General features: G+C 41.2%; 2 protein-coding genes across 3 annotated transcripts; both read right to left on the reverse strand.

Moving 5' to 3' along the window:
• Window positions 1-22520: 22520 nt before the first annotated feature.
• PRDM5 (PR/SET domain 5) lies at window positions 22521-77723 on the reverse strand. Of its 2 annotated transcripts, none has more exons than XM_056489983.1 (16): window positions 77473-77723; window positions 73193-73276; window positions 66417-66539; window positions 61643-61823; window positions 60717-60891; window positions 59927-60019; window positions 59539-59660; window positions 57728-57807; window positions 55641-55725; window positions 54273-54430; window positions 49405-49498; window positions 48216-48376; window positions 46714-46807; window positions 36775-36860; window positions 27703-27807; window positions 22521-23121 (listed from the first exon to the last, which is right to left on the reverse strand). In XM_056489983.1, the coding sequence occupies exons 1-16, from the start codon at window positions 77563-77565 to the stop codon at window positions 22957-22959; spliced, it is 1899 nt and encodes a 632-aa protein (XP_056345958.1). In that variant the 5' UTR covers window positions 77566-77723; the 3' UTR covers window positions 22521-22956. The 2 variants fall into 2 exon arrangements, with proteins under 2 accessions (XP_056345958.1, XP_056345960.1); XM_056489985.1 differs by lacking the exon at window positions 54273-54430 and adding an exon at window positions 50855-50946 and having other exon boundaries at window positions 77473-77679.
• A 17533-nt stretch (window positions 77724-95256) lies between these two features.
• Window positions 95257-117515, reverse strand: NDNF (neuron derived neurotrophic factor). The gene is made up of 4 exons (XM_056489986.1): window positions 117375-117515; window positions 99253-99450; window positions 98173-98297; window positions 95257-97308 (listed from the first exon to the last, which is right to left on the reverse strand). Exons 1-4 carry the CDS (start codon window positions 117392-117394, stop codon window positions 95918-95920), a joined length of 1734 nt encoding a protein of 577 aa, XP_056345961.1. The 5' UTR covers window positions 117395-117515; the 3' UTR covers window positions 95257-95917.
• Window positions 117516-125372: the final 7857 nt, after the last annotated feature.

Here is a 125372-nt window from a genome sequence, read left to right on the forward strand (position 1 = left end):
AACTGCTTACAGGGGTATTGCACATGCATCTGTCATCAGCACAGCAACTTCTCTTTTCTGTGTCATATACAAAACCATTTCTAAAATAATGGACACATCACCAAAAGAATTCACAAAAGCCTGAGGAACCAAAACTTCCATGTAACAATGCGTGATGTCAATTGGCATATTTTATCCAATGGTAGAAGTTTTGTAGAGAAACAGGAACCCAGGCAGATTTTATCTCTCTACTTCTCAGGCAGAAAATTTAATTTTTTGCCTTCTGGAAAGGTTTCAGTTGCAAAAACTTTTGAAGGAACATAATGACAGTATGACCTAAATTGATGGTTTAAAAGAGAGGAAACACTAAATTTATGGCAGGGACTCTGCTATAATCCAATATCTTGGCCTTGGTTAGAGGCAGAACAAACATCACCCCGGGGCTTGAATGACTCCAGGGACAATCTGAGAATCTGTCACCATGGCTCCTCCAGGTCACAGATGAATTGATGGAAAAAGCAACCCTTCCTAAAAACATGACCAGGGAAAGAACTCTGAGAAAAAGTCCCCTTAGTTCTTTCTGCAAAAAATATACAAAATTGTAATCTTGCTGTTTTAAAGTTTTCCCTAATTTTTTAATATCTCCACACTCTCTTGTTCATATACAACTTAGCCATGAAGTTAATTTCTGAAAACATCTCAGGGAGTTTCTGCAATCTGCTGGGATAATAGAGACAGCTCTGGATAGAACCAGGTCCCCAACATTTACCACAACAAAATGAAAATCTACACACCTCAGAAACATTGCTTTTTCCTTTGACATGACTGTCAAGGCAGGAATGAGAATGCTTCATTTTTTCTTGAGGGACGAGAAAATCTTCCAGAAATTCTCATTCTGATGAAAGAATCAGAGATTTATCCACCTGTCATCTCTACAAAGCAGTATCTGTTGTGAGATGACATGCAAAAATAGCAGTAGTATGCATATGAGATGTAAATAAAATTTTTATCTATCAGATATGTACGAATATAAATCGAATCCTAATACCTACCTGCTAAGGTTTTACACTCAAGAGGACATTTTATATTTGTCTGTTTTTTTAAACTGGTTATGAAAATGCAGTTTTACCCTTGCAGCTATTGTATTTTTCTTGTCCTCATCTATTTACTTTTCTTTTGTTGTTTTTAAATTATACATTCCTGGGTGTCTGCCTAAGGAAATTTGGACATTCTCAAAGAATGGGGGATGCTTACGTCTCTCTCAGCAAGGGGAAATAAGATGTGGTTTTGCTGGAAATTGCTTTAAAGAAAATAAAAGGATTGGGGAGGAATCTGAAGTATTAAAAACCATATAAGTCCAGCTCCCTGTTGTGAATTCAGCAGCAGTTTACAGTCAGTTTGGCCTGTGTCTTGCCCTCGTTTTCTAAAATAATTTATGTTAAACACATACCAACTTCACCCTGTAAAAATGTTTAAATCTCTCACAAATGAGCTTCTGTGTAAATACTGTTAGATAAACAATACTCAAAGAAGTTGAGACACTGTAACAAATAATTGGAGCTGATGACTACAGCCATGAAATGCTTTTGCCAGGGGCAAATAAATTAATAACCTTGCTGTTGCACTGTACCATCTCTAATGCAAAATGCTTGTCTTTACTATTTATTTAGACACGTGCAATGAGACATGAAGCCATGGTTTCTGTAAAACCCCCTGGAGGAAGCTTATAGAGCCATCACAAGGGCATCTGGGGTTTGGTACTGATGTGTCTTTTCTGTGTTTCCAGCTCTACATATGTAAGATAAGAAGCAAAACAGCTCAATTCTCCAGCAGAAATTTTGCCACTTGGCTTGAGAGATAGCAAGACATTAATTAGTTTACTGTCACTCCTATATCCTGCCTCCTTGAAGATTTTATTTGAGGGAGGCACTAGCAGCAATATGTGCTGATGACAAGTACATTTCACTCCTTCAGGTGTACTCTGAGGATTTACTATGCTGAATGTACTTTCAAGCCATAGGTGTATAGCCTTTCTTTCTATATATTGTTATATATGTCCCACAGATTGTATTCCCTCTTGTTGCACAGAACCCATCTGGAAATGCTTCCAGTTGTACACAGTTCCTATTACTTTGTTGAATATATCCAACAGAATGGCCAGGACAAATGGGAGGAAGCACAAACTTTTAAAAATAAACAAGAGACAGTTCTCGGCATTGCGCCACTTGTTCAACCGCAGCTACACAACTGAATTAACAACACTTTTGCCAGGAATCTCTGCCTGTTCATTTACTCCTGTTTACAGTGGAATATTTAACAGGCTATCAGTTCTGTGGAAAGGGCAATGCAATTTCACCTTGTTACTGCTTCACATTCACATGGTCAACTCTTTTCTTTGTGTTCCTTCGCAGCCTGTAACAGCTCTGGACTTCAGGGCCAACAGCTTGAATGCAATTATCCAATCTCTCCAGTTACTTCACACTCTCCTGTGAGAATATTCTGAGCCATCTGCTGTCAGCACCAGTAGGCCTGCAGTCCCTGGAAGCATGTAAATTAGCTCAGGATCAAAGAACACAAAAATCTCTTTTCCCAAATGCTGGTCACAATGTGGCCTTGCAAGTCACAGCTCTCACAATCCCATCCCAAATTCAATCCATGGCCACATCTGATCATGAGAGCCAGGTGCTGCATGGTTCTAAGATACTAGGTTTTTTATTTTAACTTATTTTCACCATGGATCAGTGCAGATAATAAGTGAATGTACTGCTGATTTTCAAAAGCTGTGTTTCCCTGCTGAACTCTGCTTTAGTACTTAATTCACTTGATTACAATTAAGTACAGAATAGAGACAGCCCAGGTGAGAATGAAGGAATGATTCCCTTCTAGAGTTGCCACCAAAGTGAGTGAGACTTAAATCCCAGCTGGGAGGCCAGGAATTCCCCAAACTCCCTCATCCAGGAGACAGATGATGAACTAGTTCCCCACTTGCCAGCTATGCCACACAGTGGGGAAGATAATCTTGACAGCTTTTGCATTAAACAGCTCCAAGCTTCAGACACATACAACTGCTTAGTAAGTCTCATCAAGGACCTACAGTTGGGATTAGAGGTGGTCAGAGGTAGATTTTGGATTTATTTATTCTTTTTTTTTTGAAAAAGGCAGTATTTCACTGCCATAGAGGCTAATGAAAAAAACCCCAGGTGCCAGAGCCTGCCTTGTTCCCTTTAGTAAGCAGAGCACCAGTTTGGGCCTTTGGAACACTGCCCTGTGACAAAGGGTCTTGCATCCTTCTCCAGAAACCCTCTGCTTCGCTTAGGGCAATGTAGATTGTACAGAAAAAATAAATCAAAATGCCACAGTTCTCTCTGGAATAAGACAGGATTAGAAAATTACACTAGAATACCAACAGAGAAGATCAAATTCAATTTTGGCATTCAGAGCCAAACTCTGCAACACTAGAAGAGTTTTTGGCTCTCTTTCAGTGTACTTAGACAGTAGCACTGATGCTGCAATTACATTTTTCAGTATGGAAAAGTGGTTATTATCTCTCTCTCTTTTACTCACATTTGTCACAGCAACTTCCAATCAAGCACAGAAAGTTTATACAAGATAAATGTGACTGAGCTAATCTGAAACTCAGCATCACTTTTTCTTCCCTTTCAAGACAGCAAATAAAGACAAAAATTGTTCCTGGAAGATTAACTTGATTAATAAAACCATTTGCAGGCTCAGTGCTGAAAAAAAGCAAAACTCCTCCTTTGATCCTTTTACTAGGAACTGTATCAATATAGATAATGATATAGATAAATGTCCCATTTTTCTAACAAAGTAACATGAAGCAAACAGCAGAGATATACATTGTTATGTATGCAGAGAACCCAGTAAAAAAACTCAGATAATCTAGAATATTTTCTGTTAATGAGGAACTATGACTGATAAATACTGATGATACTGGAAAGCTGTAGGAGAAATATTTTAACACAGGCACTGTCCAAGCCAATCAGCAAACTCATCTGATTACACTAATCCCCAGAATAGGAAAACATATCAGGGATTTCCAGCTAATAACCTTTCTACCTGAAACTGAAAAGGTAGCAAGAGCTCAAGACTGGCAGACTGCACCACAGATTTGCATCCATATACAGGAAGATCATGGGTTTCATAAGTCAACTGCTAAAAGAAGTGTTCAAGGAATAATGCAGTTAATGCCTGAGCTCTGCTCATCTGAATACTCTTCTGACTCCCCTCACATGTTTGAAAAGCATTGAACAGTCCTTATAGTATCTTGTAGCAGTTCTTCAGCAAATGCTGCCTGGAACTGACAGCATCCATAAGGCTTGAAATACAGTGCCCTGGTAGAAGAGTGGACATAAATCCTGTCCCTTTCAGCAAAAACCATGAGTGCCTCAAGGATGTCTGCTTCCCCTCCTTTTAACTTCTCCATGGAGACAGGCACTACTTATGTACATTATGTCCATATTCTGTTTTATGCTACAGATAAAATATTGCTAATATGATCTTCAGGTAATCAGAACAGCTACAACCAATGTCATAGCTAACATGACATGATTGAGAGGAAATAGAAATATGCTTTCAGGGATTTTCCATACTTTACCTCTTCTAGTTCCCTTTGGTGAACTTAATTCATATATTGCATAAATTATACCAATATTTTTCTATCATGCATACTGTGGACTAAATCATAGCAAACGATGTGGGGTTATAACAGGATAATGACAAGAGAGTACTGAAATCAAGAATACCTGTAGACAGGTAACAAAACACAGTAATTTTTATCTGCTTTTTGGAAATCAGCATCTATGTTCTCACCATATATTTTACTCTGGTTTTCCCTTTTCCCTTCATTCTTGCAACACCAATTGTCAAGCAATGCTTTTGGTCAGCATGCACCAGTAAATACATTTCTCCATGTGGAATTTCACACACATTTCCTCAGCAGTTCCTGACAGGCTACCTGTGCACCAAGTATTTAATTTCAACTGTTTCACTTGCTGTCTACAAAATTACCAATAACAACAATTTAAAAAAGACATGATTATTATTGCCCAACCTCAACCTCCATCACACCCAGGAGAGTCTCCCTGATGTTTCATGGGAACAGGCTCTGGCCAACAGAGGATTTGAAAATCCCCTCCTCAGCAACAGGAGGGAAGCACAAGCCACCATAATCACATTAAGAAAGATCAGAAATATATAAGCAGTCTGTTAGCCAGGTCTTCTCCAAATTAAGACCCCACCCAGCAAAAATGATAAAGAGACCGACCTCTGCCCCATGTGGAGATGATCACAGGAGTGAGGGCAGCATCTCTAAATAAATCCTTATGCACCCTCCACAAAGACTGCACAAGACAGTGCAGAGAACTCAAGGGAGCTACAATAGCACTTTGTTCCATATTCTTCCAGGAATATATTCTCTTTGGTTTGAAAATATTCAGGTCTTCTTTACCTTCATATTACTTGCTCTCAGATCACCAAGCAAGACACAATTATTAAATCTGCAGATGAACTCATATCATAAGAATTTAAGGTTATGGAAGATAAACAGAAAGATAAACATCCCTGCTATTGCCTTTTTTCTGCTAATTGTTCCTATTTTCTGTTTTTTTCTGGCAAAAAAAGTAGGATTCACACAAACAGTGGAAATCATCCTCCAAATAGCACACTATTCCATTAGAAAAGCAAGGCTTCCTAAGTGGTGATAATGTACAACAGAGCAAGGGAGTCACTGGCGCAAGCTGCTGCTGCTGCTATGGAATTACTTGGAAAACATTTCTCTCCCCTCTGGCAGGCTGCATTCATGCTGTGAGCTGAACAACCAAGTTTGAATTGGGAATTCTGCCTGCAGGAAAGGCACGTATCACACAAAGGAATAAATAAAAGCTCAATTTTCTGTACAGAAACAAACCCCATCAGGAAACTTTCTCTCAACCTTTGCACAGAGTGCAAGGGCTCAGTGTGGGCAGCACTCAGTTGTGTAAACAGGGCTGTGCAGTGGCATTTTGGCTCCCCCAGGCCATGTCTCCTTGTCTCCATGAGGCTGACAAATGAGCCTGGACCTCATGCCCTTCTGGGCAAATGCAGGCCCAAGTGAGCTGTCCTGGGGCATCTTCCACAGCACAGCAGGGATAAACGCTCAGGAAACCAAATCCCACCCACAGTGCATGACTCCCCAGTACCAGGGCCTGCAGCATCAGGTTTGTTACAAGCAATTCATCTTTGCTGGCTGGCTTTTGTTATGGAAACAATCTGACCAGAGCACATACAAAAAGATGAAGGAGGAAAACAAGAGAATATGGACTGAAGTGTAGAGTCCTGAATTATCCAGACAGGAATCCCGAGGCAAAAAAATCCTGCCAGCAAAGCTCTCCTTCCCAGGCATCTGCTCCTGCTATTGTCATTGACATTTGCATTTACTTTCTCTCTCACCTTGCAGCATGGAGCAGCATCTGAGTGCTGCACAGTGGTAACAGGTGGTGATAATCCCACAGATTTCCTTCAAGATATTATCGGAAATTAAGTTTTCACTGCCTGGCCCACACTACTCATGGAAAAATGTGCAAGAGTAAGGAGGACAGCTGGGTGGGGAGGAGCTGCTTCTGATTAGAGGGGAGGAATATTGTGCACTTTGCATGAAGGTTCCAAGACCAGAAATCATCCTATGCCAATGCTGGCATCTGCCTCAGAATTTTAATCTTACTGACTCTACAGCCACCTAATTCCAGATGATGTATTTAGGGGCAGCTGATGCTTTGCTCTCCCAACACATGCTCTATGTACAGCAATGCTCAGCCATTTTGGAGGCACTGTGCTCTTCCAGCACTTGGAAAGAAGTGATAGAATTTATCTCTTTGTTCTTTCTGAGCACAGAGAACACTAATGTCTTGAACATATCAAGACTTACTTCCTGAGTAAGTACAGAACAATTTTCTAAGAACTCACCATGGCTGATAGTCAAAATAAATCAAATTGCAAACAATATTGTCCAAAGGTCCTCAGTTAAACTGCCAGTTGCATCAGAGAAAACAGACATTACATGCCTATATGCCATAAATTCCTAAAAGTTTTCCATTGCTGCTTTGCAGTGGAAGTTCCACTAAACTCAGGAACTTAGACAGAGCCATAAATACAGCAGTGAGGTGCAATTAAACACCTCCCAGTGTAAGCCATGGGTTTTACACTCATTTTGCAGCAGTACAAAATAGTTACATCCAGCACAGGCAAGCAATGAATCAGCCATTCCGTGCTGCACTGGCACTCGGACAACAGGAGCTATCCCACAGTCAATGGAATCTCTTTTCATTTCAGGAGAGGATAATGTTTTGTCCCCCCTCCAAGGAAATCCCTCTGGGATTTATGTTCCAGAATGGACTCCAAAGCAAACACCCAAAGTGATGATGCACTGAATTACCTTCAAATCTGAAAATCACAGCAGTTGTTACTGCACAGCCTTTTCCCAGTCTAAGGTCAGAGCAGTGGGATTGCTAACTCAGGCCAAGAGCTGGGCTCTGCTGCTCCAAGGATCAGTGCTGGTTTATCTACACAACACTGAGTTGCACATTATGGCTGTTCCAAGCCAGAGCAAACTCAGAGGTCTTTGCACTCCTTTTCCAGTTACTTTTGTCCTGACTTTGAGTACAGGCCTATAAAGAAACCCAAGCAGCACATGCAGAGGGGTGAATGTCATCAAGCAGCAAGGCTCAAAGGGTAGGAATTCTGCTTACTTCAAGAGAAGAGATGACAAACTCAGAGTATGCAGATTTCTAATAGTGTTAGCTAATGTAGAATGACTTCGTGCATTTTATTTCATTAAATGTCTATCACCACATGCACAAATATAATAAATCTGATAAAGGAAGTAAACAAGAAAGTAAAGTACACCCAGTTATTTGCAATAGTGCCATTAATGCTAAATCTCCTCACGTCCAGACCCACTTCCAGAGGCTCAAGTTGAGTATGTGGATTCCAAGAGCCTGAAGCCAGAAAAAGAGAGACATCACCAGTTCCATGCCCTTGTCCGGGTGGAAGGCATGTGAAAGCTTTGATGTGGATGCAGAATACACACTGCTCAGTCTCATGTCAGGGTTCCAGTTTACTTTGCTCCTGGCTTTACATGCAACACATGTTCAGTTGTTAGCGGCTTTCTGAGTATTACCTCACTGTAACAAGTGACCTCATGAACTTGCACCACTAACTCAAAAGGATTAGCGACATTTGCTCAACATTTCTTTGAACTTACTTCTACTAAAGGATGGGCTGTTGAACATCCTCCCCGCAAAAATAATAGAAAATAGGCTTTGGTATCTGTTAAAAACATGTGTATCAGCAGGAAGCCTCCAGTTACAAGAGGGAATTACTTCTGATAACGCACAGAACTTTGATCAAACCTTTTTCTCTGTTGAAATACATTGACCCCTATTGTCTTATGCAGTTCCAGTGGCTGAGCAGCTTCAGTTTCAATTACTGTAGTGTGGCTTTGATAGATCACAGAATCAAGCAGCCACAGTAAATTATTCAGAGTTCTAGATCATAGCTGTTTCCAAAGTATTCCCATTGAACTCTTCAGGATTTAGGGATATTTAGCAGTCTAAAAACAAGATTTTTTTGTATTTTAAGGAAAAAACTATCTTTTATTAGAGGATAAACAAACCATGCTGCCTTTTTTGTTTTAGATTTCTAATGTGTTACTTCCCACTGTAGCAATCATTTAATATTTTGTTTTACTGTTCCAATTTGGAAACAAAAAACTCTAAGGAGAATGAACTGAGGAGCAGACAAAAATCAAATAAAACAGAAAGTGCAGCACAAAACCAATGTCTCTTTTTAACCTGAGAATTATCCCATCTGATTGTTAAGACAATCTTGGCTGTAAATGTCAGAAGCAGAGGTTCATCAAGAAACCCAGGGGTCCTTCCTTTGCCACTTTGGGATTCAGAGCCTTGAAAAAAATCAGCTTTTCCAGGGATAGACAACTACACAACACACTTTAAAGGAAGTGATGCACCTGCCTGCCTCCCTCTCTCCTCAGAGTGGCACATCCCAAACCAAAACAACTTTTTTTATTCCAGACATTGCTCTGCAAAACAGGACAACCAGAGAGCAAAGCTCAGTCCACCTAATGTGTATGTTTTAAAAGTAATAAAAAAAAAAAAAAAAACACCAGAAAATGTACCTTCACCAAGCACATGCTGTGCTTTATACAATTGTTCTTGGTTTCCAACTCTTGGTTCTCTCTTCCTGAACTGCAGAGACAACTTGTCTTACTATGTGTGTACAGCCCTCAGCTCAGCTGCCAAGGACCTCCAGGCTTTACTGAAACGTAGAAGACAAATTAAGATAATGGAACACACACACTCAGGGTCAATCTCAGCAAATCTCTAGATCAAGTATCTTCCCTGAAACAATCAGCCCTTTAAAAAAAGCATCCAGCTTTCACCTATTTGCTGAGTTTTGTAACATTTGTTTTATATATAGAAAGATGGGTGGTGGTGGTGGTGTGAAAATTAACTAAGTGTTGTGTCACTCCAAGAATCTGACACAGAACAATACAATATACTGTTATCCTATAAATCTAACCCAGGCTGGAAACTGGCCAGTACTGCACCATTTGAAATACAGTTTGCATATTGTCACATATTTTAAATCTAAGGGTAACAATATATATCAAAAGCAGATTATTCTCATATGGGGAAAATAAAATAAAATAAAGGAAAAAATAATTACAAAAACATAGCCAAATCCTAAATTAAACCAAATCCAAATAATAATCTCCAGGCAACCATTAATTATGTGGTATCCTCAGTCAATTGAAAAGCCACTGCTGCATCTGTGGCTTAGGGGACATGGATGGGAGAGGTAGGAGAGCTCTCTTGATCACATAAGCCACAACACTTAATGCAAGTTTAATACTACATAGTTTATTTGAGCAGATATTACAGGCTGAGAGTGCTGCTTTAGCCCAGTGGTATACAGCAGTTATATTCATTGCCAAGTGCTTTCTCACCACCTACCCTGAGGTCCTGCTGGCACAAAACACCCAAGGCCAAGCCACAGCTCAAAGGATTCAGATCCTCTGCACCTCTCTCTCACCCACTGAAGATGATATGGCCATTAATTTTAATGATAACACAAGAAACTGTAATAAGTGCGTGCGCTGCAATTCTGTTCAGTTCATAAGAAATTTAAAGTTTCCATCTGCACACTATTTACTGAAACAAGCCAGCACACCACCCTCCCTTCCTTTTCAGCTAATAACATAAAATACAAATCACAGTGTGGCTGTTCCATCCATCAATAATTCACATGTAGGGCAATATCAATCTGCTGCGTGATACTGAGCAATCTTTTTTGGGTCAGCAATGTCTGTGTCCCTTCTGCAGGGTCACAGAAACAGATCTCCTGCTAATAAAAAGTCAACATAAGTCTCTTGAATTCCATGCATATGTTACTTTGCACACCATCCATAGAAAGAGCTGAGAGTTTCATTTAGTGGTTCAGTTTTCTAAATTCAGTTTTTACAAGGATGCAATTTCCTTCAAAAACTTTCTAACAAGATAAACTTCCTCAAGAAATCTCAGTTTACAAAGAGCAGCAGAGGACTTTTAAAACTGTTACCAAATATTTCAGACTTGGATCAGATCACTCACAATCCTCAGGGAATTTAACACCTGAAAATGGCAGAACTTTTAAGAAATAGCTGCAGAGTTTCCTGACTGGCTGCGTCCTCCTGAAAATTTGCTGAGTTTTGCAACTTTTGCCTTTCTACACTGAGATAAAATTGAAGAACACTGTACTGGCAATTGAAACTACAGTTTGATAAAAAATATCAAGCAAGTATATTATACTCCCATGAGTTTACCCATCACAAGATGTGACTTACTGCTTTTATCTTTCTAGATGCCAATTGGTAAGCAAATGTCCAAGTTACATGCCTGACTGCACAAGAAAGATGGATTTTGAATCACCCACAAGACCCAAAGCAGAGCACTCATCCCATTCTCCACTCAGAAGCAAAAAATGGTGCCACATGACTTATGTGGAACTCAGTGTTGTCTGGATTTCCAACGTCAGATTAACACACTGAGAAATGCAACCACAAATATCAGCCCTGAACAGGAAAGAAAAAATACATTCGGCCTCCCAGATATTCCAGCACACAGAAGCTAAATTACTCAAAAAGCTACTCACTGTAGACTTTTCACTGGGATCTAGTTAAAATGTAAACAGCCACTGAAAATTTAGTTTGTTTTTCCTCTTCCTGTGTTATGCAACATACTCAAGTTACACAAGGCTGTTTTTTCAGCTGGATCACAACATGGTAGCACATTTGCAGACCAGTGCTGATGTTTCATTAATGATCTCCATAACAAGAAGATCATTGTTGTCTTTTATGTAAATGCTGGCTAAGTTACAATCACATTAAAATTTACTACATTCTTTTGGATGGCCCAGTATCAGAGAGCAGGTCATGCTTCCTACCAGTAAGGACACTCCAACAATGTACAGGCTACTTTTGGGTGAGTGCCTGGTGATTAAAAAAGCCACACAGTTAATGAACTCTACCAGAAAAAGAGGAAATCTCAGTTGTCGCTGCTTCTACAACTTGCAGACACATTTTACTAGGTCACATTTTATCCTAGAAATCCACAGCAGTGAACAGCCACTGCAGTGAGAGCTCAAGCAGGGATCGAGATCTGGCAGGTGACTCTGGAGAAAGGCTGTGGAAACACTGGGAAAAGTATTGGTTCAAGTTGTGAAATCAGCAGGGAATAACCACTCATTTTGCACATTTGTTCTTCTGCAAGTAGATGAATGCATCTTTCCAGATTTCTTGGAGAAAGATCTAAACACATAGAAAAGATGGCCAGGAAAGGAAGGGCTGAGAAGGTGACATGAAACAGCAACAATAACCTGAAGGGAAAAGGCAAAGAGGGGAAAAAAGCTAAGAGAGAAAACAGATTTTATATCATACCTAATCTACTCCAAGAATTCTACTAAAATAAAAGATTCAGTGGAATTGAGAACACAATGGTAAAATATTCCAAGGAATTCTGACATTTGCCAGGACTTTTTCAACAGCTAAAATTTCATTTTCCTCTACTTCACATGAAAAAAAACCCCAACTTAGATGAAAATATGAGCTCATTGTGCATCTCATTTGCCATACACCTAGACTCTGAGATATTCTCTTTTCAGTTTCCACACCCTACCCTGCAAAGCCCCACATTTTAACTATTTCTGCTAGAGAACAATAATATTCTTGCAGTCTGCTGCTAGCACACTCTCACCAGTTATTGCAGCAACACCACAGCAACAAGAAAGCTGTGAGGAAACAATTCAACCTCCTCCAAAGAGGGAAATTTGTGTTCAGAAAGCAAATATGGCTAAATGAAAGTATGACAAAAATCTGTCATTTGTGATCACAGAGGAAGTGCAGCTCTTGGCTAGGAAGATCTAAAGTGCCAGAGCCACTGCAAGGGATTCTAGTGAAAGGAAACAGAGGATCCATTAGCAGCTCTTCTCTCTTCCCCTCCTCACTTCTACACTTAGTTATCTATTCTGTTCTGCCACTGGATCCCTACAAAGGTTTGGGTAAATCAGACGTAACCAGCTTGGCTCACAGAGACCCTAAGTTCCTGGAGCTCCTTTTTCACTCAACGCAAGATGCCAATGTTTGGGTTATTAGCAAAAAGGGCAATTAGCTGCCTTGTGCTTCAGCTCCCCAGTCCAGAAAGTGGGAGCAATTCACCTCCTCCTTTTCTCAGACGGGGACATCTGTTCTTCTGCAGCAGTGGAGAGCTGAGAAAGCAAGACAAGGAAACAGTCAAGATGATTTCTTCAGGAGTAACAGGGATGTGAACACTATCTGAATCAGCCTGATAATTACAAGCAAACGGCAGCAGATTTAAATCACAACTGGGTGGGAGGTGGCCCCACCCACGAATGTGACAGTCCTAGCAGGTTCTGCTCAGCAGCTCTTTTTGCTGTAACAATATTATTGCACCAAAGTGAAATATTTTGGCCTCACTCCAGCAATAACCGAGGCAGGCAATTGTTCTAGAAGAAAAGTTTGCTCAATGTGATAGAACCAGCCACTGCCTATTGTAGAGAAAAATCAGCAGAAATCTCTCTTTGTTCTGGTATTCTGGACTGAGCTTGGACTTCCCGCCCTGCTGTCAAGAACAGGAATACTCTGCAAGCAGGACCTTAGAAGCAGACAGTGGTTTGAATATATGTTGCCTTGGTCTGGCACACTGCCTGTTAAAACAGTTACACATTTTCTTACAGCCATAAGACTTTCTGGCTTTCCTCTAAGTCAGATAAATTCAGCTAAAACAAAGCATGGAGTGCAAATCAGATCTAGTCGGAGTGCACAGATTTTATTGCTGGAATCTACTGGGCATCTCAGAAACCCTGACACTCCAGCCTAGAAGTGTAACATAAATAATGAAAACATTTTGATAATGAGACTGTCAAACAGAAATCCTAACAGAACACCTTTAAGTACTCAAGTGCACTTTAGGTGTATGTGCATAAGCCCTTTGGCAGCCAGTATACTGAAAAGAAAACATCAATAGTTGCAGAAGCAGAAGGCAGACAAGACTTAGCCAGATAATGCTCAAACGAGACTCTGACTTCCTGGCTTGTCACTGACACTGTCACCCTATAAAGCAACGCTGGGCAGCAATTAAGGAAGGGCAGTTATTCACCACTAACTCAGGAAAGGAAAAGAAATGAATGAGCTTTCCCAGGCTGCAGTAGTTCCAGATTGTCTCTCAAAGGGCTGCATCAATTACTGTCACTTATTTGTCAGCAGTGTGCAGTGATTAATTGGCAAGATCCACATTTCTGCGTGCCTTACGTCAGACACGGCTCTGCTCCCCCATCTGTTCTTACTGGTGCTGGAGTTCCACACCACAGAGCTTGTCAAGGCTGTATTAATGTCTCACAATGGACCCAAGCTAAAAAAACTTAAAACCCTACAGATTACCTAAATGTGCTGAAAACAGAGATGTAAAGAGAAGTGACTGAAAGATTTAGTAGAACTGAAAGCTGAGATGCAAAAAACAGCAACAGGCAATGTTTTCTTCAGCAAAATGGGAATGTCATGTTGGCAGAATAAGGGAATTTGTTGTCAGTATTAAAATATGTGGAAAAGGTTTTATCACTAATTCTGAACAAGTAGCACTTTAATAAAACCCCAATATATTTACAAAATAAGTTGTTATTTAGCAAGGACACAAAAAATGGCCTTAAACTTCTCACATTCTTACTTTCTTATTTGGCAAGGCATTTGAATGCCTCTGCCTTATTTTCTAAAAAACACGTGCATTCTATGGACTTCCACAGAAGTGCAACATGTATTTAAATGTTTCCTTGGAGTCTTAGCAAACACATACACATATTTATGTGCTAGGTAGGGAATAAATAATTCCATACACATTCTAGAGCACAGAACAGCAGGACAGTATTGGGTAACAAACAAACTTATGGTTATAACTAAAACAAAGGCTTAATTATTAAAATTCCATTTATGTGATCATTTTCATGTGTAGAGATGAATGTCCTTTGAAATTTGATTTCAATATATGTTACAGCATGATAACAGAATTTTCCTGGGTCCTGGAGTTGTGGTCTATGTGATCTCTGCCAAAGAATTGCATAAATTCACTTCAATGCCTTTATCTCTCTCAGTTTCTGTGTTGTTTCACTATTTGTAACAGCACCACCTTCACCAAAGTGACCTCTAAAGCCTTTGCTGCAATACTGCAACATCCAAGTGAACACAGAAAAAAACCAACAAAATCACAGAGATTATGAAGCACATCTACATGAGGTAGCATATGACTAAAGCTCAGCAACCATCCAGAAATGAATTTTCATACACGTGGAATATTTTTACTTTCTCAAAATTAAATGGGGGAAAAAGATTCTGGAACATCACGCAAAGCATTCAAATGTAATGACAGAATAATAACGTTAATAAAGGAGAACATTCATGCCAAAATGCAGCTGGCTCTGCTTCAGTGATGGCCCTAGTCACCATGGTGGTTATCACAGTATCAGCACAGTCAGGAGGAAAGGCTCTGACAGCTCCTCATCCCATGCTGTTGTGCAGAACAAAACAAAACCTGCCTGTGAGATCTGCCTTTGATCTGGGATTTACTGGTCCCAGAAGGCAGGTCCCCACCTTTGTGGTGCAGACCTTGTCTCTGTCTCTCAGGTGCTATCAGGACCTTGGACAGTGAGAGGAAACCAGAAACTATTTCCAATTTCTGCTCAAAAATTCACTTTTCCCACTTATTTTTCAATTCCTGACTTTGGCCCCATAGTGTACATTTCTCCCTTCTTGTCCTTTGACTGTTATGCTTTATAAGAAATAACCTAAAAGGCTCTCTAAAATATTTTGTGTTGACACAATGATACTGTCTGATAGGTCATTCATTTTACATTAGCTGAGTTTCTCTGTTGCACACTACGAACATCAAACACCTCTTCCTCCTATTTCTGTAGCAAAATTCAAAGCTGCATTGGCTTAAAAACATTAACATCATTCTGCATTATTTATTAAATTCTACCTTGCAGGCTCACTTGCACTAATCCTCCTGGATGCATTCAGCACAGCAGTGATCCCTGGCCTCTGGCTATAACGCAATTTACTACTACTGTACCCACAGCAATATTTTAGATAGGAATTATAGGTGGGATTTGAAAAGTGTTATGTTGTAGAAGGCTCTCATCTGTCTACTTTATGGCATTAGAAAAAAATTCCAAAGCTTTGAATATATATATATATACACATCAGTGGTATTTTGAATCAATTCATGGTTCCCTGAGACAGATTTGAAGAGCAATTGTTTGACAGTAGGAGTGAGAAATGACAGCTTTACAAATATGGTTCAAAAACAGAACAAAAGAACTTCCCAAACCAGAGAGCAGGCAGAACAATTCTTTTAGTCAAATAATGTGTTCAGAAGAAATGCAGAACCCTAGAACACATACACCTGTTTCTGTTCTAGATAATGCAAATTAGTCACCAGATCATCACAATGACCTGTAGTCTTAAAATCTGGATAATTTAAATCTACTGAATTTAATGCATTTAAAATCCACAAGAGGGCAGACATAGAGGTAAACTGAAGACACACAAAGACAGCAGATCAAAAGAAGCCTCAAAACCTTCCTGCTGTTCTGAAAGTGTACTTTGGTTTGTCTTGGTTCAGTGGTTTAAGAAGAATTTGACCACTTGATAGGGGGAATTTATTAACAATGCATTTAGACTCCTGACTGCCTTTACTTAAAAGCATAACCTTGCCATACGCTGAAAATATGAATCCTATTAACCAGCTTCAGGCAATTCTTCATTTGTTCTGAAACCAGCTTTGGTTCCACAGATAATTATAATGATCAAATTATTTGCCTTCTTCAGTCATTATTAAAAATTAATTCACATTCACAGCAACTCTTCCCTACAATGTACATGTTTTGATCTGTGTATGTGCATGCATTCTACACATGTAAACTTTTTAACTTTAATATACTGCTTGTCCCTACTGTAAACAGTGAACTCCATAACCACACTCTGGCACATGTATTTACTGTAATAATTTCTTCTCCCTACATGAGTATAAATCAACTTCCCAAAGCAAAGTTAAGCAAGTACAAGATGAGAACAAGAAAACATTTGTCATTTTCTCAGAGGATGTATTGCCAAAATCTACAGCAGCTGTGGATTCACCTAAGGTAAGTCTGAAGTGAAACACAGGCCCAAGGATTCATCTGTGATCTATTTGCTTGGTTTCTAGAAAATATTGTTTTTTATGTCTGGGGCTTCTCAAAACATGGCATGAGAAACACCAAGCAGAAAAAGAGATGGGGAAAGCAGTTTATCCAGCCAGGATCTGCTTTGAGAAAAAGCAAATGCAAATGCCACAACCACTTTGAGTGCACAGCAAATACTCAGCTCCAGATTCTTTCAGAGTAAGCGCATCCAGAAGTTGTTTTTATATTTCTAAAAATGCCCTTCAAAGCAAAACATTTATGTGTTTTTCCTCTACTGACAGAGAGGTGAACTGTGGCTAACATGGACAACATGACAGTAGCCCATATCCTGAGCAGACTTTGTCAGATTCTAATTTAGGAAACAGCACAGTTAATCATGGGAAATTTGTAATTACAGGATTAGCTACTAACTGGGTCTTTATATTCATAAGGGAAGTTACCAGAAATTATGAAATAAGTCTGCTAGGACAGAACACACGTGTGGTTGGACTTTTTTATGTTTAATAAATTTATTCACCTGACCAAGAACTTGACACATGATCAATACTATGCTCAAGAGTAGCAATTTACAATCATAACTAAGGACTCCAAAGCTGACTATTAAGTTTCTATTTCTGGAAAAATCTTGCCTTGTAACATTTAATACAACTCAGAAAATACAATCTGGTTCACCATCCACACCGAGCAATCACATGGCTGGTAGCTGTTAGCCTGAAATCTAAGTTGGACGATTCTTTGTAAGACTTGTTAATTCAAAAAAGATGAATTAGACAATTGCAGCTGAAAGGATAAATAATTCCTAGTGCCACTGAAATATACAGCAGGAAGATAACATTCTGGTATAAAGCAAATGGACTAATTTATACCAGGGAAAACCATAATTATTTTTTTCTTTTACTTCTAATGGGCTTCTAATTGTCTAAGTTTTAAAAAAAAATCAATAAACTTACATACCAATTACAGTTTGTCCCTCTGATTGAGGACAGCTAAATTTTAACCCATTTGTCACCCCTACAGTGATTGACTGAGTCATATCCAGTTTTGGAGTGGCTTTCTACAGCCTGATGTTTAGAATGGGGAAAACAAACAAGCAAAGCTCAAATCATTGATTTCACAGCTTTTTTCATTTTTCCCTTTACCTACTATTGAAACTGTGCAGAACAGAACAAATTGCACACAGATGCAGAAGGTAACGTAGTGACCAAACCCTCCAAATTTTATCACAGTATAACCTATGTTAAAAGGTCTGAACATGCCAGACAAAAGGACTTGAATATTTTAAAACATTTAGAACAAGATGTCATTTTTTTGACAGGACTTTGTCTTGCAAAGTAGATTTATGATTTATCTTGAATTTGGCAGATCAAGTTGGTTAAAGAATATTTTAAAATCTGAGGCATGACACAGAGAATGATCACAACACTAGTACCAAAGAGTTAACCTGGGTAATGCTGCAGTGGAGGTCTCTCCTCCAGCAGCAACCTTACCTGTTGTGGCTCTTCATCTCAGTTTTGTTTGAACAGCTGGTAAACTGGAAATGAACTTGTGGATTTAAGGGCTTATAGCCTTTTCCCTGTACAAGGATATGAAAAAAAAAAACCCCCTGAAACCACAAACCCAAAACAACTTTTATTATTGGTTCCTTTTTGCTGAAAGAAAAACATAAATGAAAACAACCTCTCTTTGATTATTGCTCAGCCAAGAACAACCATGCAACAAATAGAATTAGAAAACTGACAACCAGTTATTCCCAGTTCACTGTGTGCTACATCTCCCTGATGCTGCTGCTGTACAAACATGCTGAGACACTTCCATTGCTTCAGAGATTTAAAACAGAAAGGCTATGAACACATACCAATGGTATTTGAAGTACAGCTGATCATATGATGTTTTGTGATGCAAGATGGCTTATGGGAAATTTATATACAACCAACATAACTTAATAATAAAAGGTTGCAATTTTGTCTCATTGTTGCTCTAAATTTTTTGAGCAAAATATCGAACTTAAACTAGGACATCTTCTGGCTGTATTTGTGCAGAACCAAGCTCCTGCTCATCAGGACATCCTGCTAGCAAAAACCTAGACACAATGGAGTCAAATTCCAAAATTCAGCTAGACTCTACTAATATCCAGGAGCACACACACAATCAGACTTCCAGAGCCCTATGAAACTGTGATCTCACCTTTCCATTCTAGTCTTTTATATATCTGGCCTATATAACACTTTATGCGTATGCTTGCATACCTTTTTTGTGAAAGCCTTGTGGGATCACACCATTTCAAAAACCTAGGTGGCAACTCTTATATTTTTCTCTTTCTTAAATTGAATAATAATTCCTAAATCAGAGTTTCCTTGGGCTAGTTGTTGGAAAGACCTCCTGGTTTTACACAGTAACACCAGGAGTCAAACTCTAAGCAGCTTTGTTTTTATTTCTCCATCTTACTACCTAGATTTTTCTGATGTACCAGGCCCAGGACATGTGCAGTGATGGAGATCCAGGAATATTTTCCTGCCTACCTCAGCTGGAGTCCATGGAGACCAATGGACCATCAAGTCTCTCCTGCACTTGTGACTCAGGTGTTTCCCCCACCACTGGAGGGTGATGACAGCTTGGATATCATGGCCAGCTCTGATCCCACTGCTGCTGTAATGTGAGAGGCAGCTGATGTTAGCCAACTCCAAGACATTGCTACTTGAGCATAACAAACAGAGCTCAGGGAAAGTGAGCAGCAAACACTTTGCAAACACTGAGCTCTGCCAGCTCAGTCCTGCCCCTGCCCACAGCATTGCACAGTCAGGAACAGCTTACAAAGAGAAGGGGACAGGAGAGAAAAGGGACTAAATAGGCAGTGATTATTATATAAAAGAATTTCTATCCCAGGCTGAAATGTCCAATGAGTAATTTTCTAGGTCAAGGAAACTTTATGTGTGATGACTTTTCAGCTGTGACTTAAATTACTTCAACTTATCCCATCTTCTTGATGTACCACAGAACATACAGCTGTCAGAATTCATGCTGAAGAACACAGCTCTAAGGGCCGTTGTATTCTGAGCTCACACTTGCCTAAAAAACCCAAATAAGCAGATTTCAAATCTCACTGTGAAAAAAATCCCAACACTTGAATGCAATAAGTACGTAACTGAACTGAAAACATTTTACGGTACCCTAATCACACCCTGACAGCAGCACATTGAGCTCCTCCTCACAACCTTTTAAAACTGCAGTGACTACACACTCTTAGAGGAGTATCTCTAGATTTTAATATTATTCTGCAAGGCACCACTTACTATGGAAAAGTCAGTATTTTAATAAATAATGATTAATGAACAAACATACAAACACAACACTAAAAAAATTTACAATTACCTTTAGAGCAACAGGTTTCACTTTATCACTTCTCAAAATCAGGTGAAGGGAACATTCTTCTAATTTTTCCAGGTAATATCAAGTGGGACACTTTCAATGGAAAATTTTATTCAAAGAATAAGGGTTTGCTGGTTTGCTTTGTTTTCCTTCTCTGTTTGTTTTTGTTTGCTTTTTTTTTTTTTTTTTAAGAAAGCTACGCCCAAATAAAAAAATGTAGCATACTGTTAAGTCTTCCTTGCATATAAAATCAATTACACAGTTCATGAATTCAGTAATGTGAAACATATTACCTCTGACTGGGAGAAATTCAGGTCCCCATGGAAAGAACAGGGCAGCTCTTGCTGAGCAAAGACCTGGAGCTGCCAAGCCAGGTGCTGGCTCTGTAGCAGCTCAGGTCTGCAGCCATTTTAGCCCAAAGGGAAAGTTCCTGGAGGACAAGATGGAAAAGATGCTCACCTGGAGCTGGGCTTCAACCTCCTGCACTTGCTTCTTGTGTTTGCCTTTCAGGAAGGTCTGAATTCCCTCACTGATCCTGTCAATCCCTTGTTCTGCTGTTACCATTAATAAGATCAAAGCTTCAGCTGCTTAACTGCTGGTGCTGATTACATACAGAATGATTGATCCTTATATATTGTAGCTTACCTAGAAATAATTAAAAAACAAAAGGACATTCTCCTCTCTACTTACTGACTTCCACAGCTAGGTATTTTTCTCAAAAGCAGATATTAACCCTAAACATGTAGCAACTTTGCAGTACAGATTTCTGGCAAAAAGCCTATGCAAAATATGTAAATATGTTAAATTATCCTCTTTTTCTCCCCAGAAGGATTTTCTTCTTTGTATTTTAACAGACTTGTCCCTCAAAAACTTCTTAGAAAACCTTCACTCTTGTTTCTTTTGTTTCATTTTTTAGTTTGTTTTTTTTTTTTTTAGTGTTTTATTTTCCTTCTGCTGTTCTTTGTGCCTGAGTTTGTACTGACCAAATGGAAGGAAAGATATAAAAGGTTGAAAAACAAAGAACTGGAATCTTGTTTTTCCTATTACTCAATTCTTCATTTCACTGATGTCAAAAAATAACAACAAAAAAGTAACCCAGCCCAGGCATTTAAAAGAAGTCACCAATTTAATTCTCCTTGGAGATAATTAACAATATCTAGCTAAATAACCATCACACAACTCAGTATATGATACAAGCTGCTTTTTTGCTATCTAATACTTAAAATTATATAATTTTTATAGTAACTACAATTAAATTAAGGTTTTCTGGACCTAGAAATAAACTGTTCTGAAAAATTGTAATAAAATCTCTAGAAACAAGGAAAGGAAATATTCTTTACTCAACTTTATAATGCTTATTTCAAATACATTTGTCTTAGACACATAGAATATATTTGATTTCTATGAACAAATGATTTGTGGAATGGAACTGGCAAAGTCTCCAAGTTTCTCCTACCTCTCAGAAGCAAATAGGGCGTGAAGGCTTAGGATGCTTTCACACATAGAAGGTTGCCACAAACAAGATAATTTTTGATAATTTCACTTCTCCAAAATCTGCAGGAACTCTATTACAGATGTCCCAGTTCATTTTGCAAAACACTGACAGGTCCAAAATGAATCTGAACAGTTTGCTAATGCCAGAGCCTTAATATTAACTGCTGATAACTCAGGAATTCCACATGCAATCACCCTCTGAAGTTACAGTTTTACTGTCCTCGTAGATAAGAATTTCTTGGTTATCTGGCTGTACAAGAGGGCCCGTGGGAACCCTTTTGAAGAGTCTTCTGAAGCAAACAACTCACTCTGATAACATGAAGAATTTGATTGTTACTTGGTTTTCAAGCAGTATTTTTCCCAGTGCTCATGAATGGAATTATGAAAAAAAAAAGAAAAAAAAGAAAAAGGTATTTAAGTAGTATGAAGAAATCCAGGGCATCTGATTCAGCAGAAAGAAACACTGTGGGAACCAGCTATTCACCAGGAAATCAAACACATGTCAACTCAACAATTCTAACAGCTCAAGCCACCCTGTTAAGATGTCTTTCCACTTGCCTTGCCAGCCACAGTGATGAGTATGAATACAGTACTTAAAAGTAAATTGCTCAGGATTTTTGCTTCACTCTTGTTTCGTGTAACCAGAAGAAATAAATCCTCCTCAATCTCATACAGGAATACTGAACGTTGACAGATTTTCACAGCTCTCTACCCACACATTTTGGCATCTCAAGAACCAATTCAAGTTAATGAGTTTCATACAGTAACGAGAAAGCTGCAAATAAAATGAGACAAAATTGTGTTACAACAAAATGCAGAATTATGATATGAATAAAACAAGCCTGGATACAATCAACAGTCAATTAGGATGACAAACTCAGTGTGGTTTCAAATTAAATAATTTTAATGGAGCCTTGTAGGTTAGATACAGAAATACAGTTGCAGACAGCCAAGAGTTTGGTTGTAAGTGTCTAGGATTTCCAGGCACTGCTACTAATATCTAAGTTTCTAAGGATGTCATTAGCAAAGAGAAGTTTGCTTAAAGCTTCTTTGTTTGAATGAGGATAAAATTTTTCCAAAGTTCTTTTATCTTCTTTTTTTTTTTTAATTTTTTTTTATTTTCAAGCTGTTTTACATCAGAACGTCTTTGGGGTTTTTTTCCTACTAACATATTTTTGACAAAATCAGGAAAAATAACATGTGAAGGCATTACAGTTGTTTCTCCTGACTGTGCTTACTGGCCAGGTGGAAAGTCTGGAGTTTCTACACCTGCAAATGCACCACACTTTGGATTCACTCTTCTCACTGAGGCTGTATTTAGCTGTCAGTTTCTCCATGGACATTTTCCATGTGCACTTTGAGGTAGTCATTCCTTGTAAACTTCTTGTGGCAGAGCTGGCACTCTGCCATGGGCCGGTTGGGGTTGTGAGTCAGCTTGTGTCGGATCAGCATCTTCTTCAGGCTGAAGGACAGGTCACAAACCTGAGGAAGTGCACACAAGACAAAGACAAGCGAAGCATTAGAATTTCAAGCATGTATAACACTCCTAAGGTTACATCACTGAGGCCACAGCCACACATACCTACAGTACTTGATAAATGAGCTGGGCTTTGGAACAAAAATTCCTTCAGAGAGCACCTGAAAGATTTTTACTCTGCTTGGCATCTTTTTATGTTGTATATTAGGAGTGGTAGCACAGGCACAAGGATGCTGGCTGTCTAAAAAGGGCTCAATCTTCTAACTACCAGTACCTTGAGGTGTCCTGGTAACATTGTGGTGCTTTGTTCAGGCTTTTGTAAAGCTATTGTTTTATCTGGGATGCAGCAAAATTTATGACAAGACATCGTGAGCATCCATCAGTTCAAATGAAGTATTTCCTTCCTGACCTCCAGGATGACACCTGCAGCTTCCAAAAGAATCAGTTCCAATTGCTCAGTTACAAGGAGGGAGGAGTGAGAATGAAGAGGTTCTGAAGACTGCAAGAAAGGTTAATTACTAATAAAAAGGAAACCTCATTGTTTCAGCCTCTCTCTGCCTGGCCAAGAAAATGGAAGACATGAATGAAGGTGCAACTCCTTTTCATTATTATCTGGTGTGCTGCTTTCCTTCCTCCACTGTACTCCAAGCAGTCCAGTTCATTCTGCCATTTGAATAAATGGACAGAGGCATGAGGAACTCTGCCATACTAAAGCCATCACTTTATAAAAATCTCTGTACTGAAGTTAAAATGAAAAACACAAAAGGTTAAAAGAACTAGTTCAGCAAAAAAAAGTCAGAATTAGAACTCAACTGAACTGTGAGTTATATTGTCACATTCACCTACCATGCAAAGAAATATTATAATATGAATTTGACAGGGAAATGAAGAAAAAAGGAAAATGAAGCAGCTGCTGATTTGACAAATGAAATAGACAGGAGTCATATAATTATACAAGAATGAATATCCATAGGCTTGCACTCTTAAAATTCCATGTTCATTGCAGACAATTATCTCTTTCATGCAGGAAAAAACTCAAGGAACCCAGGAAAATCCCTCTTGAGAAAAATGAAGCTTTAAATTTGTATTGGCACCAAACTACTGCAAATGCTGAATGATGACTGATTCCTTTTGAATCCACAACAAGAAGAACTGACTATCCAAGTAGATCATCTTGACCTCCAGCACATGCATTTCACGCCAATTAAGGCAAAACCATTAAATGACCATAAAATGGCAATGGCCAGAGGCAAGTTTGTACCCAAAATAATTTCTCCCCACACTGCGTGCACTGCTAGACTGGAACATTTTTGACTTTATGACATGATGTAATGCTGAAAATCTTCATGCAGCAACTGCAGCTCTCCAGCTTTTCTCCCAGTGAATAAACCTCTTTGAGACCCAAGCAACAGCCACCCTTCTGTTACTGAAGCTCAATTACAGCTCTGAGCACTGCTTTTGCCAAACACCATTTCTGTTTCTCCTCCATAGAGCACACAAAGGGAACCCATAACATTTATCTAATCACAGCTACAAATCCCAGTGTGTTAGAAGTGTCACACACTTGTAAATACTCCATGTTTCTTGAGAGCCAGAAGGCCAGTCAGGGATATACACACATACAAGATGTGTGGGTGTGTTCTGTCTGTCTTGCACACATGTGCCTCTTCATTTCTAAAACAAACAGTTTATAACAGTCTCAAAGTACATTTTCTCATTTATTCTGCTTATGTAACCAATATCATGTGTCCTTCTGTACCTTCCTTCTTCAAAAAGAACATGGACTGCACAAGATTATTAAAGCTATGGCACATTCTGTGCTGCACTTATGCAGAAAAGTTTTGGGGATTTTTTTTTAACAGTTTGCTTCATATATTTTGTAAGTAAGACTGATGTTTTATAGATTTGCAACCACTCTTGCTAATGTGCATTTGAGCTCCAATCAATCTCTTCAAAATGATCAAAGTTTTGGTCAGGTAGGGAGGACAGAAAAGACTGACATTTGAAAGTAAGTGTAAGGTGAACCAGAGGCAGAATGGAAGGAAATACTGTACTAGAAAGAAACCAGGATAGGCAGTACTTGACCTTTCTGCCCCCCAAAAATAATCTATTGTCTCTGAGAAATTGAAGTTCAATTGGCCTTCCAGTAAAAAACAGGCTGGTCTGGAGAGGACAGACACCTAATTTGCTATGAAAAATTGCATTTCTATTTCCATATTTCAGTTATTTTCACTTTTTTAGGTGACATGTATTAGAATTGCCATCTTAAAATGGGAATATTCAATTTCCACTATGATGCGTGGGATGTGAGAGCTTTGAGACATTAAGGTCTGAAAATGCTTTTGCTGACTGATAAGACACAGGAATAGACACATAAATAAACTGTAGCACCTTCCTCAAACAGAGTACAAGGATTAGTTTCACATGTAACTCAGTTCTGCACTGTAATGACTGTACCATGTGCCTGAGAGAGAGGTGAATGAGACAGGAAGAGACGACATGATTTTTATTTCTGACTCTGGAAAAAAAAAAAAAATCTATTTAAAGCAAAAATACAGACTAAAAGAATACTAAAAGAATTGGTATGTGGTATTCCAGAGATAAGAACTTGGGGAAGTTGTTGTCATAAATTACCACTTAAGTAATTTTAAGAAAAATAATGAGAGCACCTACAGCTATCTTGAGCAGCATAAAAAATTGTAGGTGAAAATACTTGACTGTAAAAAGGAAATTTAGAATCGAGTAGCCCACAATAAATGCCCCCCATAGGGACATTTTTCTGTAATTGTCCACTACTGGTTTTCTTGTAACTTGTACATAAACATCTGGAATTGAGCAATGTGCAAGACAGCTCTGGAGGAATGGGCTGCTCTGGGTGACATTTACTGCGTCTCCAGCATGTGCAGAACAGGAGCCCATGTGAAATAAGGAGAAATGATTGAAAACATCAATTTTTACCTTCTCCAAGTGTGCATTATGCAACAGACCGCAGTGGGCACTTGGGGGACTGAGCTTGCAAGAATGAGCAGTGGAGGCAACTGCTGTTATGTCCAAACCCCAAAAGATCAGCAGCCTTTGGCATCGTGCAGCCAGCAAAAAGCTCCTTCTGAAGAGTGATTTTGGTGAAACAAGGCAGAAGCTTGAAGGACAAAAAATATCACCAGTAACTGAAGGTACACTGAAAAATTCTCAAGCCAAGGACTAGGACCAGACACAGATCACAGCTGTTCTAGAAATGTTATGGCTCAGGAAAGTACAGCTCTATTTAATTAATGAGGAAAACTGAAGGAAAAGATGAAACAGAGGAATACAGTTTCATACAGCTACTATTTTTAATTAAAGCAAGGAAAACGAATAAAATAGAACCACCATACCAAGTCAGTCTGCAAAAGCACACTCTGAATCCAAGAGCAGTGAATCTTGGATCCACGATGTGGGAAAAACTGCATTTACATTGCAAGATGTCCAAGAGCTGATAAACAGTATAACAATCTGAAAGCTGAAAATGTTATTGACAATGATTTGGAGTTCAAGAAATCCTCAAGGTACAATCCAGAGCCAGGCTGAGATTATCCCAAAAGAATACAGCCAATCTCCTAACTTGTAGACATCAGCAAAATATCCCAGTTGAACTTTTTCGTGAAATTAATATATTTTATTCTCAATGAAATGACATCAGATCATCCATTAAAAACCAGAACAGTTAACAGACCCTTGAAACTTTCCTGCCAAGCTGTTATTCTAATTTTGCAACTGATTATATAAATTTCTGAGCCATCTAGGATTTAACTGAGAGCTGGCAGTCCCCTGTGAGTGCTTCATGAAGAGTTAGTATCACAAAACAAAACACCTATACTAATTCTCCATCCATTCTGATGTCTTTCTCTAAATCCTTGAGCAACAATTTTACCATTTGATAGTTCTGAAAGACATTATCCCCCAACAGTTTCTGCACATTCAGCCTTCCCACCTACCTCCCAAAAGCTGAGAGATATTGTATACAAGGGGGGCAGGCTGCATGAAGGGTACCTGACAGTGATCTATGAACTGTCACAGGATACACTGCATTTCAGCCCTGAGAGCGTGCACAGCATCCCAGATTCCCTCACTGAACAACAAGAGGCTGTGAGCAGATGTTGAAAACATCAGACCAGATTTCACCAGAAACAGGCAATTCTGAATTCATATTTGTGTCATTCAACATCAGAAGCATTGAGACTCCAAGTAATAAATGAAATCCCTTTTCCTGCACAAGCTAATCCCCAACTATTAACCTGTCACACAATTCATACAGGAACCCAAGCACCATGAACTTGTAAATGGTAACATCCAAATTGCATTACTAAGGGTGAAAATAACTCTTATGGGATCCAAAACCATAAAATGAGCGGGTGTGCGTCTCTCTTGGCAAGCAAAGAGGGTACATGAAATTCCCTGAATGGCCTTTCATTCCATTGGGCAATCCAATCCATGTGAAGTGTAACTATGCCACAAGCAATAGGTGCAAGGCCACAATATCCCTGCAATTAAATCCTGCTGCTGCACTGAAGCTGAGAAGACAAAGGGAAAGGAGCAGAGGAACTCACATCACACTGAAAGGGCTTCTCCCCGGTGTGGGTCCTCATGTGCTCGTCCAGGCCTCGCTTCTGACTGAAAGCCTTGTTACACTCCGAGCACTGGTACGGCTTTTCCTGCAAGGAATGACAACAGCGAGTGAAAGTGAGTCAACACAGAGCCCAGGTCATTAAAGAACTGGAATTCTATGCTGGATGGTGCAAGCTTTATATTCTCTCCAAGGTATTACAGTCAGTGAAAACAACAGAAAACGACTTTCAAATGATTAAGTGAAAGCTGGGAAAGCTGTGGCCTGACAGTTTCCACTTCAGCACCCACTTATGAATTAATTATCTGTTCCAGTCTTTCAAACCCAGCCATTTGAGGAGTCTGCTTTTTGTCACGTGAAAGGTACAGAAACATAAAATTCCAATGTTCTTTCCTTTATCCTCCACAAATGCTTAAAGCATACAGACAAGTCAGATTATGCACAAAAACCTCGAGATTGTTTGGAGGTTTTCAAGCAGGGGAAGAGGTAAGGGGAGGAAGAGGAGGTACAAGGAAAGCTTGTGGTAGCAGAAAAACTTATTTTGAAAAGTGGTGACAGAAGGTTAATCACATACTCATTGCAGAATCTCAAAAGAAGTACAGATGGCAACCAAACCATCTGTATTTTTATTAGAACTCTTGGTTAGCAGCTACTGTAAAATATGATGTTAGAAAAGCTGCAGTCTCACTGACCTCAAATAAATAATTACACACACGTAAGGAAACCCACTTATGTAAATATTTTTCTTTGAAGTTCTTCTTTCTTATAAAAATTTATGTAGGTGTAATTCCTCCTTGATTCCACTAAAGTTACAAAAGAAGTGTATAGAAATCAACAATAAATTAACTGCAAGAATTAGCACTGCACATGGCCTCATTAAAATTTTCATGCTCTGGAGGCACCCTTATTTCTGAACCAACTAGACTTCACTCTCATCCTGTGTTTTTCTGTGGTCTCTAATTCTGTACTGCTTAAGCTCTGAAGAAAGGTATTTTAAGAAAAGAATACTTTTTACTGAATTAAATTGAAAGCAATGACTATAAATCAATAGGCAAAAAAAAAAAAAGCAGCTAGATCTGTGAATTAACAAATAATAGGTGGCAATCAAGTTCTTTTGGGTGATGATGTGGGATCCAAGGATAACTGAGATGGAACAACTTGGGCATTAAAGCAACAAAGAGAATAAGCCGTCTGGTTATTGAATTCCTCCTCTCAGTCTCTGGGAACCATCAAGTCTCCATATATCGCTGAATCCTGCCAGGATTCCCCAGCATTCACCATGCACCTATCACAGTGCACTGTCAATAAGTGAAATGCACGAAAAAGCCATGTGAAAAGCAGGTTTCTACAACAACCACTTAATTACTTTTGCATTGTGGTTAACACAAACCACATTTCTGTGAGTTCTCCAAAAGCAGCCTTTCTGTGTGGAGGTTGTTCCCCAGAAAGTGCAAAATGAAGTATACGATGTGCACCTCTTAAACACCTACCAAAGCGTTCACTAGTGCAAACTGCACCACCTGGACTTGCTCCCTTTTCATCATCTTGGTCTTCAGCTATCTGAAGAATTGACTTGATAATGAGCAGGTCAATCATTCCAGTGGACTGGATTTCAGGATTCCATTTTGGACAAAGAGCCATTTTAAACTCATGGAAGCTGGAGTCACAAACCTGGCCTGTATTATCTTCCCCCAGGTTATATTTGGCTGTTATATATTTTATAATTGTATTATTCTCCATGGCCAAAAAGGGTGTATCCAACATCCCCTTGGCATTTGTATTGAAATTCACATATGTAGTGCATGAAACACATCCAAAGCTGTCTTTGATCTAATTTTAGATCCCTTCCATCTGGATATTCCAGTGACTTCAGCAGACATGACTCTGATTCACACCAGCCTCCTCTCCCCTGAGTGAAGCTGCCCTCCATTCACATTTGTCTGTTTCAGGAAAAGCAGTAGTGCTGTCCAGAGCAAAACTTGGCCCTCAGTTTAATCTCCAGAGAAAAAAAACTTTTTTTTTTGTTGGTTTTGAAGAAGACATCATCCTCACAGATCAAATTCTTCAAAACAATACATTCTATACTTTTCATTTTCTTTCTGCTCCTTCTCCCCCTCGTGTCAAATTTCCATTGCACAATGCTTGGAGAAAGCAACACTTGTAACATGGAAAATATGATGTTTACTTAGCATAACCATCACTGCTCGAAACAAGAGGGAAAAAACCAACAACATGACAACAGGTCTAAAAAAGTTAATGCCACCACTAAAGGACAAAAGGGGCCAATGCTGAGACAAGAAAAAAGCTGGACAGATTTAAAACATCAAGAAAGGGGAAAAACCTGCTAACTGTCAACAAAACAGGAGTTCATCAGGAAGATGATCCAATCCTGACTTCAGAGGAGTTAGCAAGTGCTGGTATTATAAATCTGCCCTCTGTTGAAGAAGCATCTGTGAGGCTACGGCTATGGTGGCAGCCAAGCTGAAGGATTACATGTGTTTTCTTTTACTGACCATCTGAATGAGGAAGGGAGCAGGGAGAGCGAGAGAGACAGGACGTGGCTGATACTGCAGTGATTTAATATTAGCTTTAAGCACGCCAGGTAGGAATAGAAATATGTAGATCAGGATTTACAACCTCCCTGCCTCTGAAAAAGGAAAGGCCAAGCAGAGCCCAGCAATACTCTGGAAGGTGCTTTGCTCTAAGACTGACACAAGCTAGACACCTAAAAGCTCCCATCTCTGAGGGGTTTCACCATTAAAACTGAGAGAAATCAAACATTTTAAAAACCCTTTCAAATAAAACAGTGCCTGCAGTACACAACTCTGTGTCTGTGGATGGCTGAATCACAAATCACACCTTAAATTCTAAGCAAGCTGTGCTTTGCATTAGAAAGACCTCACTCAGAACATGACAAATCTCAAGGACATTTGATGCACCTTCAGCAGCTTGACACAAAGTGTGCACAGAGTGTCCTGCAAGCACAGCAGATGGAAATACTCAAATGCAGAATATTTGAACTGCTAGCTGCTGATGCAGTTGCCTTAAGAAATATGAATATATTATGCACACTAAGTTAGCACTTGCACACTGCTTGTTTCTGTAAACCTGGAAATATTTGTTACACAGGTGAATTGCGAATGACTTCGGTAGGAGTCTCTCCAACTTGCTTTCTAAATTTGAATTTAGAACTATTGCATCAGCTCAACAGTTACAGCAAGACAAACATAATCTAAACACTATTATTACCAAATAAACGTTATCTCAAGATTAAAATAAGACTTAAGAACACAACTACCAACTTGACAGGTCTGCCTTTTCAACATGCTGAAAGCTGAAGCTTGAGAGAAGTTCAGAGAAAAAAAGGAAAAGCTCATCAGGTCTTGTATTAGATGTAAATATTTACACTTGTGACATGAACATGAAAATTGACAGACATGAAAAATGGTGATGCTACAGGACACACACACAAAAATAAATAAATAATCCTTTTCTTCTCATTATTCTAAAACAAAGCCTTCCTTTGCTCCCAGAAAAATCTTATCATGTCTATTCATGAGATACTGATACAGTAACATTATCTGCTTTCAAAAGGTGTTTTATGTGAAAATTTTGAAAATATGAGTATTACTCTTACTAAAAATGATTTATGTGCTTGTATTATCACCTGAGAGAGGGTTAATAAAAAGACTATTTTGAAAAAAAAAAAAATCAGGCAAATGGAAAAATGTGGCCTAGAATGAACAAACATGACCAGCCAGATAGCATTAAAATACACCAGTCATATCCGCAGCTACCAGGAGATCATTAGTCTCAAAGAGAAATCTGGAAATCCTACAGCTTTGCCAACCTGAAAATGCAGGAAATCTGCTGACACTTAAAATCACAGATAGCCCAAATTAACAGACTCCAGTTTTGTATCTAAGTGTGAAAAAAAACCAAGAACTAACATGCTCTCTTAGTAACTGGAAAGTTTCTGCTGCTACAGCAAGTGGCTGACCCAGAGACACAGGCCTCCTTAAATTACTAACATAACATTGACACTGGAAGACAAAGGGTGATGAGAATTTACAACTCTATAGAAAGAGTAGGCATTTGAAACTTATAATATTAAACCTCAATTAAAAATCACTTTACAAGAACATGTTTCTTCTTTAGAAAAGTAAAATCCTTTAAAAAATATTTCCAACAATTAGAGCAGGCCAAGATTTTCCTGTTAAAGTAACTGTGAAATACTTCTGGCAGATTCAAACAAAAATGTGACTTTTATTAGAAATGACTAATGTTTTTGTTAGAACAGGTCTCAATTAATTCAGTTTTAGGAGTATTAAAAAATAATCTTTTTTGCAAGAAAACTTATAATTAAAACAAAAGCATGCATCTTCTCTGAAACGTCTGCCAGAAAATACAAGTGCATTTCTTAAAAAGATCCAGTATATGCCATTCATTGGGCTTTACCATATCATTAACTTCCCATGTTCCATGGTTGTCCTGCCTATTTGCTGCCCATAAACTCAAAAGTTTTTAATTTTTTGTGGGTTTTTGAACTGCTGAGGTAATTTCTGCCCCAAAAATTTAGTGAAGGAGGGTTTATTTAATCCAAAATGATGAAAACTCAACAGATGTTCATGTGCTCCTGGAAAATAACAGCTTTAATATAGAAAAAGTGCATTTTCACTCTACAAGGAAGGGATGATCATCAGTCAACATTACATAAAAAAGTGTGAAAATACAGGTGCTGTGGGATTCAAACCTTCCACATTCTGCGTGCAAACACAGATTCCAAAGGCAAGGAAACCACAGCCCTGGCAAAGTCACCATCCTCAGGCACATGTTTGGGAACTTATCCCTATCTCAACAGGGAAATACAGATAAAATCCAAGATAGAAAAACTCCTCCAAATACAATCAACACATCATACTATTTCATTACTCACTGTCATGTGCACAGAATTCTACATTTAGTACACAAAGAAATTTTTTTTGACGATAGCATTCTAGGATGCTTCTAAAACACATGACCCTTTCTCAAACTTTAAGTTCAAATACTTCCTGGGAAACACAGGAGAAGTGAAATTATGTCAATATTGTCTTTGCATTATTTCTCATTTACTATTATCTCAATATTCTTCAGAGTCAAAAAAGAGGGAGCAGTGTAAAGTTCCAAATGAGTGCCTTGGAAAGCCTGTTTAAGTCAGGACCTTGTCTTGTACAGAGAACAAAGACAGTCTGGAAGAGTCCTCTATGGGAGACTGCCTCACTTCCATACTCACCATGATTTACCCCTATCCCTATGAAATTCATAAATAAAACTCGAAATTATTTCAAGGTTGGTTAATTTCAGCACATACTGTGGTTTTAAATGTATTTAAATATTAATGTGTTTTAAAATAGTAGGCACTTATGCATGAAACAAAAATGATACGCTGAAATTTCTCTAATTTTTAAATTACCTCAGAAATGTACCTCATTTAAGCACAGGCTGGCAGCTTCCACCCACTGGAACTCAGATTTTTAAACCCGCTATAAAAATTAAATATATCTGTTATATGTAAATATGAAATATTCAAATCAAGTGATGAAAAGCCATTTTCAAATAGCTTCGACTCTTTCTGTTTTCCATCACTGAATCCAATTTCAATAAAACCACCATTCTCAGAAGTAATGAAAACATCAATTTAACATGACAACAACTCTAGGCACCTATCAATGCCTGTATTTCCAAGCATTACCAATTCTATTGCTGTAACACAGAATAATTTTCCCACATGTTTAAGCTCAAATGTTGCAATGTTAAGTCAGGAACTGAATAAAGCCTCAGGAAAGAGCTGAAGTTTCCTGCAGTGTGAGGGCTGGAAATGTGCATGTAACTCTCTCAAAGCTGATATGCTCTGTAAACTCATTTCATCAACAACTTCAATAAGCTCCTCACTTATGTTTTCCTCGGCTGTTACATTTCTCCTTAAGGAAAAACCCATCAAATCATAAAGCAAACGCATTTACTTTCATAGAAACAAATCAGTACTCGGGTGACATTTTAATGTCAGCTGGGTGGTGTTTTCTCCCCTGCCCTGGCCAGCAGGGGTTTGGCTTTACCTTCTCTGTTTACTCCAGAGCTGGAGCTGACACCTGTGGCCACCCAGGCTGTGCTCACTTTAGCAGCTGCCAGACCTTAATCAACTTTCTGCAATGATTTTTCCAGCAGCCTTCCCTGATCCCCAGCATCAGGTCTGGCATATTTTACCAAGTGGTAAAACACAATGAGATTTAATCTCTACTGTTTTGGTGATGACACAGTATTACTTTTAAGCTACTTTACAAACCTTCTGGCCAAAAGACTAGATTCTTTTTTTTCAAGATATTTATGAGAATAGCCCTTGCAGAAGGGTGCTTTGATTGTGTTTATTTCCATATTGCTAGGTTCAGCTGATAAAAAAATATCTTCAGGATTTATACATCTCATTATTTATTCTTTCAATAATGATTTTGCATGCAAGAATAAATTTCAAATAAAATGTATGTGTAGGAAAGCGTAAGAAAAGGAAGAGCCTTACACCGTTTTCAAAAGTCTAAACTGAAAAGAGAAATTTCAAGTGTGACTTCCTGGTTTTTCTTGTTCTTGGAACTGACAGAAGGACCCAAACCTTTGGCAAACACAGTGCATTTTTTATTTCCTAATCTTTAGTTCATCTTTGTTTAAACAGCCTAGGAACACAGAACAGGTCCTAGTGCATTAGCATTGTGCTCAGGGGTCTCAAACTCTTTCTGCACAGGTTTCCTTCTTCCCTGAGAAGTCCTTACCTGGTGCAGTTAGAACACATCTCCCTTCAGAGTCAGGATTCAGATCACAAGCCCTCACTTCAAGAAAAACACACCTGAACAGCTCAGCAGCTGTTTTCTCTGCTGAAAGAGGGTTGGTTTGGTTCCTGTACCCTGCATTCCTGACAACCATCAACCTACTACTAAGATGAAATAAATCTTCACATTCTTGCCAAGCACACAAGAGTTCTTGAAAATATTAGTGTCTTCCCATTTACCTCTCAGTATTGTTGCTCCCCCACTTCCTTTTCCCTCCTTTCCCAATTCCCTTCACCACTCTGTTCTTTTACATCAGCTAAAATTATTTCCTTGTACCTGCACTAATATTTACTCACCTGAACAATAAAGTAACAGCTTATTATCCTATAGTAGTTCATGGATAATGTTCTGCAGAACAGACTCAGGCATAATTCCTCCTTCTGGCTTGAAAATCCATGGAAGTCGTAATAAACTTTGCTTTCTCTTGTTTTTATTAATAATTCTAGCCCATTTTTTTTCCTCCTCCTACTAAGACCTCCTTTTATTTTTAGCTGTCCAGCTCTACTTAAATATTAAATAAGGTGAACTATGAGGAAGAGGGAAAGTTGGGACATGCAGGATTATACCAACAGGCTTCAATTTTGAAATTACTATTAATGTAAATGTTATCAGTACTGATTCTTGTTACAAAGCAAAAAAATATTTACATGGAGATAAATGAATATGTCATGGCAATCAAATATGAATAAGCCTCAATATCAAGTTTTGGGATAGGAGCAGCATCACCACAAAAAAAACCCAAAATGTAATCAAGTCTAAAAAACCATGTTTGGCCTGCATAATTTAATCCTACATCATAACTGTGGGGATGACCAGCAGTCTGCTTAGCACCTTCACACATCAAAAGAGAAAAACCTGAAATGTGACCTTTCAGATGTAGATGATCAACACATCTCAAGTATATGGAAACACTTAGATCGCATTTGGTGTGAATTGACTTCTTTGTACCTCTAAGGATGGTATTTGGTCTCCATGGTACAGCAGAGCATTTCCTGAGACATTTTAAAACAAATTTTATTATGTTCTTAGTGCAACACAAAGCCTGTCTAATGACAGTGTCTACATATATTAAAAAGAAATAACCACTCCTTAAAATTTATTTTTCTAACTCCTCCCTTTCCTGCCAGCTAAAAAATGCTTAGAAGAAAACATCATTTGGTGTAAATCACTGTAGACTCTAAAAGCCTAATATTATTTCTTCCTCTATTTTTCTTCTACAGAGGCTGGGGGCGTTTGTTGTTTTTACTCAAACTGTATGAAAAATCAGGAAAAAAAAAATTGAATTTGGCACTGTTTCAGACCTTGTTTACCCCTCACAGTCATGCAGAACTTAGAGGGGTCATGAAATTTCTCCTGGTGCAAACACAGTTAAGAGGGGACAGCAACAACAGCAAAGAATTTATAGCACTTCTTAAAGTGATTTAACAGCTGGAAAAAAAGGAGACACAACTAACATGGGACTAGCCTGTTCCCAACAAACAACCAAGAAGTACTGCACAAACTACTGATTATTTGTGTAGTTTGGGGTACAAAAGCTACAACTTTATCTAGGTGCTCACAGTTAATATGCTCAAGACCCACAAACAACAGTAGAAATTTAAACAGCTTTTAATTTTACTTATTTAGAAGGTAACTCTGTGTGCCCATTTGCATATGGAGACTACTAAGTTAAATGTCACCTTTCCTGTTCCCAATAGATGCAGAATTTTCTTGGTTTGGCCTCAAGGCTTCACTGATCTCTGTGAACTGTAACAGCTCCCAGTTAAATAAAAGTTATATAAAAATTGTCATCAGTTAATAAAGTACAGCCTCTAAAAAAGCTCACAGTGACTGGACTTTGCAGGCACAGTAAGAATCAAAGCACTGAAGTTTCAGTAACAGTGAAGCCTTTACAGAACTGTTTACTCTGCAAACAGCATTAATTTATACCTATAAATAACCATGGGTTAAATGAAGAGGTTAGTACAGCTATTATTTCAACAGAAAAGAAATCAAACACAAAAAATAGAAGGTAAGGGAGTTCTAATTAGAATTTGTAAATTAATGACTTGAATCTTTGCCTCTTATTTTGATAGGTATAAAACACCTTGGTTGGCAGAGCCTAATCTCTACACAAACAGCAATTAATTACTCTTCACCACAGGAGTCACAGACAATCCTCAAGCTGCCATGAAAACTCATCCTTGGGCAGGACTTACCCGGGTGTGGGTGCGAATGTGCATCTTCAAGCCATCGTTCTTGCTGAAAGCTTTGTCACAGTAAGGACACTGGTAAGGACGCTCCCCTGAGAAAAAGAGAAGCATCAGAACCCAAAAATGTCCCTTCAGAGACAAACTGAACTGCTTTTCTCTTCAGAGAACAGATTTAAACTTTAGAAAAAGTACAAATAATCCTGCCTGAGTGGCATGCAGTTCTGGATCAAAATATTCCTCTTTGCTGACTGATTTTGCACTACAATATATGAATACACACAGACAGCCTTGAGGGAAATAAAACCAAAAAGAAAACACCTAATGCCCTTGCTCATACCACATTCTACAGTGATTTACACATGGTCACTTTTATTGTTAGGCATTAACTGCTCCCAAATATTTTTTCTATTTCACATCTGGTCGTTATTAGAGGCCTCTGGGTGTCAGAATCCCAATGGAATATAAAATACCCTCTTTTATGATGCTGTATCTTTGTTAGAAGCTGGTTAATCAAAAGTTTCTGCAATATTTGTGTCCCAATTCATCTCCCTTGCAGCATCCCATATCTGAAAGGTATTTGTTTAATGGTCCATTATACTGGTGTCATTCGGCATCAATTTTCCCAAACTCACATTAGTGTAATGTGGATACTGAGCTATTCAGAGACAAACAGAGCACTATCATTAGGAAGAAATGTATTTTAATTTTTAAGTCTTCAGGCAATGCACTGGAATCTGAGTCTACTGCCTCCTGCTCCTGTATACAACACTTAAAAAGCAAAGATCAGGTTGCTTCCACTACAAAACAGCTGAAAAAATTAAAAAGTTTTCTGTTAACAAAATGGATTTTGTTCTACACAATCATAATGCTGAAGGTGTCTTCTCAAATAAATTTTGTCACAAGTTAAGCAAAGCCTGTTTTATAAAGTCAATGCACAGCTTTCTGCTCACAAAGGTATTTCTGCACATATAGATCTAACATGGATCAAATGTCAAGCACTTAATAACACTCATACTCAATCTTCTAAAACAGGCAAGTAAGAATAACTACATTTTACAGTTTAAAAAAACCCAAACCAGACTATATCTGTGATAAACCAAAGATATTGACTAAGAGTCACTGCTGGACATGAAATCTCCACATCCACACATTGTGTAGAGATTCAAGGGCACATGAGGTGAGATGATTATTTAAGGAAGAGGATGGCCACCCTTCCCTATTTTGTAGACAGATTATTTTGTTCTTTTATGCCTTTCACTTCTGTATAGGTAACTGTGAATGACAGAAGCACAAGATTGGCCAGCAAGGCACTTGTAAACAAATATTTTTTTCTCTTGTGTTCTGTCATCTCTTAGAAAGCACAACTGTGTGAATTGGGGTTTTAGGGGTATTTTAGGACCATGACTGTGTTAGAGCTGTGTTTGCACTGAGCAGTTTGATATATGATCTTCTCTCTCCTGACCCTTGATGCCTTTAATTCATGCCTCCGAAATTCAAACACTCCAACAGTTGTCAGTACTCAAATATTTAATTAATTCAGCTGACATTTTTATGTCTGGGGGCTTTTGAATGGAGAATTTAAAGCTTTCAGCAGTTTGTAAGCAGATGAGCGATGACAGGTAGGACTTGTACCCTCCTCCCTCTCTCCCCCCCCACCCTCATGTCTCTTTAAAGAGAAAAACTTTTGCCTTCAAAGGATAGGTTTGAGTTTGTCTGAAACAAATTAACAGTGACTCTCCCAAATCAACCACGGACACCACGGTGCTGGATGAGTAAAGCACCTTAGGAGCTTTCAGTAGATGCCAGTAGAGGGCAACAATGACTCCACATCCACCTGCCACACCTGAAGTCAGGCTTGGAGCTGATGTTACCAACCGTCCACTGCCAAAAATCCTCACTCCAAAAATCAAGTTTACTACATAACATGGACTGCCAGCTCTGACTTGACATTCCAAGTAGGAGCTATCTTGTTTTTTCTAAATTATATAAATTTCTCATGCACTTGTGTCAATGACTGCCAGCAAAACTATTTAAAAGATGGTCCTAATTTTACTGTTGCTCTTATTTTTTGTTATTTTCTTTCACCTACAGAGCCTGCATGCTTAGAATTTATTCAAGTGTCCTGGTACTTACACAACCATCTACCCTGTCAAGTCCCTGCTGTTCCAGAACGAACTGCTCAACATATTAATGGCACTTCTGTACAAATAACCCCAAATAAATAATCCTGGGATAAATTGCATTGGATTTAGCATAATACAAAGTCTAGACATTCTACTTCCAGATTTGGTATGAACAAAAAGCCAAAGCTTTTAACATAATAAAAATAAATTTAACCTTAATACAAGGATTATGAAAAACAATTCCATGATTGAAAAACATATGGGATTTTGATCTGAAACCATGTCATGACAGAACTGACATTTTTTTTTCCCCTCCATCTCTAGCTTGAGATCACAATACCCAGTGGACCTTAACACAGCTAAAGAAGTTAAATATCAGATTCTCCTATTCCAGTTTGACTCAGGACAGCTTCCCATGAGACATCTGCCATCAGAGGTGCTCTAAGGCAGGATTTACACGAGTTTAGTACACAGATCTCCCAAACTCAGATACAAAACAATTTAGAAACAAATCTATATATACATTAGTTTTCAAAGATTTCAAGATTTCAGTGGCCACAGCTAGACCTAAGTCCTATTTAATAATGACTTTGAGACAGTTATTCAAACTGGTCACATGCATTGCTATTTTCACAGTGTATTTTGCATTCCCTGTAGTCAGCTGAGCCCAAAAAAAAGCTGTTTCTCAAGTTAGGGGAAACTGATAAAAGCACCAATGTTAGTGATTACTTCAAAGCAATGACCTCAAATAAGATGAAGAAAATATGTACTTTAGGGGTAAAAAACGCATTCCCATTCAATGAGAAAAATGAAAAAGGAAGCATCCAAATGAGAAATAGTGCTAATCTGAAGAGACTGCAACAAGCGTGTCTGAAGAGCCCAGCAAACCAAAGAAACAGTCTCACTGCTTTCAAACCATACCCAAGCATTATTTCTATTTCATCTGTAAAATCTGCAGTCCTGTTTACTGTCCCTGTTCCCCTGCAGCTTGCTCAGTCACCCAAATACAATTCTCAGGTATACTTGTCAGCCTTCAAGCAGGATTCCCTGCATTACTGTCTTTACTGGAACTCAACTGCTCAGTTAAGGAATGAAGAATTTGAGTTATGCATCGAAATTATCAAGGTAGGTTTTTTTTAATACACTTTTTAATATGTCCCTGCTCAGCTGGGGTATTCAGCATCAATGGTTTTGGTCAAAACTCACAAACATCAGAAGAAGACCTACAACAAACTGCACTGAACATCAGATCATGTACAGCATATGCAGCCTCAAGAAATTCCTCTCTTCAGTATTCTTTATTATAATGAACAAATATAATTTCAGCAATGTGGTCTCTCAGACTGTTCCACAGACCATGTTCTACTTATAGCTTTTTTTCAGATGGTAAGCTATTAATTATTGGGATTACAAGATTGTTTCTTAAATAAAAATTACTATGTTTTTCTGTAAAATATACATATATATGTGCATTATTTCAAAATACTAGCTTTCAGAACAGTTACAGCAAACTCTAATCCTTTTTAAAGTCCTAACTCAAGCCTGGGGTAGGGGAGGGGTTTAGAAGGGAGCCTCCACTATGGCCAAACTGCGGTGGAATGAGCACAGTTCACCTGGGGAGGAATTTGGAGGCCATCTGGATCACACATTTAGCACTCCTTACCAGATGATCCACAGAGCAGCCCAGAATGGGAATTTCAAGGGGGCTTTTTTAGTCAGAGATAATCTGGGGTGATGACAGGATTCAACAGCAAGTAAGGATGGGCAAAAGGTTAACGGATGTAACAAAATTATAATCTGTGACATCTGCTTTAGAACACTGCTCAGAGAGGGCACCTGAGGGCTTCACACATTTATCCTCGCCTGCTCTTGCCCTTAAACAGTGTTCCCATTCAATTAACAACTTTGTGCCCTTAACCAAGCATTATTCAGTTAATGCACTATGCAAATAAGTACACACAAGCACAAACACACCTAAAATACACAGATCTGAATTTCTCCCACATGGAAAGGGACTTCATTAGGAAACAAAATAAAATTAAAGAGGAACTCAATGAACCCAGTGACTCCAACAGAACTTCAATTAGAAAATGGCAGAAAACCAATCTTTGAGTAAAGATTAAAAACTCGTAAGTCAAGAAAACATTCAGTAAATTTTACCACATTGGTATTGCAGGCCTGTGACAAAACCGACACCTCTTTCAAATAATGAACTTCCTCTTGTACAGAGGTAACAATTTTCTACATCCTGAGTAGCATCTTCAAAAGCATTTAATACCCTGCATCTCTCATGCATTTCTGTAATTTTGACCAGGGATTCCAGGAAGGGAAAAGAACGGAAGAGTAATCAAGAAGCTTGGCCAACTGCAGCAGCGAGCAGATTTCTTTATGACATCTGGACTAGTCTTAATCCAGACTAGACAATAAAAAGTGATCTGGCCTGTGCAAAATCCTGGCCTGCCTCCTTTTCAGCCACTAAACACTCAAAAGTTAGCACTTGAGAAGGTACAGAAGTCCCCACACAGGAACAGCCCTCTCATGCCAAGAGCTGAGTAACTTTGTGATCTGAAAGATAAAATACTTGAGGACATCAGCTGAGACAAGACCCAGAAACCAAAAGCACAGGTAATTTTATACTCAAAGTGGGCCAGATAAGGAAGGGGATAGCTCTGACTGCTCTGAGAACAGTCCTGTGCTCTGAGAAACACTCCTCAGGTATGGGGCAATTAGAGACAACTCTTACTTCATTTCAACCAATATTTAAATCTGGCAGACTCTGAAGACAAGAGATTAAATGCCTCTGTTTTTTCAGGTGGTTTGTTTCCTGACTGATGATGAATAACTCTAAGTTTGTGTATTTGTGAATGCTTTCTAACCAAGCTCCAACACTCATTTTCCAGGCACCAGGGAGAACTTGAATCAGTTTCATGTAAATCAACTACATGCTTTTCCCATCCACTAAAAATAGTCACATATTTAATAAGAAAAAACCCCAAATCCTATTTTTTCAAAATAAGAGAAAACCAGAAGGCTTAAAGCATTTTTTTCTATTACTTGTCCTTTTCTAAGTATTTAGCCCTGCTTTAATTTTTGAGGTATGGAAATGGTATTTTCACAGCTGAAGCGGTTTTTCTCCTACAAAGTTTAGAGCTTATTTGAAGAATTCAAATTATTTCTAGTTAAGACCAGTAAAATATTTGTCTATCTGGTTCACCAAAATTATCATTATATAATTGAGATATTGGCTATTTCCCACTAAATGAATCATAAAGACTAGTAAAAAAACCTACACAATAAGAAGACTATCTGAATCCATGAAGTAATGCATGAACTACTATTTTTACTTACTTACAGGCTCTCATCAGTCCTACAGTGATATCATGATTTTCAAGTAATTTTAAGTAATAAATAAAAAACAGACAGAACTTTAAAGAACAAACCAGTTCCATTCTTTGCAGCTATTAGTGGAATTAAACAATCTGATTTCTCTATGAATGGAAAATGTAACATCTATTACTTCAGTGAACCAAATGGTCAACTAAGTCTTTTAAAGAACATGCATTAATCAATCAATCTATCAGTAACTCATTTGATCTAAAGCTGTCTCATTCAAATAATCTACCTCTCAAAAGAACATTTCCTCATTTATGGGTACAGACAACAAGAAGCTGACAGCTGCATGAAACTTTACAGGTATTTTCAAAGATTTAGCTGTTGTCTGGAGACGGACAAGACAATGATGTATAAACTGAAAGGCTTAGAAATGCAGAAGCCTTACCTTTGAGGCCTTCTGCAAGCTGCTTTTTAAACTGGGTAGATAAAAGACGGATCATTTATAAGTTATTAATAGAAAGAACCTATCTGTAGACATCTGCAAGCTGTTCACTGACTAGATACAGACACATTCTTTCACATACTTCATTGGCATATGAGAGGAAGTTCCTTCAAGCTTGCCTTTTATCTTTTTTCCTGTGTAAGAAAATATAAATTACTTGTAAGGTAATTTAGCAGATCTGCTGGAATGAGGATCCTGGCTGTACATTATTATGTACATGAATAAACAGTTGCTTGTTTAGCTATTAAACCTTTGGTGATGTATTTTACACCATATAAATTAAAGTTATCCTGTACTTGAACTCATTACTTCCTTCAATTACTTTGAAGTCTTCTGTGCTCAGAAATTACTGAACTACTGTTAAAAACCAAAGGTCTTATTATTGTAACTCCACCACTAATATTTTGCTTGCCCAGGAATTTTGTCTTAGAAGTGCAAAATTTAGACTTAGATAATTATATAGTTCGACTTAAGCAGGATTGTAAATATGCTCAGAAGCTTAGTTAAGATGTAGAAATGGGACTACAACAGCAAAATTAGGTGCATAACATCAGGCTGTCAGTGCAGGAGGCATTTCAAGGAGGCAATCAGCACCTAAAGTTATATATTTTTGAAAGCTTATAAAGCAATCTCTTCTTACATAAACTGAAAATGTAAGAATAATAGTGTTGGCACAAAGGATATAGAAGTCTGTGGTTCAAATGCTTTTTGCTGTTTTAATTTAATCTCTTGGTATTATCTTTTACTCATGCAAATGGAAGTAAATTTGCAAAGAAGCTTCCCAACTTATGCTTAAAAAACAAAGCTGCTTTTTGCACCTAGCAGAGCATGTAACATATAACAATGACACAATAAATCATGGCTTTCAAATAACATGGAATTGAAAAATTCATCTTTTCAGAGCACATTTAGGACAGATGTAAAGTTATAGTCATCTTACTAGTTTATTATCAGGACTTGGACTAACTGTGATGGTAAAAGCAAAATAAGGTTATATTTTAACCTAGATTTGCACATAATTTTCTGGCAGACATTTATGGTCATTGGTTGTTCCCCATCAGTCTTTACGTAACAGTAGGGAAAGGACAGAATTACAATTAAATCCCTTAATTCTCCTAACTCTAGAAGAAATTTACCTGCAAATATAAACCACTTCAGAACAACTTTCACTGTTGCACAATTTGATCTGCTATATCCCAAGGACAGAAGGGATTAGGACATGACTAATTAGGAAGGCAACAGCATGTATAAACAGCAGACAGATAAACTGTGTGTGTGTTTATACCCAGGTCACAGAGGAACACACAAATCCATACACATCCCTCCCAGAAATTAACACCTTTAAATAGATATGCATAAGGTAACTGAGAAGCTGCACAAACTGCAGTTAGCTAACTGCTAACACTGAAAGTTGCTTAAAACTTCAGGGAAGCAATTAACCTCCCAGCCCCCAGGTCTCAAGCCCATGGAGTAGACCGTAGGATTTCTTTTACAATTTATGAACAAGCCAAGGAATTTATATCATAGTCAAAGGATTCTTTTGCTGAATTAACCCCAGCTCCCTGTGACCCTAAGAAGTCATAAACCAACAGGATACAGGAGAGGGAGAATGTGATCTAGTGTTTCAGCTGACCTGCAGAGCGCTGTCTGTGTCATGCCAAGGCTGAAACCCAGATGATGAATTACAGAGCAACACTCCAGGTTCAGAGGCAAACATCACCCCCTTCCCTCTGTACATGCACATGCAGACATGTTCACTCACCCCAAACCAGCTCAATTGCTGCAAAAGGCCAAGTAGTGTTTAGGCTCAATTACAGAGCCTTATTCTAACACAGAAGAGGGAAGAAAATTGCTTATGCAGGAAGCATGCATGTCTGTGTGGAACAACATTTAAAAGCACATGCTGCATATTAAATGAAAGACAAAACCCCACTGAGCTTCTCTTTGGTGTATATGGATTACAAAGTGTACCAAATACAATGCCAAAGCAGGTACCTTATAACCTCAGCTTTGTTAACAATTTCACAAATATAAGGAGGACAAAAAGTGATGCACAACTCTCTCTAAAATAACCTCTACCTATATTTATTTTGTAAATACAGAATAAAACCTCTCACACAAAGTAGATAATAAAGCAAAGTCCAGCTGACCACACAGAGAAAATGGGATAATGCAAATATGTGAACACAGACCTCAAACCTCATCACCTGTAATCACTAAGAAAAGAGGTCTTTGCATTATTAAATGTATGGTGGGCTGCTTAGTTGTATCAAAGCCCAAGATTTATTCAGAAGGATCAATCATCTCCTGAACACAGTGGCTGCTTGTTTCACTTCTAGCTCAGAAAAAGTGATACTTTGAAGTCTGACTGAAGAGAATAAGGATGGCAAAATTTTGAAATTATTAATTCAAACCCAAAGAATTTAACAGATACCAATACCATGAAGTGTTAATCAGTGCTACATTTGGAAACCAAACATCCATCTCTGAATAAAGTAAGTTCGTGGCTCCACTATTTGATGAACTGAAAATTTCTTACTGCCCAGAAATTCCCTGAAAAGTTGTCAAGGATTTTCACATTGTAGGGAACTTAAGAGTGGTTAATATTTTTTTACCCTGTTTGCAGATGACCTGGATTTCCTTCAGCAACTCCCCTTACATTTTCTGGGAATGATGCAAGCTATTCCTCAGAAAGCAGTGTTTCTCAGGCTCACTGAACGTTGGACCACAATTTCCTCTCGTGTGCTTGTGTTCTGACCAAAAACAACATGGCTGAAGCCTTCAGGTACAGCATCAAACAAAACCATCTCTTCAGAAATGCAACACGAATCCAACTGTGGCATTTTCTTACTCAACCTTCCATAAGGCATCTTTCCATGTAATAAAAGCATGCTTTTTAAACTTAAAGTCACAACATAGCAGCAACTGCCCCCCACTTTTCATCAGGATAATCAAAAAATTGGCCAGAAACCCTAACAGTGACAAAAACAACCACAAAAAGCTACTTTAGTAGCTTCTCACAGTGAAGGATGCAAACCACCAAAAATGTAATTGACACTGTACTAGCAGCAAGGCCAGAAGAAGGAAGGATCAGAATTTATTTATCACAAGCCATTAATTAATAATTTAAATAATTAAATAATTTGAGTAATTAAAAATTAATTTAGCAAGGCATTTTTTCCTGAATTAGTAGCTATACAATGACTGCTTCTAGCTTCTTAGGTAAAAAAGAGGCCTTGAAAGTTTCCCTCCTGCAGCATTATTCACTCATAAATTGTTTCCACAGTCCATATTGCTGCAACTCCAACCTGTATCATCTCCCGGCAAGGCAGTTTCTCCCCCTGCATTTAATTTACAAGCCACCAGAAATCTTCAGCGCCTTTCTGCTTCAAGTAAGTTCAAAATGTCACAGCCTCCTATAATAGAGGTTACAAATTTTGCAGGGCTCTATACTCAAGGTTAGATGTCCCTCGTGTGTGGTTTCATGAAACTCAGCCCAACCCCTAAATTCAGAAAAGCCTGCTTGAGAGAGCTGAAATTTAACTGGTAGCAGCACACATGTGAAAACCATTTTTACTTGGACATCTCCAGAGCATTTCCCTAAGGGCCATGTGCAGCATGAACATGAAAAACTGGGGCTTTCTGCTCCATGCAAACTGATGGTAACATCAGCAGCACAAAGTAATTACTGCCATCTCCCTGCAAGCCAAACTTGGTTATGCAGAGGGAAGAAAACTTCATGCCAAAGGCAAATTATCACAAAGAAACATCTTTCAGCCGCCTGGTGCCACTTATTTGAAGGTAAGTGCAAACTTGCAAAATGAAACCTGACAACAGCTTTTGCATATTAAGCAGGTAAAATGTCTGATAAAGATGATGTGTTAAGCCTACCTGTAAATTTGCCTGTTTGCAGATAGATAAACTGTGGACATAGAGACACCTTGTTCTAAGATTTAGAAAGTCTTCTCTGTTCATTATAATAAATACCTGTATGGCTTCGAATATGAACTCTCAGTGTTCCATTGCTTGCAAACTTCTGTCCACAATATGGGCAAATCTTCTCTTTTTCTCCCGTGTGAGTCTACATGGGGAGGGGAAAGACAAGAATGATTGTACAGCATTGAATAAAAAAGTAAAATATGGACTATTTCATTGTATTGACATTGACTGCTGTTACCTCTGTTGTGTATTTTACCATCACACCAGGCAAAGATTCCAATTAGCTCTGGGTGTTAGAGAATTGATCACAAAAAGAACATGGCAATTATCACCACCACTAAATCACTGAGTCTGCCTTTTGAAATCAAGCTTTTAGGGTTAGGGGGCCTCACTGATACAAGAAGAATTATTTCAAAATAGAAAAAAACCCCATATTACAAACTCTCCCAACCTGTGTGGTCAACAGCAAGATCACCCTGAAATCAATTACACACCAAAGTCACCATCATTTTTCACACTGTACTTTCAACACACAATTTTGATCTCAAGATTTATCAGTCTATTGAATTACTTTTCCTTATAACTGTGGCTGTTCTTTTAGTGGAGAATTTCTGAGGACTTAATTTAAAAGTGTTAATTTAAATGAGATAGGAAAGATAACACATTCAATTATATGTGCAGTTGACTATTTCAGTTTCCAGCTAGCACGTGACTCTCTTCACACAGGGAAATTAATTCTTATGTTGATGATAAGACACTGAAATAACACAAAATTCTTCATTACATCATAAAAATGTAATTTTTTTTTCTCACATAGCACATTTTATGCTGCAGCTCAAACAAGAGTAAATGATATCTCATTTCAATACTGGATGGACTTGCACTATTTTCATTCCCTGACATTAAAGATATGAATGCTAAACTCCTCTTGACTAGGATACAGTTATTTGGCAATCATTTGTATCTGTAGCACAGAACACTGGGATATACCAGACAGACAACTATTTAATTCCAAACACCCAAATACCAAAAGGATTTCTGGGAGCAATACACTACAGTTAGAAGGCTCACAAACACAGCCAGTCCTAGTCTGACAGGAGCACATAGCAAAAGCAATTCCAATTCTACACACATGTATGAAGCACATACTATGTGGCAAGCAACACATGCATGACTTTTTTAAACTAATTCTCACAATCTGAATTAGGTGGCAACATCAACTGACTTTTCTCAGCTGTTTTTTCTTAATTCAGTTATTTTCTTTGCATTTATTCCTGTAATATCAATCTTACCTCAGGCCAAACTAGTGACCAAGCCTCCTCCTAAAGTTCAGCCCAATTCCATTGCAGAGTTCGGTGAAAAGGAGGGTGATAAGAGCAGTGAGCCAGGCCCATCCTGCTACCAACAACCCCACTACTGCAATCAGCATTTTAGAGTAAGGGCAACCACAGCTTTCTACTGAAAAGGTAGAAAGGCAGAAGCAGCTGGGGATTCAACATTGAATCACAACCTTAGGGACACACAAGAAATGATCAGTTGATTCTACTCACTTTCTTATGGCTCTTCAGGACCGAGGGTGTCACAAAAGCTTTGTCACACAGGTCACACTTGTATTTCTTATGTCCATCATGGACAACTTGAATATGAACATTTAATGTGTCTTTTCGTTTGAAGGTGGCATCACAGTGATCGCACTTGAAGGTCCTCTCACCTAGTGAAAAACAGGTCTTCCTGAGCTACCACATTCTTCTTCAAAGAAAGTCCAAGTGTATATTCTTAGGAAAACCTGCAGGAAAACCTACAAATCTGCATACTGTGAATTACATATTTTGGAAATTCTGCAAATGCTTGTTCATTAGAACGCATACTGAGCAGGTTTTTAATATTTTTCTCCATAATTTTTAATACTGGGGAAAAAACTTATGACATCCAATGTTTTAAAAAACTGCAGAAGCTTTGAAAGATAATTGCAAAAGAACAAACTGAACATGCCAATCCAATAATTCACCTATTAATGCAGGAGTAAAAAAAGAAAGATTTGTGGTTTTCTTAGTTATACCAGTGTGAATATTCCCCAAAATAAAGTACCTTCTTCTAAGCTCAAGGATTTTAGATCATGAGCATTTTCTAAAATCTAAACTGTTGATGTTTAAAGGACTGAATGATAGTCTAGGGCTCTGCAAGTATTAAAGATGGAGAAAATTCCAAAAATAAATCTTAACACAGTCAACTGAAAAAAAACTGACAAAATGCCAAGAAAAGTTACTCATGAGGGAAAACAGCCACAGCATTTCTCTGAGCTTCTCCAGTTCCATGCCAGAGGCAGCAAACATGAGCCTGGGCTGGCACAGGAGAAACAATCTCAGTGGCAAGCTCTAAACTGGATTACCTACAAAAGCTGAGCAAGTCACCAACTTTTCTCTGTTTCCATTTGTCCTTGTTTAAAATGGAGGTAACACTATCACACTTAATGCAGAAATCGATTTCTTCAGACCTCAAATCATTGCTGGATTTTCTACAGCGTATTTGGATTTGCATTTAAGTGCATCTGAAGCGAAGGTTTGAATGTGGCTCTGAATTTTTTAATTCTCTGGGTACAGAGTTGAATCTTAATACACATTTAACACAGCAAGTTGTATTTTGGAGCAAGGTGCCACATATCTCAGTCATTTCTCATCACATTTCTCAGTCACATATAAGAATAGAGAAAGCTGTTTTTTCCTCTGACTTTGCACTTACTGTTATGGATTAAGAGATGCCTTTGTAGAGAGAAGGGGGTTCTAAATAAGGCTTTGCATTCCTCACACTGGAACGGTCTCTCTTCAGAATGGGTCTGTGGATGAAAGATAACGTGTGAGAGGAAAGGCTCATAAAAATCCGTCAGCTGTCATTCTAGTAACTACAGTTCATTTCCTACACAGGACTCAGGAGGGGATATCCCAACTGGAAGCATCAGAGGATGAAGAATTGAAGTAATCCTTCTGCCATTATTCAGGATCCTGAAAGCCAGCACAGCAGCTACTACCAGTGAGTGCGCTTTCCCCATCCTCACAACTGTCACTTGAGGTGTGCACATAAACAGAAACAAAAATACAGACTAACCAGAGGAAAAAACTACAAGCTCAGCTGCATAGCATTAACTGCTTCAGCCTTACTAACACTGGCCTGGAATACTTATTGATATGAATAAATCCTTTCAAGTTGAAGGCACATAAACCTCTTTCTTTTTAGTTATGTTTTAAGGCAAAACCAATCTGATCTGCAAAGAAAATTCCTCAAATCATGAGACTACTTTTATATATAGCTTCTTTTATTAAAAAAAAAATACCAAACAACAAAAATCACCAGAAAAAAAACAAAGCCATGGAAGCAACAATACCAAGATTTTTGCTGGCCGTGGAACAATTCATTGTAGCTGAAAAACAGCCTCAAAGCTATGAATAAAATAAAAGGCTAAGCAGACCACAGAGTTGTTGAAGCAAATTTCTTTTCTGAAGCTTGGGAAACATCCAGCTTTATTTTAATTTTATAAATTCTAAAGCACTTTCCGTGTTTTCTAGTGTTTTTAACAGCTGCCCACTGTAGATAATAAGCTGTACTGATTAATTTACTATTCACCCCATTTCCTACTATTTTTGCAAAGGAAAGCAGGTTTTCAAAGCATCATCATCCATATACTTTATGAGCTCACAAGGACCTTATTACAAGCTGGAGTGCCCAGAAGAAAAGCGAAAAGGGGACAGTAAGTGTTTTATAATATGCAGGAAATTAGGTAAATGAGTTCATTTGGTAGACTAAGGGCAAATATTGGCATAGTACATATTTGTATAATCAATTTCAGCTATCCAGAATCCACACAACTGTTATTCTACCCCTTCAACTGAGGAAAGAAAGGGGGCTGTGGGGAGACAGCATAATTCTTGAGAGGTTGGCTGAGGGCCTTGAACCCAGCTTGTTTAACACCACCGTCCTCTCACAAACACACAGCACCAAAAGCTGAGCACCCTGCACTGAAAGCACAAAGGCTCCTGGAAGACCATCACAAGTGTGGAACTTCTCATGTTCCTTGAAATCTGCTGCATGTTCCAGCCCAGACCCTACAGGTTCCCATCCCAGCTGGCATTAGCTGACCCCCTGGCAATGAGGCCAATGATTGACAGGACATGAAGAGACTGAACTGCCTTCTCACCTCAACAGGGGGTTCCTCCAGAACAGGGTTGGGACACATGGACGAGACACTGGGGGGAAGCTCGCAGTGCTGCTGCCTGTGCTGTACCTGTTCTGTGGATAAATAGAAGGGTTCAGTCTCCAGAGCTGTCAATCTGGCACCTTTCACGAGCGCAAAAGTCATGCTGCTGATTTCAAAAATGCCCTGCTTTGGAACACTCATCACGTGAGTGACAGTTCTGATGAGCACAGTGACTTGTACAGAACACCTCCTTAGCATCTCCTTTATACTCTTCTCATCTTGTGATCAAAATACACAGATTCATCTGCACATCTTAACTTCCCTACAAAGAAAATCACCTAACTAGGCATACCCACATGCAAGGGTACACAGATCATGCCAGCAACTGAGGATGGGCTCTTATGGAGCATTTCATAGCAGCCTTTCCTACCACAGCATCTGTGGAGGCTTAAGCTCAGCCCAAGGCTACTTATTCACAACAGATAAACTGATGGAATACAGTTGTTTGAAATCATTATGCTCCCCAGGACCAAACAACCCTGGATTAGCCATAAACCCTTTAAAATCCTGGGTCTGATGACCTATTTCTGCTGACTGTCATGTCCTCGTATTTTGTTCTCTGAACTCATCCTCTGTACTTAGAAATAAAGGAGCAGATGGAGCAAAAACATCTCCTGTATGGAGGTAATCTGCATTACGTGGCTCAGAACATGCACCCTCATCCAGTCTAACCAGCATGAAAGGTGACTCCTTTTATCTGCAGCACAATCCCTTTTTGCCTCTTCATTTCAGGTACTGCTCCCTTGCCTTGGCACAGAAATGGAACTGTATTCATGTGATCATTTAAGTCACAGTCTGAGCTCTCACAAAGGACTTCTGAGCTGGTTCCATATCCCAGAACACTTCCCAGCCTTGGCATCTCCAAGCCAGGGGCAAAGCCAGCTTGCACATGCACCTACACAGAGCAGTGCAGCACCAGTTTGCAGGAGCAGCAGATCACAGAGGTACCACAGCTTCTGCTCAGATGTGCAGCTCTAAGAGCATAACAAGCGCTAAGTTGGTTTCACATCCCAGTGCTCCACTTAACAGAGCAGATAGGCTCTTGGCAACTCCACTGTATTTCCCAAGTGAAATCCTGTGAAATGTGAGGAACTAATCTCCTTCTGCACTTTTGAAATGACCCAACAGACACCCACATCTGAAAGATGTTTAAAACACATGTTGTGGGAGATATTTTTATTCTGAGACTTCCAACATGAAATCAGGTTAAAACCCACCCCCCAAGGGAATTACAGAAACAACAACACTGAGTTTCCATCTAAAACACAAATTAAAAATTCAAAGGCACAAAATATATCTGTACTCTCTTATATATAAAAAAGATGTAAGCTTGCTGTAAAATCCAAAGGTTTTTTAAGCCGGTTGCTATCGAACTTAAAGGAAATTTTCTGTTAAACGCTGTTGATTTAATAACTCCTATACCCATCATTCCTACTGCAGGTATCTATGCTCCCTGCCACTAGCCCAGTAACCTAATCCTGAAACTCAGAAAAGCAACCTGAAAGTATTTAGAGTTCAATTTTCTTCCTCCAAAAGAAAATAAACCTAGGAAGACATCTTACAGGAAACTCACATCGGAAAATCATTAAAAACCCAAGCTGAAGAAAAACATAGAAGTATAATACACAATAAAGTTTGACATTTACTCTGTTCCAGCATTCCTGTGAACAAGCAAGAGGAACCACTGGCCTCTTTCCCTAGGCATAGCCTTCCCCCAAATCATGGCACTCAAAACTATTTTGGCCTCCCAAGCCACCACACCCTTGAGTTGTATGGTACAACTGGGTTTTGTGCACACACATCCAGACTCCCCTCTGCTGTCTGCTCCTCTCCTCCTGCTGTTTCCTCGGTGGAGAGAGGTGTGTCTAAAAAAAGCAGCTCAGGCCATCCACATCAATCTCCTGTCTCTCCTGTTTGCCTCCTCACTCAGCATGTGAATTTAGAGACCTACATGTGGATGGGTGAACAGTCACAGCTGTTTGGGTAATCTTTATGCAAACACAGGAACAAGTTTCTCTCAATATAGAGCAGAGCTGATTTACAGCCAGTACTAGGTGCAAACAGGTCCAGGAAACCAGCATTCCAACATGCTTTAAGGAATTCCGTCAAAATTTGGTACCCACTAAAGTTGTCTAAATTTTAATATTTTTGTCATTAAGTGGAGCCTCTAATCCTTGCTTATGCTGCTGGTGCTGCTGCTTTGAACATAGAATTGGGTCAAAGTATTTACTCCTTCCTACTTAATCCTGAAGTCCATTTTCAAACAAAACTCCCTATCAGTCATCAATGGCAAGCTAACATAAGGAAACATGTAAAAAGTACTCATTTAAAATACAGAGCTATCTTTCTAGATAATATTTTATACATTTTTCTTAGAATATATCCAGCCTGCAAAGTTCTTTCCCATTTTCTTGAAATCTAGAACATAAAATATAATGTATGGGAGCTAATCTTGTCCTTCAGCAGGCTGCTGCATGCTTTCTTGTTTTAGACAGTCATCACCATTTCATCCTGTGAGAGGCAATATTATTACTCTTACATGATTTATGGCTGCAAGTGCAAGAGATGGTGCAAAGATCCTGTGCCAAATTCCCAGATGGAATATAACATGAGCCACACCGCCAAAGACTTGGAGGTATGGCTATATCAGGGTTGAGGTTTTTCTCTTTTTATTTTTTTTCACAGTCTTGTAATTCTGAAACAGCAGTCTTGGATAGAGCCTTGCCATTAGAAATGCAAGCCCAGGTTAAAACTAATGACAGGCACCACAGAAATTAAGCTAAGCAGATTTGAGCTTCAATCAACATAAGGCAGAAGATCCCTTTGTGAGTCTATTTTTCAGGTAATGTTTCTTCTGATGTTGCTTTAATATGTGAACACCTGCACCAAGTTCAAATCTAGTGTAGTTTGAAAGCATCTGCTGGTAAGTCCAACAATGATTGCAAGAGGACTATACATAGTTTTATTCAATTACAGTATTAAAAAAAGTATTTGAAGACATCTTTAAATCAGTAACATTAACTTGGTAACCTAGTACTTAAAAAAACCCCCAAGAATCACAAACAAAACAAAGCAAAAAATAAAAACAAAACAAAAAGGTCAAAATGGGATTTATTGGATGCTTTTAACCAAGCAACAGTGCTTTACTTCTGCTTATTTAACTTTTTTGTTTACTAGAATTGATTCAGCCTTTTGAGATTTTGGATATAACAAAGAACACTAAAACTACATTCTCCAATACTTTAATCCCATGTTTATAAGCATGGCAGAGCTTAACGATTAACCACTTAAAAGAAAGAAAAAAATTTGTAAATCTGAGGCTGGCAGACCTGTAAACAACAACAGCAGAGTGCTTTACCTTCTTGTGATTCTTGTAAACATTTCTGTGGGCAAATCCCTTTCCACAAAGCTTGCATTTATAAGGTTTATCTTCACTGTGTATTATTTTGTGTGCAGTCACTTGATCAAGTCGTTTGAAGGACTTACTGCAAACCTCGCAGGTGTAGGGGCGTTTTTCTGCAGAAAATGAGTGGGGGACATTTAATCTCCTGTTTATACAGGGGGAGAAGATGAAAGGCTGAGACAGTCATCTCCTCAGAGAGATTTTTGCAATTAAGTCAACCCAATTAAGATTAAACCAATTAGAAAGACACCTAATGCCCTTTATGTTAGACAGTTAAGTCACTTCACAAAAGATGAGCCATGGTGCATCTCAAGAAATTGGCACATTCTTTGCAATACTCATTGCTAAAACTAAACCCTGATTAATTAGCTTAAATCAAAAGAGAATGACTTCAAAGAGGAAAACTGTGTTTCCAGATTACAAAATGTGAAAGAGGGCATGACAGTTTAAATGTTTTAAAACTTAATTAACAATATACATATTAGCTTCCAAACCCAAAAGTTCCTAAGCAAAAAGCCTTTATGCTTCAACTGGTGACTGCAACTTAACTGTACTAATACTCATCCAAAAGTGTCAAAAGAAAGCCAGGAGCCTCTGAGATACAGATTATGTTACAAGAAATGAGCTTTTGCTGTGGACTGATACCAAGAAAACTCTAAGCCTGTGCAGCTGTAAAAACCTGCATTTGTTTAAATGCTTATGCATTTGACAGAAAAATGTTTGTGTTTCCACTGTGTTGCTTGATGTTTCTAATCACTGGTGAGGGACACAGAAAATGCTGGATTTGCAGTGACCAGAAATCCTGGCAGAGCCAACTGGTGCCACACTACCAAACCTACAGATGGGAAACTCCCTGCTCACAGTGGCCTGGTGCTGGCACAAGGAACCTTTGTGGGTGGTCTGTGGATGGGGTGGCCCACGAGCTGCTCTCCTCCATGAGCCCACTAACACACACAGATAAACAGGAAAACACTGTGTAGCACAGATCACTGACAGCACACCCAGCTCCCAGCCTCTTCTCCTCAGTCACTGGTTTTTCACCTCCTCTCTAAGCCACGTATCAACCTTTTGCACCACCCCAGCTCGATGACCTCATCTACCCCAGATAGCACGACAAAAGAGCCAGACAAAGCAGCAGAAGGAAGACACTACACCACTTCACTTGGAATTTTGGAAGGCTTAGAAAGGCTGGCTTGGACAGTCTTCTTGGAACCGGAGATTGGCTTACCAGCTCAGGACAACACAGATTTCATTGAGCCTTCCATAAGAGAGTAATTCATATGCACACTCATACAGACAGCTCTGTGTCATTCTGTACATTACCTGAATGAGTTATCATATGGCGCTTCAGCTGGTTCGCCGAAATGAATTTCTTGTCACATTCTTGACACTCAAAGATCTCATGGACCTGCAAAATATTTTATGATCATTAAATGTGTGTCTAAAACAAAACTGTATCTCTTACATAGACAGAAATTCTCTAACAGAATGTAGCTACTTATTAGCCAGTAGCTATACTAATACTCAAGAATATTCTGTGATTTCCTCCTTGCTTGTCCCTTGCTGAAAAACATCACCTCCCAAAAAGTAAAAATTTGTAACTGGCATCATTACAACTATATGCAAGTTTGTATAACCTGTGTTTCTAACTACCAGATCCATATAAAATATCATTTTTAGGAAAACATTAAAAAACCAAATGCAGACTAACTTGTCAGGACATTTTGTTCTAGTCCAGACACATGTAAAAATAACACAGAAACCACTTCATAGCTTCTACCAGAATTTCAAAAAACAAGTACTATCACACTCTTGCAGGATTGTTTCTCGTAAAAGCTTTGTCTCAAACTACAAATGCAGTATTTTCAACAGAACATTACAGCACTTAGGACTAAATGCTGAAAAAATAGGAGGCAGTTGAAAGCAACTTCTGGTAAATAAAAAAGAAAGATTGCCCAGTAGAACAAAACCTTGTTCAGTGTTAAACAAAAAGGTTAGAAATCAACACAAGAGATGGTTGGAATTGGCAGGCTAAAAAAAGGGGGTCAGGGGTTGGCAATCATAGAGGATTTTTAAGTGTGACTCTACTCACACCAATTTTGCAGGAAGTCCAGCTCTACAAAGTTTAAAAGTTCAGAAAGACTCAAGGGTTGCCTGTTTTTGGCAATGCTGATGATCCTGCCCCACTTGCTAAAAAAGGAAATTGATTTAAGCAAACAGTGTGAGTACTACTATGTGAAATCTCCTTCACTATCTGATATAAGTGTGTAAATCTGGAATACTCATTTTCTTGATATTTTAAGAGAAAAGCCAATCAAGGAGAGCAAACATTTTATGTACAAAACCTTCATGGTGATTCTTAAGGCAAGTGCTTAGCTGACATGTTCACACATTTGAGAAACTTGTGTGTCACAATGTCTGCCCAATATTATAACTACTGAACAAACATTTAATAAAATGGACTAATCAGGATATTTGCAAAACCTGTGCAAATGTGTAAAACTTGCAATAATATGCAGCAAGGCACACCATGATAAAAAAATACAGCCCTAATAGACAAGAAGTGCAGGGCATACTAACACAAGCAAGGAGAAGAACAAATTAAAAAGGAGGAGCCCCATCATTTCCTTTGCAACAACATATTTTAATTGATATCATTTTTATCCTCAATGGATTCAGGTTATAACCAGGGCATTATTAAAGACTTACAGTTAATCTGATAAACAGTACAATGCAGCTTTTTGCAAAAACAGATTCTCCTGGGTTTTAGTGATTTATCAAATTAATCTTGCAGAGACTTCCTTTGGGTATAATGGATTCAGAATCTCATATTCATGGTCCATCTGTATTTCTACATGAACACCCTTATTTCCAATAGAAGCTTTTTCAACTGTTAACCCCTCCTGTTCTGGTTATAAAAGATTATGTGGATAAACAAAAAGATACGAAAAATTTGGATTTGAGGAAGAATTTTTTTTTTACTATTGCATAACTACAATAGAAGTAACTCCCCTAAGTGGTATTTCAAAAAGCAGTAAGAAAATTACTGTGCTTTGTACAAGAACTAAAGGCTCACTAACCTATTTTATGGTCTGCATGTATGCTATGATTACATAACACAGTGTTTAAGAATGCTGAAGAACAGCAGGCAAGTCTGACTTAATGCTGGAGTACTCAAACACATAAGCATTTGGTAAGAGGTGCATGAAAACTTTAGGGGGATACTTGGCTTGAGCAAGTGTGACTACAAAAATAAATACCCGCACTAAACCAGGTTGGCTTTGTAACCATGAAAGAGATGACCCAAAGGCTTGCATTACATTACAGCAGCTTTCAAGTGACGTGGGCAGCATAGCCTCACATCTCAGGGAAGTCAGTGCCTGCTGTGAGTCAGCCTTCATCTCACTGACCTTTCGATGCTCCTGGAGATTTGCTGCTGAGGAACATTTCTTATTGCACACTGAACACATCAGCTTCTTCCTAGAATTTCCTGAAACAGAAACAAAATACCACCAACATCTTAAAGAGGAAGTGCAAAGAAAGAACCCAAATATTTCCACCGTGCCTGTGACTTTTCACAGATCATTTGACTGACATAAGATTTTTACATTTGTATCCCATCTTCAAAGTGCTCTGTTTCAGGAGTTCTCTGTGGGTGTCCAACAAACCAGTCACTGGTGGAATGTAAATTAAGAAAACCAGAACAATAAAGAAAAAAACCTTTCAAATAGATGTTATCATACACCACCAACCCCACATGAAGAGCACAATTCAAAACTGAGAACAGCTCACTCGGCAACTGAACCGTTCATTTCATCCAGAAACCAATAGAGAAGTTAGTGCAGAAGTGACAAAAAAGATCTCAAACATATAACAATTCCCCATTTTCATTTATTTAGAAAGCATTAAGTATCCTACTATATAAAATATCATTAATGGTCTTTAGCTGAACAAAACAGAGAAATTGTTTAAGCACAAGATCATGAATTCAAGTCTTGTCTAAAACAGAAATTACAAAACAAGCTATAGGTCAGCTGCCAGACACTTTCCTTCCCTTTTCACAGCTGCTTTAAAAAGTCACAGACCACTTAATTGAGTTTATCTATTACTTACCTTCAGAGACTCATTTTAGTATCTACAAAGCTATTTTATTACAAGACAAAGCCACCACAAACCTAATTCTTTGTTTATAATTTAAGATGCCCATGCAAGATAGTTCCTAGCTTAGGTAAAACACACCCAATACTACATTGAAGAGCAGAAACATTATAAAAGTAAAAACTTATAAAACTTATGTACACAAATTGATACATAATACAGGAATACACTTAGTCCTTCCATGTGGAATTCACATACATTACATAACTGACAAAAGCTAAGCCTAAACATAACAATGCTCATGGATGAAAAAAATTATTACTGGTACCAAGAGAAGGAGATAATCCTTTGTAACAATGATTACAGAAAGGTTTCTCTACACTGCAAGAGTTTGGCAGCAGAAAGAGACTGAAAATCTTAAAATGCATCTCAGTGCTGTCACCATCAGCTGAAGCCTGTTTTCTGTGTACTCTGGAATTCTGCTGTCCCCACACATAATGATATTCCTTTGACATGGAGAGAGGACACAGAGAGAGAGTGCAGAATGTCAGAACTGAGATCTTGTGAATCTGAGAGCAGTAGCTTGGCCTTTCTTGAGAAGAAAGTCAAGTTTGAGTGAAAACTATTTACAGCACACAAATATCAAAACACTAGGCCTAAGAGGACCAGTGGATGGTCTGGCCTGGCTTCCTGCACAACATTATGCTACAGGATTTTATGCATTAGGATTTTATGGTTTCTTTGATTAGGCAAAGAAAAGACATCCTATTGTGTCCTGAAAATACCAAAAAAATGAGAACTCACCATTTCCTGTAGCAGCTTGTGCCAGTGGTTGATTTTCCTTGCTACTGAAACATTTTGCTTCATCTCCTATTCACCTAGTTTAAACTTCACAAGATTCCTATTACATTTTCTGCAGGCGACTAATGATTCATGTGGCCTACAGTAATTCCTCCCAGGGGGTGTAGGAATAGTAACTCTTGCAATTAAGTTACTTCTTAATTTTCTATTTGATACAAATGAACCATTAAAAAAGTAACCAAACACAATGTTTACTCTGATTTGCAAATTTAAGGGGTATCAGAGGGTTTTTTTTCTGAAGAAACATTAAACTCTTTCTTACCACTGTGGACATTTTCTTTGTGTTTTTTCAGGGCATCCTTGCTCTTGAACCTCTTCCCACAGCTATCTGCCTTGCATATGAACCTGGCATCCCCTCTGCATGCCTCCTTGTGCTGCTCATAACTATATGGGGTAACAAAGACAGAAAAAAATCCCACATCAGGCAGTGTCTCCAGGAACCAGAGCTGTAGCAAGTACTCAGAGCTGAACACATGCTGCACTGCAAAGTTCCAAGGCTACCTCATGCATTACTTACAGCAGAGAGGAATGAAAGCATTTGAGTCCTTGCCCTGTTAGGATTCCCAAACACTACCAAGCTTTTGGAAAGCTAACATGCAAAGGGAGGCCAGCAAGGACATGACAGCAGTCCTGTAACTCAGACACAAAACCTCGATTCTGAGCTGAAGGCAGTATTGCAAACAGAGCACTGGAAACTTCTTGAGGAGTCTCCTGGGCTGATATTCTCTGTGCACTGAAGGACACTAAGAGACAAAGGAAAAACACAAAGTAAGGGCAACATTCTACAACTTGAACAGGCTTGCAGCAACTACAAACGGTACAGAGCTTTACAAAAAGTAATTAAATGTATAATAAAAAGTAATATATCTATCTAATTACAAGAAGATACATACACAACTAAAGAAAACCAGTTATGCTTCTGTGCAGAAGAAAAATTCTAAGATATACAACTTCAGTGACAAAACTGCATATTTACACTCTCAAGGACAATAAAGATGTGTTCTTAAATTTCACATCTTTAATGTTTCTATTTTGTTTTTCCATCACCCAAATATTTAATTAAGCAAGCATGAAGCAATAGTTTTCCTTCTTTTTTCCCTAAATCTTGCTTTAATTCTGTACCAGCATCCACAGCTTGAAAATTACATGTCCTAAATTATTCAATATTCCACTGATGGAGACCAGTAATGCTGCACCAAACTTCTGTCATCTGGTCTCCAGTGTATGACTTCAAAACATAAAAAAATTGCCAATATTTTTGCAATTCCCATTGAATTCTACAACAAATATGAGAAATTAAGACATTAAAAGATTAAAGCAAAGGGTAAGGGTATAAATACAGATGAATAGAAATTAAAGCTTAGCTTGTGATTAGGCCAAGAGAAATAAAGGATTGAATGAAACTGATCTCAAAGTAAAAACACCCCAGTTTCTACTCACTGTCTTTGTAGAGCTTGTTTAACAGGGAATTTCTTTCCACAGTTTCGGCATTTAAATTCCTTTTCCTCACTGGGTTTTTGGTGCAAAGTCTGCAGATGCTCAGCTAGGATCTCCTGACTGGCAAAACTGGATTCACAGTTTGGGCATGCATGGTCCTTTTTACAGGTGAGGGGATCTGCATGATTGGAAGCAAAACCAATGCAAAGGAGTAGGTTCCAGGTTTTTTGGTTACATTATGAGAGACTCTCTGCCAGAAATAGATTGTGCAAAATGGTGGCATGAAACTCACCAAAAAAAAAAAAAAAAAAGTCTCTGAAGGGATTACAGATGGCCTATCTTAGATGGATTACCATCCACATTAGTGAAAATGGATGGAAAGTACTAAGATGGGTGTGACTTAAGACTGTTGGCCAAAATTAGTCATTCAGCTTAATAAGATGCAATCAGTTATTCGTAAATTTATCTTTGATAAAGATGCTGAGAATTCCCCAGACAGCTAAGTTCACTTTCCTTTTCCTAGACATCTTACCTTAGGAATGGCTCAACAGCTTTATGGGAAGGTTTATTTCTCTTCCACCTAAGTAAGAAAGAGCAAAAGCTCTTAGAGCAAAAGCTCAGCATTCATAAGCCTGTGTGTGAGGTGAAACAAACTCTGTCTTTAGTCCAAAAATTAATGGTTACTAGTTAAGAAATTGAGGCCCACTCATTCATTCAGTAATTCACAAGAATGGCTGCTCCTTATAAGGCAAATAAGCTCAATTCAAACCCAAATAAAGAGATAAAAATAGTGCAAAAACCCAGGTTAAACCCCAGGGACTTTCCAGTTCCCCGGTCCTACATCTTAGTCCTAACTAAGAGCTAGCGTTCCCTTTCTTCATTACCACTTTTAAACTCTCAAGTTACCCTATATTTTACATACTGCTCACCTGCAGTTTTTTCACCAGCCAGCTGCACTTCTTTATTGCTGCCACTGTCTTCATCTTCCTGGATAACTGTTCCTTCTTCCTCCTCCTCCTCCTCTTCCATGTCACTGTCCAAGTACCCAATCAGAAGTTCTGTATCTGTTTCAATATCTTCCACAGCCAGATAGAAAATATTTTCCCCTTCCTGTTGCAAACAGGAAGTAGAGGCAATAAATAATTATGTCAAAAAACAAAAATCTGAGACCCTAAACTGATATTATCCCTCAGCCACGGAAGAGTTGGCTCCATTCCTCAGGGAGCACCATGCTACAACAGCCTTGCTAAGACTTCTTCCTCAGTGTGGCTACATGGACAGGGTATATTTGTATTCTGCTATTTTGAGAATATTCCCCTGCCTCACCTGTGAGACTTTTCCACTATTCCATGTAGCTTACACCAATGTGAAGGTGGCATTAAAGTCCTCTCCTGCCACACTGTACTTGACAAGAACTTCAGGGTATAAAAATGAAATATTTGAGGATTAGAAAAAGAGCAAAATTTTGATATCCAACACAGCTTTATCTCTCTCCTCAGCTGACTGCAGGAATTCTAACACAGCTTTCAGCAGCATGTTTACATGGTGCTTTTTTCCATTCCTCTCTCTCTTTAAGATTCCCAGCCTTCTCCAACAGGCTTTCACCCCTGGTCAGTTATCTTCACTATCAAATTAGCTGGCACATCTGGAAAATGCACTTTAAACCCTGTGCTGGTTTAAATCAATGCAGATCCACAAAAGGCCAAAGGATCCAGCCCCCATTCTGCACAACAGCACAAATTACATAATGATAGGCTCCAAAAGCTTCTTGATAATGCCTGCACAAGCTTCCTAATAGCTGCATAAGCTAAGAGCTTTGGGTTTTGACAACACTTAATTGAAGTTACTAAGGCTAGCACTATGGGTTTTGGGAGGAATCTGTACATCTGTCCCCTAAATTGATATTCTGTAAGACAGAGATACCTTTTTTCTTTCTATATGTGAACCAACCGCTTTAGGTACTGCCCAAAGCACTGAAGGAGACTCATTTATATACAGTGAAGACTCCCAAGTTCTATCATAAATCTTAAAGCTTATCTGCTTAACACCCAGAAAAGTTAACTGAAGCTACTTTGCTCTGCATCTAGCCATATATTTTGTAACAGGCTTCCTTGGATAAGGACAAGATAGTGATTTTTAATTTTCGTAATACACTAAGATTAATTTAAACTGTCAACAGGGATGTAGCATTCCTTGAGCTGCAGGAGGTCTGTTATATTTTACACAAGATACTGTCACACAAGAGTGAAACCTACTTAATTCAGCAGACTTGATAGAGCTGCTACTTCCAAGGATGCACCGCTTGTCTGCCCTTATCTGAACAGCAGCATTGGAAAACAAAAAAATATATTATTTTTTCCCAAGATCTGTTCTGCAGTACAGATATCTATCAGCACACCAACCTAGCCTCTGCACACATCTACAACTTGCTGGGTTTCATACGTCTCTGTCAAGCTGCAGAAACCTTTAATTTAGTACAGTCTAAAGTCAAAACAAATTCTCTCAACAGGAGGAAAAGTAAAAGGTCTTTCTACACTCAGTCTCCACATAGAGAGGATAAAACCATTGGGGTAAATCTCCAATACATCACTGTTTAGGACAACCTTATTCTAAAAGCGAGACAAACTCATGAAGGGAAGCACATCTCTATTAAAATAAATCCCTAAGAACTAGGAGCTGTGAATGGTTTGAGTGTTCTGGGTTACATTTGCATTGGAAAGAAATTAGCTTTGGTGCCAGCCCAATCTAAACTCATTTCTCCTCCAAGGTTAATTTGTTTGGCTTTCCCATCCAAACAAATGCTAATAGCAAGGTATTCAGAGCACTAATTAATCAAGATATACCCACTGGCTGAGTAGCTCCTCAAGGCAGCATTTTGAGTGAAAGCAATGGAAGCTCTCCAGAAACCACAAAAGAATTTACATCTCTCCCTCCACCAGTAGCACCTGAATGAATCACATTAACCTACGTGCATGCAGACACAGTAAACATAGTAAGAAGTCTTTCAAATTATTTTAATAGCCCTCCTGTTTCTAAGAGCACACCTGCAGTCATTCCACCTGCCCATGTGCTTAGACCATCCTGGCTGTTTTCCTAATGCTTGTCTGCAGCAGACCACAATGGTCCTTGGGAGAAAACTCCAAGTGCTTGCTCATCACAGTGGCACCACAACCTCCCTTCATGTTATTCCTGGTTTATTATTCAATTATGTTTTTCTCACTGCTGCCTTCACTGTCATCTTTTATACTATAATCCACACAGACCTGATCAGCAAATACATTTTTCCCAGTTCCAACATCCCTTGCTATTTCCTTTTTGGGCCACTACAAGTATTTCTTCCATGCAGACTCTTAGCTTTTCCGTGCAGTTACACACCTTCATCTCTGCTTCCTAAGAGGGAAAACAGGATCTCTGACAGCTCATCACACTTCCATACAAAAGCATAAAACACTTATGTCATCACTCTTGAAAGTTTAAAACACAGGAGGAAAAAGCAGCACAGTCTTGTGTTAATTGAGGGAGTGTAGGGCTTCTCCATCCTTCAGGCTGGCTCCAACCCAGCCTTCCTAATCCTTACCCACTTAGCCTCTGTGCCCACAGAGCATTCCTGACTTCCCTCTGTATCTGATTCCCTAGCAGCAAACCAGCTCTTCAGCCTACCTGTTCTGCCAGTTCTTCCTCTCCAAACAAGCACACTGCCTTTCCCAGTCCTTCCCTGAAGCTCCAGGATGTCAAGTTTGGCAGAGATAAAACCAATACAGGCAATGTCTGAGGGTAGAAATTGCAGTCCAGGAAATGCCTGGAGATGATTTCACACACACCCTCCACACAGCCCAGAATTCAGATTATACTCCACCTAAAATACAGCACCTTAACCACACACACACACACACACACAATCTAGAAGCCCTAGCTCTCTCTCCTGATCTATTCCTATGGTATTACATTGCAGAAAAGCTCTGAGACACAAATGTGAGACCAAACAGAACACAAGGCTAAACTACTACAGCAATTCTGACATTTCTCCATACTGCAGTTTTCAGTAATAGCTCCCAGTGAAGGATAGAATATTTTTCCATCTGAATATTCGGTATTTAGGGTAGGCTTTTAAGGTCCTAAAAAACCCTATGAGATAATTTAACAAATTTTTATGTTTCTATAATTTTCTTTATAAAGAAACCCACTGGTATATTCCATTAAAACTTCTATTCAGAAGTTCAGGTCATTCACTGGAAAGATAATAAACATTAATTGCTCACACCGCTCTCCCTTGTAAGCCTTACTTTGCATTTGCTACCAATGACTGTGCACTGATGAGGTAATAATCACACCTCCTGTATGAGAGCTTTTCATATCTGCTACCATAAGGAGGACAACAATTTTCACCAGAAATTAACTTTTATTTTCTTGGGACAGAAAAACCAAATTTTTTTTGTCTGGCCCCAAAATAAACCGTAATTCTTTTGGCAGGGACATGCAGCTTAATCCTTTGGGGGAAAAAAGTCATCTCATGATAAAAAAGCAGAACAGTAATTTTAAGAAATGCTGATAAATAATTCTCCTTTTCCTTATTATTTGCCTACTTGGATTACATCAGCAAATACCTTAAGTTAGCCTGAGACAGCATTCTGTAAAGTATACATTTTGAGGAAAAAAATTCACAGTCATGTAATTCTTATTTATGTGGGAGTGGAAATTAATTTACTGTGAAACTGAGCTGTTAAAAAAAAAAAAAAAAAAAAAAAAAAAAAAAAAAAAAAAAAGAAGCAGATAGCTCATTTCTTTAGTAATCTCCAAAAGAACAACAGCTGGAACTGGAAAGGCACCCCTGTCTATGTTGTGTCCTGTAAAGTCACAGAACTCTTCTAAAAACGAGCAATTAAACAGACTAAGACTATTCAGCTTGAGAGACAAGCTGTCAAATAAGAGTGAAAGGATAACAAACACAGAATTCCATAAAATCAAACACAGCATAGAAAAATAAAGTAACTTTTCACTGTTATACCAGAACTAAGAAATCAAGTGAAATTAAGTAGTGTCTGGAAGAAAAACAGAAGCATATTTCAATGTAATTGAAGTGGTGGAACTCATTGCCACAGAGTGCTGCAAAAGACAACTATAAAAATGAAAAAATACGCTGGATAAATTCAGATCAACAGCAAAGACAAGAAAATTATCTTTTTTTATTAATTTCCCCTCAGGCACTACATGATCGTCCTACCAGATAATTAGGTTGCTCAATTTTCTGTTTTCTACTTACCTATTTTCATCACCATACTTCTTCTCAAACCCGTCAGACTTTCATAATCAATTATATAATATGTTATGTATATTATATATTATTATTAATTTTATTGAACAATACTGTAAATTGATTATTCTTCTTTACACACACCTAAGCCCATACCCAGGTTTGGCATGAAACACATACAGGTCTCTAAATGATTAGTCCTTAAACCATCAGATCATTAATCCTTAATCATTGATCCTTAAATCATCAGATTCCAAGGACTTTTCTAGTCTTTCACCCTACCACTCTTATTTGTGGTATTATCTCAAGCACAAGAGTTCTCCTCTTCTAAAAAGAAAGGCAGAAGAAGAAAAGCAGTTTGCTACTTTCCCCAGATATTGCAATTTTATTACAAGACACAAAGGCCAAAGAGGAGATAAAATTAGTGAATGGTAGGAATTCACCAAATCTACCTGGATGGCTGCCAGGTTCTTCTGTTCCTGGGATGGAGCCTCATGGACAAACCGCAGCCAGTTGGAATGGCGAGGGTTGCTGGCATCCAGGATATAAAGGACCTCGCCTTTGCTCCCACGAACCTGAAACATTCAAAAAATACCCCAAGCAAAATTTAAATTAAAAAAACAAATACGGCACCTTTGGATTACTATGCAGATACATATAATTAATAAATTTTGACAGAATTCCAGCTTACACTGAAAAAAGGAAGATAATAGAAATAAAAACTAATATTAACTAGGACATTCTTCCCCCTCAAAACACAAAGACATACTGCTGTAAAAATACATCTGTCACTGCCAAAAAACCCTGTTTGTTTCATTTTAAATAAAAGATCACTTGAATCTCCACTGATCCAGACAACAGAGAACCATGCAAAAAGGTCGTACAGTCACACTATTATTCCATGTGATTTATTTATATAATGAATGGGTTTTATTTTCCATCTGTCAACAAGAAGTATCCAGGGCAGGTATTTCCTAAGAGCTAGGGAATTTGGCTATGTAAGATCAAAATTAGATTGTCTTCGTGGCTTTGTGTATAAATTGCTCACATTCTTGCTATATTTGTTTCTAATAGAATGCAATATCATATTTCTTCAGTATGACTGCTTCAATTACCTAAACATTTAGGGTATTATTAAAAAGACAAAAACTGTATTCCATTACAGTAATAGCTGGTGACAGCATGTTGTTCTCAGATTAAGAAAAAAATAATTACTGTAGTTCTGCAAACAAATAAGAATCTTCAGAATGCATTACTGCTCTTCTGAAGGAAAAAGGACACATCATGAAAAGGTGCCAACACTGAAAACTTTAAAAGCTCTTATTTTCCAACACATGGATTAACCACAGTGAAAAGTGTCAAACCTACACATTGAAAAGCATCTGGAAACAATATCATCTGTCTAAGCACTAATGGTTTCCCAGAGAGGCCCTGGATGTCCCATCCCTGGGAGTGTTCACGGCCAGATGGGATGGGGCCCTGAGCAACCTGATCTAATGAGTGGTATCCCTGTCCCTGGCAGGGGAGCTGGAACTGAATGGTCCTTAAGGTGCTTCCCAACCCAAACCATCCTGTGATACTGTAATAATCACTCAGTTCTACAGAGGCTTGGTGCTTTAGCTCCAAAGCATAAGTTACAGGAGCTCACCATGGAGATCCAAAATCAGATCTTCAGCTGGAATGAGAAGCAATCCAGTTCCTGTTATAAAAACTATACATTACACTAGCTAACTTTTCATCCATTTTTCTTTATTTGCTGATCCTTAAATTACATAAGAATAATTTATATTTGCTTCAGTGATACACAGTCATCTCAGTTATGCTTTCAGAATCTCTGCCAATCCATAAAGAGATGCCAAACACGAAGCAGAGCTTTAACACATAAGAAAACTATTATTAAAGGAATATGATAAATCCCTTAAAAACATTCTGTATTTTCTACTGCTTTTTTCACCTCATAAAGAAATAATTCTGCATTGAATATACAGATGTGAGCATGGAAAGTCAAGGAAAAGTGCAAAAACCCCGTACTTAGCATGGACTAGGCTGGTGACATGAACCAATTCTTTTCTGGTTGCATGAATAGAAAGCTTCCTAAATGAACTGATGGCAGTGGATCCCAAACCTAACACTTAAAACCAACACCTAAAATGCATGCACATATCCACATTATGCACCTCAAACTGAGGTGCCCAAGAATTATCTTCTTGACAATCAACACAAAAGGTGTCACTGAAGGAATTCAGTCAAATGCCTTCAATGTAAGATGAAACAGTGACATTCACTATCACCACAGGGTGAGGTTCCACCTCAAAGCCAATCAGACAATTTGAATGATACCATATTAATGAGCACCAGAAGAGTTCAGGAACTTCAGGAACAGATGTGTCCCTGCACAATGTATAAGCTCCATATATGAAACCCTACAGAGGCCTAATTAACCCCTAAGTTGTGGCAATGCTCACCAGCAACAGGCACTACTCCATCTGCCAGCCTTTTATGCTACAATGAAATTATCCCAACATTTTCAAAATACAACATCCAAATGTGCCACTTATGCTACTTCAAAATCTTCCCAAATGTATTGCAAATGCCACATAATATGCACACCTGGCAAGAGAAGAAGAGCAGAACTTCACCACAAGTAAGGAGATGGCTCCTTTTGGCGAAGGCAGTAAACACTCTGCCTGCTTTCTGGAAACCATTTTCTAAACATTTCTAAATTGAAAAATCTATGTTCATCAAACAATCATGTAGAGAAAACTACTGGTTTCTGCACTGCTACTTTTTTGATTAGCTGAAAATATGATCTTTATTGTTGTAGCATAAAACAGCTAGATCCAATACTTCTGCATCCCAAGTCCAGAGCTCACTGCAGAGTAGAAACTCACATTTTAACACTGCTGGAGAAAGTATTAAAATAACTCCATCAAAAGTAACCTGAGGCAGCAACTGCTGATTTGCTTACTTGGTAAGAAGTCTGGGACAGAGACAGCATGTGACATTTTCCTTCAGCCAAAACATACAGCAAGTTTTCCATGCTAACGAATCTCCTTTTGGTGCATGACATTGCCTGACCCTGCCAGGGACACAAGGTTTCAGGAAGCTCACTCCTAAACTCCTGCAAACATTCTGTGGCACTTTCAGGAGCATGGTTGAACCTCCCTTTCTCTGGAATGATACCCAAATCTCCTTAAGCCAACAGTGTGTGATCTTCAACAGTAAGTTCAGACTGGAATACGAACACCTCAGCCTAGCAACACCTTAATATATCCCATAACTGAAGACAGGAGGTTAACACTCTCAGCTACTTCCAGAAGTAGATCCTTCTCATCACCAAAACCAAAATATCATTAATTTCTGAAAATTAAACAAAAATTCAACCAAAAACATTTAAAACAGTGTTCCATGTTAACAGTATTTAAGGAACAATGACTGGGAAGGTAGCCTTCATAAAGAAAAAATGAAGACTATATTGATCAGAATTAGATGTATAATATTCTATTCACCTTGACAGCAAACACAGAATTCATCTAATTAAGATATATTTTATCATGAATCTGTGGACATATTTTGACTTAACGTCTTGTGTGTAAGAGCCTTCCTACGCCAGAAGCACACTTTATAGGCAAGATATCAAATAAAGAAAAAAAAAAAAAAAAAAAAAGAAAAAAGCCACCAAAACACACCAAGCTTACTATGCTTGACTTCTTATATCTCAATTCTAAACACCACAACTCTGATCTGAAGCTGGCTGTAACCAATAGTAGGTTTTCTGTTGCCTTCACTAGTTTTCAGGCAGGCTTATTTAACTGAAAACAATTGTCACAGCAAAAGTGATGAGAGTTAAGCAGTAGAAATGTAAAGTTCATTTCATTTTCTTATATAAACAAACACAAACATTGGCTTCCATTGAAAGACTGATTTCTGATCTCTTTGGTTTTAATGTAACAATGAAGAAAACATGATCCTGGCAGGCAGACAGAAACCCAACCTGAAATATGCAACATTCAGCATTACATGGCGTATTATGTTCCATCCAACCCTGACCAACATTTCTTCATGGTATGTCAGAGTATTTGAAGAAGGACAAAATCTTTCCAGCCCTCCCTGTTTCAACATTTGCCAAAGTCATCACCAGAAGTATATGCCTGCCACAATCCAATAGGAGTGAAATGAATTCCCCTTCCTTGGTTAGGGATAATGAAGAAAAGGAACTGAACATACACAAATGAACTGATATCTTTCCCTCACAAAGGCACATCTGAGCCTCCAGAGCAAAAACATCTGTGAACTTTTAATACCTGAAGATTACTTCCTGCTTGCCTTTAGGCACTTGCCTCTCCAGCAAATACACACAGTTCAAAGCTGCTATGCCAAGTTTACTAATAAACACAAAGTATTTAATCAAGGTGTTAGTAGGATGCTAAGAGTAATACCAAAACTCTCAATTCATCTCCAGCACAACAATCTGAGTGCTCAGGGATAACACAGAGCTGGTTTTTTTAACAGAAAGGAAGCACAAAGCCTTTGGTACATTTTCTTGGCTTTTTATTAACTAAATGGTTACCACAGATTTGTTTGGGGCTTTTTTTTTTCCTTTCACACCACTCATAAATAAAACATTTCAGCCTGTAGCTTTTCACAAAGATAACAGCAAGATCAAGGATGCTTCCCACCCACTGGAATCTTCCACTTCCTCAGAATCTGTTGAATGAGCAAGTATAAACCTTTGATTTCTTCACAACTATGCATGTTACAGGCAGAGTAATGGCATTCTGCTCTACTTAATTTAAAGTCTAACATCTTCAGAATTTACTGAACAAAATCATTGGGCTCCATAAATGTTCTGGGTGCCACGTTTTCCCTGAGACCAAAGGAAAACAATGCGTGCAACTCCATCTCAACACGATGCCTTGAAGATGCCAATCCCCAATGTTGGTCTCAGAGAGAAAGGAATGGCTTGATCAAAACAGACCACATCACAGAGCCCCACTCTGCACAACTAGAAATGCATGTGGCAAACTTCCTCACAGAAAAATATTCCGTAAAATTGAAGCCTGGATCCCAGGCATCACATGCCAAGGAGAGAACGTTGCACTAATACCCATTTTTCCTTGACTTACAAAAAGCTTCTACTGCTTAAGGCTTCTTTCTGAAGGTGTTCTCTCTGAAAACATTTTTTTTTGTTGCCATCAGACTGTGAAGTCAGGCTTTAGTGTGCCTCCCACCAACAGCCTTCAAATTAATTATTTTTAATATCTTTGGTACAGCTGACTACACACAAACTTGGCCAGTTTCTGTGCGTGCCTCCCACAGGCTCTGGAATAACCATCTACTTGGGCTGTTCAAGTCTTACTTTCTGCATTTCTGGTCTCAATTTTCAACTTCAGACTACTCCCAGCATGATTTAAATTATATTATAAAGCTCACGTTCAGATCAACTTCAGTAAACATGAACAACTTGGGTTAAAACATTCAGGAAGTCATAAAATTTGGTATGCAGGAATCTTTTCAAGGCTCTCAAAACTAGGTTACAGTAAGATATTATGAAATTATTTTAAAACAGCTCATAAAAACCTCATTTTCTGATTTGCTGTCAACGGGGTCACATTAGTGTCACCAATAAATACATGTATTTGCCCTTTCTTTTCCGTCATGCAGAAACAAATAAATCTCATTTAAGCGTGAGCAGTGAGCAATCTGGAAAACCATAAAGCTTTCCAACAAACCTAAAGGCCTTCTCATTGCTGTAATCCACCCACTGTCTTTTCTGAAAACCTTCTAGTACAAGCATTTTACTGATTTAAAACAACCTGCAGAAACCTCAGCAAGAGCCAAGTGAGCCAGGGCACATTAACATGTCCTGTACTCAGCAAACATCTGTAATAAAAGCACACTGTAATGCTCTGTTTTCAGCTGGGAACAAACAGGATGAACTCGGTTGCTCTGAGTACATAACCCAAAAGGAAAAGGGGAACAAATTGTCTACACCTCTTCTCTGGGAAAGGGCATTTGGGGCACACCCCTAGATTAAAATTAAAAAAAGGAAGGGAAAAGGAAGAAACAGGGTGGAGATAGCACTCACCTAGGAATATTTCACCACGCACAATATTTATACTAAGTTTGGGTAAAAAGAGATGGGCTTTTAACATTCTCTCAGTCATCATTCTAGTGTATGGAATCTATTTGTAGCTCTGCTAAGGCTACATCAATACTCTGCTCTCTTCATAAGCTGCTCAGTGATGATAATGCCAGAGATTTTTCAAATAAACATGTATTTTGTGGAAAATGCACTGACAGTGCTTTAAGCCAGATGTTAAACATTAAGCTTTTCTTGTACAGTTACAGTCCTTCTTCCAGTGCTAACCACAGAAAGGTAAAAAAGTAAGAAATTAGTCCTCTCCTCAGTGTAAAGGAGGACTAAAGGTGCATTCAACAGAAACTGCTTGGCTGAAGAAAAAAACAGAAAAAAAAGAAAAAAGAAATTCTGCTCAAAGAACTACAGCAGCAAATAAAGATTACAAAGACAGAACAGAGGCATCAGATAGAAGGAATTTTTAACAAGCTGGAAATGTTGTTATTGCCAGTATTTCTCAGTCCATGTAATCTCCTCAGGCACACACAGGTACAACAGGAGCTAGGCTGGGTTATGTATCTAATTACAAGAACTAATGTATAAACTGCTGTTCCTGCCTAATGCATATAGAGAAAATAAAAAGCTGCCCACAGCACCAGGCTTTTATTTTGCTAAAGACCTCACACCTACTTATTGCATTAAAACAGCTAAAATTTTAAAACTTTGCTTATACAATTTGCCAAATCCCATCACAAGTGTCACAGCAGGAAATGTTTCATATTACAGCAGAAGAAAGCCATAAGCTGGTACCTGTTCATCAGCATAAATCAACTTACAATCTGCTGCCCAATTCAAATTACTTCATTTTTTCTAATTTTTTCACATGTTTTAATGATTTTCCACAGTGCTATTATATTTGTATTTGGCTTGATTTGATGTTTTTTCACACTTCATTGATCAGAAACCATCATTTGCTTTTTCTTTAGTTTTAAAGAAGCCAATTGTCCTCCACCTAGGAAGCATAATTCAAAAGCACTAAACCTCACTACAGGATCTTTAAGCTATGAAACAAAATAGAAAGGATTTGTTAGTGTAAAACTTAATTCTGAGAACACTTTTTGGGAGGTGTGATGATGTCACTTTACTCACTTCCCACATGAGCCTGCAGTCCGTGCTCTCATCCAGTTCCTGCGGCATTCGCTTCTCCCCTGCAAAGGGACCAAACTTTTCACCCTAAGGAACAAAAGAAAAAGAATCAGTGGGGAGAAAAAGAAAAAGGCAAGTGAACCACCAAACTTCATCAGAGGAGTAATTTTTAGCTTCAGACAGAAAAGGAGAGTTTTCCTTTATTGTCCTGCTATATACCAAGAAGGTGCACATCCTTGAGGGCTCAGCTTGAAGCTCATTCCCATTCTTCTCATACTCTGAATAATCTCATAAAACCATACCTTCCCTCTGCATGCTTATTTCTCCATTGGGAAGCAGGATTTTTCTTTTTCTTAAATAAGGTTGAAATTTACAAGTCAAATTTCTTACACTTCTTATAAAATTTTCAGGAAGCACCTTGCAACAGGCATCCAACTAAAACAAAGAACTTGGCAAGCACTGGGTTTACATTAGATTTATTTGCAAGATTATTTGCAACACTACTTTTTGAAGTGCCACAAATCAAAAGACTGAATAACTGAGGGCTTGATCATACAGAGAGATTTGTTTAAAAATGTAAGGGAGTATGCCCATGCTTATGAATTAACTTGAGCCTTCATAAACAAAATTAAAATGTTCTACCACCTGCTAGTCATAATACCAGCTGTGAAAGCATCCATTGATATGTTCTTCCAAAAGCATTTGGCATCAGGGCTTTTTTTTTCCTGCACAGACGTCACAGGAGCAGCAGGACAAAATAATTAAATAGGACTTTCTTCTTCCACAGGCCCAACTTCCCCCCCACACACATTGCCTTGTCCCTATTCCCAGGGACAGGCCCAAAAACTGGAATGTAGGATGTTGTGTTCCTTCAGGCAGCATTCAGATCCAAAAGTGCTTCTACTTTCAAGCATTTTAAGAGATTTTAAGTGTATACTGAAAAGCAACTTTGGTGTTTCTTTTAAAAACAACAGTATTTTGGTTAAAAAAAAGTATTCATCTTGTCCACATATCTCCTCTTCCAGGCACATTCCATATTTCCAGCAATAGCTTTCCTTCTCGCTTAGATTTTACAGATTGCCTACAGGTAAAGAGAAAAAAGTGGAAAAGAAAACACCCAGGACTGCTCCTCTTGGAGACAGGAAATCACATTTTTTTAAAAAAGTAACAGCTTGTATTTAAAATTAAATCTCAAATGGTAATAAACTAAGGAAAAGAAAACTGGCATTGCAGAATGAGGCAAAAGTACTGAGGAACAAATTTTTAAATGTGCACAAAGAACATTTCACTACAAGGAACAGCAAAGCAGAAGGTAAAAACACAAGAACAGCAGAAGCCAGAAACTGGATCCCAGAGTAACAAAGGAGCCAGACAGAGGCAGTGACAGTAAAAACTGGCACTCTGGAGCTTCATATCCTTACTTCTCATTGATTTCCATACCACCCTTCATCGTTCTGCTGATAAATAATGTCAGAGTTCCTCCCCCACCAGTTTTTCAAATCCTAGGATTTAATACTCAGGCTGAAGCTTCCTCCTCCTCTCACCTCATCAGCAAAGAAGATGGAAATTGGTAAATACAGCTGTATGTGTACAACACCTACAGTGCTAATTTCACCCATCGCTGAAGCCTACAGCACCACAGGGATGAAGCCCAGGAAGAGCTCAGAACAAAACTCAGAGCTCAAACACCACACACCATTCCCATCTCAGAACTCCAAACCAGGAAATCTCTACTGCAACAGCCGAACACGCAAGATTTTCTAGAAGCTCAGAACAATGGCAAAAGCAACATGTCCAGCTCTGAACAAGCATAACAGAAGCTGCAGGTGATGCAGATTTCTAAGCACTTTTTATGGCTTTTCAAATTTGGGGGGGGAACCGAAACCTGATGTCTTGGTTCATGGGGATAAGTGCAATTACTTGTTTAACCTTTCAGACCATTTTCTTTACATGTATATACACATACACACATTATTTCTGTTTAATGAATATGTTGTTATATGCCAACATACATTCATCAAAAACATACTCAAAACTTCATCTTCCCCTCTGATCAATAAAAGCAAGGCATACACACAACACAGTCTGAAGGCAGAGAAATGATTCAGTATATAAAAGCACATTTTTCCAATGCTGAAAAAGCTATTTTCAACAGCTGCTTTCAAAATGGCAGCAGTGACTAATCTTCCAGTTACAGCAAAACACTGAGAAATGCAATGGCTCTCTGATGATTACACCAAGAGCCTCATCATGCAGCCTGAGGCCAGCTCATGGAAAACAGAAGGTACACAGGAATCACAGCTTTGTTAAGGTAACAAAACAAAAAGTTTCCACCTTTTATGATGACAAACAAAATCTTGAAAGCCCTGCATGCCTGAAGGTGCACAAGCAGATGGTAGGCAGCTGCAGTTCAGAATGTATTACGACCACAACTTTGCTAATAGCAGAATCTTCAGAGGCCTCCATAGCACCCAGAGAGCTGGTACTGCAATTTCTGATTATAAGATCACCCAATTATTTTCTTTTACTTTCAGTTCAGACGACATAAATTGTGTGACAGCAATAGAGAGAAAACAGCAACTTAGGTCTTACTTTACAGTAAAGTGTCACATTCAACACCTCCTCCCAGTACCAAAACTCCACAGAATTAATTTAACAGCTATAAGCTACTCTTTATCACAGCCACGAAGTGTGGTAATTCTGCCTCATTAATAGACAGGGGAGCAGGTTAAGAGCACTTGAGGTGTGAATTTTCTTTCCATGGAAAAGAATAACACGGAGTCCGGCTGTGTCCGATGTACCACATGAGTTATTTACACACCCACCCTTCTCCCAACAGAGAACACGGTACTTAGGTCCCCAACAAATTTCAGGACTGTGTTTTAATAAACCACAGAGCAACTCAAGAGTTGGTTCCTCTGTGTGCTCTTCTGACCAGGGCTTTGCACACCACAGCTGTCTGTGCCACCAGCACAGAGGACTCACTGCCAAAGGACAGGTTTGAAACAAACACTGTCACCTCCTAATTGAACAGATCCTGCTACAGCTGCCTCTGCCTTTACCTTCTGCAGTCTACGTGAAGTACACACCGCACTTGCAACACATTTTCTAGGTGGTTGCACAGCTCTGATCTCACACACTTTGCCTGTGTGAAGTTCCTAAGTAATGTGGAAAAACTCAGGCAGGAAAATGCTCCATTTATCCCAGCATGCAGCTCTAATGGTTCAATTGTCAGCAGTGTAAAGGACAGCTCAGACCCGCAGCTCTGAACTGGGGATGCTGATTCCCATCAGTTTCACTCCAGAGCTCACTCTGTTCCAGAGTCCGGCAATTAACAAATGCTGATAGTGTACAACCTTCCTTGCTGCGTGAATCCACAAAGTTTTGAAATGAAACTTCAGAATCTCAGTAGAAAAGTATTAAATAATTAAAGCAAACGATGTAAAAATGTTCCCTTTCCAGCCCCCCTTCGTAAACATTCAGGGACACCTTAAAAATGTGAGACTTCCACCCCATCGTGTCTAAGTGCCGCGGATGAAACCACTGAAAAATGAGGAAAAAATTAGAGCCAAAAGAAGGACAAAGACAGAAATCAAAACGTACAAAACACAGAAAAGTGTATACTAATGATGGGTTCATAGTTTTGGTATGCCTTTATGTGTCCTAACAAGCCACCTGGACAGTCTCAGCTGGAATTTCATACGACCAAGAGACTTTCAACTATGAGGTGTGAAGAGGCATCACCTGGTTGGGGTATGAGACTCGGTTCAGCTGAATGACATCGTTCAGGGGCCCGGCTTTTACTGTGCCGAAAGCAGGAATTAAACCGTGGTGCCGCCGAGGCCGGAGAGCCGTGAGGGGGGAACAAGAGCCCGGACCTGCGGGCACCCCCCTCCCCTCAGAGCGGGGACCCTCAGGAAGGCGGTCCGCCGGGGCAGCCCTGCCCTCAAAACCGTGCCAGACACACCGACCGAGTTAAAAATAAATAAATAAATAAATGAAATAAAAACGGGGAAAACAAAACTCCTCAGAGCAAACCCTCCGCCGGCCCCCACGCCCCTTCCCGGCTGGGGCGGCAGCGCCCCGGGAGGCTCCTTGTACCGGGACAGGGGCAGCGGGCGGGCGGCGCCTCCCCGTGAGCAGAGGGAGCCCGGGCGGGCACAGCGCGGCTGAGGCCAACTTGGAGCGGGGCAGAGGGGCGGGAGAGCCGCCCAGCTCCCCGGTGATACGTGGCAGCCGCTCCCCGCCGGGCCGGGCCAGGCCGTTCCCCCGCCATCACCCACCTTCTTCACTCTGCGGGCCGTGTAGAGCCCCATCCCGTCCTGCACCCGGGACGACTTCAGGGCGAACCTATCCGGCACGTACATGCCCAGCATTTTTGCACCGAACTCGGGCGCCCCGCCGGCCCGCTACCGGGGAGAAGGGAGCAGCTTACGGGGGCACTTCCATCCCACCGGGACGGCGCGGCGGGCCGGGGAAGGGGCAGGAAGAGGGGCTGGATGCGGGGGCTCCGCCGGCTCCTGAGGGGCGGGGCCAGCGCGCGCGGCCGGGCGGGGCGGGAAGGGCCGCGCGACGCCGTGAGGGGAGCGGCGCCGGCGGGACGGGACGGCGGCTGCCGCTCGGATTTCTCCCCTTATTTTTAAATATTCCACCAATGCGTGAGGGCAACTTCGCTTCCAAACCAAGTAATCCTTCGCTTTCGGGGGCTGGTTTTGAGGGAACGCGCGTCTAAAGGCAGAAATTGAGCATCCTTGCGAGCGCGCGAGCACGGCGCTTTTTTGTACAAAAAATAAACATTCTGTATATTCTTACGACATACCCAGCAAAGGCATGGTTTTCTGACTAAAATAGTCGGAGAGGGAGGAAAAGTTAGACTTCAACAGGTTGCTAACATCACACCAGTACGCTCACAAAACTACAATATACATTATAAATGTACATTAAATATATGCAAAATATACATTTACCTTCTAGCAAGCTGAATAGCTTTTTTAGGGATTTTTGGGATTTTCATTAACTCCGTACTCATTGTTGCTCTCTAAACTGAAGCGGTGGTGCAGCTAAAAAAAGGGATTTGGTTGTATCTGATTATGGAATTAAATATAATACGAAGGCATATGAGGCAAGCAGAAGGAAAAGGAAGAAAAGGGGAAAAAAACTATTTATAGACATATTTTTAAATTACGCTGCTAATAATAATAATTAAATCATTGGAGCGTAACAACCTCTTTTCCCTCTACCTCTTTTTATGTTAACAGATGTATAAATAGTAGAAGTTAAATAATAAAAGCTCATAGTTTTCTGTCAAAGTATTAGAAAAATTCTCTATTGGTGTTATGTGGAAGGAATTAAATGTCCTGAATTTTAGTTACCACTTGCCAGGGAACAGATAATCATGAAAGTGCTTTGGATCAGTTGGATTCCTGCCCGTCCATAGGTGGACATTTAGGGAAAAATTAAATAAAATTTTAAAAAATCAGGTCTAGCTGAACATGAAACTCCCACTGATTATTTTTTATTCCCTTACCTATTTGCACACAATGGCTTTTTGTGCTTGGCATTTACAGTGTCATAGTTTAGCTATCATAAAGCTTTATAAGCAAAAAATCTTTACAAAGGTGATTTATACTTCCACCAACATGCATATCTATACAGAGAAATTTATGAAATACTGCATGATTCTCAGTATATGAGCAAATACTCACAGATTTCACACCTTGACTGATATCCTGGACCCTGCCTACTAATTTAGTAATAAAAATGGAGCATCTAAATCTGTAGAAGTAAGAATTTTACCATCTCAAAAACAAATAAATTGAACAATTGAACAAATGAATTGAAGAGGAAATGAGTTGCCTGGGGCAATTGCTTCAGTTTTAAGACTAAGAGCAAAATTTAACTACGCTTTTAATTAAATATTAAATATTTTTAATTAAATATATTTGGAGACCAGAACACTTCCTTGATTAGATATCTTTCTTATTATATATCAGATTAAAATGCTGGCATCATTTTCCGTGTCTCTGACCTTTTCCAAAGATCATGAATATTCTAAAATCATTTTACACTTTATGAAGGCCTCAGTATTTTTCTCTCCAGAAGAGAGAAAAAAATATCACTGGGGGGGTGGTCTTCATTTTGTACCTTAAAAGGTTTCTTCTACATGAAGTTAAAGGTAATAATATAGCAGAATTTGAATGTGTTTTAAGCTCTTTCAGTTCAACTATTTTGTAAATTTCAGCCATTGTTATTCCAACGTGGAATGCTGTTACCTGTGTCTTAATCTGTTTAAACAAATCAGAAAAAAAGCTGTAGCACTGTACAAAGTGTGACACTGATCACAAATCCACAGCTGCCTGTCCACCTGTAGTAAAATACCCTTTTTTTCCCATTTAATCAGTCATTAACCTTAAAGCTGTAACTCATTTGCAGTGCAGCACAAAGAAACTGAACATGTTTATCCTTTGTTTCTGTGCTGCTCTATACAGAATGCCAGTGAGAAACACCAGGGCATCCAGCAGCCTTCAGATTTGAAGACTTACACTGTCAAAATTCCTTTACATAACTTCCTTGGAAAAGGATCGAGGTCTTTTCAGGTGGAGTCATGAAAGCTGCTGTGCCCCACATGAAATTCCATGGCAGGAATCCACCTGTGGTGACAAACAAAATAATTCCAAGAGTTTCTTCTGGAGTTACAGTATTTGTTGCAACACCAGAGGCACGGTATGTTACTCCCTCCACTCGAGGAGCAGCTAATTAAGTGCTATACTTAATATGTCACATTCTAACAAACAAAAGGATCTAAGTCCCAAATGCTCTTCGAGGTGCCAGAAGTAAACATGCCAGCCCCTGGAGTGCCCAGCAGCTTAGAAGGAAAATGTGTTCTCCAAGAAGAAAAGGGTGGAATTTCACTGCTAATCCCTTGTTTAGATGGTGTAGTATCATCTCTAAAACTTTTCAGGGACTTGACATTTCTATCCTCCCTCCTCCTGCTCTGCAGGCAACTGGACAGAAATCAGAGAGGCTAATGGCTTTTTAATCCTTTCAAGAGTTCCTTGAATCAAGCAGTATTAAAATATTAACTTTTGCAGCATCCATAGCAATGCCAGAATTAGATTCTGGCAGCTGACACACCTGAGAAAACGTGCTCTTCATGATGATGGCACCTCCTTCCCAGGTTGAACTGGTCCACAAAACATTTCTGCACTGAAATTTAAGCAAGTTTGCAGATATGTTTTGAAAACTTCCTTCCTGCATCTGTGGATCTCTTCTCCAACCCAATCCACTCCTCCTTAACCTGGTACAATCAGGAGCAGCTGTTTTTAAGCAAATCTTTGTCTTATCTGGGTTGTACCTCACGTGCAGGACACGTACAGTATTGTCAGACTGTTCCCTCTTTAGTTCCTGTGTACCTGCACGTTTCAGGTGTGCAAACAACGCTCAGCTTTGGCCAGGAACGCAAAGGTTTCAGTCAGGTATTTCTCTGGAATTTGCCAAGCCCCTTTCTCTGCCTAGGTACAAAGTCCTTAGCTTCATTTAGGACCTTTTCCATGGTGACTTCCCAGACCTTCCACACCACAGTGCCTGGACCAGTATGGAAACGGGATTGGCACTGACTCATTTTGCCCTGAAAGTTCTCAGGGAGGAAAGGTCCCAGCTCGCCTCATGGCAGAGTCTGAGTGACAGATGGGAAAAGGAATAGCATAAAGACCTCCCAGGGCTGGGTTTTTTTCCTTTCCTCAGCTGTACAGAGTTCCACTTCAAACAACAGGGACTACCTGAGCTTGGTGAGAGCTGTGTACACCTTTAGATCCTGCCCTGCTTTGGGGACAATGGCACCCCTGCCACCAGGAATCACCAGGCACAGGATTCTTAAGTACCTGGAACAAATTGTGTTGACATGGAGTCAACTTAAACCATATGTCAAACTACCAACTCAGAACTCAATCTCTTTCATGTAAAACAATCCACTTTCTGAAACAATTAAATGTGCCTGTTTAAAATATGACAAAAAGTCCCATCTACTCAGTGTCTCGGGGTCTTTTCCAGTTCTAACAGTGTTTGTTTTGTCTGTGTTTTGTGGTGCTCTGAAAAGCTTAAGTTGTTCTTTTCCTAATGCACTTTGATTTGCTGGGCAAAATTCCTTTCAGAGCTATTTTTAAGGATTGCCTTTTTTTGTGTGGTGGCTTTTTTTCCCCTACACTGATTCTTTTGAAGTTTTTTGAATCCAGCAAACATTGCAACAAAAAATACCAAAATCTTTCTTCTAATCAAAGCACAGTTGGCTTTCTGGGTTTTCTGTAAACTAATGCAGAATCCTTGTGTTGTGATTTTCAAGCTCATGAAAAGCATGTAAATTACAAGATTAAAATTGTCTCATTCTTTGCTTACATGAACAGAGTAGTTGCTATCAAAATTTCTTTCTTGGATATATAAAGTCCTAGAAACTTATCCCAAGATTTCAGAATTTAAATTTTTCTCCTTCCCCTTTGAAAATACTAAAATTCAGATATGCATTTGTATTTACATTCCAAAGCTGGTTGCATATTAAATGTTCACTCCTGTTGTTTGAGAGGGTTTTAAACTATGGTTTAAATAAAATTAAAAAAAGACAATTTTAAGCAAGTAGCAGATTAAGCCAGTAATTCAGGTTTCATAGTGATGGAACTAAAAGGAGCACTATATAATGGGACTGTAGTAGATTTTTTTTGCTATCTCACATGGAAACTTCACATAAGTTGTAGAGGAAAGAAGTCTAGAAAGGAAGTAGGGAATGGTTAGAAATACTTATTTTAAAACATTTCATTTAAACCATCTCCATTAATTTCTTCAGAGACAGCAACTGACAAACACTTAGGTAGCAGCACATGGACTGGACCACATCCTTACACATCCTGAAAATGTCTTCCTCAGCTCAGGAATATCTTATTTCAGCTTGAGAGTGGCTTTCCTAGTTCATGTCACCCCCTCCTGCTTTTACTGTCAGCTCCTTCAGGATCAGCTCAGCCTTTCCTTCATTAATGGAAAGTGACTTCCCAGATCCAACCTCTCCCTGGTGAGCTGCTTCCTTCAATCCTAACCATTCCCATGCATGCCCTGGTGCATGAAGGTTATACCTTCCCAGGCCCCATTTCCCATTACAGCCTGCTCTGGAGCTGATCCTGTGCTCCTTCAGGGAGCAATAATCCTTACACTTGCCTGCTTCCTCTTCTGCTTCCTACCTAATCATGAGAGGGATCTTCATGGAATAGGAGCTTAATCACCAAGCTAATTCCCATGCTGTGCTCTCTATTTTTAACTGTTGTAAACACATGGAAATTAGGGTCCCTTTCAGTACCTGCTCTGTGCCATTTAACTCATTGTGTTTGGCAGTCCAACCATACAACAAATTCTTTCTAAAACCTTGAAAAAGCTTTAATTCTGTGAAGTATTTTTCCACCATTCCTCAACAGGACATGAAGCTGAAATACCATGTTGGTTTTTCTTGCAACAGGAAGACAGCTGACTACTATGAACTCAGAGTGGTTTGCTGATATTATTTTAGCAGATGGGTGACAACTCTCACGACTGACCTCTGCCTTTCATGTCTGCCACGTGCTGTTGGATATTCCTATTTTCACTTCCCCATGAATCTCCACTACGTCGAGTATCATTAAGCTGCTTGACAGAATGTTTTTGAATCCTTGGAGAAAACACACAGAAGGTATTTCTCAGAACTGCCAGCTATGGAAAACTCATTTTGCCATTCTAAGCACACATTTTCACAATCTGTGCTGTCCTTTGCTCAGAGATTTGCCTCAGGTCATCTCTCACATCATTTTTATGCACTTTGGCCTCACTGTCTTCTTCGAATTCTCAGAAAAACAGCACTTGAGTCACTCTCTTTTCAACAGGATGGGTGTCCACTACCTTCTTATCTTTGTGTTCAGCTGTGCCTTACCCACCAGTGGAGGGCTTAAATCCCCCAATTATCCATACTACAGATGTGTTAGTTTCTTCCTGCTCTGTGAGCTGGAGTAACTTAATTCTCTTGCTCAGGAAACCTGGTCCCAGAAGAGAACAGTTTGCTTTAAGGCCTACAAAAGCCCAGACCATTAGGGCTGGACACAGTAGATTTGAAATGCAAGGGGAATTCCCACTGACACCAGGGATCTGGGATATTTTTTGTAATGCTGTTTGATTTATTTTTCTTTGCTGGGTTTTAGTTATTTTTAGAGCAGCTGAAATCAACACACCATGTAATTGGACATCCATGTCCTTAGAGGCAATAGCACACACCAAAGTGAGAGCTACTGACTTAAGAATGGGCAGCAGCTTTGCTGAGCACATCTTAATGCTTTCCTTGGGTCTCACTCTCCTGCCTACCTGCCCTCCACTGAAGTCACTTTGTCATTTAAAACTCTTTCCCCCAAGAAATAATTCCTTCTCAGGACTCTAACAAATTCCTCTGGAAGAATGAGAAATTCTTCCTTCTTTACACAGATCTAGAGGACAGACACTTAAATTGTTCTGTGGATCTTTGCTCCACTCCATCCAAATACATGTTCAGTTCCAAGAAAGAGAAGGTAGCTCTGAATATGAAAATTTTAAATGAATCTGGGAGTTTTCCACCTAGAGGCCTCAGCAGAACCAGCTTCAACAATACTTTTGGGCATGAGCTGCTTTATAAAGCTTGAGGGCTTGCATGATCAGGAGCACCACATGCGTGTTTAGAATTAATTGAGCCTAACAAAAAACAACCAACAAAAAATATATATATATAAAAAATTCTGAACACTAACATTTGTCAGGAATTAAATTCTCATTTAACTGCACAGGATGAGCATTTGAAAAAGGTTTGAATACTTCCATTTAAAAAACTCTTATCCTCATTATATTCAATCTGACACCAGAAGTACTCAGCAGCTCTGTCCCAGACATCAATGTGTCAGTCTAGACTCTAAAAAAATATAAGAATCATCAAGTACAATGACTCTGGCTTAAATGATTTTTGGGTATGATTGCCAAGGTCAGCAAGGATCAACTGTAAATTTACTTATGCACATTGGGAAAACAAACAATATAGGAAAAATGAAGAAAACCAATAGCTATTTCAAAGGTTGTGTTCTTACAAATATTTCATAGTGAAATTACTCTGTTTTGAAAGCAATAGGAAGATTAAAGGCTGAAATATATTTTTCTTTATTCCCTTCATTATTATGTTTTTGAAATTAAGACAAAAATTAGAAATGTATCCTTCCTTACAAGCCACAATAGAATGATTCAAATGAGTTCCCTCTTTCAGACAGAGCCTTCTATTTAAACGTTACAGATCTACTCAGCTTCATGAAGCAGAGACGTCTGGAGACTGAAGTAACTGGGGAAAAGGTCTCACGTGTCCCCCTGTCAGGAACTACCTTCACTGTTCACTAAGAGCAGAAGCAGATTCAAACCCTTGATACACCTGCACTTTGGGACAGAAGTTGATTTGGAGAGCAGATTAAAGTCCACAAGGAGTTCTGTAAGTATCTGTAATCAAAATAAGGCCAATGGAAGAATGTTTGTGTTTGTATGTGCAGAGTAATCATTAGATTAATAAGGGTATGAGTGTACTCTGAAAAGCAGGCTTTTTGAAGAAAAGCAATAGCTGTAAAAGACATCTGTAAGATGCCTGCTGCTTCCTTTCTGAAGTATTCACCCTTGGTTAACAAAACCCACATCTCCTCTGTGCCAAGCCTGCCTGTCCAAACGCTTCCCCTTGCTGCAGCGAGTGCTTCTCTCTGGCACTGGAGAGAGCACAATGGCCCCCCCCGGGCCGGGCTGCAGCGAGTTTGGGTTGGAGATTGTTTGTGGGACGCCGTTCTATTTATCACACAATGGGGTTTCTGTTTCTCCCTCAGCTCCATTGTGTTCAATCACACGGGGCTTTTTTTTTAAAGTTACGTTTTAAGTTATAGCCTGTCAGGGGCCCTGAGGCATCTGGACACTGGGTGCACCATAAATTTGAAGTTATTACTGCTCAGGATTGCTGTAAATGAGTTAGTCATCTTTCCTCATGAGGCAGCAAGGGAACAGGCTGAAAGTACAGGGCAGCTGCATCTTATTTAAGAGTGTGTCTTTCAAGAGGTACAAGACATTAACATGCCCTTTTGGAAATTATATGAAAGTCTGCCCAAACTGTAATAAGTCATCACAGAAAGTCTGGAAAAAGCCCTGTCTGCACTCCAAGAGCAGCCACAGTTAGTCCCTGTACATCGTGTCTGTGCCCAACCTGCAGCCAAGCTCACTTCCCTGGTCTGTCACTAGGGATGAAAAGCATTAACCTGCATGGAGTCACAGGATACATCACAGCTGACATGCTTGTACCTGATCCGTGCCTGAGCAAGGTTATCCTTACAGCACCAAGGGAGCCCTGGGACAAATGGCAGGGAAGGAAGCAGTGGATGCAGAGCACTCAATGTGCAGTTTCTGGTAGGATCCTGCCTGCCTAACCAGTGAATTTTTGAACCCACCACCAACCTGGTCCTCCCACAGGCACATCTGTACACACAGAGCCCCCAGCAGAAAACAGAAGCAGAGTCTCCATTTCCCTCTCACTTTACTTAGAGAGAAACCATTCTTTGGCACTTTGGAGTTGCTGAATTCCATTACTTGTGCAATAGTTCTTGACACTATGTGACTTCCCATTCAGTTTACAAACTGCAATAAGAGTTATTGGGTTATATACAACACATTTTACTTTGTTTCACCTCTCTATAGACTTGGAGGCTGTGGTCATAACCATTACTCCTAATGAAGTTCTCAAGATTGGGGAATATTTATAATAACCTAACACTGAATTATTATAAAAGACATAGGAAAAAGGTAAAACAATCTCAAAGGCTTGAAATAAAACATTAAAAAGACATGGGTGAACATTTATCCATCACAGGTATTTTAACTCTGTTTAGTTGAACACAATCTCTAATGCTCTTCAGTTAGCTTTTGAAAATTTATTAATATATACTGCTGAGATATTAAAGATTTAAGAGCCAGATGATTTAAAGGCCAGATGGTTATTGGATCTGGTATGTCCAACTATTTAAAGCCATTAGAAAGAAGTGAAAATTTAAAAGGTTTCAATATACAAAAAAAAAAAAAAAAAAAAAAATCTGGATACTTTCTTCATAAGAAATCTGTTTTGAGAGGTCTAGGAAGGAACAGCTACTGATTTTGGTATCATCCCATATAGTACTTTATCCATCCCTTCAACTTACAGTATTTGCCTAATAGGACAAGTAATCTAAAATTCCCATTATCATAATTGGAGACATTTATCCGTTCCAAATGCGGTGTGACACTGCTGAGGGCTGCAGCAGTCCAACATCAGTACTAACTAAAATTCCACACAAGTTAATTTTAGCATACTCTAATTTTTAGCATAGACACTAAGCATACCTTTTAGGACAAAATATTTAATAAAAATCTTCTTCCCTCTCTTCACTGACTTCCCTCTCATAGAAACAAGGAAAAAGATGAAGAAAACATCAAATGTTAAAAATTCACACTGAAATGGAGAGTGGCATAGTCGGGAGCATGGGTTTCTTACAGGTTTGAGTAACCTGCAAACTTTCACTTGTTCCTTCAGGCATCAAAGAGCATTTACTCCTTTTCCAAGGGACAGACATTTGGATTGCATTAAGCTTCCAGGGGGTATGTGTGCAAAACTCCAGTATGGAACAGTTACTAAAAAGGCTGCATGTTTGCTATTTCTGTGGTTTGTCAGAAAGGTCACTGTTTAAGATGTTTTCATTTAATGACAATGTGCCTCTATTCTTGTTATTATTGTTTGTTTCTTTCATGTCCGTTCCTCCTCCTCAGTATCATTGTTTGTCCCTGTCCTATGAAGTGTCCTGCTGTTCTGCTGCCATGGGATTGGGAAGATGTTATAGATTTGTGCAATTTCTCACTGCACTGGTGGTTCATTTACAGAGGGGTGTTTCCACCACAGCCACTTCTCTGAACTTATTGGGAAGGTTTAGTCTGGAGCGGGGGAAAGGGAACCATATTCATTTACGCAGGGTTCCATTACTTTAGCAGATGAAGGCTTGTAACAGTTCCCAGAAACTCATCGGATCACCACCTATCAGAACCTTCCCCTTAATCAAAGCCCCTACACTTGCATTCACACAGGCCTACAACAGCAGAAAATGGGAGCAGAATTATTCATCCCATGCAGAAAATACACCAAATACTAAATCAAACTCTTCATTAAAAACACATCTCCTGAACTAGCAGAAATAAGCAGCCCAGGCCACCAAAAAAAACCAACTAAGGACCTGAAAGCACAAATTCCACTGAAATACGAGACAGTCAAATAGATCACCCAGCTATTAACCTTGCACAAACTGGAGGTGTGGGTAGCTGCTCTTGTTCTACATTATGTGAGAACACAAAAATGTATTTTTTGAGATGGGAAAGAACATCATACAAAGAAGCACACAAACAACTTTTAAAATATATCAGGAAACATTAACAGATGCTAAATATTTATATTGCACATTTCACATTTATCACAACAAACACTTTTTTTACCAGAAAAATATCTGGGTTAGGGGCTAGGACAGAGTATCCAATTTAATTGTTTGTCTTGGTATATCATGTTCTTTTAAAGGGGACAATGCAGCCAAGTGGGCCCCTCTGCAGGGGAAAAGATGTGGTGTCTTCATGTGTGAGCTACTGGTTGTGCTTAAGTGGGGAGAAGCAAACATCAAGGAGACACAGGCACACAGCTCAGGCTCAGGAGATAGCTGAGAGCAGCAGGACAAGCCAGAAACCAGCCCCAGTGACAATGGGAAAAGTTCCCTAGGGACCACAATGAACTTGCTGTCTGCTTCAGCCCAGAAAGCCGCAGAGCTGACTGAAAGACTGCAAGCAGGGACAAAGTGAGCAGCCGGGGATTTGTTTATAAACCCTTTCCCATGTCTAGTCTGTCTTTTCTTTCTCTCATCTCTGTTGCAAGAGGTTTGTCTGATGTAGGCTTTGTTCAAAGAAAACCTGAGGTTTAAGTTGAAAAGCTCCTTGAGGGAAGAGCTCTGGACAGACCTACCTCAAAGCTCTTGTCAAAGATGTGTATTCTTTAATGACAGAGGTATTTTGGTGTTTCATTTAATTACGATGACAAAGACTAGGCTGCTGTGTGCAGCACAGAAGCAGTGGCTTTACCTCTTAGAGAAGGGTGAGTGGGTGCCAGCCTCACAGGCTGTGCACTAGGGCACAGTCTGAGCTCAGGAACAGCCATGATCTTGGAAGCAATTCCTGTGCACTTGGAAATAAAGGCAGCATGAGGTTCTGGTAAAAATGATTTCATAACTTTCCAGTCTCTCTCCACTTCTCCTGTGCCCCATCTGAACTAGGAGCTGCTGATCGCAGGCTCTGGGCAGAGCCCTCTACAAAGCCTGTGCTGAACGCTAGACTGAGCTATTAGACAATCAGCTGTGATGCCACTCGGGCAAGGCCAGAGGACAGTGATCAAACAGCTCCAAAACACGATGAGAAAAGGGCCTTTGTCAGTACCAACAGGGAACCTATGGCTACCCAGGATCCAGAAACACTTGTGTCTCGCTTTAACTCACTGCTCCCACCAAAGCAGCCTTTTCTCCATGTCCTTTAGCCTGTTCCACCCACTCTGGAGAGGGCATGAGCCCAATTACCCGGCACTCAGCAGCCACCAATTACAGAGGGAGCAGAGCCCCTGCATTGTCCATGCCCTGTCAGGCAGCATCTGCCTGCCCAGCGTGCTGCAGCAGCCTTTGTCACCGTGCTGTTCCCCTGGCAGCCAGCTGCACAGCTTGAACAAGAGCAGGAGAGAGCATAAGGAAGCCATTAGAGGTTGGGAGCAGTTGCCCAACATGGCTCAAAGAGGGATCTGAGGAAACATAATGGAATCACTCATGAGCAACTGTCCGTCCGGTCCACATCTGCAGGCGGTCTGCAGCTGCTCTGCTCTCAGCACGGGCCAGACCAGCTCTCCAGAACAGTACAATCTCTGCATTAGCTTCGTGTACCTGCCCATGAGTTTTAAGTGTGTCAAACATTTAAATAAAAAACCAAACAAAACTTGTGGGCTGTGAGAGAGTGGCCATGAGGAGACGGTACTTGGGAAGACAAAACCCAGGAGGAGGAACAATGCCTCCTTGTTGAACAACAAATGGAGAGAGTTGGCTTCAGCTTTTAATTACACCACCATGCCAAGCAACTTGAAGTAAATGTATTTGTGTTTATTTCACAGTCAGCTCCCCAGTTGTGCGGTGGGAAATGGAGGAGAATGAGCACAGTAATAATGATGGGGCAGGACTGCAGCTGGCACAGGCGTGGATGAGTGGGAGGAAAAACATCAAGAGTGCCCGCAGCCTGCGTGTGAGCCCTGCCTGTGCTCAGCAGGGGTCCTCCTCCCTCATCCCATTCTTTGTGTCCTCAAAGAATTAACTCATTTCCCAGGACACAGGAGGTAAGTCCTGATACACTGAGGAGCAAAATAAGAACCACAGTTAACTGCCTGAGACACCCTCCCACCACCATCCCTCCCTCATGCTATCCACCTTTGAGATGGAACATCCTTTTTAACAGCCATGCTATTTTATGTCCATAAACAGCAAATATTCAAGTATACTTCCACCTGCTCCTTTTCAGTTTTCTTCACTGTAGATAGGTTCAGGGCACTCTTCAGAGGAAAAGAGGATCGCTTGGTAAAGTGAACAATAAATATTCATCTAACAGTTCATCAAAGGGCACCTCAATTCTACTCAGTTTTCAGCAAGCAGAAATCAAATTGGGAATCAGTTGATTTTCCAAAATACACAATGACTGCAAGATCAGGTGCCACTGTACATTCATTATTCATGTGTGCCTATTTTGAAATAGATAAGTCCCTTTTTTTGTTAGACAAATTACTGTTGTGCTGGGAAGTAATAACTAGCTGCATTCACAAAACATATCGGTGTTAGTGGGTCACTTCAACTTTCATTTATAAACAGTTCTCTTTAAGAGAAATGGCTTAAAAAAGAGAGGAGGGAAGATGCTCCCCACAGCCTGGTATCAGCAGTGGTTTTCTAGGCAGGCTGAGGATTATGATTATTATAACCAGTGATGTGGACTCCAGAGAAGTGATAAAAGCATTCTTCCAAAGAAGGCTTTGGAACCATCAAACATATGAAGAAGCAAGAATTTGTCTCCCTGACAGGATTAATACCACAAGTTTATAAACTAGTCTAAACACTTATTTAGAAGACTAAACCATCCCTGAATTGTGTCAGTTGCTATTGTAGCCTTTCATGGATTCACTGAAACTAAAGGCACTCTGAAATCCATGGAGCACCTCAAGACAACCAAAGAAAGGCTCTCCTCAGTAATGCAGAGCTACTGGGAAAGGGTTTAATATGGAAATGATGTGAAAATCTCAGCTTCTGCTCTACATATAGGATTAAATTACACAGCCAGAAACAGCTGCTGTAGCTCAACAGAAAAATTCAACATTTGAAAAACAGTGGCTTGAAAAGTCAGGGAGTGTAGAAATCCCTGCATTTATGACAGGGACTCATTTCTACTTAACAATTAAAGAAATCAGGAGGCAGGGTAGGGGGACTAAAATAATTTACTTCACAAAATATCTCCGTTTTAATTCTCTATCCCTCTTTCACCTGAAATAAAGTGCAATTCCAAGCATAGGTAAGCACAGGCAAAATCAGAACTAATTAGGAATTGCATTAAACCCCTGAGTACCAGAAATGTATAATTTTAGAACCCAGACTCTGATCTTTCTCCCATAACCAAAAAAATCTATACTTTGAGAATTAGCAGGATAATTTCTTAACTTTCATTCTAAAAGCAAAGCAAGCTACAGCACTGTGTCCCCTTTGTGGTGTTACTCCCACCTTACAAGCGTATTTCACACGTCAGATGAACTCTTCGCTACCACACTTGCTAGACTTAGAAAAAGGATTTTAACACAATTAAATTAAAATAGGAATTTGGGTCTTTGGGTCTCTTTGCAAGGTATGCATTATAAGATTAATACTTAATAATCCTGTCAGCATTTATTTAAGCTAAGTCATTGGAGCAGAAATTTAGTCATTTTAGTTGCCTGTTGCTACAAACACATTTCTCTAAATCAAGGGAAACATTTAGCATATGACTGCTTACCTCTAGCAGGTGTCACCCTACATGAGTATCCAAACCCAGAATTAAGACACAGCCATAGCATGTATTGATACAGCAATAAAACCCTCAAAACCCAGCAATTAATTATTTCCTCTCTATCAGCCTTTCAGCAGCTTTGCCATTATATTAGCCACACACATTTGGGATATGAAGCATTTATTCGTTGTTTGCTCAGAGAAGAGAAAAAATAATTCTTTTGTTTGTTCTCTGAAGTAAGATATTGTAGCTTAAGTTAAACTTCTTATGCAGAAGGTTAAGAGGTTCAGGAGACCTCATACAAGGAAACAGGCTTTTTTCACACTTTTCAGACAAAAGGGAGAAAAAGAGGGAATTTTTTTTTTAATAGGGTCACACTTAATCCCTCAGGAACAACTGGCTGAAATACCAGTATCACAATACAAAATCAAGTAACTCTCTCTGGCAGAGTTAAAGCATAAAAACAAAGCTTCTGAAGGTCTGAACATTCTGCTTTTACTTAAAAACAGACTTAAAAAAGCAAGGATAGACTGACTCACATACCTATAAGAACGCACTGCTATCCTCATACAGCAGGGGAAGGCAAAGCATCTTCCATAGCTGTGCTGCAAAGGCTCGTTAAAGGAAGCAGGGTCACCTGGCCCCAGTGGTGGTGCTGCTAATGAAGCACAGCTGTCTCCTCCCCGGTTCTGGATGATGCTTCCCTGGAGAACTGGCTTGCACCTTGTGTCATTGCTCAAATCAGTGGAAATGGGGTAAAAGCAGATGGAAAAAGCCACCTTCTTTGGAGCGGCTTTATTTTGCACACATGTTGCCATGAAAAAGTCCATGCAAGAGGGAAAATCAGCAAAGAAAGGCATTTTTTGCAAGTTTTTCCTCACATTTCTATGGTATCAGTTGCCTTTGCTGATATGCCACAGCCCCATGGTTTTTAACACAATCAGTTTTACTTGCCTCCCAGAAGAGGAAGAGAAACTGCTCTGAGTTTTTTTTTTGTGTGCATCTTATCCTCCTGCACTTTCTACCCAGAAGTGTTTGAAAGAAAAGCAGCATCAAAAAGTAAGAGACAAAAAAAAAAAAGTGTGTAATGATTAATAACAAAAAAATAATTTTCCTCTAGCCTCCTAACATCCCTGGAATGCCAGGACACATTTTAAGTAACAGCAAACATTATCAAATGGAAGAAGACATCAAGAAAAATGGGAATTTGAATAACTAGATGAGAACTGAGAACATGTGCTATGCATATCTGGGACAATCTCAGTCTAATGATTAATGTATTGCCACAAAACTGAAGACTGATCTCTGCTATCACAAAGTTTTCTGAATAGGTTTCCAAGCAAAGAGAGGAAGAAGAGTTCAGAGTTCCTGGTAGACAGTTCTCCAGCATGGCTTATGTACTGAATTAAATAAAATGAATTTTCACATCCCACTTAACTGAGTGTATCCAAACATGGCAACCCTAACCCTAATTTGCCAAAGAGCAACTGAACTATTGCATTTTTTGCTAAGTGCTAAGGTAAATGTCTGCTGTTCAAAGGAAGGATTTTCTTTCCCCCTGTTATGTTACCAGTTAAAATTGCTACTTAAAACCCAAAGAAATATGGCTCTGAAACCCATGTGTTTTTGCTACAAGTGGAGTTCTTGAAATGTTTGTGTGTGTCACTGATGGATTTATTCTGCAGCTTTGCCACCACCATAACCTTCTGTTCTGTAACTCATGGACTGTTTTGGGCTCTCTGAAGCTTCCATGGTAAGGCAGCTGCCACATTTCCCAGTGAGTAAAGCAGTAAAAACTAAGCAAGCCCCCTTAGACTGATGAAGGTGTTGAAGATTATCGTGCTGTGGTTTGCAATGGCTCAGTGACTCTATAGCAGCTTTGATACATACCTAATCTGCACAGAATTGCTGTCACAGTCCTGCAATAGATGAGCCTTAAGAAGGTGCTGCCATCCCTGTGAGCCACCTCTGCTGTTATCCTATAACCCTGCCTGTTCCTCAGCTGCAAATTCCAGCATGGCATTCTGTCCCAAAGGGACACATACCACCAGTATGAATACTGAACTCCACGTAACCTTCTGTTTCCCAGCTTAGGTTTCTATTTTAATTAACCCACCAGCTTTGTGCTTAAGAAAGCCTCTATGTATATTTGTGTATATATATATTTCATATAATGGCTTTTTTTGACCCTTTACACTAGGTATCCATCTATTACATTCATTATAAATACTTCTCATATATGTTTTGATGTTGTCCATGCTCTGACTTCTTACATGGGCTCTCTGCTTTCACAAACACTCACTCTGGAACTTTCCCAGCAGATGAGACCTATTTTACTTTAACACTTGCTTCAGTCACCTCTCAGTTAAGGCTGACTTATATTTGCACTGTATAAAACAGTGCCCTTATTTTAACTCTATCCTTCCAAGAACAGCCTCTCTCAGATCATTAGGATATGAAAAAAATGTGATACTTAGTATATATGGTACTAGTATGGTCTCAGTTTCATCCAGAAGAATAAATAGAGCTAGCTGTTCAGGAAAAGAAGAATTCCAGTGGGAACTAAAGACAACTGTTGTGACATTTTTCTTCAAAAACAGCGTGTTCAGAAATAGAAGCTGCACGCATCTTGGGCAGTTTCTTAATTTTGTGACAGGCTGCAAGCATAAGGGATTAGCAGGCAGAAAAGCCAAGTGAGCCGGGTGAATATCCAAGCAGAAAATCTGGCTAAAGGGAACAAGCAGAGCTGGAATTGTGCTAAAACATGTGTTTTGAAATAAACCTCATACTAGGCCAGTGGAAGGGGTACTGATCTCCACACAAGTGGCAGCAGTAAAGAGAAAGGCTTTAAAAATTTGTCTTTAGCTTACAGATTCAGTAGCTTTCTAGACTGGGAAAAACAGGGAAAATATCTCCCTGGCAGCTGGTGATCTAACCATGGTACCAGTGTCCTGTTCTTGAGGATTCCCACTGGAGTCACCTACTTCTCCTGTACACCCTAGTATGCTAATCCAGCAAGGGTGTGTTTCTGAGTTCCTTTAAGGAGTCAGAGAGATTGTCTCCAGAGAAGTCTGAATTCCCATTATTCCATTTAGTGTTTAACCACATTAAACACAGCAGGTGTCTTCTGATCAATCTTCATATGGTACCTAATTTTTTGGAGGGGAGAATCACAACAAACTCAGCATGTGGAATGGCACAGGAGCTTGTGCAGCCACAAAACCCTACTGCCACCCACCAGTCTGCAACCTGGAATGTGCTGGGGCAGCAGAAAGGAAAATGTGAGGACCTCAACACTGCAGGGCCAAGGAAAACAGGAGCTCACCTCTGCAGGAAGGGACAGGTCTGGTTTTCCCTGTCAGCAGCATAAGAGGAACCTGCTTTCAGCCTTTATACGGATTTTGGTCTGTTTCCCTCCTACCTTCACTGCTTGAAATGGGGCTGGCCTAGCTGCTTCTCTGAGGAGTGTTTTCTATTAAGCAGCTCTCTATGGGCTCTTGAGTTGATGGAGGTGACGTGGAAAAACAAAGAAGACAATTTAGAAAATATGGTATCTAGAAATATAATATCTTAAAGAAATCTACACCATGGAAATAAGTGCAAAATAAATGAAAGTACCTGGGGTTTTAGTCACTACCATTCTTTTCAATATAAAATAATACAATATTTTCAGCTTATTACTACTGTGGTCAAACCCAGCAGCATCTACAAAGCAAATGCTTCCAATGACAATCTAACAGAAAATAGCAAATGACCATGCAGAAGATCAGCATGGCTCTCTAACTCAGACTCCAAGCCATGATGAAACAGGAAAACTGAAATCAGTTCAAGTTTCAGCATGTCTCTTCTGCCCCCACGTCTGTCTGCCCACTTAGAATGTCAAAAAAGGCCAACAAAAGTCAACAACATATAATCTAATATTTTTAATTTTATGTACAGGAATATAATGTTATGGCAACTTTGTACATGAAATACATACAGTATTTAAACATGAAAATCATCTAGGTAAGAATTTACATTAGCAATGAAACTGCTTCATGTGCAGCTCAGTTAATTCTTAGTTTAGATCTGTATTTTATTGGGGGGAGATTTTAATAGTTTACAATCATAGAAACATAAACATTTAAACAAGACTCTATAAAATAATTTACAGAAACCCTACCGTCTACACTGAGAGAAAGGGCATATGTCTGTGAGTTGTGTGTGTGAGTAACAAGGTGGACAAATGATGTATCTCAGCCTTTTAAAGTATAAAATAATTTAGAAGCAGTTCATGCAACATGGAAGCAAAGGCGTGCCAGTTCCTCCGAGGTTTTCTGCTACCTTGGACATCTACTGAGCATCACATGGGGTCACTGGACGCACGATAACACCACTGGCAGGTGCTACCAGACAGCACCAGCCTCAGCTCCTCCAGACAATGACTTATGTAAACATAAATATACATGTTGATATCTTTTTCTACACAGTACAAATACAGGTCACAACTTCTCAGCTGTGCAAGTAGTCAATCCCTATACTCGGAAGCAGGATAATGCTCAGTCCGGAGTTCCCTGTGTACCTCTGTCAGGGGCACTAACAGAACTTCCTTGTTTTCACCAGTTTGCTCTGGTATTTCACCGAGTGCCCGCCGTGCCCTATCACATAAACATCCAGCAGGTAGGACTTGCCCGGCTGCAGGCCTCTGATTGTCTCTGTGGTCACTGCCTTCTGGATGTTCTGGCTGTGGAAGTATTTACAGAGAACCTTTTCCGACTTCTTCCTCGTGTCTGGACCCAAGCACTGGTTCTGCTCTCTTTTCTTCTGCTCTTCATTGTAACTGTCATCCACTTCCCTCTTGTAGATGCAGAATTTGTTCCTCTCCTGCGTGCCCAGCCACGCCACTGTGACGGAGGAACACGTGCGGAGCTTGTCAAAGGCTTTGATCCGCGTATCCTCGGGAAGGGACGGGAACAACTGCTTGTTGGGCCTCGTTGTAGCCAGGATCTTCAGCATGGAAGCGCCTTTCTTGCTGCCCTTCATCCTAATCAGGTATTTAGCTTTGGCTTTCCCCCGGAGGTGGAACTGCCGCACGCCCTCCACGCTTTGAGACAAGAGAAGCTTTCCATCCCTCCTAACTTGGATCTGAACTGCATCCAGGCAGGAATGAACGGAAAAGGTGACTTTTTGGTGAGATGAAACAGGGGCAAAACGTAGAAATTTGGTTCCCTTTCTTTTGATGAACACATCTGTAACTTTGCCATCCTTCAGCTCGACTGTTTTCTGCTTCGCCTCCTCCTTGGTCCTGGCAAAGGTGCCGACGTAGGCGGTGCTCATGTTGGTGTTGGTGTTCACTGCAAACATGTCAAAGTAGTACTGCGTGTCTGGCTTCAGGTCAGACACAGTGAAGATGTTCTTGTTCCCAATACAAACTCTGTGCAGGTCAACTCTCGGCTTTGGGGGTGTTTGCCGCCCAAACTTGGAGGATTTTAGGAAACCACGATCTTTGCCTGAGTTGTTGTCTGCAGGGAAGCCAAAATGGGCAAAGTCAAAGGGACTGAAATCCAGACCTGGCTTTGGAGCCATCATGAAGGCGTCGTCAGAGCTGAGCTTGGCTTCCACAGCACAGAGGCTTTTGAAGTTGTGCTCTTTGTTGATGACTATGCAGTACTGGATGGGCTGTCTCAGCAAGGAGGCCGTGGGGCTCGGCTTCCATGCCAGCGTCACCGTTGTACGTCCCAGAGAGGTGACGTCGATTCTGGGATCATAAGGTAACTCAGGATAAGGCTGGTCTGACTCTGGGGTCGTGGTTGCATACACTTTAAAGTGGGTGTCCTTCTCTGTCGACAGCAGATCCAGCTGGTACAGCCCAGATGGGGAACTAGAGGACACGAAGTACTCCACGTCATTGCCTTTGTAGGAGAAGAGCTCCGTGCCTTCCTCGCTGGTAATCTGCTGCTTCTGTTGCTCAAGGGGCTCTGGTTCACCTGGAATACAAACAAAAGCTTTGTACAGACACTCTCTGCAAATGTGGAAAAACAAAACTCTAACAGGCATGTTTTACTACATAAACTACAAATGTAATATGGAAAAGGAAGGTTTTCTCTTCTGGGGAAGATGTAATTGATCAACACTTCTGTCAAATCAGAGAGGAAAATTTGTTTGGCACTCAGGTTAAACCCAAGCACAATAGAAATTCCACCTTACCAGCATTAATGGAGTCTTATGAATGGTAGCTAACACCTTCCACTGGAGTGTCAAGCATCCTACTTGGAGTTGCCATGCAGTTTTCCCAGGGGAAACTCACTCACCTGCCTGCTCCTGGATGTGGACCCTTGGCTCTGAGTCTGAGTCACACTAAAATCTTGTTGTTACCCACAGTGGAGACCAGAGGTGTGTCTGCCATACCCTGTGGTGTGTGTGACAGTTCAGCACATGAGTCAGAGGCTCTGGCAGCCCTTTCCTCTCCTCTGGCAACTACATAGCTCCGTGTCTGGAGATGAGCCCCTCCAAGGGGTGAGCTCAGTCCTGCTGCAATGCCAGCCCTGTCTCTCCAGTTCTTACCTTGCGTAAACACCTCACAGCAAAGCCCCCATCAAACTGAGTCACTCTGGGCAGACACAGTTTGCTCCTAGCAGCATGCAGACTCCTGTGACTGTAACCTCAGCTTTTACTTCTTTGTAGCCCTTTTTCTTTTCATGTTGCTGCCTGTTGTCAGTCTCCTGCACTGGAAAACCAGAACAGCAGGACACCATAAGGATAGGCCTGCTGTGAGACTCAGTGTTTGTGGAACCTTAAATCCAAGAGAAAAGCAGGGAAGGAGACAGGGGAAGTCACTGATGGTTTGTTACCTGATCCTTCCCCACTGGCTTCCTCTGGGAGCTCCTGCACACTCAGTTTCCACTCCAGAGGGGCATCACACGGTGTCACCGTCACTGCTAAGGGAGTATTGTCCTCTTCAACCACGAAGAAATACCTGGAGGGAGGTTAACAGGCCCTCATGTCAGGAACTCCTGATGGCAGCCAGCTGGCAGGGATTGACTTGACATGATCAGGGATGATCTTGGTGGGGCCACAGAATCAGAAGTATCACCAGCAGGCAGAGGGAGCCTGGAAAGGCTGGTGGGCCAAAGCTAAGGAGCAGAGTTCACACTTCTGTGTCAAGGCAGATCAGAGGGGTTTCTGGCCTCCTGCCCTCCCCTCCAGCAGCTTTACTTTCTACCGCTGCAGTACCTAGATACAAATAATCACAGAGATGTAAATGAGGGAAACAGGATCTCTTCTGGAACTTAGGGATATGGTCTTCCAAGCAGCACACACATCTTACATTGTGTCCAGGTAAGCACCCAGCTGCCCTCTCACACCTAGGCACTACACCTCACCTATTAGAAAATGTTCCTCAGCAATGAGGCTGGAGGAGTTATATGAGGCAATGCAGCCCTTCTCTGAACTTTCTGGAACCTCAGGTTCTTCCCAGTATAATCCTCAGTATTTTCTGACCCAAAGGGTAGAGTTTGGGAAGTGGGGAGTTTAGATCAGGCTGCCTAACACTGCTTCTTTAAAGCACAGTAGGGAACAATGAAGAGGGACAAGTGTGATGGGTCAAGCCTGTAGTTTCTTATTTCCTTCCCATTGCCTCCAGACATGGTTAGTGGCCCCATTTCAGGGAAATTTTCCGGTCTAGGGGAGCTCTGGGCTTATCCCAGAAATCAAATAAATAAATTGTACAGATCCTCAGCTGGGGAGGCCAGATTGAGATGGAGGCTCACATATTTACTTCACCAAACAAAACACTGGAACTTGTTTTTTTTTCTGGTTGGGATCCAGTTTTTATCTCCAAGCACCCAGCAACCAGAGCTGCTGTCTTCAAAGCTTGGCTTCTTCTCTTGGGCCAGACAGAAATACCTTTTGGAGGTGTTAGACAGAAATACCTTTTGGGGGTGTCTCGGAAGAGGTAGCTGCTGATTTCAGCTCCATCAGGGATGACTGATGAGTCGTGGAAAAACGCCTTGTCCCGGATCTGCATCTGGAAGAGCTCCTCATCCCTGGTGGGAAGCTTCTGGGGCCTGGAGGGGATTGGCAGCAGCAGCAGCAGCAGGAGCGGCAGCGGGCAGCGCAGCAGGAGCATCCTGCAGCAAAGACAGGGAGTCCCAGCTCAGGAGGGGCACCACGTGCAGCTCCTCTACAACAGCCTCACATGCACTTTGTGCTTTGCAGGCACCTTCACTGCCACACAAATACCAGGAGAATTCACTGTCACAGTGCTTGGATAAAGGGTGTCACCAAGATTTTCCCATCCCCAACTGTGACTGAAGCAAGCCCAGGCACTGGCCTCAAGTTGGAATCGCTACCAAGGAGCAAAAGCCTTCCACATGCTTTGGTGAGTTACACTTTGATGTTCTGCCACAGCAGAAGCAGAGCTCGCTGGCCTTGGGAGCTACAGCGAGCACAGAGCAGATGGAGGGTACATCAGCTGCGCTTCCCCTAGGAGTTTTTGGTTAGGCTTCCAACAATCCCCTGGAAAGTAAATATTTCCAGTGAAACTGGTCTTTACAAAAATAGCGAATTAGGAAAACATGTGATACAAACCCACACATATTCAAAGCACATTGGTATTAGCATGCAATTCAGCACGGCTTAATCCTCAAGCCTGATGGGAATTGCAAAATACAAAAGCAGAGAATCCTTTACAAATTAGGCATAATAATTCATAATCTCAGCCTTTCATTATTATGTCTATAACTAGGTCAGAAATTACTACCCTAACATATACAGTGGGACAAGCTGAAAATCTCCTTGCAGTACAGCAGATGATCTCATATATAATGGCTCTGGGATGAGGGGGAAGGGGAAACAGCCCATTTCTGGTACGAATATATCAAGTTTAAACTGTTAAATGACAACCATTTTTAATTAGAAGGAAAAAAATACATTTAGGCCATTACCTAAACTGTGTCAGCACTGAGATTTTGGGGAGAAACATGGTAAAAATCTGAGCTGGCAGGAACAGTTTTATCTTGTCCCTTGGCTGAGTGTGCAGTAATGTACTGCTCTGGGTACTGAACTGTGAAGTAACTACTATTTTATAGCAAACTCTTCCTTTTACCTTTAATATCAAATCTGTTGCTGAGGTAGTTCTTTTTCCCACCACCCCTAACGTTTTATGTAAAACCAGCAAACATAACTACTTGAGAAGTGGCACACTGTAGTCCAAGCCATACTAAAACTGCTCTTCCTAAATCCCTCTCCCTGCTGCCTCCAGCTCCCCTTCTGCCTGTCCTGCTCTCAGGACAGCTAAGCACAGCCACCCACACGCTGCACAGCAGGGCTTCTCACACCAGCAAGGACGTGGAGGGGTTTTTTCACCCTCGTTTTGCTTCCTCTGCCTCTGACGTTGTTATTTAATCATTCCTTCCAGCAACAAGCAGGTGTCCCCCCCACTCACCCCTCCACTCTGCTCTTCCCCAAGATCAGCTCGTTCCCTCCCCTCTTTCAAATGTTTTCTCCAACTCCTGCTGTCCAGCTCAGTTCCTTCATCTTTCTATTTTCCCATTGAAACTGGTGATGGGAGAGGGAAAACACATGGCAAACTCAGCAGTATCCATAAGCCAGGGGTGACGTGCACTGAGCACACTCTCACAGGATGCAGTTTTAGGTCTCAAATGGTGTGCTCTGTTATCATTTGGGATGGTTTAATGACAGGTTACTGCAGTGCTCTGCCCTACAGAAGGGAAAGGAGTTAGGGCTTTACCTGACACATGCAATTGGTACCTACAGGTAAATCCTGATTTAGCTTTCCCAGCCTTTGTCAAAATCTATCCCAACCAGCTTTTGATGGTAGTGGATATAGTTCCTCAAGTTCAGACTGAAGTGTTGATACTTACCAGCGAAGTTAAAGACATTTGACCTTTTGGAGCAAAGATCATGAGTCAAAATACTTGCTGGCTTGAGTCACTGAAGCCAGCAGAAAGCTCCCCTCACACAAAGCACGATGAGTTTCGTGTGCTCTAACACACTGTTTATTGATTTTTCGAGTATTATTGTTGGCCAACAGGGATGAAATTCCTTCCAACCTAATCACAACAGTTACAGCAGATTATTTGGTTAGGTAAGGAGCTCTGATGCTTTCTGCAGACAGCGTCCTCCCCATGAACCCCCTGAAATTGCAATCCTGTGTATTCCCATAGTCAGTTCCAGCACAATGTAACCTCTACTAAAATAAACCATTTTGATTATAGGGTAAGCTTCACTTCTTAAATAATTTCACTAGCTAATGCACTTTTAAAACTCCCATAAACAGTGTTTCTGCCCCCCTTAACAGCTACAGAGCGGTGAAAAGGTACAGATTTGTCTCCAATTTCTTTATCTAATTGTTAAAAGCATTTTGGCTTAAAAATAACTCCAAAAAGACACATTTAGTTCTGTGATCCCTGCCCATCCCACACATGAAATACCTTGCAAAGTTGTCAATTGTTACTGAAAAAAGAAACTTTTATAATCCCTGTTCTTTGACAAATTAATAGAATTTTGAGTTCTTTCATTTTCACGTATCTAACCTCAGAGGCTTAAAATGGGCCCAGTTTTCATGCACAACATTTCCAAAAGCGGTACAAGAGCAAAGAGACCTCCAACCCTCACTCACAGTTTTTGGAAGCTGTGCTGTCAGTGTTACACCACCCTTTCACACCAGTTAATAAACAGATTTTAGTTTTTGCAGTGCACTCATTATAATTTGGCAGGGTTTCAAGCTAAACCCTCTATAGTTTACTCATGCAAAGCATCAAGAGCAAAGCAAAAAGCCCATTTATTCATCCCATGTTTGTTTCTGGGCAAGCTCACCAATGACTTTGTCAGAGTCCCTCAGAAAATGCACTTGCTAGATGTGAGCCTGTGAATTCGTGCTCTGCCACCCAGCCCTCAGAAACTCCCAACAAACCATTTTCTTGTCTTGAGTTCATTTTTAGAAGCCAGGTACAAGAGGCCTAAGCACTGCTCTGCTGAGCCACACAAATTACTTGAAATACATAGTGTGATTATTTTTTTCTTCTCTAGGCTGTGCCGCCTCCTTAAATGTCTTTTATTCCATTTTCTACAAGTTTGTCTTGTTTTCTTTTCTTCTAAACTCTGAGTCAATATTTTATTGATATATTCCTGCTGACTGGAGGGATTTGCCTGCTGTTTATCACTGAATTTAAGAGAGTGCCAAAATAAACAGTCCTAAGTGAAATAATAAGCACCGTTTTCCTTCTCCAGGATTGCAAAAGTGCCCTCTAACGGCCCATCTTTACCTCTCACTTCTTCCCCAAACTCTGTCTCTACTGAGCCTTAACCCAGAAGGAAAAGCCCTGCTGGCTGACCGACCTTGGGAATCAGACTGAGCACGGAGCATCTGGAGGGTCCCATCTCCTCCCAGGCAAGGCTGTTCCCAGGGGACAAGACCACTCAGTTTTGCCTGCCAGGCACCAGGACACTGATGCCAGGGGAGGTGGCCAGGGTTTCCTTGGATTTGAACCTGGAATGTGGCAGTGCCGTCCCCAGGTTCCCAGCTCCCAGGCTACACAAACACTCCGGTAGCAAGAGCCACACCTTGGGACAGATTTGCTTAGTGAACCCAGCTGTATTTACCTAGAAAGATCAACAGATGAAAAATACATGCTGTACATTGGAGAGGGAGACACATGATTTTAAACACTTCAAAATTCACCACCTTGCCAGAGGCTTGGGGTTTTTCCTTCTTTCACAAAGTATAAATAACCATTTTATAAATGGCATTTTATAAACTTGAGTTATAAGCACATACATGAAAATAATCATTAAGTTAGGTCGTGGGTTTTATGACAATTACAGTTAATTCCTACCTCTTCAATAATCTCCTTACCCAACCTTTCCAAAATCCCACTTACAAAAGCCCTACATAGCCCTCTCCCCTGCCTTTAAGACCTTCAGGTAACAAACTCCATCTGCAAATCTCCAGGTGAACTGCAATTAGGACCAGAAATGGAGGGGATAATGGGATTTGAAGCTGGCTCAGGTTCTGAGTCGAGGGACAAATTAGCTGGAGCTGTGGCAGCACCTTATGGGGTTTTCCCTCAGGCTCAACAGGGTGGGCACATCCTCAGCCCAAGCCAGAAGCAGGTGGCCCTGGGGAGAAATGAAATCACCCCAATTTTGATTTCCCTGCTCAAGCCCACAGTACTGTCTGGCTGACCTTTTCTTCCAGCACTGAAACATGGCTGTGCAGGGTATACTCTGTAAGGGATCAGAGGCTCCCTGCCCCTTTCCCACCACAGAAATCCTACCCAGCAAGCCAAGAATCCATTTTGTTTGGCTGTTGGGCATCCAAGCAGTTGTGTCCTCCTGTTTGGGCTTCACTGTGCATTTATTTCACACAGACACTGACAGGAAGGCTCAATCTCACCTATGCTGTAGAAAAAGGGAGCAACGTATTGGATTCACCACATGCAACACTGGTACCTGTTCACAGTCATCTCCTTTGATCTATGGAAATAAATTGCTTTACTCCTCAACTGTCTGCAGGTTACCCAGACCTGTGAAGGACTTACACAAATCTGGGTTTACCTGGAGCAAATGCATCTGGAATAACCAAACCCTCACGTTAATTACAGAGAGTGGGAAGAGCACGACTGTAATTTAGTGAGGATAATTTCAAGGCACTGCCTGACATAGTGCTCTTGTGTTGCATTTCTTTTTTCTTTTTTTATTGTATGTATGGTTAATTTTTTTCTTTCTTACATCCTATTTTTAAACTCTGGTGTGCTGGGGGTGGGGTTTTTTTCTGTTTACATTACCCATGCTGCATCTCATAGTAAGTCTGCAGATTTATTGACGTGATTTAAGTCCAGCTTTGGAAATAAAAGGGCACTGTGTGACTTCTTTGACTTATTATAGGAATGCTGCAAGTAAAGAGGCAGTGAGCTTTTCCATTATACACTCAATTTCCAGAGATATATGCCACAAATACATGCACCTCAGCACACACAGTTATCACCTGAGGAACAGAGGAGTTTAAAAGTGCTTATAAATTTGGATTGTAATGCAATTAGTTATTTTTAATGTGCAAACAAGGAAAAATAATGCCTTTGCAATTTAAGCATTTGCTGGGAGCTGCTCAGTTTGTTTGTTTAGGGGGAGACCAGAGGGGAAAAGTGAAGGCCTGCTGTTTAATGCTGACTATTCCCTAAAGGATGTGGAAAACGCTTGGTATGCTTTTCATTTGGGCTTTTTTGTGGTTCCCTTTTTTTATTTTTTTTCAAAGCATCGCTTCTGTAAACTTGTTGTCTGGTCCTGCCTGGGGAAAAGCATGGGCCAGGGAGGGCTGTGGGACCTCTCCAGGGCTTGGGACAAGAAATGCAGCCCTGACAGGGATGCAAGGGTGCATCACTGTCTCTGCGGATTTTAAGGACCAATTTTTTGTGTAGTGCCACAGCCAGCCTGACATGGCAGCTCCCGTTGGCAGGACCAGCTGGGAGGGCAGGAGCTCTTAGGGACCTGTAATCCATGGATTAAAGCTCCATAAGTACTCAGGGACATGATGGACTATAATGGTTCCTTTGAAGCATGGAGGGTCCACCGTGTCAATCTGTGGATTAACCAAGCCCTCTTGGAATTCCACAATTTTCAACCCACAGTGTTCCTTTGCTAGGAGTATTGTTTTAGCCAAGCAAATCACTGTAACATTACAAGGAAAAAATACAGCCGTGTAAAAACAGGAAGGTGAGAAGAAATAAGGGTGCCAAGTTTTCTACCAAATCTTAATGGACAGCAGTGGCAGTGAGCTACAGCTTGGGGGAGAGGTTAACTCCAAAGGGGCATCATTAGAAAATGCAGAGCTGTCTAAACTTGACATGTTGAAAAGCAAACATACTCGGGGAGACACGGTACCAATAAAATAAAATTTTACATGGATTATTTTGTTTCTAAACCAAGACTTATTTATTTTTCCACTTTTAGTGGAAACAGATCCAACCCCGATCACAGCAAAAGCATCACCCTGGAGCTGGTGGCAGCTGGACCTCAGCTTCAAAAACCAGCTGAGCCAGGAGATGCCATTTGGAATGCTCAAGGAAATGCCTCATAGTTTTCCTTGTTTCAATCAGAGACCACATACCAGCGCTTCTCTCTTTCACAGCCACCTCTGCCCACGAGGCTCAGCACCGAGTGTCAAACCCAAACAAACAGCGCTGCCCTGGCGGCCCCCGCTACAATGCTCGGTTGTTCCGCGCCTCTCCTCTCAAGGGGTGGCAGCGGCACGAGAAGCAGGGATGTGCTGGAGCACGGGGTGGCAGCCAGCTGGCAGCCCTCCCCCCAGGACAGATGTTACCTCCCCTGGCCACTCCAGCACTGGCTGGACCCCTGCTCATCCTCCCAAAACCTTTGGGTGGCTGGATGTCACTCCTGGAGAGGGCAGGCGTCATGGGATAGGTGACTGGTACCAGCTTCTCCAGAGGAAAATATGTCACACTCGGAGAGTCTGACCCAGCTCGAAGTAGAGGAATTTTTTCCATAGTCTCAGCAGGGGTTGAGCCCCAGTAGGAGAAATAAGGCAGAGAAATCTCAGTTTGCACAACTCCAGGCCATTTAAGATAACCAGCCCTGAATGCCACGCAGCTCTACCACAAATCTTTCAGCGCAAGTGCTGGGGGTGTTTTATAATGGAAAGTAATTATTATCCCCTTGTTACAAGCAATAAAAGTAGGGCAGAGACTTTCCTTGTTCAAGGAAATCCCAATATAATCCTTTCCTTTAATCATAAAACAATAGCTACTTTCCTCGGCCAAGTCATTCCGCCTTCAGCGCAGCTCTCCGGGTGTAGGTTGCTCTCTCTCTGTAATGAATTTCAGCAAGGGGATTAGCGGGGAGGAACACACGAACAATTACAAATTACAACCAACACCAGCATGTTGGTATTTGCTACAGTGTCTCACTGTTCCTCTGGAATACTTCAGGATGACATTATGAGTGAGCTCCCTTGCCAAAATCCTCCAGGGACAGGGATGAAATGTTAGGGATACAGAGCAGGAGCAGAACCTGGATCTGCATCCTGCTGTGGCATCCTCAAACCACCAAGGCAGAAGGCTTGGAGAAGTGCTACAACACAAACCCAAATCATTAACTTAGTTAAGTCCCGAAGGATTTAAGGGTGCTTGAGCCATTCCTAGGGAATACCACAGGCATGGCAGCTGCTCCTGGCCAACAAGGTGTTTGCTAAAGGGGAAAACATGAGGGGCTGGCACAGGGCAGGGAGCTGCAGGCCACCAGAGTGACTCCCAGAGCAGGAGCGAGGGAAGCCGAGTTCCGGCAGCTCCAGCAACAACCAGAGCACTCACATTCTGTGGAAAGCTGTGCCATGAGCACACTGGAATGCCCTATCCACTTCTCCCCTTCTACTTTCTGGCTGGTGATTAATAAAGGGAATATTGCTTGGAAAACCTGTCAAGTGCACAGGGGCTTCCATCAGACATGCATTTTCCTTAGGCATCAGGAGCACCACAGCCAGTGCGCACAGCTACTCTCTCACTTCCCGACCCCTACACACACAGTTTTTCCCACAACAGCAACTCAGGAATTCTCCTTTGCTATGTTACCACACTGCCCTTACTACCTCTGAGGGTTTCCCACCTGCTGTAGCACAGAGAGGAACAGCAGCAGCTTTCCACAAAGCTGAAAGAACACAGCAAAACAACAGCAGTAACAAGTCGTGGTGCTAATCTGCAATACCTGGGGAAGAGACTGCATCCCTGTGCTGCCACCAGAATGGTCCTGCAGTGGTGCTGACGCCAAAGGAATGATGAGTTTTTCTGCTGAATTCAGAATTTGGCCCATTTGAGAATTGTTTAGGTTAGAAGAGCCCTCCAAGACCATTGAGTGCAGTCTCTAACCCAGCACTGCCTAACCTGCTGGGAACCCATGTCCCAAGTGCCACAACTACTCATATTTTAGATACCTCCAGGGATGGTGACTCCACCACCATCCTGGAAAGCCTATTCTAGTGTAGAACAACCCTTTCCATGAAGAAGTTTTTTCTAATATCCAGTCTAAACCTCCTCTGGCACAACTTGAGGCCATTTCCACTTCTCCAATTTGGGAGTAGAGACCAGTACATATTACTTATGACCACAGTAATACATGTTATATTGAGAGCTGACCCCTCAAAACTTTCAATCCCTGAGTTGTCATCAGAATCCAAATCTTTCTGATTGCACTTACTATCAAAAACTGGATTCAGTTTTAGTATTTTCTGCCTTCAGCTTTAAAAGCATGCAAAAGAAACCTTAGGTCCTGCAAGTCCTTAATAAACCCTTAAGGTGCTCTCTCGTAACGATTTGTTGCATATCAGAGCAATTCACAGATGCTGTGTCTCATTTTCCCTAGCTGGAAAAGGGCTGCTGAAAATATGTAAACATTTGTCAAGTGTTTGAAAATGGAAAGTATCAAATGTAGTGCTGAAGCTGTTGATATTTACATATTTCTACCAGCAGCTCTTAGTGTTCGAGCTGGCAGGTCTCATCCACAGTTACAGCAGTTACAGACTCCAAGATCCAGCATGGGTATTGTCTCCCACACTGATCCCCATTACCCCCGGGAAGCAGCACACACCATTTCTTAGCATTATTTCCTCAGGGGCTGCAGTGGCTGAGAGCACAGGATGGCTCATCCTGGATGAACCACATCCCAGGGAGCACAATCAGCTCCAGCACTGCTCCTGGGTGTCACTCAGCAAATTCCCTCTTTTGCATGCTTGCTTTTCTACACTATGTGTCTGGGTATGAGAAGGAGCAGGAATGCTTACACTGCCTACATTTTGTATTTACTCCCCCAGCATCCTGCTTTAGAAAACCCACAGATAAATTTTGTTAGTGGAGGGCGTGAGCTGCTCCAATTTCTCATCATAGCTACCTGATGTCCCTGCTATGGTGCCTGACACTTCCCACTGCTTCCAGAAAAAAACCCAAACTTCCACCAGCTGCTCACCCAGCGTCACTCAATCCCTCCAAGAAGCCATGTGACAGAGCAAAGATTTGACTCTAAAGGGCAAAATGATGGGGAGACAGTGAGGCAGAGCCGTGGAGATTGCCCTGGTCAGAGCTGGCACACACACACCTCTCTGGAGAGGCTGTAGGACCCTACGAGTCTAGCCACAGCTCACCAGCCACCAGCCCATCACACCAAAGCAGGACAGGAGCTGCCAGTCTTCAGTCTTCTTTCTAGCACTTTTTTGTTTCATAATCAGTGGCCTTGTGCATTTCCCAGCTGGAAAATCCTTCCCAAGTGCAAAAGGGATGGCTGCTCCAAAGGGATGTGGCGCCAGAGGTTCAAACCTGCCAGGGTCACCTGCAGAGCTGTGGTAAGGGGTCTGAAAAATCAGATTATTGCAAGGGTTGGTTTCAGCTCCACTTTACTGCTGGGCCAGTGTTTATTTGTGCAGGCTGGCAGGGGAAAGGTTAGCCCTTCCCAACAAAAGCAGAGGGAGCCCATGCGGGCGGGGAGTCCAGGCTGTCATGGGTGAGCGAACATCCAAACAGCCCCAAAACCTTCGGCCTTCCTATGGCAGCCATACATCCCGGGCTGACACAGGAAAGGAGGGAGAAGGGAGGATTCAGAGATGACTGAAATGCACACCAAGGGTGCTCCTTTTCCCAAAGGGGGAAGATGTGGTGAGAGCTGTGGTGGGGGATCTGCGTTGTCTTCTGGGGGTGTCCCTTCACCAGCAACTGGAAATGGCTACAACATTCTTGTATCAAAGTTACTGCAAAAGGACAAAGCATCATTCCAGCACCACTGCTGATCATTGTTAAACCCAAAAAGCAGTATCTTCTTGGTGCTTTGTCCCCTCAGAGAATCTCAGAAAGGGCTTGGGCTGGAGCTGTGTGGGGGGCTCTGCCCACAGGGACGATGCCCCCGGGTCCCGCTTTGCTCCCCCACACCTCGCCAAGAGCCACGAGCTGGGGCCTGCCCAGTCCCTGGTGAACAGACCCACAGTGAGCCCTCAGTGCCCAGTGGGGATGGCCACATACCCTGTAAGCCACGGCCTGAGACACAGCATGTTTTGGGCTACTGGAAACACACTTTACTGAAGTCTATGAGTTTGGCATTTTCTAGTTTAAGCCCTAGTTGCCTGGATTTTCTCATAAACACCTTGCAACTGCTTTTTCTTAGATGAGTGGGAATTAGAATGTGCTCCATAAATTAACATAGCATATTTCTTTCCCTGAGCCTGCCACCCTGCTATCACACACTTGCAAGAGATGTCTTAGACTCTTGCTTTAAAATAACTGCTTAATTCAAACATAAAATTTAGACCTGTTCACATGATGTGAGAGGGTCTTAAAACCTATTTATTTTCCTGCTTATTTTTTTTTTCTGACTATTGCACTATAACAGGATTAGAAAAGTTTTAATTGACTGATATTAAATCTTCCCTGCAAAATTGTAACTTTAATACCCCCTAGGACTATTAGACGTTTATTCATTATTTCTTATTACTGAAAAATCAGTTTGAGAGAGCCCCTAGGGTCTTCTCCAAGTAAGGATAAGATCCTATTAGTCGTACAAATCATACTCAAGTAAGTAATTCCTACCCAGGAGAGAAAACCCCCAGGGAATTAAACACAGATTTAGTAGCCAAAGGAAGGGAAGGACTAGAAACTGTTAACGCTGCTCACTGATGTTTTCCTTCACATCCAGAGACCAGCTGGCAGCTCTGAGACACTTGGCTTTCCCACACCATCATCATCCCCATCTGTAAACTGCTTAATTTCCATCAGGTTTCTGGATTTCAGAATGCTGAGGCACGTTTAGACTGTTCGACTACAAACAAATTAGCAGTAAATCTGCTCCACCTAAACAAAGTAGAGAGAGGGAGAGAAAGAGAGGGAGCACTCACTTCTTCACGATATTCTGGCTGCTTTGTGCAGACATCTTCCCTGTACAATCATCCCTGCAAATGTGTGCGAGGAACCCGCGATCCCACCGTGCTTCGGCTGGTCTGGTGCTGCTCTGTCTTGGTACTGAGCAAGTTAAAGGTGAGAAAGATCAAAAGCATCATTTTTCTCACCTCCTAATAAAGTTTCAACAAAGTTGTGTTTTCTCAAGTAATACAAGGGGAAAAAAAAAAAAAAAAAAAAAAAAAGAAATAGACTCAATTAGGCAAACAATGCTTTTCCCCTGTAAATCACAGGGGAAGTGTCGGCCCCAGTGCTGTGTCACCTTGGGAGCGTGCGAGGGTCACACTGGAGGGGCACTCATATCCGGACCCGTGGAGCAGGGAATGAGGTAGGAGAGAGAAATTATTGCCTTTTGCTTTTCAGTTCTCCAGGTGCTCGCAGCAAGTACCCACTGCTTCCTATCTCAGCTGTCACACAAGCAACAAACATCTCTCTAACCCCTGAGTTTAATTACCCTGAAACCAGAGCAGTCCCAGCTCAGGCCAAACCTGAACAGCCCGGTGAGAAATCTGTGAGAAATGCTGAAAATACCTGCCTGGGTGGAAGGGCAGAGCCCTCTGTGAGATGCTCTGTGCAGGATCTGCTGCACCCCTCTGGTAACGCGGGCACGTTTGTGTTTAGTGAAGCAGAGTGGGGCTGGCTTCTCAGGCTGCTGGTGTTACTGACTACTCCAATGTCATTTAAAACCCATCCTGTACGATGCCGCCCTGTCAGGTTTTTGGTGAAGTTGGACTATCAACTACCTCACACATGAGGTGACATGACACACTGCCTGTTTCTGACGTGTCCCCCATGACTGACATGCTCCCTGTGGAGCAATCAAAGTCATCCACACAGTCATGAGATTTTCAGCTGGTTCCTGTTACAGCTCTGTGTTAACATTTATCCTTCTCCTCTTCAGTGGGTGTCCTTGCATGCAGCAAATGAGAAAATTAATTCTGAAAGAACAGACTTCTAATATTTGCCCTCTTTCTCTCCCTTCTGAATGTATTTCCAGCTTTAAGCACATTCTCCTGGAGTTATGATTTATTATCCTGACCTGTTTCCCAATCTAAGGGCAAATATTTCCTCTCCTAACGACATCTTGTTAAAGTTTTCAAACATGCCATCTCCTCAGCCTTCAAAGCTCCTTCCATCCATCCACAAGCTTATTTCAGTCATCCTCTCAGACAGAAACCATCCCTGTTTGATCTAACGAGGATTTTTGCCACAGAAGTACATCTCATGATGTGAAACAGAACAGTTTCTGCACTCTGCCTGTTCCCCAAAGCGCTGCTCACTCACTCACTGCTCCACTCTTGAGTTAGCAGAGCTCAAGCAGTACTTCAGTCCCTTCTCACTGGTCTTACCTGGGATATTCTCCCTTCCTTGGATCTAATTCTGATTACTTCTTGTTTATGCCTGCCCATACAGTCAGTGGCACAAAAATACAGAGTTCACCAGCATTCAGTATCACACCAGGTGCTCATGATCAATGTAAACATCGGTCTCATGGTCTGTCTGTACGCTCTCACATGGAACTTCTATTCCAAACACATATTCCTTGATATATAACTAGCTGGGGTTATCCTCCCGAATGCTAGGGCATTCCCAGCAGTACGTGCAGTGTGCTGTAAGGGCTTGCTAACTTATTTTCTTGTAGAAAAGAGGCGGCCCTTCCCTCCTTCAGCCCAGTCCTCTCTTCTCCTTGTCTGTATTTTATAATCAAACAGAGAAAGAAAGCAAACCCTTCCCCATTACTTTAACTCTCACGAGTGGCCGAGGCTGGTACCCAGAGCAGCTCTGTCGCCCTCCATGTTGCCAACCTCAGCCCCTTCGAGAGCTGAGAAGGAGAAACCTGCGGCTTTCACCAGGCTGCCCCTAATGCAGAAAACGTGCGCGTTCTTCGGGGGCGAATGGAAACCCGCCCGCATTCCCCGGAGTGGCCATCGCTACAAATTAGCAGAGCTGCCTCCAGCCAAAGCGAGCCAGGCACCGAGAAGATAAATACCCACTTAACACTGCAAAATAAAACCAGCCCCAGAAAGATGCGAGACCCCGAAGGGAGACTGAAACAGCCCCTTGCAAACAGTGAAGTAATGGGCTTACAGTTTTATTATTCGTGTAAAGTTGAGTGACTTCAAAATGAATGCGAAGCCAAGCAAGACTTGTTATCCCACTAAAATCTGTGCTGTAACTGAAGCCAGTGCCCAGATGTTCCGTGGTAAAATCCACCGCCTCGCTGCATAAAAGCACCACAGACCCTGACGTACAGTCCTGGCTTGCCTTGATCCAAACCTACTTAGATGCTGGATTGTTTTTCTAGCAATCCTTTCAACTGCCATGGGAAGCATAAAAGGTGGTCTCCTACAAAACCATTTGGTACCAGCTTGAAATGTAACCATTTGCAGAAATAAATCAGGATTTCTTTATAATAAACTGTTTATCGCCAGCCTCTCGAGGTATAAATCGTAGAAGAAAAAGCAGGGTCTGAGTTTAATAAACATCTCATCTTTTTATATATATTAAGGCAGAAGACCCTGGCACGCTTCAGAGTGAAGCATCCGGCACACAGCCTCCAGCCAGCCCTGCTGAGGGCATGGCATGAAGCAGAAGGCCACTGCATGGACAGAGCTTTCAGGAAAGGGTTTATCCCTTCATTTTTAGGGGATACCTAAGGTAGGCAAACCTTCTGAAGAGGACAAAGGGGACTTGAAGACGCCCTTTCTGCCCCTGCATGCAGTTCTGGTCTGTGAGCTGCTTAGGGTCCGCCTGGGCTCTTGGAGCACTGAAGGATGCTCAGGCTCCAATGAGCGGGTGGTGCTGCACTCAGAGCCAGGGCACCGGCCCTGCCCACAGCGCTGCATCCCCCTGGCTGGCAGGAGGAGGAGAGGGGTGCAGGGAAAGCCCCGCAGATGGGCAGGAGCTGCGTGCTGGGAGCTCCGAATGACAGATGAACAAACACCGGTCCTGGTGGCAAAGGCATTTAAGCCGAGCGGGGAAGGCAGAGCAGGCGTGACATGATTTTGAACAGCTTGCTTGACAGTTTGCACCAGATTGTATTTATAAACATTGGGGAAACCTCAGAGCTTTTCCTCTGCATTTCCGAAGTGCTCACCCACAACAACACAGGCGCGCGGGGCGATCCTACACAGCTCTGCCTCGCCTCGGTGACAAACTTCTCATGGTTACATAAAGGGGCCCACAGTCACCACAGTCATCTCGGTGGGATCAGCAACCTACACAGCGCTCAAATTGCTCTCATCTGACCACCAAACCCTGGCCTTCCCCAGGGTGGCTGGGGCCTGAGGTCACCTGCTGGCCCACGACGCCAGTGGCACGTCACATGCATGTGCCACCATCTGCCAGGTGTGGCTGGGCCCAGGGAGCTGCTGGCAGAGCCTGGCATGTCCCCACTCAGGAGTGGGACGTGCACGTTTTGTCACTTCAGTGCTAGGGCTGCAACGACACGCTGTGGTGCCACCCTCCGCAGCACAGAAATCAGCTGGGTTTCTATCCAGGGCTGCGCGGAGACAAGGAGAGTGGGATGCACTCATGGTCCCCATCATGGAAACATGACAAGGAATTTTGCAGACCTATTATAAAGCTCTCTCAGAATTAAGAAAGGCTCACTATCTGCTGACACAGGAAGCCCACGAGGAGCAGGTACCACTTTGCTCACAACAGGGTCAAACACAGCCACAGGACTCTGGGTACATCCACACAGTACCCACAAGTTATGCACTACTGCACCTCTTACCACACACTCTTAATGGTCAAACTACAAGGTAAAAATCTCTCCGTGTTTTAAAAAGTCCTTTCCTGCTTCAAATAGCAGCAAGTTTTAAATTCTAGGCATTGCTCTGAGTACTTCAGAGAGTTGTAGTGGCACTAGAAAGCCGACCTGGGCAGCTCTCCTGCAGGTATGTGTTTTGCTGTGAGGTAGGAGAGCGCGGCCGGGAGGATGAGGCATTCCTGACAAGAAGCAATCCGAAATGCCATTCCTAAAATAGCTCAGATTCAGCGATTTTCAAAGTAGGCTGAGCAGAAACACAAAGTTTTTCCCCTTGCTCCCTCACTGCCAAGAGTGCTGATGGTGTCTAACACCCAAGCGCTGTTTTTATGCAAACCAGGTTATGGCCAAGCCAGCAGTGCCTGGCCAGGGTCACCAATGCCATAAATCACTCGCCGCCAACTGCCCAGGGAGGAATTCACCCTCACCTCGCTCTCGCCCCTTCCACTCTTACAGACACAACTCCACTGCCGCGACCGAGCGTGAAATGGGTGCATCGAGGCTGGGAGCCCATCCTCAGTGCTGGGTGCGGCTGCCAGAGCAGCCTGACTGCGGGATGCTCCGGTGGAGACATTGCCACACTGGTGCCACTGAACGTCTCCTGCTATCTCCCTATGGCTGTTCACAGCCAGCTGGGAGAGGGAGGTCCGGGAATTCACGGCAGGGACCTTGCCTTCCCTCTGCGCTCGCCTCCTGCAGTCGAGCCGCAAGAACAGCGATACTGTTTAATTGTTCTAATTAACATTGTAACTAGATGTTAACCAGCTCCTTTGGTGGGGAGGGGAAATCCAGGGGAAGCTACAAGCTCCATGACCCGCTGTCTGAAACAAGCTTTGCAGAGGTTGCCTAGCCCACGTCGGTGTCCGCCGGGATGATTTCCAGAGCAGCCCCGGGCAGCGTGGCACAGACAGGATCACAGACAGGATCGCGCTCATCCCTGGCACGACGCTAACCCGTCCGGGGAACCAGGGCATGCTACCGACCAAGTGTTCAGTTCATCCAGCACAAACACGCTCAGAGAATCACAGCTTTTCAAAAATCTGCGCGAGCCTTTAACTGCGGAGGTTTAAATACATAAAAGTTATATCTGCAAGTGATTAAACAACGCTTTGTAGCCATTGTCTCCGCGCTGTCGAAATAAAAACAGAACCAAGGCTGCATATAGCAAACCTTAGCATTTACATCCCACCGTAGAGTTTTCTGTCTGTTTTTTTGTTTGTTTGTTTTGTTGTGTTTTTTTTTGTTTGTTTTTTTTTGTTTTGTTTTTTTTTTTTTTTCTTTTTTTTTTTTGGTAGTCACTTTTTTCTCCCCGAGAAACAGCGTATGATGCTGGCGAAGCTGGAGCCGCTGCCTGCCTGGCACACACCCGCTCCGCGGCAGCGCCGGAGGACGAGCCGGGCTTCCCGGCGGCCGCACGGGCTGCAAGAGGGCAAACACGGGCAGGAAAAGACCAAACCTCGAAGGGCAAGGAGGGATGCGAGAGGGCGCCGAGGTTTCTGCCGGCAGCATCCCGCGGCGGAGCGGTGCCGGGACGGTTCCGGGGTGGCCGCGGTCCCGCTCCGGCCGAGGGTCCCGCAGCCGGGTTGGGCACCGCGGGCCACCCGCCCCGGGGCAAGCGGAGGGGGCTGCGCGGGCGGCCCCGCTCCCCCGTGCCTTACCTTGCGGAGTCCGGTCCCGTCTCGTCCCGTGCTGTCCCTCCCGCGGCGGGGGATTCTCGGGTTGTTTTTTAGGGGGACGGGTGCTGACCAAGCCCCCCGCTCCGGTGGAGACGGGCTGCAGCGGGGACTGTGTCACGCACGTCCCTCCGCGCTTTATAGCCCCTTCCCTTCCCCACCCCTCCCCGCGGGGAAGGAGGAAAAAAAAAAAAAAAAAAGGAGAAACAATAACAATCTGGGAAAAGAAGCCGGGAGACCCCCGGGCACCCGCCGCCGCCCGGGGCGAGGGCACGGCTCCGGCTTCGCCTCCCGGGAGGAGCCGCGGGGCGGCCGAGCGCCGGCAAAAGTTTGGCGGAGGGGGCGCGGAGCGGCGGCGCCCGGCGCGTCTCGCTGCTGCTGCTGCTGCCGCCGGGGCGGGCGGGCAGGGGGTGCCCGGGGCGCGGCCGCCCCGCCCCGCCACCGCTCCGCCACCGCAGGGGCGGGCCCGGGGGGAGCCCGGGCACCGGGGGGAGCCCGCGGCACAGCGGGGAGCGCGGCCCGGGCCGCCGCCCCCGGCAGAGCCCAGCGCCGCGCCGCCCGGCTTTGTGCCGCGCTGCCAGAGCCTACTCAACATCCATCTTGGAGGGTCGGATCCTGCCCCAAAGCAAAGCCGGGACGAGGGAATGCGGGGGCCCGGGGGATGCAGCGATCCCGCTCCTCTCTCACTCAGACGCTGCTTGAGTCGGTCGGGGCTGCGGGAACGCTGCGGAACATCCCAACAGCGATGGAGGCGGGAGAGACCGTCAAGGATGCGTGAGAAATGGGATTTATTAAACCCTCCTGCAACTGAGCAAACGGGTCTCGGAGCTGCATGTTCAACCTCTCACCTTCTCCCTCATCACGTTTTGGTCAGAGGCAGCTTTCAGGTTTGAGGACCGAGGGACAATTTTCTTACTATTACCTGAGAGCTGCAGCGAAAAGACAAAATCTATCCTTTGCCGTTTAAAAGCAAACCCGTCTCTTTTTGTTTCCTTTCTGGCACACCAGTTATAAAAATATCAAGTGCTACATAAGCATTAAGCAAGTTATAACTGATAGCAGTTGATGGGTAATTCCCAGAAGCTAATCCTGTCCTATTATTTCAACAGATTTGGGGAGCAAAAATTTAATAACCCACCCCCCCCTTTTTTTGTTTTTCGTTTTCTCCTTGCAAGACAGCTGAGCAAATCTGACAGCAAAGCCTCAGCAGAGGGATGCAAATTGTCATATTCTGTAGGGTGACGTGTAGGGTGACCAACAGCTCCACTTTGTGAAGATACAACCCCCAGAAGAGCTCATGCCTTCAGGGACACAGAGCTGTCCAGAACTCTGCTAATTGCCATTAGTTACCGGCACTTATCTCCCACTCTGTCAACTCACAGAGCAGCAGGGTCCAGCCAGCCAGCATTCTGCCCAAAGGTCTGCTCAGAAATATAAATTCACCCAAAGAAACCCAGGATTAAGGAAAAGAGCCTGCGAGAGCCCCTATCCAGTTATCCTTCTGTTTTCATGTCCCTATTTTAGCATAATTAACAACTATATTCATCATTTTCAAATAGGATTTAAGGATGAGAGTTTGGGGAAGGGAGAAAGACACAAGTTTAGGATTAATTTATGCACATTTAAGGAAAACCAAAAAATACCTGGTATTTGCAGTCAGCATCTCGACTTCTCCCTTCCTAGAGGATCGTTTGCTTCCGACTGCAACACCTCAATAAAAAAAATCTCAGCAAAGTATATGTGCTCCTCTTCTGATGCAGAAGACACAACGATTCAATCATCCAAAAACGGGAGCAGCTGACTAAACGAGAAAGCTGAAATTAGTGAAGAGAACCTGGTACGTTCTGACGAGCTTCCCCCCAAGCCTTCGGAGCCTGCAGGAGCCAGAGGGAGGGATGTGCTCAGGTGAAGGCAGCAGCTACTTCCTGGTGCAATTCATGGCACAACAGGGTTTTGTAGAGCCTGCAAAAATGGCTGGCTCGGGTTTGAGGTCATTAGAGGTAAAATATAGCTACCCAGCCAAAGAGCTCTGGAGACCGTGCGCCTCACACACAGGCAAACCGATTATTTTGAAGCCAAGGACAGTTTTAGTGCTATTGTTCTTAGGGGGTATCACTGTCTGTGATTCAGGGGAAGCAATGTGACATCCCTGGGATGTTATTTGCAGGGGTGTGTGCACAGTGGCTCCTCTGCACAGATAACTCTTGTTTTGGATGCCTGCAGTTCCACCTCTATCGCCACTGCAAATCTCTGCTGTGATTTAAAGCCTAGTACAGAGTGAGACTCTCAGCCAGAGGCACAGTTAAAGCACTTCTACAACAAGATTCACCTCTCCCAAAACTTATAAGGTACAAAAATATTCCACGCAGATACAGGAAGCAGATTTGGGATTTAGATGCTGGAAACTATGGGAATGTCTGGAAGGTACTGGGGCAGCCTCCTAAATGGAAACCAAACCATGAAAGCCAAACATGGAAAATTCTCCCATGTAGGTGATTCCTTTGAAATCCATTAAATAGTAGCTGGGATAGTCCCAGCTGCTATCCCAGCTCCCAGAAAACTGGCATTGAAATACTCCCTTCTGGAACCAGAGATGATTCACAATCATTTACAGGAACAGGTCCCAGGCATGGTCATGTACAACACCCAGGGCAACAAGTCCTCAAGTGTTAAATGCTGTTCCTTATGTCTTTGGGGCAAAAACTGAGAAACTTAAGGAGCAGGAGAGCAGCAAACTCAAAATAATTTCTCTCTGTGCATTCACCTCCTCCTCCCACCCTCTCAGAGACTTCCAGGGAACTGAGTAACCAAATTCTTCACCCACATGAAGTCTCAACCTCTGTCTGTAGCTGTGGATCACTTCCTTGGGGGCTGAAACAGCTTCGATTTCTGTGAGTAAATAAATATCCCAAATTTTGAACGTCTCTAACTGGATGCCAAGGAGGGCTACAAATTGTCTGGTTAAAAACTGCACTCCTCACAGTTTCCCCACACTGGGAGGCCCTGTTAGAGTGGATGGATAGGTGCTACCAGGAAACAAGATGTGTGTTATGTACAATGGAGAAAAAGAGCAGGAAATATTTAATAAGCTATCCAGTGAAAAAAATCCTGAATAATAAATCTGTCTGAAACAAAAATGGAAACGGTCAATTGGATATTCTAGGAGGGGAGGAAGAAGGATAATTCATCATATAAATAATTCATTGCAACTTTTAGCAGCGAGCGCTGCCGTGCATTTGGTATGAAAGACAGATGACACTGGGAGTGCTTGCGTGTGTGCTTAATTTTGTTTATATACAATTTTTTTTGCCCAATTATATGGTTCTCATTGTGGTGCAGGTCTGAAGATCTGTTATCAGCAGCCCATTGATTAGCATTTGTTACTAGGGAGAGGGCATTGCTATTTTTTAACATCATAAGCTGAGGTGCTAAACCAGTCTTACGGATCGATGCTGCCTGATAACCCAGGCTGTGATGGGTTTTAGTTATGCAGCAGCACACAGAGCTCACTCTCCCAGAAGAGGGGTGGGTGGGACAGCAGGGGCCTCCAGAGGCATCTTGGAAGCATCTGGCTTGGGAGCTGCCACTGCCTCCCCCCCAGAGGAGCCACACACGAGTGCCCAGGTGGAACCTGAGCAGTGACAGCGCCCAGGAAGGGCTAAAACCAAATTCTGTGAGCATGGAGATCATGCTCCTACTTCCAGCAGGAATACTGATGTCGCCTACAGGTTTCATTTGAGGAAGAGGGTTTTTTTCTGCCCTTTAGGGAGCAGGTGGGTGCTGCTTGAAGCCGTGACAGATGTGACCTTGTGGGGCCAGGCAGAGCCAGTGCCTTCTGTTGTGTGCTGCTGCTCCATGAGCACAGCCAGGCAGGGAGCACCATGCCCAGCACTCACTGCTGGCTCCCTGCTAGCCCAACCCTGGCTTCCTTTCCTGATAAGAGGCATTTTCCTTCCAAAAAATCCAAAGCACGCGCAGTGCTTGGCGGGCTGCTTAGGACTGAGCCCAGTGTTTGCGCTGATTCCCCTGGAAGTGCTGGTGGGAGCAGGATAAAACGAGGCACCCCAACAGCACAGCCCTGTTAATGCAACCACAACACCTCCAGGCTTCATCCCAGATGCAGTGCAAGCTGATGCATTGCCACTGACCCCAAGAAATTGCACATTTGGGCTGCCCTAAATTCACTATTTGCCCATTTTATCCAATTATGTTTTATTTATTAAGCTACTCTTTAAACTCTCCTGGTGTTGACTGTTTTACACCTTCAGTGCATTTTTTTTTAATCCCACTGTTTTATGAACTGATTAACAAGACTTACTTCTCCAACAGCACAGAAATACAATACTAATCTAAAATATGGTCCAATTGAATCAAGAATCCAGCATTGGCTTTTCCATATCACCATTGGAAAACACCTGCTGTTAGACACTACTGCAGCTTGCTTTATTTTGCCAAATCCGACATAATATTATAAAACCAGTTTGAAGATTAGCAACTTCACTCTAAAATCCCAAATGTGAATGTGAAAAATAATGGCAAGCAAAGCTTTCACTCTCCAAGCCTTATTTCTTAATCATAACTTCATTCTACTTAGAAAGAAAACCAATGCTACTTTACATAATTTAAATAATCCAATCTACTTTCCAGATAAAATTGTTAACAAATAATTGATTTAATCTCAAGTGCCCAACAGACTCCGTAAACTGTGATGCCAAATATCTATTCTTTTAATTAAAACAAATTCATTTAATGAAGATGACTGGTATGGTAATTAGACATATTATGAAGAATAAGCTACTTTGATCTAGAACATGCACCCTTTAATTCTTGTGTGAAGGTGTTCCCACAGAGTCCAGACCTGAGTTCTTGCTATATCCCTGTCTTCAAAGAATAATTGTTTCAGACATGTCACTGCACAGCGTTGATTTAAGATACTCTTTTCCCACCACAGCTTACACACTCACATAATGGAGCAACAAGAATCAGCTGTTTAGAAACAGCAATTGAAACTAAATGCTAAATTTTTGGGGTTTTTTTGCATTTAATGCTTTATGTGTCCTTACCTTCAGCTCTGCACATGTGTGGGCAAATAGGACATTCTGCTGCTCATAAATCCTCAGTGCAAGAACAGTAATTGCAATTTTTAGGGCCAATTTGGGGACTGAATAAGTGGTTGCTTGTGAAACTGCAAAACCTAGAAGACTGGAATGGATTTGAAGAACTGATTTTGGGTTCATGTGATGGCAACTGATCAAGAAGGATTCACCTTTACTCAGAACAGACAAGGGCAGTCTGTAATGTCCTAATTCCTTCCAGTCCCCTGAGAAATCCATGGCATCAGCCTCCTCTGCTTCTCCTTCCTCTCTCCAAGTGAGGACCAACCTTTGAGATCCTCAGTTCCCATTTCAAGACTGGAACTTCTTCCTTTCTGGTTACCAGTGGCACCCAGGATTCCCAGGAAATCAGAATATGCAATTTACTGAACAGACAGAAAACACTAAGAAAGAAAGAAAGAGAAAAGGGAAATTATCATTGACCAGTGATAACATGGAAAATTTTGAAACACAGCAGAGCTAATATTTGATTCTCTGTCCTTACTGACAGGGAGCAATGAGAGAACAAACCTTTCTCCTCTGGGGAGCCCCAGGTCCCAACTTTGTCCATTTTCAAGGTCTGCACTACAGGCTGTAACAACATAAAGAGAGGTTAAATTAAAGAGAGCTTAAATTAAGCATGGTGCCACATCTGGCCACTGCAGAACTACAGCCAGCACTCAGAGCACACATCCAGCTCTGCTAAAGCACACATGCTCCTTTTTTTCCTACCCAAGTGCATCCAGCAGCACTCAGCAATTAGCAGGGATGTTTTGTGTGCTGGCACTCACATGCACACAGCAGAGGAGAGCTCCAGGCAGTGACAGAGTGGGATGGCCAGCTACAGAATGGTTCTTCTAAAGGCATTACTGAAGGAAAGCTCATCCTCTATGATTTAAAATAAAAGCTCATCTCACTGGGTTTGTCTCACAAAGCAAGAAATCCCATGGCATGAGGCAGGAGGCCCAGCTTTGTGCTGGCTGAAATTAAAGCCTGTTAAATATGAACGTATTTTTTGCTTGGTTGGTGGAGCTTAAAATAAATCTGCCAGCGAGTCTAACTCAGCTTCACCTTATCCCCAGGATGTCCCCAGTGCCACCAGGATGGGTGGCAGGGAACATGCTGCAAGCTGTCTCACCAGGAGGTGCAATCAGTGGCATCCCCTTGCTGTGCTTCCCATGCAGAACGTGCCCTGTGGCCACCTCGGGCTCTGCTCAGAGCAGGGGCTGAACCCACCGGTGCCTGCACCACCCATGTTGAAGATAAGCACCGTGTCCTCAAAGCCAGAGTGTTTACACTGCTCCCTGATGTATTGCTGGAGCAGCTTGATTACACAAATAACATAGGCTCCTAAAAATGTGTTTTTAAAAGCTTTTGAAGCACAAGGCCGAGAGGTGACGTGCACACCAAAGTTAGCGTGGCAATGATGTGTAGCTGGACATCTGAATTTGTGAATTGCACCTTTGCAGACTCAGACATGCTTAATTCTGCTTTCTTTGCCACACTCCAAAGTTTTATTAGCTGTCTTTTAGGTAACTAAGTTGAAGGCTGAATACTTTTCCTTTCCACTCCCTAAATGTTTGGGTTTTTTTTCCTTTTAAACCACTAAGGAAGTTTTCCACTGCTTTGATTTCACATGGATTTAGTAACTAAGGGGTGCAGTTATTATAATTAAATATGAGAAGCACACTAAGGGACAGATATATTTGAGGGGATGAGTGCTAAAACAGTTCTGCAAAATAAGGCAGCGACAAGAAAATTAAAATATCAGTGAAAGCTCCAAGCACTTGTAGCTGCAAAAACATTTCCTTTTTCCACATCGTTAGCACTGAATGTTTCCTGTTACAAGCAAGAGCTTGGGAAGCCAGGCTTGCTCAACTCACCCTGGTTGCTGAAACAATCCAATAAAAAACAGGTCTATGTCCTATTTTCCCAGCTCCTCGCTGGAGCTTAATTCCCTCAAACACGAGCTCCACCTGGTGGGCTTTCCCAAAAAGTCGGAGCACCCATCCAGCCCTCCCCGGGGCCAAATACAAGTGCTCTGGCAGGGGAATTCCAGCCATAACCTGCTTCAGGGGATTGATTTTGGTCCTCGGGGTCAAACCCAGAGGTACAAATAGTTCCAAGGACCGACCATCCAGCATCAGCCCTTTGTCACAGAGCTGGTCTTGCTTTGGAAATTAAAGCTGCTTCAGTCTCCTGAAGAAAGCATCCAACACCCTCTGAGACCTCTCTGGGAGTCCTGTTTGGCCACATCTCCCTGTACTGAAGGGCAAAACCTCCCATTGCCAAAACCATGTCTGCAAATGCTTTGCTTACCCAGTGGCATCTCAGATAGCACTGGGTGACTCTTCTTAGATGGCAAAGTGAGCCAGGTGTGACACAACCCCTCAGCACCCGCTCAAGCAACTGCACAGAGCTCCATTGATGGGAGACAGCACAGCTCAGGAAGGACAAGTTCCCAAGTTTGCACTCCAGGATGTTATCAGAGTTTTAAATCCTCTCTTATAAAACTTGGTGTCCTGTGAAAGACATTTTGCTGTGTCTAAGTAGGACATCTCTTCCAAAGATCTATAATTGCTTCCCGTCTCAAGCGAAGAGATGATAAAGCCCAATGCAGAAGATTACAAATTAATTGTAATAAATTGCATTGGCCAGGAAAGCAAAATTTAAAAACACACAAGATTGAAATGATAAAGAACACAATTATGCAAAGCTTCAAGCTCAACATCTTATGTAACTGCAGGAATTTGCCTCTGTCTCAAGAACACGGCGTGTGGGAACGCACGTAACCGCTTTGCCTTCGGAAGCGCCCGCTCCTAGTCCGGCCTCCCCAAACTGGGCAGGGGAGCAGGATTCACATGGATACAACCTCAGATGTGCATGTGGAAGCAACAAGCCCCACTGGTGTGTCTGTTTTTTCATAGCATTCATATGTTGTGAGAGGCAAAAGGCACAACAGAGACTCTTCTATTGATTTGCCGTTCCCCAGTAGCTGAGCACATCCGAGCTATTCAAAGGAAGTTGTTTGCCACTCTGGAAAAGCTGCTTGTTAGAAGGTGGGCAATTAGCAGAAAAAAAATGCCAGAAGCTGAGTGTCTGTGTGGTCCCCAGGAAAGCCCATGGGAGAGCTTGCCTCAAGACATCAAGGAATCTGTACAGAAGAGCTGACTACCAAAGGGCCAAGGAGGAATTGATAGGATACATTTAATTAATCTTTCCTGTCATTTTTACAACTGCAGCTGGAGGAACACAGGGAATCAACTCAATCAGAGAGTGTGGAAAGAGTACCCCTGAACTGAGACTGGCAATACTTTTGTGGTATTACTACTCCAAGTGGAATTGTTTGCTTAAAGATAATTATTTTTCTCAGGACCAGCTTTAAAGTTTTTCGTTCAAGTCAATAAAATATTTACAGCCTCACTTTCTTCTCCCACTTCTCCACACAGAACTGGCATTTATTGTCTGTAAACACCCCAACAATCTGTTATGTCTACGCCAAGGACAAGCCCCAGATAATAGGGCCATCCCCTACCTGGCAATATCAGTGTTGCGGAGAAAATGGGCCTTCCAGAGCTCCTTTCTATGATTTGCCAGGGTTGGCTCAGCAAGGAAAAAAGGAAAAGAAATAGTATTTTAAAACCAGGCAAAAACCAAATAGGAAACACAGCTTAGAAGCCACAAATTTTCCCCATCACAATCTTTGAAAGCAGGGTAAGATGCAGCACATTTGTTTTCAAATGACATTTTATTCCTGTTAAAGAAAGATGGAGCACTAAAGAAATAGATGGCTTTAGCATCAGGTACTTCCTTAATATGCCCTACTTTTCCAGAGAAGATAAATTAGTTCCTCTGTTTAGCCATCAAGATGATAAGCATGTCCACAAAAGTCCCATTGCCAAATCAAGGGAAGGCCAGCATCAAAGCACTTCAGCCTGGCATCAGCAATGACATTCCAGTGTATTGATGGGATCAGCTGCCAGCTCATTAATAACGCACTAATTCGTAATGTTCTCCTGCTTTATTGACAGCTTTGCAGATTTCCTCTGGATTGGCCTGGATCTGGGTTACAAATGTCCCACAATTTACATGCTCATTCTCTCTAGGGCCAATGAAGATCCTTCCCAGTGCAAAGTCACACATGCAGCTGTTTGAAGACCTTTAAGATCTCCAAGGCAGAGGTGTACTCTGTACAGCAGTGAGTGTGTTTTGACACCCTTATTCAAAGTTCTCACTGATGAAAATGGCCAGGTTAGATTCTTCTGAACATGCCCTGATTTTTACTCCTATACACACAAACATGTCCATGGTATCACTGATACTATGTCAGTGTGTAACACACATCCCACATTTATGTGTTATGGCCCCTCAGAAAAACCTCACAGCCTGCACCCTGCAGAGGCAGGGATGGAGATCAAACAGGCCTGGCTCACTGAAGCTGGGTCTCCTGGTGACAGGTCCCACCTGGCTGAGGTCCTGTTCTCATTCTCTTGTGTCCACCAAGCCCAGGGAACACGCTGACATTTCCTTGAGCTAAAAAGTTCTCCT

The sequence above is a fragment of the Oenanthe melanoleuca genome, chromosome 4 (genome assembly GCF_029582105.1).
Source record: "Oenanthe melanoleuca isolate GR-GAL-2019-014 chromosome 4, OMel1.0, whole genome shotgun sequence".
Lineage (NCBI taxonomy): Eukaryota > Metazoa > Chordata > Aves > Passeriformes > Muscicapidae > Oenanthe > Oenanthe melanoleuca.

Bases quoted from the DNA above. Each gene is read 5' to 3' on its own strand.
- NDNF (XM_056489986.1), bottom strand. From the start codon at position 117,394: ATGCTGACTGCAAATACCAG. The intron at 98,298-99,252 runs GTATTTCTGTCT...ACCTCCCTCCAG, and splicing joins TTCCGAGACACCCCCAAAAG to GTATTTCTTCGTGGTTGAAG. The intron at 97,309-98,172 runs GTAACAAACCAT...TTTGTATTCCAG, and splicing joins AGCCAGTGGGGAAGGATCAG to GTGAACCAGAGCCCCTTGAG.
- PRDM5 (XM_056489983.1), bottom strand. From the start codon at position 77,565: ATGCTGGGCATGTACGTGCCGGATAGGTTCGCCCTGAAGTCGTCCCGG. The intron at 36,861-46,713 runs GTATTTATTATA...TCTTTTTCTCAG, and splicing joins TCATATTCGAAGCCATACAG to GGGAGCGTCCTTACCAGTGT. The intron at 23,122-27,702 runs GTGAGTTCCTCT...GCACTTCCTCAG, and splicing joins AGAAGCCCTTTCAGTGTGAT to GTTTGTGACCTGTCCTTCAG.